The following is a 144179-nucleotide window of genomic DNA, read 5'->3' as shown; positions in this document are numbered from 1 at the left end:
GGGCGGATCTACAGTGCACAAGCTGGCCCCGCCCCCCAACTGATGCTCTGGTGCGACGAGGTGGAGACCCCTCTGGGTCGTCCCTCTTCTGTGATTCAGCAATCACAGGGAGACTTGGGTCATCACAAAGATGGAGTGGAGAGGGTTAAATGTGCACACAAGCCAGAATTATTAGCATGTTCTCAGTCATCTCTTGTAGCCACACAGTTCATATCTAAAGGCAATAGTCATTCGATTAGTCCTAACTTGGAATCATCACTGAGATGTGATGATTAACTACTGTACTTATGGTTGCAGAGGCAGTATATTTAAGCCTCCCAGGACTTCACTTATCCCGGGGCGTAGATATATATGGTATGTACCTTGCCGTTTGTGCGCGCTCCCGCGCATGTTCTCATCACCACACTGATCAGTGAATGGGAACACAGTTTCCATTCACCAATCAAATTGCCTGTGATCAATGATCACCAAAATCAATGACATGCCGCTGGTCATTGACTAAAGTGAAACCGCACACAGCACTTCCTGTCACTGTGTACTGGTCAAAGTACACAGGAATAAAGTGGGGAGACATCTATTGGCCAGATCGTAAAAATACTCCTACATATGCTAAATAAATCTATTAATTAACCCCTTACCTCCCCCACTCTCCCATTGTTACCAAAATAAAACACTTGTGTTGTATATATAAAAAAATATATATTTTTAAAGAATAAATACATAACTAGTTACCTTAGGGCAGGGGTCTCAAACTCGTGGCCCACGGGTCATTTGCGGCTAGAGTTGAGCTGAAATTTTCGTAATTTCGCATTACTATAATTACGCATGCGAAATTTGCGATTACGATGCGAAATTAGCGTAGCGAAATTGCCATTAAAATCGTAATTGAAAATACCGTAAGCGTAATTTTCAACGCGAAATTTCGCGTTTCGTTCATGCCGTAATTTCGCATTAAACGCTACCGTAATTTCGCGTTAAACCGTAACGCTCCGTATAATATAAAAAAGCCGCCGACTTTAAGGGTTAATAGCAAAGCCCCCTTAAATGCTAAGAGCCTCAAATTTGGAGAATATATTAAGGAGATCAGGAGGAATAAGAGGAAAATTTTTTTTTGCAAAAAGACCTTATAGTTTTTGAGAAAATCGATGTTAAAGTTTCAAAGGAAAAATGTAAACATTTAAAAACCCGCCGACTTTAACGGTTAATAGCAAAGCCTGCTTAAAGTTTAGGAACACCAAATTCCCAGGGTATATTAAGGGGATCAGTGGGAATAAGAGGAAAAAATTTTTTTTCAAAAAGACCTTATAGTTTTTGAGAAAATCGATTTTTAAGTTTCAAGGGCGAAAATGTCTTTTAAATGCGGAAAATGTCAGTTTTTTTTGCACAGGTAACAATAGTGTATTATTTTCATAGATTCCCCCAAGTGGGAAGAGTTTTACTTACTTCGTTCTGAGTGTGGGAAATATAAAAAAAAAACGACGTGGGGTCCCCCCTCCCAGACCTCTTTAACCCCTTGTCCCCCATGCAGGCTGGGATAGCCAGAATGCGGAGCACCGGCCGCGTGGGGCTCCGCACCCTGACTATACCAGCCCGCATGGTCCATGGATTGGGGGGTCTCGGAAGGGGAGGGGCAGCCAAGCTTTCCCCTCCCCCTCCGAGCCCTTGTCCAATCCAAGGACAAGGGGCTCTTCTCCACCTCCGATGGGCGGTGGAGGTGGAGGCCGCGATTTCCTGGGTGGGGGGTTCATGGTGGAATCTGGGAGTCCCCTTTAAAAAGGGGTCCCCCAGATGCCCACCCCCCTCCCAGGAGAAATGAGTATAGAGGTACTTGTAGTACCCCTTACCCATTTCCTTTAAGAGTTAAAAGTAAATAAACACACAAACACATAGAAAAAGTATTTTAATTGAACAAAAAACATAACCACGAAAAAAGTCCTTTAATATTCTTAATTAACCATTAATACTTACCTGTCCCTTTAAATAAATGATCCCACGCAATATCCTCGGAAATGTTCTATCAGTTACAATGTAACAAAGTTATTATGTAACAACTTTGTTACATTGTAACTACGCCGCACCCGACGCCACTCGCCGCTCAGCCGCCGCATACGCGTCCGTGCAGGACGCTAAGTCCCCGCAGCTCCCGCTGTCCACCCCGCCCACATCTGTCACCCACATGTCACCCACATGTGGGTGACATGTGGGTGACATGTGGGAGAGGCGGGGAGGGCAGCGGAGCCGGCGGGGACTTAGCGTCCTGCACGGACCCGACAGAGCTCTGAGCTATATAGCTCAGAGCTCTGAGAAGCATCTTTGTATTTGGGCTCCAAGGAGCCCCATTGGTCCTTAGCAGACCAATGGGGTTCCTTCAAATCAGAAGGAACCCCATTGGTCTGCTAAGGACCAATGGGGCTCCTTGGAGCCCAAATACAAAGATGCTTTCGAGAGCTCTGAGCTATAGCTCAGAGCTCTGTCGGGTCCTGCAGCGCAGACGCGGCGGCGGCGGCGGCGGTGAGTGACGTCGGGTGCGGCGTAGTTACAATGTAACAAAGTTGTTATATTGTAATAACTTTGTTACATTGTAACTGATAGAACATTTCCGAGGATATTGCGTGAGATCATTTATTTAAAGGGACAGGTAAGTATTAATGGTTAATTAAGAATATTAAAGGACTTTTTTCGTGGTTATGTTTTTTGTTCAATTAAAATACTTTTTCTATGTGTTTGTGTGTTTATTTACTTTTAACTCTTAAAGGAAATGGGTAAGGGGTACTACAAGTACCTCTATACTCATTTCTCCTGGGAGGGGGGTGGGCATCTGGGGGACCCCTTTTTAAAGGGGACTCCCAGATTCCACCATGAACCCCCCACCCAGGAAATCGCGGCCTCCACCTCCACCGCCCATCGGAGGTGGAGAAGAGCCCCTTGTCCTTGGATTGGACAAGGGCTCGGAGGGGGAGGGGAAAGCTTGGCTGCCTCTCCCCTTCCGAGACCCCCCAATCCATGGACCATGCGGGCTGGTATAGTCAGGGTGCGGAGCCCCACGCGGCCGGTGCTCCGCATTCTGGATATCCCAGCCTGCATGGGGGACAAGGGGTTAAAGAGGTCTGGGAGGGGGGACCCCACGTCGTTTTTTTTTTGTATTTCCCACACTCAGAACGAAGTAAGTAAAACTCTTCCCACTTGGGGGAATCTATGAAAATAATACACTATTGTTACCTGTGCAAAAAAAACGGACATTTTCCGCATTTAAAAGACATTTTCGCCCTTGAAACTTAAAAATCGATTTTCTCAAAAACTATAAGGTCTTTTTGAAAAAAAAAATTTTCCTCTTATTCCCACTGATCCCCTTAATATACCCTGGGAATTTGGTGTTCCTAAACTTTAAGCATAAAGACCAGAGGCGCCAGAAAGAGTAAAAACATATAGGTTTAAAAACCCGGGGGGAGGTAAACTCACTACCCGTTTCACAGACTCAAAACCAATCGAGACCACAATATTTGGTCAAAATATTCACAGTTTATTAGTACTCCCAGGTGCTACGCGTTTCACGGGATTATCCCGCTTCCTCAGGCAATCAAACAGGAGTACAAGCAATTGGGGGTCTGGAGCAAGTATGAGCGCCTCATACTTGCTCCAGACCCCCAATTGCTTGTACTCCTGTTTGATTGCCTGAGGAAGCGGGATAATCCCGTGAAACGCGTAGCACCTGGGAGTACTAATAAACTGTGAATATTTTGACCAAATATTGTGGTCTCGATTGGTTTTGAGTCTGTGAAACGGGTAGTGAGTTTACCTCCCCCCGGGTTTTTAAACCTATATGTTTTTACTCTTTCTGGCGCCTCTGGTCTTTATCCTAAACACAATGCAGTCCACCTGGGGTGGCAAGGATTTTTCCTAACTTTTTCTACAGAGAGCGACATTTTACACCTGAGTGGGGTCAGGTTCTAATTCTCCCCACCTGCATGTGGAGTGGTTGCCTAGGGGCAACCTATGTTTGTGAGTATATATCTACTTTAATTTCTGTGTGTCTCTCTTTCCTTGAGATACTACACCATTTGGGCTCTCGGTCTTTTGTTTTTTGTCTCTAAAGTGCTAAACTTTAAGCAGGCTTTGCTATTAACCGTTAAAGTCGGCGGGTTTTTAAATGTTTACATTTTTCCTTTGAAACTTTAACATCGATTTTCTCAAAAACTATAAGGTCTTTTTGAAAAAAAAAATTTTCCTCTTATTCCTCCTGATCTCCTTAATATATTCTCCAAATTTGAGGCTCTTAGCATTTAAGGGGGCTTTGCTATTAACCCTTAAAGTCGGCGGCTTTTTTATATTATACGGAGCGTTACGGTTTAACGCGAAATTACGGTAGCGTTTAATGCGAAATTACGGCATGATATGACTGTAATGCGAAAATTACGCGAAAATTACGCTTACGCGAAATTTCGCGAAATCCTTCTTCATTACGATTATGTACTTACGGCCATAATCGTAATTACACTAATTACGCGAAATTTCGCAAAATCGTAATTAGGTCATTACGCTCATCTCTATTTGCGGCCCTCGGTACAATATTTTGTGGCCCGCGCTGGCAAAAGCAAAAGAGACACGGAAGCGAACTATTTTACCTTATAGTTCGCTTCAGTGCTCCCAAGTAATCCGCCGCATCCCCGCCGCTAAACGAGGGCTGCAGAGCCCCCAAATCCCCCGGGCAAACATCCACGACTGCGCTGAGGGGCAGAGCTTTCAGCTGTAGCTCTGCCCCTCCTGACGTCAATCGCTGCACGGATCGCCGCCTCTCCCCGCCCCTCTCTGTGAAGGAAGAGTGAGAGGGGCGGGCAGAGGTGGCGATCCGCCGCGATTGATGTCAGGAGGGGCAGAGCTGAAGCTGAAAGCTCTGCCCCTTCCAGGAAATGCTGGCGGATTGCCCCCCGGGCAATTTGGGGGCTCTGCAGCCCTCGTTTTGCAGAGGGGACACAGCGGATTACTTGTAATGGGAGCACTGAAGCGAACTATAAGGTAGGACACTTCATGTTCAGAAGAAATCATTAAAACTGTTAATAATGACATTTGAGGACTTTTTTTGTGAACTCCCCAGCCTCATCCTGACTTTGCCTCCTGCGGCCCCCAGGTAAATTGAGTTTGAGACCCCTGCCTTAGGGACTCAACTTTTTGATATGTATGTCATAAAAGTATATTACTGGTATTTTATGCAAGTAAGGGCTTGTAATTAGTGATGGATGCAAAACTGAAAAAACACACCTTTATTTCCAAATAAAATATTGGCGCCATACATTGTACTAGGGACATATTTTAAACGTTGTAATAACCAGGACAAGTACAATGTGTGGGTTTTGTCCACAGTAGCACGTTTTATTTTAAAACTATAATGGCTGAAAACTGAGAAATAATTATTTGTTTTCTTATTTCCATTAAAATGCACTTAGAATAAAATAATTCTTAGCAAAATGTATCACCCAAAGAAAGGCTAATTGGTGGTGAAAAAAAAACAACAACATATATATCAATTTGATTGTGATAAGTAGTGATAAAGTTATTGGCGAATGAAAGGGAGGAGCGCTGAAATGTGAAAATTGCTCTGGTCCAGAAGGGGAAAAAATCCTTAGTGGTGAACTAGTTAATAATTTCTGCAGCAGGAACACGGATACCAATAAAAACTAGACAGATTTTTCTCTGGTGTGGTGACTGTACAGAGATGCTCGGCAGTGTGTAGCCTGTCGTTCCTGCGCACGTGCAGTAGGCGGAGGAGCTGCGTGGGGTGGCAGGGGAGCACTTTGCATTGATCCACCCGGAGCGGGAGAGCTGCATGGGGGAGCATCTCTTTGTATTGATCTGCATGTGTAGCGGGCTAGAGAGCGGCGTGGGGTGGGGCTTCTCGCTTTGCATTGATCTGCACGAGTAGCAGGCGGGGTAGCTGTGTGGGGGGCAGCACCTCAGTTTGCCTTGATCTGCAGGGAGAGCTGCGTGGGGTGGGCGCAATTTGCATTGATCTACACGTGCAGCGGGCGGAAGAGCTACGTGGGGGGGGGGGGGGGGGCGGTGCTCTTTGCATTGATCTGCACGTGCAGCAGGCAGGAGAGTTGCGTGGGTGCGGCGCAATTTGCATTGATCCGCACATGCAGCAGGCGGGAGAGCTGCGTGGGGGGTGGCGGTCTTTGCATTGATCTGCACATGCAGCGAGCAGTGGAGCTGCGTGGGGGGTGCAATCTTGCTTTGCATTGATCTGCACGTGCAGCGAGCAGTGGAGCTGCGTGGGGTGGGGGGGCAATCTTGCTTTGCATTGATCTACACGTGCAGTGGGCGGGGGAGCTGCGTGGGGGGGCATCTTGCTTTGCATTGATCTGCACGTGCAGCGGGCGGGAGAGCTGTGTGTGTGTGTGTGTGGGGGGGGGGGGGGGGGTGGCGCTCTTTGCATTGATCTGCACGTGCAGCAAGCAGGAGAGCTGTGTGTGTGGGGGGGGGGGGGGGCGCTCTTTGCATTGAACTGCACGTGCAGCGGGCGGGAGAGCTGTGTGTGTGTGGGGGGGGGGGGGTGGTGCTCTTTGCATTGATCTGCACGTGCAGCGGGCGGGAGAGCTGTGTGTGTGTGGGGGGGGGGGGGGGGAGGTGGCGCTCTTTGCATTTATCTGCACGTGCAGCGGGCGGGAGAGCTGTGGTGGGGGGTGGCGCTCTTTGCATTGATCTGCACATGTAGGGGTAGTGCCTCACTTTACATTGATCCTGATCCAGCTGTGTTCTCTTTGTCTTTAGCTCCCTGCAGTTCCCTGACGGCTCCTCCTGAAATGGAACGATGGAAAACTTTTCATCCGCACAACAATGCGGCCGCGGCGAATCCACCAGGCTGTAGTAAACGCTCCCCAGCGGGGGAATTCTCATTTCCAGAATAGCCCTGAGCCCCTCGCATCATGCGATTCTCAGGAAGAGGAAGTCTGTATTTCCTGCGATTCCTGCAAACAAACATTGCCAACAAAAGGCGCGTGTCCCCCCTGTGTGCGGCCCAACAGCCAGAACTTTCCACTATTACTGAAGAGGACCTGTCACCTGCAGAATGGAGGAGTCCACAAACATTTTAACGCATCACTTGCAGGACAGCTCAAAGTCCCTCATTCCAATCACTAATCGTCTCCGAATATTATGCTGGCATTGGGTGACAGAGTTTATTTTTTTGATCGGCGTATAAAATCCTTAAAGGGGCACTGGCGAAAAATTTTAAAATGTAAAATATGTACAAACATAAACAAATAAGAAGTACGTTTTTTCCAGAGTAAAATGAGCTATAAATGACTTTTTTTCTATGTTGCTGTCACTTACAGTAGGTAATAGAAATCTGACAGAAGCGACAGGCATTGGACTTGTCCATCTCTTCATAGGGGGATTCTCAGGGACTTATTTATTTTTAAAAGCACTTAGTGAATGGCAGTTGCTCTATCCAACTGCCAAAATACTGTGTAGTGAGCAGGGAAGCTGGCCTGCGTCTTTGTATAAATGCTTTTTAGGGAATATCTTTATAAAGAATAAAAGCCTTGCTGAGAACCCCCTATGAAGAGATGGACTAGTCCAAAACCTGTGGCTTCTGTCAGATTTCTACTACCGACTGTAAGTGACAGCAACATAGGAGAAAAGTCATTTATGGCTCATTTTACTCTGGGAAAAAATGTACTTCTTATTTGTTTATGTTTGCACATATTTTAAATTTTACAGTTTTTTGCCATAGTGTCCCTTTAAGGCGCCCGTACATCAGACGATGTTTGGGCCGGTCAACCAAGAGACAGATCTCGTCCTTGTGACACCGTGTCCGCTGCCCCCGGCGCTGTCCCCCCTAGTGTAAAATGTGCCCCGGGCAGTATACTTTACCTGCAGGTGCCTGCAGCTTGCTCCGGACTTCTTCCTCATACATGCGCCCCTCGTGGTTTCCGGTGTAACGTGGGCACGTGTGTAATGTACATGGAGGAAGGAGCACGGAGACAGCAGCAGACACCGATAGGTAAAGTACACTGAGAGAGGCACATTTTACACTGGGGGGGGGGGGGGGGACATCGCCGGAGATTCCGTTGCATTCATCGCTCTTCCTGTTATCACACAGCGTTACCGCCGTGCACCTGATCAGGCATGTCGGCCCTACATCTTGCAGCATGTCTGATAGAAACATTCAACCAATTTGGAGGTATTGTGATACAGGTATCGGATGAATACTACTTTCAAAGCTGGGTGGCTTAAAAGGAACCACTACTGTATATAAAGTGTGTGCAGAATTCCTTCTCCACGCGGATAAGTTGTCTTTTTCAGAATCTGATGAGTCGCACTGCTGGCAAAAAAACCCTGGATATGATATTATTTATTGTATTTATAAAGCGCCAACATATTACGCAGCGCTGCACAATAGATAAATGGGTTAGCATACAAGGAGCTCACAACAAAACAAGATCATGCAAATGTCATTGATAACAGTAGTTCATTGTCTTGGTCCAAGCCCCTATCCCGTAGAGCCATATCAATCCCTGCCATGCACTGATGAGGACCTAAAGTCCGAAACAGGCTGTCTACATATGGGTTGGTCTGGCTGTGTAAAATTTAAAGCTATAGGCTCACTATACACCAGAGGTTCTGGATGTAAGCCTGACTTTCAGGGGCGAAAAGAGATAATTTGCATATTCAGTAGTGCATTGTGGGTAACCACAGATGTTCACTTAAAGCTGAATTGTTGTAAATTCCCTCTGTTTTAAGAAGACAAACCAACCTAAGAATTGGTTCAAAATAGAGCCTGTTCTAGTCCACTAGATGGGTGTCGGACAGTAAGATTGCATAATCAGGCTGGAAACACTAGGGTGGGGGTAGAGACAATATTGTGCATTTGTTGAGAGGGTGCCCAGCAGAATGTTTTATAGCACTGATGTGGGGTAGGACGGGGGGGGGGGGGGGGCAATGTGAGCATGAAAAAGTAAGTCTTGAGGGCTCGTTTGAAGGTATTAATGGTGGGGGTCAGTCTGATGGCTGGTGGGAGCGAGTTCCAGAGAGTGGGGCCAGCCTAAGTGAACTCCTGCAATCATACATGGGACTGAGATATGCCCGGTGCAAACAGGCGCAGGTCATTGGTGGATCAGAGGGGGCGGGCTGGTATGTGCCTGTGGACACGATTGGAGATGTAGGTCGGGCAGGTCCTGTGCACGGATTTGTAGGCCAAGCACAGAATGTTGAAGTTGATCCTGAAGCAGATGGGGAGCCTGTGGGGGGATAGACAGAGGGGACTTGTGGATATGCTGCAATGAGGAGGTGATCAGTCTGGCTGCTGCATTCATTACCGATTGAAGGGAAGGTGATGCGGTTTGAGGGAACGCCCGATAAAAGGGAATTGCAATAGTCTAGGCGGGAGATGACCAGGGCATGGATGAGGAGTTTATTGGTGTCAGGGGACAGTTAGAAGTGGATCCTGGAGATGTTGCGGAGGTGGAAGTTGCAGGATCAGGTAATACTTTGGATGTGGGGTGCAATGGAAAGTGCAGAGTCCAGGTTGACACCTAGGCAGTGGGCTTGGTAGGTGTGTGTGTGGGGAGGGAATATCAGAAGCTCAGTCTTGTCCAAATTAAGCTTCAGGAACCTGGCGGCCATCCAGGAGGAAATGTGTGCGAGAAAGGTGGAGACCTTGTCCATGGTGGAAAAGGAGAGATCTGGGGTCTAGAGGAATATATCACAGGGTATACCCCTATTCTAGGGGAGTTACTATATGAGGTGGGAGGACACGCCTCAAAATGAAAAATGATTCTTTTTATTTTAAGTATTTTTTTTATTATAGCGCCGACATATTACGCAGCACTGTTCAGAGTATATTGTATTGCCACTAACTGTCCCTCAGAGGAGCTCACAATCTAGTCCCTACCACACTCCTATGTCTATGTATGCACTGTGTAGTGTATGTATCATGGTCTAGGGCCAATTTAGGGGGAAGCCACTTAACTTATCTGTATGTTTTTTGAATATGGGAGGAAACCGGAATGCCCAGAGGAAACCCACACAGACACGGGGAGAACATACAAACTCCTTGCAGATGGTGACCTGGCTGGGATTCGAACTGGGGACCCAGCATTGCAAGGCGAGAGCGCTAACCACTACGCCACCGTGCTGCCCATGAAAAATGAATGGATTCAAAGCGCCAAATGAAAAAGATTCGGCGCTCGGAGTCCATGCATGTCACTGCAGGAGACACTGAAGAAGCGGGCAGGTCCTACGAAACACGTAGTCCTCTTTTATTTGTGTCCAGTAAATTGTATTTTCTAGATTGAGGTAAGACTACTTTATTCATACTCCTATCTATTGCATTATGTGGCGCGTCCTCCCACCTCAACGCTGCTATTAGTTCATATTGAAAGCTCTGATGTGGGTATCGGTCTTCTGCCTCCTTACAGGAGCACCATCAGGAGAGCCGTGTAGTTACAGCATTGATCAGCAGCTGCTCTTCAACTCTTCTGTGGAAAAAAAATAATGAAAACACCACAATCTATTAATGTTTACTTAACTCCAAAGCTCTACAGCTGAATGATTCCGTTCCAGGATAAGAATGTTCACAGGGACATTATCCAGCTTCTGGTCAGTAATATCTCCTCTCCGAGACCCACATCCAGATTCCCACGCCTCCCTCTCAGACCTCCAAGCACAGCTTTTTCTGTGTGGCTAATCTCCGTGCAAAGGAAGAGCACCAACCGTTCTGAGGACAATCTCTAACGAATGGGTAGCAGGAAATTTGGGCGCCGGTGGCTAGTGGACAATTTGGGCACCCCATAGGCACTAATACAAATTTTGTTAATACGGCACCCAAAATAGAAATGTAGGGTGTAGCATCACCAGAGGGGGTCTTAGGTTTAGGCACCACTAGGTGGGTCTGATGCTGGGCATACACGGGTAGATAGTTTGTTATCAATTGAGCCACTGATGGCTCGAGTGATAATATCCAACATGTCCAATCACCGCGCGTATCGATTCCGGGAAAGAGAATCGATCCGGGGGGACGCGGCGGGAATCGATCCGGCGGCTAATCGAGCCACCGAATCTTACCGTGTATTCCCAGCATTAGGGTTAGGCATCACCGGGGGGGGGGGGGGGGTTCTAAGAGTTAGGCACCACCAGAGGGGGTCTTTGGTTTAGGCACTGCTATGGGGGATCTTAGAGTTAGACATCACCAGAGGTGGTCTTAGGGTTAGGCACCACTAGGGGGGGTTAGGGTGAGGCATCGGTAGTGGGAGGGTTCTGTGTGAGAGTAGGTTTAGGTTAAGCTGTAGTAAAATATCGGTAAGATTTTCTACTGTTTTATTATCATTATTGACAATTTTTCATTCAGCAATATTATTAAGATCAGTACGTATCGTGTACATGTTTTTGGCTTCCCCCCGTTTCAAAGCGGTCTTTATCATTTATAAAGATTTCGGCATCACCCCACACCAATTTTTCTTGCACCTCTATTTCATGCATGCAGCGAATAATGCCAGATCTGTCCCATGGAGAAATAATAAACTGAGGATCTATAAATCTGGGGTTCTAGATGCTAGTTTGGCCGCCATGAGCACAAGGAGGGATTTACCTGCCATGACTCGCCGTCCTGAAGTGAAGCAATGAGGTTTGCTTTTGGGGCATGTGCCGGAAGCAAAGACCAGCAATTTATTGTTTTAACACAGACCTGAAACCAAATTAGGAATTTAGGATGACTAAGCAAAATTTTTAAGTTTTTCGAGAATCAGCCCCAATCGTTATTTTTTATGTAAACAATCATAAATTAAAATAAAAGGATCATAAATAGAAGTGGAAAGTTAACATGATCTTCCAGTCAATTTTAGCTCCTAACCACATGTTGATTTTCATACCGTATATCTACACCCCCGGAGACTCCATCTTAGCCTCAGAGGCGTAGATATATGTATCTCGCCGCGATCACCGCTGTGCGTGCTCCTGCTCGATCACATGCGAGCTGAGCTCCCACTCAAGTTCACTTTGCCGTCACACAATTCCCATTCGCGATCTAAGTGCCTGTGATCAAAGATCACCAACATCAATGAGATGTCATGGTTACTGAGAAAATGAAAGTACTCTACATAAGCTTTAGTTCCTGTTAGCTTACTGACAGTGCGCGCAGGAAGATAAAGTGGTGGGACATCTAGTGGCCAAATAGTAAAAGTAAACCTGCTTACACTTCTTAAATAAAAATACATTCATCTACTATTAAAATTAACCCCCACTCTCCCATAGTAACCAAAATAAAACCTTTCCATATTAATAAAAACATTAAAAAAAATATATATACATAAATAGCTACCTTAGGGACTCAACTTTTTTGATATGTATCTCATTAGGGTATTTACTGTTATTTTTGCAAATAAGGGCTGGTAATTAGTGACGGACGCAAAACTGAAAAAAATATTATTATATTATATATATTATAAAATATTAGCGCCATTCATTGTACTAGGGACATATTTTAAATGTTGTAATTACCGGGACAAATAAAATGTTTGCGTTTTATCCACAATACCACGTTTTATTTTAAAACTATAATGACCGAAAACTGAGAAATATTTTTTTTCTATGTTTTTCTCATTATTCCCATTAAAATGGATTTAGAATAAAATAATAATTAGCAAAATGTACCACCTAAAGAAAGCCTAATTGGGGTGAAAAAAACAAGATATAGATCATGTTGTTGTGATAAGTAGTGATAAAGTTATTGGCAAATAAAAGGGAACGCTGATAGGTGATAATTTCTCTGGTCCACAGGGGGAAAAAAACCCCAGTGGTGAAGTGGCTAATACTGTACGAAAGATGTGATTTTTTAACGCTTTCATTTATTACTAAACAGATGTCAGTAAAAGTGATTCAATAGATTCTCGCCAACTTATCGGAAGTTCAATGAAAATCTCATAAAACTGCGATCCAGAAGCTTCCTTCTACCTGTTGGTACTAACTGCATTATAACTTTAAACTGCAGTATAGTAGAACAACCACAAGATGTCACTGTCGGTAAAGTAAGGTGATGATCTCTATGGTATTGTGATTTCCTGTATTCACTCTATGTTCCTCTCTGTTCTAAGTAAGCTGCATTACCTGATGGTGGTGTATGGTTATATCTCTGCATGTTTTTCTTCAGTAAAGAGTTCTAACTTGTTGTACTGGCTGCCTATCTGCGTGTACAGACCACACTGCTCATCACTACCTAAGTAAGTATCCTTTTGCTTTCTTTTTACATTACGTGTTTAAAACCATTTCCCATCCAATGCTGGACAGAGTCACGAAATAGGATTGAAAAGGGTTAAGAAAAAATATCTGACTAAAATTAATTTGAAACAAATAACTTTGGGCATTTTTTTCTCTTGCTCAGGGCTGAGATTTTATTGTATTAATGAGAAAAATTAGTTTAACAGCTGATACCAGTATGTTATCTGTTTATTGTGTCTGATGTTGTGGAAAGGGGCTCATAACTTTTATTCTTTTCTTGCTACTTGTGTTTTCATGCTTTTTTGTCTCTCATAGCATGCAGGGAGGCGGGGGAGCGGCAGGAGGCGCGGCCAGGGAGAGCTGCCCAATGGCAGCTCAGGAAACCCTGTAGGAATGCCCCTTGTGGGCGTTTTGAACAGGGAATTTCCTCTGTTTACCTCCGAGTTAGCAACAAACCTTGCCGCTAAACTTGGGGGGGAGGGGGGGGGGGTGCAGAGAGCGGCGGTTGGGGACACAGAGCCATGTCATTAGGTAGAGAACATGGCTCTGTGTCCCATCTGCCCCCGAAGATCCACCTCGGGTTCTCTTTAAGAATGGTTGCCTATACTGTGTACGCATGATTCAAGCATGCGCAGTATGGCCAACCATGCTTAAAGAGACCTCACGCAGCATGAGTACAGCTGCACCTGCGCAATAAGCCTGAGCCGCTTGTGCATGAGCAGCTCTGTGCTACTGCGCAGGCATGACTCATGCTGCATAGGAGCACAGAACCGATCAGCAGGAGTGGCCCAGCGAGCAGCAGAAGAACCCGAGGGAAGCCTCATTAGGATCCAGAGACTTCCCTCTCCTTAGGTAAGTATTTGTTCCTGATCCTCAGCTTCTGCTCAGGGTTCTCCTTAATATGAAGACTGGCAGCCCTCGGGGCAGGAAATGACAGACAGCAATAAAACCTGGCTGGGATTCTTCTTCTCCGGATTATCTCGCGTTTATCTCATTCTTGGAGAGATTTTTCTGCTTCCTTTCCAAACTCTCACAAATCGGGAAACAGATTTTCTAAACTCTCAACAAACTATCCAAGACTAATACAAGCTTCCTTTCCTTGATGTGGATGGGGACTTTGGGAATTGGATGGCTCTGGCCCCTTGAAGGAAACCTGCTGAGACTAATAAAAGCAAAGCATTTATACTTACCTGGGGCTTCCTCCAGTCCCCCTGAGGCCTCTCCATCTCCCCGGGCCCCTCCCATCCTCCGCTGGCCGTCCCGATAAACTCATCCAGTCGGCTGTACAAGTTTACCGGGCCGGCTAGCAGAGGATCGCAGCTGCCTGGGAGGATGGCAAAGGAGCCCACGGCCTGAAGGGGGCGGAAGGGAGCCACAGATTATTATTAATGCTTTGCTTTTATTCATCTCAGGTACACTTTAAGGACCGTCCTCTTCTTTGCAGTGGTGCTCACCGCCAGGTCGTGATCACTCTTACGCGTGGATTCACGTCCATTTTGCCGCATTCCGCCTCGGACACGAAAATCCGTGAATAGATTTTCAACCACGAAAATCTACTTCGGCTTCGCGTGAATGCGGACAGAAATCCGCATTCACGCTCGTGAAACCCGGTGCTGAAGTCGTGGTTTGCGGAAATGCGTCAAACTATGCGGAAGTGACACATTGCAGGCCAATCAGAGTGCCCCAGCCAGGCCCTAGCAACCAATCACAGGAGGGGAGCTATGCCCTCCCCTCCTGAATATAAAGCGGCGGCCATGATGGAAAAGCTCTGTCCTTGCTAGACTGTGGTGCTGAGAGGATTATCTCCAGGCCATTGTTGTTTGAGCAAGTGCATTTATTGTGTTAAAAACAAAGCGTTTTTTTTGCTAACACTGCTCTTATACTGTACACAGTTAGCTAGTCAGTGAGTGATTGCTGTAGTTAGTTGTAGTCAGTGTAGTGGGAGTGGGAGTGTGGGAGTCTAGTGATTATTTAACTGTGTGTAGTGCTGTGCAGGCAGGTTCAGTGCTGCAGTGTAGTGGGAGTGGGGATTATCTGTGTGTAGAGTGCAGGCAGGCAGGTTAGTGCAGCTGCAGTGTTCACTTGTATATTCCAGTGACAGTTATACACTTGTACTATTTGCAGGCAGCCAGTCACACCGCCGGCGCCGCCACTATCTGCCAGCGCTGTTCATTCATTCTGTCAGTGACCTTGTGCCGTGCCCAGTGCCCACTGCTCGCTCGCTGGCATATGAGCATCTCATTACACAGTGTGACATCCTTGTGTGCCCACTGCATCCTTCAGTGACCTAGTTGTATATCCAGTGCCCACTGCTGTGCCCACTGCATCCTTCAGTGACCTTGTACTGTGGCCACTGCATCCTTCAGTGACCTAGTTGTATATCCAGTGGCCACTGCTGTGCCCACTGCATCCTTCAGTGACCTTGTACTGTGGCCACTGCATCCTTCAGTGACCTAGTTGTATATCCAGTGCCCACTGCTGTGCCCACTGCATCCTTCAGTGACCTTGTACTGTGCCCACTGCATCCTTCAGTGACCTTGTACTGTGCCCACTGCATCCTTCAGTGACCTTGTACTGTGCCCACTGCATCCTTCAGTGACCTAGTTGTATATCCAGTGCCCACTGCGGTGCCCACTGCATCCTTCAGTGACCTTGTACTGTGGCCACTGCATCCTTCAGTGACCTAGTTGTATATCCAGTGCCCACTGCTGTGCCCACTGCATCCTTCAGTGACCTTGTACTGTGCCCACTGCATCCTTCAGTGACCTTGTACTGTGCCCACTGCATCCTTCAGTGACCTTGTACTGTGCCCACTGCATCCTTCAGTGACCTAGTTGTATATCCAGTGCCCACTGCATCCTTCAGTGACCTTGTACTGTGGCCACTGCATCCTTCAGTGACCTAGTTGTATATCCAGTGCCCACTGCTGTGCCCACTGCATCCTTCAGTGACCTTGTACTGTGGCCACTGCATCCTTCAGTGACCTTGTACTGTGCCCACTGCATCCTTCAGTGACCTAGTTGTATATCCAGTGCCCACTGCTGTGCCCACTGCATCCTTCAGTGACCTTGTACTGTGCCCACTGCATCCTTCAGTGACCTTGTACTGTGCCCACTGCATCCTTCAGTGACCTTGTACTGTGCCCACTGCATCCTTCAGTGACCTAGTTGTATATCCAGTGCCCACTGCATCCTTCAGTGACCTTGTACTGTGGCCACTGCATCCTTCAGTGACCTAGTTGTATATCCAGTGCCCACTGCTGTGCCCACTGCATCCTTCAGTGACCTTGTACTGTGCCCACTGCATCCTTCAGTGACCTTGTACTGTGCCCACTGCATCCTTCAGTGACCTTGTACTGTGCCCACTGCATCCTTCAGTGACCTAGTTGTATATCCAGTGTCCACTGCTGTGCCCACTGCATCCTTCAGTGACCTTGTACTGTGGCCACTGCATCCTTCAGTGACCTAGTTGTATATCCAGTGCCCACTGCTGTGCCCACTGCATCCTTCAGTGACCTTGTACTGTGGCCACTGCATCCTTCAGTGACCTTGTACTGTGCCCACTGCATCCTTCAGTGACCTAGTTGTATATCCAGTGCCCACTGCTGTGCCCACTGCATCCTTCAGTGACCTTGTACTGTGCCCACTGCATCCTTCAGTGACCTTGTACTGTGCCCACTGCATCCTTCAGTGACCTTGTACTGTGCCCACTGCATCCTTCAGTGACCTAGTTGTATATCCAGTGCCCACTGCTGTGCCCACTGCATCCTTCAGTGACCTTGTACTGTGGCCACTGCATCCTTCAGTGACCTAGTTGTATATCCAGTGCCCACTGCTGTGCCCACTGCATCCTTCAGTGACCTTGTACTGTGGCCACTGCATCCTTCAGTGACCTTGTACTGTGCCCACTGCATCCTTCAGTGACCTTGTACTGTGCCCACTGCATCCAGTGATTCATTACTAGCAACATGTCTGGCAGGGTTTCGCGGGGTGAGAGGAAAGGGAGTTCAATTGCCTCAGCCACTTCTGGGACTGCTCCACGTCCAGGGAGAGGACGCCCAGCTGTACGTGGTCGTGATGCAGCAGAAAAGGGGGCAGCAAAGCCTGGGCCGAGTCAGCGGACGCCATTGTCCAAATATTTTAAAGTTTCTGGTCCCCGTGTGGTGGTTGAGCAAATGGAACCTGACGTACTCATGGACATCATGACTTTCTCCCAGACCTCTACTGTGAGCACCACTCCAAGCAGTAGCAGCAGCAGCCAACATCCCACGCTTGTTGTGACATCCACCCCAGCACCCACTGGTCAGCAGCCCTCCCAGGATGACAGCGTTCTGTCCCTCAGTCCGGCATCTGGGAACCTGCTGATGCAAGAAGCTCAGGACTTACTGGGGACTGATGTGGCAGAGACTGAGATCGGGCCACAATCACAAGCGTTGTTGAGTTCTGGTGATGAAGAAGAGGGGTCTGTGTCTGGGGATGTAGGGACAGAAGAGGAGACGGGGGAGTCAGAGGAAGAGCTGGATTATGATGATGCTGCTGATGATGACGACGTTGTGGACCCTAACTATGTGCAGCCTGCTGAGTCCGTGGAAGAATGGTCAGAGCAGGATGACGAGTCACCTCGGCCTAGGCAAGGATATCGCCATATGTCAGGCAGGGGCAGGGGCATCGGCAGCAGTGGGCGTGGAGGAAGTAGACAGGACACTGCTTCAGCCGGCACCACCACCATGCAACCCCCGGCAACTACTACCACACATTGCTCCGCTGCACCCTCTGCTAGTGGGGGCCGCAGTAAATTAAAGTCACCAGTGTGGGATTGCTTTGAGGAATGTACTGATGACAAAAGGTATGCGGTGTGCAGGTTATGCAGCAAAAGATTGAGCCGTGGGAAAAGTCTGAGCAAGATGGGTACCTCATCCCTCCAGGGCCACCTGAGAAGCCGCCACTGCCGCGAGTATGCGGACTTTAAGAGGAAGCAGGCACTGCTGGCAGGGGTTCCTGAGAGCAGAAGGCCCACCAGCGCAGCAGCATCCTCCCTCCCTCAGGGTCGTGAATCCCCCACAGCAGCAGCAGTAGTAGCACGCAAGCGCTCTTCCACCTCGGCTGCTCAGGACACAGACATTGAGGCTGGCAGCCAGTGTTCGTCTCTCTCCTCTGTCTCCCCTGCATCCCAGCGTCGTCAGACCCTGCTGAGCGACACCTTTCAGGGTCTGTGACCAAGCCTCTGCCTCCAAGCCACAGGCGGATCCGCAAACTAAATGGCTTGCTGGCCCGGGCCATGGCATCACAGCTGCTTCCCTACTCCCTGGTGCAGGAGGGGAGCGCCATGCGGACGCTGCTCCAATTTGGCATCCCCGAGTGGCAAGTCCCCAGTCGCCACTATTTCAGCAGGAGCGCGATCCCAGCACTCCACAAGTTTGCGGTGGAAAACGTGGCCCGTTCCCTGGACTACTCTGTGGGCAAGCGGGTCCACGTGACCATGGACTCGTGGAGTAGCAGATTTGGGACAGGTCGCTACCTGTCCTTTACGGCCCACTGGGTGACACTGATGGAAGGGAGGGAGGACAAGAGCGCATCGGCCCAGCTAGTGGTGCCACCACGCGGGATCAGGGGGGATGCAGAAGGGTCCTGTCACGACACTCCCTCAGCACCCGGAAAGCAAGCCCGCCTCGGCAGCAGCAGCGCCAAGCCTCGGCACTGCCAAGCCCTTTTAAAATTGGTGACCCTGGGGAAGGAGAGGCTTACGGCCACCAACGTCCTGGCCGCCCTCAGGAAGCAGGAGCGGAGGTGGCTGACCCCCAGAGGCCTGGAAGTGGAGTATGTGGCAGCCGATAACGGGGCCAACCTGGTGGCAGCAGTGCAGCAGGGAAACTTCCAGCACATCCCCTGCTTGGCCCACGTGCTCAATCTTGTGGTGCAGCGCTTCTTGCGCACCTACCAGGGAATGAGCGAGCTGCTGCAGGATGCCCGGGCGGTGGTACGCTTTTTCCGCCTGTCAGCCACTGCCTCTGCACTCTTGTCCACCTTACAGCAGCAGTATGGAAGGCCACAACACCGGCTGATCATCGACATGCCAGTTCGCTGGAATTCGACTCTGGCCATGTTGGAGCGGCTGTGTCAGCACAGGCTGGCTCTTAGGGCCTACATGCTAGACCCAAGTGTCCCCAGCAACCAGCAAGTCCCCATGATTACTGCCACTCAGTGGACACTGATGCAGCAAGTATGCCTGGTGCTGAGTCCCTTCCTGGAGGCAACCAAGATGGTCAGTGAGGAGCGGGCCTCTGTGTGCCAGTGGGTGCCCTTGGTTTGTCTACTGGAGCAGGCAATGGACAATTTAATTGAGCGTGGGGATGAAGCCCTGAGGCAGTTGGAAGAACAGGAGCAGATGGCAGTACAGTCCAGCTCAGAGGAGGGCTCACAGCAGGTAGTGGAAGAGTTGGAGGTCCCTAACCTGAATGAGGAGGAGGAGGAGGAGCAGAGTGCAGCAGGCGTTGTACGTGGATGGCGGTTTGAGGAGGACGACGACATGGCACAGGAAGAGGACAGGCATGCGTTATGGGACAATGGCGAGGACGAGGAAGATCTTGCTGGCAGGGCCCACTTGTTTCCCATGGCTGTGCACATGTTGCGCTGCCTTCGCAGGGACCCCCGGGTGATCCAGATGCGTTCAAGGGAGGACATCTGGATTACCTTGATGCTTGATCCCCGTCTGAAGGGGAAGCTGGGAGACTTAATGACGCCATCCACCACCGAGCAACGCACAAGGGAGTTGAAGGAGGCCCTTGTGCGCAGACTACTGGAAGCATTCCCCCAGCCTTCCACCCCCACTGTAACTGCTCTGCCAAGCCAGCAAGAGGTGCCTGCCATTGCCACTAGCAGCACAACAACAACCACCAGCAGCAGCAGCAGCAACTGGCGCCCCGGAGACCTGAAGAGCCTAAGCAAGAGCCTGTATGCAGTGCAGCAGCCCAGAACAGAGGTGCCCGCCACAGCATCCACCACCAACCAGCACAAGCAACGACTGACCACCATGGTGTCTGACTATATGGGGTCATCCAGCGGGCTCAATGACACCGACAGCCCCTTGGAGTACTGGGTCAAGAGACGACATCTGGAGCGAGCTTTCCCAGTACGCCCTGGAACTCCTATCCTGCCCTCCTTCCAGTGTCCTCTCAGAGAGATGCTTTAGTGCGGCCGGTGGCGCGGTCACAGAGAAGCGCTCTCGGCTCTCCCACGCCTCTGTGGACAAACTCACCTTCCTGAAAATCAACCAGGCTTGGGTGGAAGGTGAGTTCCTGGCCCCTATTGTCGGACACAGGGGGACATGAAGTGGCTGCTGCATGTGCTGTTGTTAACTATGCCTGCCTTTATAAAGACAGTTACTACCTGCCTAGTGCCTACCTTGGTTAATTTTTTGGTGTTATGGTACTACTACCAGTAAGTTGCCATGGTCCTCCTTCTGAGCTGCTGAACTGACCGCCCGCTTTGTCCTCCTGACTCAGTCGCTACTACACTCTGCGTTCACACTGCCCGGGTCGCCGGGTGCATTTAATTTTTTGGCCAGCACTATGACGCTGTGCTACTACTACTGTGCTGCTGCTGCTGAACTGACCGCCCGCTTTGTCCTCCTGACTCAGTCGCTACTACACTCTGCGTTCACACTGCCCGGGTCGCCGGGTGCATTTAATTTTTTGGCCAGCACTATGACGCTGTGCTACTACTACTGTGCTGCTGCTGCTGAACTGACCACCCGCTTTGTCCTCCTGACTCAGTCGCTACTACACTCTGCGTTCACACTGCCCGGGTCGCCGGGTGCATTTAATTTTTTGGCCAGCACTATGACGCTGTGCTACTACTACTGTGCTGCTGCTGCTGAACTGACCGCCCGCTTTGTCCTCCTGACTCAGTCGCTACTACACTCTGCGTTCACACTGCCCGGGTCACTGGGTGCATTTAATTTTTTGGCCAGCACTATGACGCTGTGCTGCTACTACTACCACCAGTATGTTGCCGTGGTCCTTCTGTGCTGCTGAACTGACCGCCCGCATAGTCCTTCTCCTGACTCAGTCGCTACCACCACTGCACTCTGCGTTCACACTGCCCGTGTCCACTGACAACTCTGCTGCGATGTCATTGCTAATTGCTGCAAAAAAAACAAAAACAAAAATTACAAAAACCTCTCTGGAGCCTTTTTGCCGTCAGCCACTCATTTTCCTCCAGCGGTACCTTCGCCGCCAAGTGCCATTGGAACTCGCCTTCACCTCTTTAACTGCTTAACGCGTATATCCCTTTTTAAAACCACTTATTACCAATTAATAGCCCCATTTAAAGTGTTGATTTCACTTTAAAATCCATTTTCTCTAGAAAAATTTTTTTTGGGGGAATTTTTTATGTTGAAGTTATGTTGCCCCTTATCACCTCGATAATCCATGCTATTTGGGGGACTGTAGCATGTATGGGGGCTTTGTTATTAACGTTAAAGAAAATCCGCCTCCGCGCGTGATTACGCCATTCACGGGAAAAAATCCGCGTGGTTGCGTGGACGCGGACGAAAATCCGCATGCGGCGGGGCCGAATGCGGATTTTTTTTTGCTACCACGCGGATTTCCGAATTCGTGGATGAGGCACATCCGAGCATCACTACTTCTTTGTATAAACAGCGATCACTGTGATTGGCTCACAGTAATCACAAAGCCAGGAGCCAATGAAATTGCTGAAACTCTGCTGTCAGCATAACAGAAGACCAAGCGGGCTGCAGTGTCATAGTCTGAAAATGTGTGCAGCATGAAAGCGGTCAATTTTTAAAGTGAACCAGAGAAGAAGTACCCTCATGTATTTTCCCATATATATCAGTGGGAATATTAGAGAAGACACCTACCCTGCTCTCTGTTTCATCCTTCACTGCTCAGCCTGCTTCTAATCAGCCCTGATAAAATCCCCGACTGAGCATTCAGTCCGGCTTTGCTCAGGAATCTTTATAGCTGAGTCATTATAGCAGAGCCAGAGGGGGGCAGGCTTGAGCTTGAATCAGCTATAATGATTCCTGAGCAAAGCCAGACTGAATGCTCAGTCAGGGATTTTATCAGGGCTGTTAACAAGCAGGCTGAGCAGTGAAGTGAAGTAGGTGTTTTCTCTAATGTTCCCACTGATATATATGGTAAAATACATGAGGGTGCTTCATCTCTGGTTCACTTTAAGTTTAATTTATTTGCCTAGAATTTGCATCAACTTGGAAATATTTGCATCTCATTGACTATCTCTCCTGAAAACATCTGCAAGCACCAGCGCAAGGGAAGAAGACATTATTTAGCTATGTCAACTTTGTAGGAGATAATTGTCATATTTTACAAGACAAGCAAAATCATACAAGTACATTGCATTATGGATCAGAGCCATAGCATCCAGAAACAGTGGTTAGTATATAATGTTTATTTCTCAGTTTAGGCCATGCAGTAAAATGCAGTACATTATTCAGAATAGCCACTTTAACAGCAATAATCCTGGATTCAGCATCAGAAACCTTTCCTATATCTATATAATACAGTATATTGGTTTGTAGCCCCGCCCACCCTGTGCTGCTTAGCCTAAACTGTTTAGCTATGCAGAATTCTCCCCCCAGAGACTTCTTGGAGATCAAGTATATTTTTGTACTGGCTTTATAATTCTCAGAAACAAACATTCCACGGAGATCACCTGACAGGAGTAAAGAGGTCGCCACCTGTGATGAATTTTATACTGTAAATCAGGGAGAGGAAAAATTCTACAATGGGCAAACACTGGCTAAATAATCTGTAAGGCCTCGTTCACATTGCGTTGCGCGCGCGCTCTCGCCCGTGCTGAGGGGTTTTTATTTTAAATCGCTGTGCTCTGCGTGTTATAAGCGCTTCTGTGAGCACTTTAGCAGAGCGATTATTTAAATCACTTCCTGACGTCAGTCAGCCCTAAACGTCAGTCAGGAAGTGATTACTTTGCCCCCGGAAATGAATGTATACAATGTATTTATTCATTAAAGCGTTGAGGAAATCACTATGCAAAGCGTTTTTTCAAGCGCTTTGCGATTTCCCTGTACCTTCCATTCAGGGCAAATGGTCCATGCAGCGGTTTTGTCAGCGGCAAGCAAACGGAACGCCCCAATGAGAACTATCCCATTGGAAAGCATAGTGTAAGCGCTTTTAGGGCGATTTGTACAAATCGCCTGCGCTTAAAAATTCCAAAAAACGCCTCAAATGTGAAGGAGCCCTTAATGAATATTGGAAAAAAGTAAGCATTTTACTCATTGTTATTTTCAGGACAGGTCCTCTTTAAAGGACAACTGAAGAGAGAGGTATATGGAGGCTGCCATATTTATTTCTTGTTAAGCAATACCAGTTGCCTGGCAGCCCTGCTGATCCTCTGCCTCTAATACTATTAGCCATAGCCCCTGAACAAGCATGCAGCAGATCAGGTGTTTCAGACTTTAAAGTCAGATCTGACAAGACTAGCTGCATGCTTGTTTCTGGTGTTATTCAGATACTACTGCAGAGAAATAGACCAGCAGGGCTGCCAGGCAACTGGTATCGATTAAAAGGAAATAAATATGGCAGCCTCCGTATACCTCTTACTTCAGTTCCCCTTTAAGGAGGAGTATGGGTCTCTACATGAGGCAATCGTGTCCATCTGCAAAACATCGTTATCTCTCCCCCCCATCCTGCGCAGAGGAGCAGCTGCTGTTTATGAGTTTGTCTGGAAGTACAAAGTGCACCAATTACAAGTCTATAGAATTGTTGGGGTTGTTTAGCATGTGGCCCGGTGACATGTGACCTGATGCTGGACCCTCGGCTGTCTTATTCTGTCTCTTCCTCCGAGTCTCTCCGTGTCTTGTTATTTCCTGCACATCCGGACATCTGCGCTGACCATTGTTCCTCACATCTTATTCTCACTACAGCACACTCCGGATCAGCACAGCGACACTCTATTGTCTTTACCAATTCAATGCGTCTTCTGACTACGAGCCAAACGTGGGAGCGATTCCCGGAGGAGGGGGAGGAGAGCGCAGTCTGTACTCACTGCTCTTATATTGTGATGGAACGGGAGGACGGGGCTCATAGTGCTCACCATGCTGGACGCCGCTCCTTCTCTAGGTAAGATCTCACTTTATTACGATTATGTTGTACGTAGCTTTCTGTTACCGCGTGTCTGGCAGCACTCAGCTCTCTGCTGGCAAAACTGGAGACTTGCCTTAAAGTGTACCTGAGACGAAAGCTGCAACAACAAACAGATACTCACCTAGCTAGAGGGAAGCCTCCGCACAGTCCAGAGGCTTCTTGTGTCCCCCTCGCCACTCACTATTGCCACGCACAGACCCCGTAACATGTCCGACAAGAGCTTGTAAGCAGCCCTTTAACCTTGCAGACCTGTCCTGGATATATTAAAGGGATCCTTAACTAAGAGGGATATGAATATTTTCTTTTAAACAATACCAGTTGCCTGGCAGTTTTGCTGATCTCTTTGGCTGCAGTAGTGGCTGAATCACACACCTGAAACAAGCATGCAGCTAATCCAGTCTGACTTCAGTCAGAGCACCTGATCTGCTCCATGCTTGTTGAGGGGCTGTGGCTAAAAGTATTACAGACACAGGATCAGCAGGAGAGTCAGGCAACTGGTATTATTTTAAAAGGAAAAATCCACATCCTTCTCAGTTTAGGTTCCCTTTAAGATTTAAAGTGTACCCGAGGTGACATGTGACATGATGAGATAAACATGTCTATGTACAGTGCTAAACATTAATAATCAGGCTGCTTTACTTGCTTTATTTTGCTGCCTGATAGAGTTAATTTCCAGGCACGGAAGTGACAGCTTCTATCTTGTTGGTACCTTGTCAGGAATATAGTAATCATCACTGATAAGCAAATTACAGCCATAAAGGTTTTCCTGCCAGAATATATTTTTCTACAGATTTCTGAGAGCAGATGGAGAGAGAAAGGGTCAATATAGTTCATGTATTTTCATTTAGGGACACTTAGTAGACCGCAACTGAGCAGAGACAACAAAACATTCAATCTACTTTCTAAATGTTTAAATATAAAATAAAATCCTGGGATGACAAAAAAAAGCCATCTTTAGGAGTAGGAGGATAAATATAATTGTTTATCTTATCGATTTATTTTCAGCCCGGGTTCACTTTAAAGAGAACCTGAACTGAAAATAAAAAGTCAAGATAACCATACACAGGTCATACTTACCTCCTGTGTAGTCTACTCCTCAATCACTTTCTCCTCTCCTGCAACCCATTTGTCCCCTGTGATCAATGGAATTCTCCGTCCTCCATTTTAAAAATTGCCATTACCCCATAACAGCTTCCTGGTCAGCACACTGTTACACTGTAACACCACCCACTTGAGCCATAGGGAAACATGGACATTACCTTGCACATTCAGTTGTAACTGACAGCTGCTGATATATAACTGACAGCAACTGGTATATTTCAGTTCTGACAAAATCTTGTCAGAACTGGAAGGGATCACTGTAAGGAGAAAATGCTGAGCTTCTGAGAGGAACGGATGGCGAGGTAAGTATGTAATATTCATTTGCAGCTACGTCATGTGTTTATTTTAAATAATTTTCCTCACTTCAGGTTCCCTTTTAGGTGGCCATACATCTAGCAATGATGGGCGGATTCCACCAAGAGACACATCTCTCTCTCATTGAATCTGATTAGAGAGAGATCGGTCAGCTGTCCATACACCACAGGCCGATTCCCGATTGACTTCATATTAAATTATGAACAACCGCCACTCTTCAGAACTTTATGTCAAAAATAGTTTATTGGTAGAAAAATATGTAACAAACACCCCTCTGAAACACCCTAACCCCTAAAAACAATAAGGACACGGGTATCCATATACAGGAGTACTCCTGGTACACACAATCTGACACTCAATCCACATACACTACAGATTTAGATCGATCGATCTGTTATACTGCATGTGCCTGTGATTTGCTGAATTGGAACAGGAATATCTTTCCACATCAAACTTAGGACAGTCCTGATATTGACAGATCTAGTTCTGCTCTAAAGCATATCCGCAGTCCTAGATGAATTCATGTGCATAAGAACAGTCCTTGCTCCATACAAGCCCTCAGGCAACAAGTAGCTCCGCAGACAGCACTCAGTGCATAAATCAATCCAATGTAACTAGATCTCTCCGGGCAGCTGCCCCCTCAGAACACTGATAAGTCAGGTTACCTTCTCTACTTGGAAAAGAACTCCTCTCCAGGAATCAACTCACCGCGGCGTCCCGCGGCTCACAGGTACCTGTGAATAGATGGATGTGTCTGCGGCTCCCAGTCAGGGCAATCAGCTTACAATTTGCTGTTCGGGGTCATCAGCGTGTCAGCAACTTGCTGTCTCCAGGAGTCCCTCCAGCCCAGCGTCCCGATTGACTTCAGCATGAAATCTCTTGGGAACTGGCTGAGCCCGCCGCCTCCGCTGCCTCACCGCTGTGCATGTATGTATGTAATGTATAAATGTGTGTGTATGTGTGCATTTATACATTTCCTGTCCTGAATCCACCGCTTTTCCACATACATGCCGTCCGGTGACATCACACACGGGCGCAAGCTATGCGCCGTCAGCGTGTACAGGGAAAAGTGACAGATTGAGAAGATGGAGGGGCACTGCGACACAGGACAGGAAATGTATAAATGCACATACATACACATTTATACATTACACACACATATACATTCAGGGCCGGGCCGAGGCATAGGCTGGAGAGGCTCCAGCCTCAGGGCGCAGTGTAGGAGGGGGCGCACAATTCATTCAGCTGTCATTCCTAATTGTGTATGAAGCAGAGAGAAATAAGAAAAGGGGATACATAGCAGTGACTGCAGCCAGATAACTAGAGATTAAGGTGTTGGGGAGGTTGTGGGCCCTGTGGCCCTCTTAGTGTAATAGCAATCAGTGTGTGACGGCTGGGGTGGGAGGGATGGGGAGGGGCCTCTTAGTGTAATAGCAATCAGTGTGTGACAGCTGGGGTGGGAGGGATGGGGGAGGGGCCTCTTAGTGTAATAGCAATCAGTGTGTGACGGCTGGGGTGGGAGGGATGGAGGGGCCTCTTAGTGTAATAGCAATCAGTGTGTGACGGCTGGGTTGGGGGGGGGGGATGGAGGGGCCTCTTAGTGTAATAGCAATCAGTGTGTGATGGCTGGGGTGGGAGGGATGGGGAGGGGCCTCTTAGTGTAATAGCAATCAGTGTGTGACAGCTGGGGTGGGAGGGATGGGGGAGGGGCCTCTTAGTGTAATAGCAATCAGTGTGTGATGGCTGGGGTGGGAGGGATGGGGGAGGGGCCTCTTAGTGTAATAGCAATCAGTGTGTGACGGCTGGGGTGGGAGGATGGAGGGGCCTCTTAGTGTAATAGCAATCAGTGTGTGACAGCTGGGGTGGGAGGGATGGGGAGGGGCCTCTTAGTGTAATAGCAATCAGTGTGTGACAGGTGGGGTGGGAGGGATGGGGAGGGGCCTCTTAGTGTAATAGCAATCAGTGTGTGACGGCTGGGGTGGGAGGGATGGAGGGAGGGGCCTCTTAGTGTAATAGCAATCAGTGTGTGACGGCTGGGGTGGGAGGATGGAGGGGCCTCTTAGTGTAATAGCAATCAGTGTGTGACAGCTGGGGTGGGAGGGATGGAGGAAGGGCCTCTTAGTGTAATAGCAATCAGTGTGTGAAGGCTGGGGTGGGAGGGATGGAGGGGCCTCTTAGTGTAATAGCAATCAGTGTGTGACGGCTGGGGTGGGAGGGATGGGAGGGGCCTCTTAGTCTAATAGCAATCAGTGTGTGACGGCTGGGTTGGGGGGGATGGGGGAGGGGCCTCTTAGTGTAATAGCAATCAGTGTGTGACGGCTGGGGTGGGAGGGATGGGGAGGGGCCTCTTAGTGTAATAGCAATCAGTGTGTGACGGCTGGGGTGGGAGGGATGGGAGGGGCCTCTTAGTCTAATAGCAATCAGTGTATGATGGCTGGGGTGGGAGGGATGGGGGAGGGGCCTCTTAGTGTAATAGCAATCAGTGTGTGACGGCTGGGGTGGGAGGGATGGGGAGGGGCCTCTTAGTCTAATAGCAATCAGTGTGTGACGGCTGGGGTGGGAGGGATGGAGGAGGGGCCTCTTAGTGTAATAGCAATCAGTGTGTGACGGCTGGGGTGGGAGGGATGGAGGGGCGCACTTTGGTGTCTCAGCCTTGGGTGCTGGAGGACCTTGTCCCGCCTCTGTACACATTTATACATTAGGGGAACAGCGCCGGGGGTTTCGTCACGTTCGTGGCTTGTCTTAATATCGCTCGTCATTACCGCACCCGATCGACCACGATGGCCCAACATCTTGCAGCATGTCTGATCAACAAACATGACGGATTTCTGGGCAGCACCGAGTTTCATCAGATTAGATGATTAATTATCGAATCAGATGGTCGATTGGCCGCCAAGTCGACTAACGTATGGCTCCCTTACTAGCCAATCACTGACCAGTTTTACCATCTCTATTGAGTATTTCCCTACACAATGTTACATATAGTTACGTAGTTTGGTTTAAAAAAAGACATTCGTCCATCAAGCCCAACCAGAAAAACTATGAGGTCATTGTAGTCAATATCTGCTGACCCTCAAACTACATGGAAGGGGTACAATTGGTCAGTGATTGGCCAATCAGAATTGAAAGAACGTGCCTGGTGAGTGCACAGCTGCAGTCATGGGTACACACCGGCAGCTAGTGCTTTTAAAGCACACCTGAAGTGAGAAGGATATGGAGGATGACATATTTATTTCCTTTTGAACAATGCACATTTCCTGGCTGTCCTGATGATCTTCTGCCTGTAATACTTTTAGCCATAGACCCGGAACAAGCATGCAGCAGATCAGGTGCTCTGACTGAAGTGTGACTGGATTAGCTGCATGCTTGTTACAGGTGTGTGATTCAGACAGAGATGGATTAACCTCCCTAGCGTTCTGACTATATGCGGCGCACGGCCGCAGGAGGTTTTTTTTTGGCTATTTTTTTTTTAACATGTAGCTAGCCTAGCGCTAGCGACATGCTTCCCCACACACACCTTTTATCTGTAGCTGCTGTTTGACTGGCACCTTCTGCTACTAGTTTAACAATATTATAATAAGTAAAAATTTCTTACAATTAGACTTCATTATTATATATTTATATAGCACTGACATCTAATGCAGCACTTTACAGAGTACATAGTCATGTCACTGACTGTCCTCAGAGGAGCTCACACTCTAATCCTACCATAGTCATAGTCTAATGTCCTACCATATTATTATTATGTATTTATATAGCACTGACATCTTCTGCAGCACATTACAGAGTACACAGTCATGTCACTGACTGTCCTCAGAGGAGCTCACAATCTAATCCTACCATAGTCATAATCTAATGTCCTACCATATTATTATTATGTATTTATATAGCACTGACATCTTCTGCAGCACATTACAGAGTACATCGTCATGTCACTGACTGTCGTCAGAGGAGCTCACACTCTAATCCTGCCATAGTCATAGTCTAATGTCCTGCCATATTATTATTATGTATTTATATAGCACTGACATCTTCTGCAGCACATTACAGAGTACATAGTCATGTCACTGACTGTCCTCAGAGGAGCTCACAATCTAACCCTACCATAGTCATAGTCTAATGTCCTACCATATTATTATTATGTATTTATATAGCACTGACATCTTCTGCAGCACATTACAGAGTACATAGTCATGTCACTGACTGCTCAGAGGAGCTCACACTCTAATCCTACCATAGTCATAGTCTAATGTCCTGCCATATTATTATTATGTATTTATATAGCACTGACATCTCCTGCAGCACATTACAGTGTACATAGTCATGTCACTGACTGTCCTCAGAGGAGCTCACAATCTAATCCTACCGCAGTCATATTCTAATGTCCTACCATATTATTATTATGTGTTTATATAGCACTGACATCTCCTGCAGCACTTTACAGAGTACATAGTCATGTCACTGACTGCCCTCAGAGGAGCTCACAATCTAATCCTACCATAGTCATAGTATAATGTCCTACCATATTATTATTAGTATATATTTATATAGCACTGACATCTTCTGCAGCACATTACAGAGTACATAGTCATGTCACTGACTGTCCTCAGAAGAGCTCACAATCTAATCCTACCATGGTCATAATCTAATGTCCTGCCATATTATTAGTATGTATTTATATAGCACTGACATCTTCTGCAGCACATTACAGAGTACATAGTCATGTCACTGACTGTCCTCAGAGGAGCTCACAATCTAATCCTACCATAGTCATAGTATAATGTCCTACCATATTATTATTAGTATATATTTATATAGCACTGACATCTTCTGCAGCACATTACAGAGTACATAGTCATGTCACTGACTGCTCAGAGGAGCTCACACTCTAATCCTACCATAGTCATAGTCTAATGTCCTGCCATATTATTATTATGTATTTATATAGCACTGACATCTCCTGCAGCACATTACAGTGTACATAGTCATGTCACTGACTGTCCTCAGAGGAGCTCACAATCTAATCCTACCGCAGTCATATTCTAATGTCCTACCATATTATTATTATGTGTTTATATAGCACTGACATCTCCTGCAGCACTTTACAGAGTACATAGTCATGTCACTGACTGCCCTCAGAGGAGCTCACAATCTAATCCTACCATAGTCATAGTATAATGTCCTACCATATTATTATTAGTATATATTTATATAGCACTGACATCTTCTGCAGCACATTACAGAGTACATAGTCATGTCACTGACTGTCCTCAGAAGAGCTCACAATCTAATCCTACCATGGTCATAATCTAATGTCCTGCCATATTATTAGTATGTATTTATATAGCACTGACATCTTCTGCAGCACATTACAGAGTACATAGTCATGTCACTGACTGTCCTCAGAGGAGCTCACAATCTAATCCTACCGCAGTCATAGTCTAATGTCCTACCATATTATTATTATGTATTTATATAGCACTGACATCTCCTGCAACACACAACAGCATACATAGTCATGTCCCTGACTGTCCTCAGAGGAGCTCACAATCTAATCCTACCATAGTCATAATCTAATGTCCTACCATATTATTATTATGTGTTTATATAGCACTGACATCTCCTGCAGCACTTTACAGAGTACATAGTCATGTCACTGACTGCCCTCAGAGGAGCTCACAATCTAATCCTACCATAGTCATAGTATAATGTCCTACCACATTATTATTAGTATATATTTATATAGCACTGACATCTTCTGCAGCACATTACAGAGTACATAGTCATGTCACTGACTGCCCTCAGAGGAGCTCACACTCTAATCCTACCATAGTCATAGTATAATGTCCTACCATATTATTATTAGTATATATATTTATATAGCACTGACATCTTCTGCAGCACATTACAGAGTACATAGTCATGCCACTGACTGTCCTCAGAGGAGCTCACACTCTAATCCCACCATAGTCATAGTCTAATGCCCTACCATATTATTATTATGTATTTATATAGAACTGACATCTCCTGCAGCACATTACAGAGTACATAGTCATGTCACTGACTGTCCTCAGAGGAGCTCACACTCTAATCCCACCATAGTCATAGTCTAATGCCCTACCATATTATTATTATGTATTTATATAGCACTGACATCTTCTGCAGCACATTACAGAGTACATAGCCATGTCACTGACTGTCCTCAGAGGAGCTCACACTCTAATCCCACCATAGTCATAGAGTAATGTCCTACCATATTATTATTATGTATTTATATAGCACTGACATCTCCTGCAGCACTTTACAGAGTACATAGTCATGTCACTGACTGTCCTCAGAGGAGCTCACACTCTAATCCCACCATAGTCATAGTCTAATGCCCTACCATATTATTATTATGTATTTATATAGAACTGACATCTCCTGCAGCACATTACAGAGTACATAGTCATGTCACTGACTGTCCTCAGAGGAGCTCACACTCTAATCCCACCATAGTCATAGTCTAATGCCCTACCATATTATTATTATGTATTTATATAGCACTGACATCTTCTGCAGCACATTACAGAGTACATAGCCATGTCACTGACTGTCCTCAGAGGAGCTCACACTCTAATCCCACCATAGTCATAGAGTAATGTCCTACCATATTATTATTATGTATTTATATAGCACTGACATCTCCTGCAGCACTTTACAGAGTACATAGTCATGTCACTGACTGTCCTCAGAGGAGCTCACACTCTAATCCTGCCATAGTCATAGTCTAATGTCCTGCCATATTATTATTATGTATTTATATAGCACTGACATCTTCTGCAGCACATTACAGAGTACATAGTCATGTCACTGACTGTCCTCAGAGGAGCTCACAATCTAATCCTACCATAGTCATAGTCTAATGCCCTACTATATTATTATTATGTATTTATATAGAACTGACATCTCCTGCAGCACTTTACAGAGTACATAGTCATGTCACTGACTGTCCTCAGAGGAGCTCACACTCTAATCCTACCATAGTCATAATCTAATGTCCTACCATATTATTATTATGTATTTATATAGCGCTGACATCTCCTGCAGCACATTACAGAGTACATAGTCATGTCACTGACTGTCCTCAGAGGAGCTCACAATCTAATCCTACCATAGTCATAATCTAATGTCCTGCCATATTATTAGTATGTATTTATATAGCACTGACATCTTCTGCAGCACATTACAGAGTACATCGTCATGTCACTGACTGTCCTCAGAGGAGCTCACAATCTAATCCTACCATAGTCATAATCTAATGTCCTACCATATTATTATTATGTATTTATATAGCACTGACATCTCCTGCAGCACATTACAGTGTACATAGTCATGTCACTGACTGTCCTCAGAGGAGCTCACAATCTAATCCTACCGCAGTCATATTCTAATGTCCTACCATATTATTATTATGTGTTTATATAGCACTGACATCTCCTGCAGCACTTTACAGAGTACATAGTCATGTCACTGACTGCCCTCAGAGGAGCTCACAATCTAATCCTACCATAGTCATAGTATAATGTCCTACCATATTATTATTAGTATATATTTATATAGCACTGACATCTTCTGCAGCACATTACAGAGTACATAGTCATGTCACTGACTGTCCTCAGAAGAGCTCACAATCTAATCCTACCATGGTCATAATCTAATGTCCTGCCATATTATTAGTATGTATTTATATAGCACTGACATCTTCTGCAGCACATTACAGAGTACATAGTCATGTCACTGACTGTCCTCAGAGGAGCTCACAATCTAATCCTACCGCAGTCATAGTCTAATGTCCTACCATATTATTATTATGTATTTATATAGCACTGACATCTCCTGCAACACACAACAGCATACATAGTCATGTCCCTGACTGTCCTCAGAGGAGCTCACAATCTAATCCTACCATAGTCATAATCTAATGTCCTACCATATTATTATTATGTGTTTATATAGCACTGACATCTCCTGCAGCACTTTACAGAGTACATAGTCATGTCACTGACTGCCCTCAGAGGAGCTCACAATCTAATCCTACCATAGTCATAGTATAATGTCCTACCACATTATTATTAGTATATATTTATATAGCACTGACATCTTCTGCAGCACATTACAGAGTACATAGTCATGTCACTGACTGCCCTCAGAGGAGCTCACACTCTAATCCTACCATAGTCATAGTATAATGTCCTACCATATTATTATTAGTATATATATTTATATAGCACTGACATCTTCTGCAGCACATTACAGAGTACATAGTCATGTCACTGACTGTCCTCAGAGGAGCTCACACTCTAATCCCACCATAGTCATAATCTAATGCCCTACCATATTATTATTATGTATTTATATAGCACTGACATCTTCTGCAGCACTTTATAGAGTACATAGTCATGTCACTGACTGTCCACAGAGGAGCTCACAATCTAATCCTACCATAGTCATAGTCTAATGCCCTACTATATTATTATTATGTATTTATATAGAACTGACATCTCCTGCAGCACATTACAGAGTACATAGTCATGCCACTGACTGTCCTCAGAGGAGCTCACACTCTAATCCCACCATAGTCATAGTCTAATGCCCTACCATATTATTATTATGTATTTATATAGAACTGACATCTCCTGCAGCACATTACAGAGTACATAGTCATGTCACTGACTGTCCTCAGAGGAGCTCACACTCTAATCCCACCATAGTCATAGTCTAATGCCCTACCATATTATTATTATGTATTTATATAGCACTGACATCTTCTGCAGCACATTACAGAGTACATAGCCATGTCACTGACTGTCCTCAGAGGAGCTCACACTCTAATCCCACCATAGTCATAGAGTAATGTCCTACCATATTATTATTATGTATTTATATAGCACTGACATCTCCTGCAGCACTTTACAGAGTACATAGTCATGTCACTGACTGTCCTCAGAGGAGCTCACACTCTAATCCTGCCATAGTCATAGTCTAATGTCCTGCCATATTATTATTATGTATTTATATAGCACTGACATCTTCTGCAGCACATTACAGAGTACATAGTCATGTCACTGACTGTCCTCAGAGGAGCTCACAATCTAATCCTACCATAGTCATAGTCTAATGCCCTACTATATTATTATTATGTATTTATATAGAACTGACATCTCCTGCAGCACTTTACAGAGTACATAGTCATGTCACTGACTGTCCTCAGAGGAGCTCACACTCTAATCCTACCATAGTCATAATCTAATGTCCTACCATATTATTATTATGTATTTATATAGCGCTGACATCTCCTGCAGCACATTACAGAGTACATAGTCATGTCACTGACTGTCCTCAGAGGAGCTCACAATCTAATCCTACCATAGTCATAATCTAATGTCCTGCCATATTATTAGTATGTATTTATATAGCACTGACATCTTCTGCAGCACATTACAGAGTACATCGTCATGTCACTGACTGTCCTCAGAGGAGCTCACAATCTAATCCTACCATAGTCATAATCTAATGTCCTACCATATTATTATTATGTATTTATATAGCACTGACATCTCCTGCAGCACATTACAGTGTACATAGTCATGTCACTGACTGTCCTCAGAGGAGCTCACAATCTAATCCTACCGCAGTCATATTCTAATGTCCTACCATATTATTATTATGTGTTTATATAGCACTGACATCTCCTGCAGCACTTTACAGAGTACATAGTCATGTCACTGACTGCCCTCAGAGGAGCTCACAATCTAATCCTACCATAGTCATAGTATAATGTCCTACCATATTATTATTAGTATATATTTATATAGCACTGACATCTTCTGCAGCACATTACAGAGTACATAGTCATGTCACTGACTGTCCTCAGAAGAGCTCACAATCTAATCCTACCATGGTCATAATCTAATGTCCTGCCATATTATTAGTATGTATTTATATAGCACTGACATCTTCTGCAGCACATTACAGAGTACATAGTCATGTCACTGACTGTCCTCAGAGGAGCTCACAATCTAATCCTACCGCAGTCATAGTCTAATGTCCTACCATATTATTATTATGTATTTATATAGCACTGACATCTCCTGCAACACACAACAGCATACATAGTCATGTCCCTGACTGTCCTCAGAGGAGCTCACAATCTAATCCTACCATAGTCATAATCTAATGTCCTACCATATTATTATTATGTGTTTATATAGCACTGACATCTCCTGCAGCACTTTACAGAGTACATAGTCATGTCACTGACTGCCCTCAGAGGAGCTCACAATCTAATCCTACCATAGTCATAGTATAATGTCCTACCATATTATTATTAGTATATATTTATATAGCACTGACATCTTCTGCAGCACATTACAGAGTACATAGTCATGTCACTGACTGCCCTCAGAGGAGCTCACAATCTAATCCTACCATAGTCATAGTATAATGTCCTACCATATTATTATTAGTATATATATTTATATAGCACTGACATCTTCTGCAGCACATTACAGAGTACATAGTCATGTCACTGACTGTCCACAGAGGAGCTCACAATCTAATCCTACCATAGTCATAGTCTAATGCCCTACTATATTATTATTATGTATTTATATAGAACTGACATCTCCTGCAGCACATTACAGAGTACATAGTCATGCCACTGACTGTCCTCAGAGGAGCTCACACTCTAATCCCACCATAGTCATAGTCTAATGCCCTACCATATTATTATTATGTATTTATATAGAACTGACATCTCCTGCAGCACATTACAGAGTACATAGTCATGTCACTGACTGTCCTCAGAGGAGCTCACACTCTAATCCCACCATAGTCATAGTCTAATGCCCTACCATATTATTATTATGTATTTATATAGCACTGACATCTTCTGCAGCACATTACAGAGTACATAGCCATGTCACTGACTGTCCTCAGAGGAGCTCACACTCTAATCCCACCATAGTCATAGAGTAATGTCCTACCATATTATTATTATGTATTTATATAGCACTGACATCTTCTGCAGCACATTACAGAGTACATAGTCATGTCACTGACTGTCCTCAGAGGAGCTCACAATCTAATCCTACCATAGTCATAGTCTAATGCCCTACTATATTATTATTATGTATTTATATAGAACTGACATCTCCTGCAGCACTTTACAGAGTACATAGTCATGTCACTGACTGTCCTCAGAGGAGCTCACACTCTAATCCTACCATAGTCATAATCTAATGTCCTACCATATTATTATTATGTATTTATATAGCGCTGACATCTCCTGCAGCACATTACAGAGTACATAGTCATGTCACTGACTGTCCTCAGAGGAGCTCACAATCTAATCCTACCATAGTAATAATCTAATGTCCTGCCATATTATTAGTATGTATTTATATAGCACTGACATCTTCTGCAGCACATTACAGAGTACATCGTCATGTCACTGACTGTCCTCAGAGGAGCTCACAATCTAATCCTACCATAGTCATAATCTAATGTCCTACCATATTATTATTATGTATTTATATAGCACTGACATCTCCTGCAGCACATTACAGTGTACATAGTCATGTCACTGACTGTCCTCAGAGGAGCTCACAATCTAATCCTACCGCAGTCATATTCTAATGTCCTACCATATTATTATTATGTGTTTATATAGCACTGACATCTCCTGCAGCACTTTACAGAGTACATAGTCATGTCACTGACTGCCCTCAGAGGAGCTCACAATCTAATCCTACCATAGTCATAGTATAATGTCCTACCATATTATTATTAGTATATATTTATATAGCACTGACATCTTCTGCAGCACATTACAGAGTACATAGTCATGTCACTGACTGTCCTCAGAAGAGCTCACAATCTAATCCTACCATGGTCATAATCTAATGTCCTGCCATATTATTAGTATGTATTTATATAGCACTGACATCTTCTGCAGCACATTACAGAGTACATAGTCATGTCACTGACTGTCCTCAGAGGAGCTCACAATCTAATCCTACCGCAGTCATAGTCTAATGTCCTACCATATTATTATTATGTATTTATATAGCACTGACATCTCCTGCAACACACAACAGCATACATAGTCATGTCCCTGACTGTCCTCAGAGGAGCTCACAATCTAATCCTACCATAGTCATAATCTAATGTCCTACTATATTATTATTATGTGTTTATATAGCACTGACATCTCCTGCAGCACATTACAGAGTACATAGCCATGTCACTGACTGCCCTCAGAGGAGCTCACAATCTAATCCTACCATAGTCATAGTATAATGTCCTACCACATTATTATTAGTATATATTTATATAGCACTGACATCTTCTGCAGCACATTACAGAGTACATAGTCATGTCACTGACTGCCCTCAGAGGAGCTCACACTCTAATCCTACCATAGTCATAGTATAATGTCCTACCATATTATTATTAGTATATATATTTATATAGCACTGACATCTTCTGCAGCACATTACAGAGTACATAGTCATGTCACTGACTGTCCTCAGAGGAGCTCACACTCTAATCCCACCATAGTCATAATCTAATGCCCTACCATATTATTATTATGTATTTATATAGCACTGACATCTTCTGCAGCACTTTATAGAGTACATAGTCATGTCACTGACTGTCCACAGAGGAGCTCACAATCTAATCCTACCATAGTCATAGTCTAATGCCCTACTATATTATTATTATGTATTTATATAGAACTGACATCTCCTGCAGCACATTACAGAGTACATAGTCATGCCACTGACTGTCCTCAGAGGAGCTCACACTCTAATCCCACCATAGTCATAGTCTAATGCCCTACCATATTATTATTATGTATTTATATAGAACTGACATCTCCTGCAGCACATTACAGAGTACATAGTCATGTCACTGACTGTCCTCAGAGGAGCTCACACTCTAATCCCACCATAGTCATAGTCTAATGCCCTACCATATTATTATTATGTATTTATATAGCACTGACATCTTCTGCAGCACATTACAGAGTACATAGCCATGTCACTGACTGTCCTCAGAGGAGCTCACACTCTAATCCCACCATAGTCATAGAGTAATGTCCTACCATATTATTATTATGTATTTATATAGCACTGACATCTCCTGCAGCACTTTACAGAGTACATAGTCATGTCACTGACTGTCCTCAGAGGAGCTCACACTCTAATCCTGCCATAGTCATAGTCTAATGTCCTGCCATATTATTATTATGTATTTATATAGCACTGACATCTTCTGCAGCACATTACAGAGTACATAGTCATGTCACTGACTGTCCTCAGAGGAGCTCACAATCTAATCCTACCATAGTCATAGTCTAATGCCCTACTATATTATTATTATGTATTTATATAGAACTGACATCTCCTGCAGCACTTTACAGAGTACATAGTCATGTCACTGACTGTCCTCAGAGGAGCTCACACTCTAATCCTACCATAGTCATAATCTAATGTCCTACCATATTATTATTATGTATTTATATAGCGCTGACATCTCCTGCAGCACATTACAGAGTACATAGTCATGTCACTGACTGTCCTCAGAGGAGCTCACAATCTAATCCTACCATAGTCATAATCTAATGTCCTGCCATATTATTAGTATGTATTTATATAGCACTGACATCTTCTGCAGCACATTACAGAGTACATCGTCATGTCACTGACTGTCCTCAGAGGAGCTCACAATCTAATCCTACCATAGTCATAATCTAATGTCCTACCATATTATTATTATGTATTTATATAGCACTGACATCTCCTGCAGCACATTACAGTGTACATAGTCATGTCACTGACTGTCCTCAGAGGAGCTCACAATCTAATCCTACCGCAGTCATATTCTAATGTCCTACCATATTATTATTATGTGTTTATATAGCACTGACATCTCCTGCAGCACTTTACAGAGTACATAGTCATGTCACTGACTGCCCTCAGAGGAGCTCACAATCTAATCCTACCATAGTCATAGTATAATGTCCTACCATATTATTATTAGTATATATTTATATAGCACTGACATCTTCTGCAGCACATTACAGAGTACATAGTCATGTCACTGACTGTCCTCAGAAGAGCTCACAATCTAATCCTACCATGGTCATAATCTAATGTCCTGCCATATTATTAGTATGTATTTATATAGCACTGACATCTTCTGCAGCACATTACAGAGTACATAGTCATGTCACTGACTGTCCTCAGAGGAGCTCACAATCTAATCCTACCGCAGTCATAGTCTAATGTCCTACCATATTATTATTATGTATTTATATAGCACTGACATCTCCTGCAACACACAACAGCATACATAGTCATGTCCCTGACTGTCCTCAGAGGAGCTCACAATCTAATCCTACCATAGTCATAATCTAATGTCCTACCATATTATTATTATGTGTTTATATAGCACTGACATCTCCTGCAGCACTTTACAGAGTACATAGTCATGTCACTGACTGCCCTCAGAGGAGCTCACAATCTAATCCTACCATAGTCATAGTATAATGTCCTACCATATTATTATTAGTATATATTTATATAGCACTGACATCTTCTGCAGCACATTACAGAGTACATAGTCATGTCACTGACTGCCCTCAGAGGAGCTCACAATCTAATCCTACCATAGTCATAGTATAATGTCCTACCATATTATTATTAGTATATATATTTATATAGCACTGACATCTTCTGCAGCACATTACAGAGTACATAGTCATGTCACTGACTGTCCACAGAGGAGCTCACAATCTAATCCTACCATAGTCATAGTCTAATGCCCTACTATATTATTATTATGTATTTATATAGAACTGACATCTCCTGCAGCACATTACAGAGTACATAGTCATGCCACTGACTGTCCTCAGAGGAGCTCACACTCTAATCCCACCATAGTCATAGTCTAATGCCCTACCATATTATTATTATGTATTTATATAGAACTGACATCTCCTGCAGCACATTACAGAGTACATAGTCATGTCACTGACTGTCCTCAGAGGAGCTCACACTCTAATCCCACCATAGTCATAGTCTAATGCCCTACCATATTATTATTATGTATTTATATAGCACTGACATCTTCTGCAGCACATTACAGAGTACATAGCCATGTCACTGACTGTCCTCAGAGGAGCTCACACTCTAATCCCACCATAGTCATAGAGTAATGTCCTACCATATTATTATTATGTATTTATATAGCACTGACATCTCCTGCAGCACTTTACAGAGTACATAGTCATGTCACTGACTGTCCTCAGAGGAGCTCACACTCTAATCCTGCCATAGTCATAGTCTAATGTCCTGCCATATTATTATTATGTATTTATATAGCACTGACATCTTCTGCAGCACATTACAGAGTACATAGTCATGTCACTGACTGTCCTCAGAGGAGCTCACAATCTAATCCTACCATAGTCATAGTCTAATGCCCTACTATATTATTATTATGTATTTATATAGAACTGACATCTCCTGCAGCACTTTACAGAGTACATAGTCATGTCACTGACTGTCCTCAGAGGAGCTCACACTCTAATCCTACCATAGTCATAATCTAATGTCCTACCATATTATTATTATGTATTTATATAGCGCTGACATCTCCTGCAGCACATTACAGAGTACATAGTCATGTCACTGACTGTCCTCAGAGGAGCTCACAATCTAATCCTACCATAGTAATAATCTAATGTCCTGCCATATTATTAGTATGTATTTATATAGCACTGACATCTTCTGCAGCACATTACAGAGTACATCGTCATGTCACTGACTGTCCTCAGAGGAGCTCACAATCTAATCCTACCATAGTCATAATCTAATGTCCTACCATATTATTATTATGTATTTATATAGCACTGACATCTCCTGCAGCACATTACAGTGTACATAGTCATGTCACTGACTGTCCTCAGAGGAGCTCACAATCTAATCCTACCGCAGTCATATTCTAATGTCCTACCATATTATTATTATGTGTTTATATAGCACTGACATCTCCTGCAGCACTTTACAGAGTACATAGTCATGTCACTGACTGCCCTCAGAGGAGCTCACAATCTAATCCTACCATAGTCATAGTATAATGTCCTACCATATTATTATTAGTATATATTTATATAGCACTGACATCTTCTGCAGCACATTACAGAGTACATAGTCATGTCACTGACTGTCCTCAGAAGAGCTCACAATCTAATCCTACCATGGTCATAATCTAATGTCCTGCCATATTATTAGTATGTATTTATATAGCACTGACATCTTCTGCAGCACATTACAGAGTACATAGTCATGTCACTGACTGTCCTCAGAGGAGCTCACAATCTAATCCTACCGCAGTCATAGTCTAATGTCCTACCATATTATTATTATGTATTTATATAGCACTGACATCTCCTGCAACACACAACAGCATACATAGTCATGTCCCTGACTGTCCTCAGAGGAGCTCACAATCTAATCCTACCATAGTCATAATCTAATGTCCTACTATATTATTATTATGTGTTTATATAGCACTGACATCTCCTGCAGCACATTACAGAGTACATAGCCATGTCACTGACTGCCCTCAGAGGAGCTCACAATCTAATCCTACCATAGTCATAGTATAATGTCCTACCACATTATTATTAGTATATATTTATATAGCACTGACATCTTCTGCAGCACATTACAGAGTACATAGTCATGTCACTGACTGCCCTCAGAGGAGCTCACACTCTAATCCTACCATAGTCATAGTATAATGTCCTACCATATTATTATTAGTATATATATTTATATAGCACTGACATCTTCTGCAGCACATTACAGAGTACATAGTCATGTCACTGACTGTCCTCAGAGGAGCTCACACTCTAATCCCACCATAGTCATAATCTAATGCCCTACCATATTATTATTATGTATTTATATAGCACTGACATCTTCTGCAGCACTTTATAGAGTACATAGTCATGTCACTGACTGTCCACAGAGGAGCTCACAATCTAATCCTACCATAGTCATAGAGTAATGTCCTACCATATTATTATTATGTATTTATATAGCACTGACATCTCCTGCAGCACTTTACAGAGTACATAGTCATGTCACTGACTGTCCTCAGAGGAGCTCACACTCTAATCCTGCCATAGTCATAGTCTAATGTCCTGCCATATTATTATTATGTATTTATATAGCACTGACATCTTCTGCAGCACATTACAGAGTACATAGTCATGTCACTGACTGTCCTCAGAGGAGCTCACAATCTAATCCTACCATAGTCATAGTCTAATGCCCTACTATATTATTATTATGTATTTATATAGAACTGACATCTCCTGCAGCACTTTACAGAGTACATAGTCATGTCACTGACTGTCCTCAGAGGAGCTCACAATCTAATCCTACCATAGTCATAATCTAATGTCCTGCCATATTATTAGTATGTATTTATATAGCACTGACATCTTCTGCAGCACATTACAGAGTACATCGTCATGTCACTGACTGTCCTCAGAGGAGCTCACAATCTAATCCTACCATAGTCATAATCTAATGTCCTACCATATTATTATTATGTATTTATATAGCACTGACATCTCCTGCAGCACATTACAGTGTACATAGTCATGTCACTGACTGTCCTCAGAGGAGCTCACAATCTAATCCTACCGCAGTCATATTCTAATGTCCTACCATATTATTATTATGTGTTTATATAGCACTGACATCTCCTGCAGCACTTTACAGAGTACATAGTCATGTCACTGACTGCCCTCAGAGGAGCTCACAATCTAATCCTACCATAGTCATAGTATAATGTCCTACCATATTATTATTAGTATATATTTATATAGCACTGACATCTTCTGCAGCACATTACAGAGTACATAGTCATGTCACTGACTGTCCTCAGAAGAGCTCACAATCTAATCCTACCATGGTCATAATCTAATGTCCTGCCATATTATTAGTATGTATTTATATAGCACTGACATCTTCTGCAGCACATTACAGAGTACATAGTCATGTCACTGACTGTCCTCAGAGGAGCTCACAATCTAATCCTACCGCAGTCATAGTCTAATGTCCTACCATATTATTATTATGTATTTATATAGCACTGACATCTCCTGCAACACACAACAGCATACATAGTCATGTCCCTGACTGTCCTCAGAGGAGCTCACAATCTAATCCTACCATAGTCATAATCTAATGTCCTACCATATTATTATTATGTGTTTATATAGCACTGACATCTCCTGCAGCACTTTACAGAGTACATAGTCATGTCACTGACTGCCCTCAGAGGAGCTCACAATCTAATCCTACCATAGTCATAGTATAATGTCCTACCACATTATTATTAGTATATATTTATATAGCACTGACATCTTCTGCAGCACATTACAGAGTACATAGTCATGTCACTGACTGCCCTCAGAGGAGCTCACACTCTAATCCTACCATAGTCATAGTATAATGTCCTACCATATTATTATTAGTATATATATTTATATAGCACTGACATCTTCTGCAGCACATTACAGAGTACATAGTCATGTCACTGACTGTCCTCAGAGGAGCTCACACTCTAATCCCACCATAGTCATAATCTAATGCCCTACCATATTATTATTATGTATTTATATAGCACTGACATCTTCTGCAGCACTTTATAGAGTACATAGTCATGTCACTGACTGTCCACAGAGGAGCTCACAATCTAATCCTACCATAGTCATAGTCTAATGCCCTACTATATTATTATTATGTATTTATATAGAACTGACATCTCCTGCAGCACATTACAGAGTACATAGTCATGCCACTGACTGTCCTCAGAGGAGCTCACACTCTAATCCCACCATAGTCATAGTCTAATGCCCTACCATATTATTATTATGTATTTATATAGAACTGACATCTCCTGCAGCACATTACAGAGTACATAGTCATGTCACTGACTGTCCTCAGAGGAGCTCACACTCTAATCCCACCATAGTCATAGTCTAATGCCCTACCATATTATTATTATGTATTTATATAGCACTGACATCTTCTGCAGCACATTACAGAGTACATAGCCATGTCACTGACTGTCCTCAGAGGAGCTCACACTCTAATCCCACCATAGTCATAGAGTAATGTCCTACCATATTATTATTATGTATTTATATAGCACTGACATCTCCTGCAGCACTTTACAGAGTACATAGTCATGTCACTGACTGTCCTCAGAGGAGCTCACACTCTAATCCTGCCATAGTCATAGTCTAATGTCCTGCCATATTATTATTATGTATTTATATAGCACTGACATCTTCTGCAGCACATTACAGAGTACATAGTCATGTCACTGACTGTCCTCAGAGGAGCTCACAATCTAATCCTACCATAGTCATAGTCTAATGCCCTACTATATTATTATTATGTATTTATATAGAACTGACATCTCCTGCAGCACTTTACAGAGTACATAGTCATGTCACTGACTGTCCTCAGAGGAGCTCACACTCTAATCCTACCATAGTCATAATCTAATGTCCTACCATATTATTATTATGTATTTATATAGCGCTGACATCTCCTGCAGCACATTACAGAGTACATAGTCATGTCACTGACTGTCCTCAGAGGAGCTCACAATCTAATCCTACCATAGTCATAATCTAATGTCCTGCCATATTATTAGTATGTATTTATATAGCACTGACATCTTCTGCAGCACATTACAGAGTACATCGTCATGTCACTGACTGTCCTCAGAGGAGCTCACAATCTAATCCTACCATAGTCATAATCTAATGTCCTACCATATTATTATTATGTATTTATATAGCACTGACATCTCCTGCAGCACATTACAGTGTACATAGTCATGTCACTGACTGTCCTCAGAGGAGCTCACAATCTAATCCTACCGCAGTCATATTCTAATGTCCTACCATATTATTATTATGTGTTTATATAGCACTGACATCTCCTGCAGCACTTTACAGAGTACATAGTCATGTCACTGACTGCCCTCAGAGGAGCTCACAATCTAATCCTACCATAGTCATAGTATAATGTCCTACCATATTATTATTAGTATATATTTATATAGCACTGACATCTTCTGCAGCACATTACAGAGTACATAGTCATGTCACTGACTGTCCTCAGAAGAGCTCACAATCTAATCCTACCATGGTCATAATCTAATGTCCTGCCATATTATTAGTATGTATTTATATAGCACTGACATCTTCTGCAGCACATTACAGAGTACATAGTCATGTCACTGACTGTCCTCAGAGGAGCTCACAATCTAATCCTACCGCAGTCATAGTCTAATGTCCTACCATATTATTATTATGTATTTATATAGCACTGACATCTCCTGCAACACACAACAGCATACATAGTCATGTCCCTGACTGTCCTCAGGGGAGCTCACAATCTAATCCTACCATAGTCATAATCTAATGTCCTACCATATTATTATTATGTGTTTATATAGCACTGACATCTCCTGCAGCACTTTACAGAGTACATAGTCATGTCACTGACTGCCCTCAGAGGAGCTCACAATCTAATCCTACCATAGTCATAGTATAATGTCCTACCACATTATTATTAGTATATATTTATATAGCACTGACATCTTCTGCAGCACATTACAGAGTACATAGTCATGTCACTGACTGCCCTCAGAGGAGCTCACACTCTAATCCTACCATAGTCATAGTATAATGTCCTACCATATTATTATTAGTATATATATTTATATAGCACTGACATCTTCTGCAGCACATTACAGAGTACATAGTCATGTCACTGACTGTCCTCAGAGGAGCTCACACTCTAATCCCACCATAGTCATAATCTAATGCCCTACCATATTATTATTATGTATTTATATAGCACTGACATCTTCTGCAGCACTTTATAGAGTACATAGTCATGCCACTGACTGTCCTCAGAGGAGCTCACACTCTAATCCCACCATAGTCATAGTCTAATGCCCTACCATATTATTATTATGTATTTATATAGAACTGACATCTCCTGCAGCACATTACAGAGTACATAGTCATGTCACTGACTGTCCTCAGAGGAGCTCACACTCTAATCCCACCATAGTCATAGTCTAATGCCCTACCATATTATTATTATGTATTTATATAGCACTGACATCTTCTGCAGCACATTACAGAGTACATAGCCATGTCACTGACTGTCCTCAGAGGAGCTCACACTCTAATCCCACCATAGTCATAGAGTAATGTCCTACCATATTATTATTATGTATTTATATAGCACTGACATCTCCTGCAGCACTTTACAGAGTACATAGTCATGTCACTGACTGTCCTCAGAGGAGCTCACACTCTAATCCTGCCATAGTCATAGTCTAATGTCCTGCCATATTATTATTATGTATTTATATAGCACTGACATCTTCTGCAGCACATTACAGAGTACATAGTCATGTCACTGACTGTCCTCAGAGGAGCTCACAATCTAATCCTACCATAGTCATAGTCTAATGCCCTACTATATTATTATTATGTATTTATATAGAACTGACATCTCCTGCAGCACTTTACAGAGTACATAGTCATGTCACTGACTGTCCTCAGAGGAGCTCACACTCTAATCCCACCATAGTCATAGTCTAATGTCCTACCATATTATTATTATGTATTTATATAGCACTGACATCTCCTGCAGCACTTTACAGAGTACATAGTCATGTCACTGACTGTCCTCAGAGGAGCTCACACTCTAATCCTACCATAGTCATAGTCTAATGTCCTGCCATATTATTATTATGTATTTATATAGCACTGACATCTTCTGCAGCACATTACAGAGTACATAGTCATGTCACTGACTGTCCTCAGAGGAGCTCACAATCTAATCCTACTATAGTCATACCCTAATGTCCTGCCATATTATTATTATGTATTTATATAGCACTGACATCTCCTGCATCACATTACAGAGTACATAGTCATGTCACTAACTGTCCTCAGAGGAGCTCACACTCTAATCCTACCATAGTCATAGCCTAATGTCCTACCATATCATTATTATGTATTTATATAGCAGTGACATCTTCTGCAGCACATTACAGAGTACATAGTCATGTCACTGACTGTCCTCAGAGGAGCTCACACTCTAATCATACCATAGTCATAGCCTAATGTCCTACCATATCATTATTATGTATTTATATAGCACTGACATCTTCTGCAGCACATTACAGAGTACATAGTCATGTCACTGACTGTCCTCAGAGGAGCTCACACTCTAATCCCACCATAGTCATAATCTAATGCCCTACCATATTATTATTATGTATTTATATAGCACTGACATCTTCTGCAGCACTTTATAGAGTACATAGTCATGTCACTGACTGTCCACAGAGGAGCTCACAATCTAATCCTACCATAGTCATAGTCTAATGCCCTACTATATTATTATTATGTATTTATATAGAACTGACATCTCCTGCAGCACATTACAGAGTACATAGTCATGCCACTGACTGTCCTCAGAGGAGCTCACACTCTAATCCCACCATAGTCATAGTCTAATGCCCTACCATATTATTATTATGTATTTATATAGAACTGACATCTCCTGCAGCACATTACAGAGTACATAGTCATGTCACTGACTGTCCTCAGAGGAGCTCACACTCTAATCCCACCATAGTCATAGTCTAATGCCCTACCATATTATTATTATGTATTTATATAGCACTGACATCTTCTGCAGCACATTACAGAGTACATAGCCATGTCACTGACTGTCCTCAGAGGAGCTCACACTCTAATCCCACCATAGTCATAGTGTAATGTCCTACCATATTATTATTATGTATTTATATAGCACTGACATCTCCTGCAGCACTTTACAGAGTACATAGTCATGTCACTGACTGTCCTCAGAGGAGCTCACACTCTAATCCTGCCATAGTCATAGTCTAATGTCCTGCCATATTATTATTATGTATTTATATAGCACTGACATCTTCTGCAGCACATTACAGAGTACATAGTCATGTCACTGACTGTCCTCAGAGGAGCTCACAATCTAATCCTACCATAGTCATAGTCTAATGCCCTACTATATTATTATTATGTATTTATATAGAACTGACATCTCCTGCAGCACTTTACAGAGTACATAGTCATGTCACTGACTGTCCTCAGAGGAGCTCACACTCTAATCCCACCATAGTCATAGTCTAATGTCCTACCATATTATTATTATGTATTTATATAGCACTGACATCTCCTGCAGCACTTTACAGAGTACATAGTCATGTCACTGACTGTCCTCAGAGGAGCTCACAATCTAATCCTACCATAGTCATAGTCTAATGTCCTGCCATATTATTATTATGTATTTATATAGCACTGACATCTTCTGCAGCACATTACAGAGTACATAGTCATGTCACTGACTGTCCTCAGAGGAGCTCACAATCTAATCCTACCATAGTCATAGTCTAATGCCCTACTATATTATTATTATGTATTTATATAGAACTGACATCTCCTGCAGCACTTTACAGAGTACATAGTCATGTCACTGACTGTCCTCAGAGGAGCTCACACTCTACTCCTACCATAGTCATAGCCTAATGTCCTACCATATCATTATTATGTATTTATATAGCAGTGACATCTTCTGCAGCACATTACAGAGTACATAGTCATGTCACTGACTGTCCTCAGAGGAGCTCACACTCTAATCCTACCATAGACATAGCCTAATGTCCTACCATATCATTATTATGTATTTATATAGCACTGACATCTCCTGCATCACATTACAGAGTACATAGTCATGTCACTAACTGTCCTCAGAGGAGCTCACACTCTAATCCTACCATAGTCATAGCCTAATGTCCTACCATATCATTATTATGTATTTATATAGCAGTGACATCTTCTGCAGCACATTACAGAGTACATAGTCATTTCACTGACTGTCCTCAGAGGAGCTCACACTCTAATCATACCATAGTCATAGCCTAATGTCCTACCATATCATTATTCTGTATTTATATAGCACTGACATCTCCTGCAGCACATTACAGAGTACTTAGTCATGTCACTGACTGTCCTCAGAGGAGCTCACAATCTAATCCTACCATAGTCATAGTCTAATGTCCTGCCATATTATTATTATGTATTTATATAGTACTGACATCTTCTGCAGCACATTACAGAGTACATAGTCATGTCACTGACTGTCCTCGGTGGAGCTCACAATCTAATCATACCATAGTCATAATCTAATGTTCCTACCATATTATTATTATTATGTATTTATACATTACTGACATCTTCTGCAGCACATTACAGAGTACATAGTCATGTCACTAACTGTCCTCAGAGGAGCTCACACTCTAATCCTACCATAGTCATAGCCTAATGTCCTACCATATCATTATTATGTATTTATATAGCAGTGACATCTTCTGCAGCACATTACAGAGTACATAGTCATGTCATTGACTGTCCTCAGAGGAGCTCACACTCTAATCCTACCATAGTCATAGCCTAATGTCCTACCATATCATTATTATGTATTTATATAGCAGTGACATCTTCTGCAGCACATTACAGAGTACATAGTCATGTCACTGACTGTCCTCAGAGAAGCTCACACTCTAATCATACCATAGTCATAGCCTAATGTCCTACCATATCATTATTATGTATTTATATAACACTGACATCTTCTGCAGCACATTACAGAGTACATAGTCATGTCACTGACTGTCCTCAGAGGAGCTCACAAACGTATCTTGCCAAACTCATAGTCTGAGACCAATTATTGGTGGCAGAGCCAATTAACGTATCAGTATGTTTTTGTTGTATGAATACAAACCTGTTTGCCCAGAGGAAAGCCATGGAAGCACAGGAAGTAGATACAAACTCCATGCAGCCCGTGTCCTGGACCAGATTTGAACGGGGACCCTAACGCTGCAAGACAAGAGTACTAGCCACAGCACCACTGTGTTGCCATTTGTAACTCTATTTTAAAATACTAGTAAGTCACTGATGCTGCTTATGGTAACATAGAGTCACCACTTTCCCTACTTTACACTCAGTGCACAAAAATGCTGCTAAGATCTGTACAGGAATGATATGGCATATAGCAGTGCGCTGTCACACATGCACAGCATGTGGGGGGCGAATGTGGAAGTACATTGGACACTTGGAGGCAGCAGAAAGGTAAAGTATTTTAAAGGACCGCTATCGCGAAAATCTTTAAATTTAAAATGAACGTAGACATGTACTGTACATACAGATAAGAGTGCATTTCTCACAGATTAAAATGAGCCATAAATTACTTTTCTCCTATGTTGCTGCCACTTACAGTAGGTAGGAGAAATCTGTTAGAACTGACAGGATTTGGACTAGCCCATCTCCTCATGGGGATTCTCAGGGTTTTCTTTATTTTCAAAATCACTTAGTGAATAGCAGTTGCTCTGTCCAACTGTCAAAAAAAGTATACAATTAGCAGGGAGGCTGGCCAGCATCTTTTTATAAATCCTTTTCAAAGAGTGTCTTTATAAAGAATAAAGGCCATGCTGAGAATCCCCCATGGAGAGATGGACTAGCTCAAAACCTGTCGGTTCTGTCAGATTTCTACTACCTACTGTAAGTGACAGCAACATAGGAGAAAAGTAATTCATGGCTCATTTTACTCTGGGAGGAATGTACTTCTTATTTGTGTGTGTTTTTATATACATTACATTTTTTAGATTTTCACGACAGTATTCCTGTAATGTACACATAACATTTGGGGGGACAGCAACGGAGGCTGAAATCAATCAGGAATCGTCCTGTAGAGTCTGGGCAGCCAATAGATCTCTCTCTGATCAGATTCAATCAGAGAGAGATCTGTCTCTTGGTCGATCTGCCCATACATGGCTAGATGTATGGTCAACTATATTTCCCACAATGCAAATGCAACAAGGTGCACAGACAGGAAACTGTCATGGCCATGGCCCTAACATCATACTGTGGGGAGGGGTTTCATCACATCCCCAAGGCAACCTATCCATACTGCCCCCCCCCCCCCCCCCCCCGATTTCTTGAGGGAAACGTTTTGGGACAAAATAAACATATCCCCCGATAGATTTTACAAAATAAATACTATACCTGGTATTTTCGCCGCTTTGGTGTGCCGTCTTTTGTGTTTTTTTACTAAAACTCCATGCAAAATACAGTTCATCAGAAAAGCATATTATTTAGTGGGCTGTGTGCAAAATGAAATCACCATTTCTAAAAACCTCTTATGACTAACAAATATAGATAAAAAAAAACGTTGTTCAATATACCCTTACATCAGCAGCTCCTTCCATCTCATCACAGCTCTCTGTGATGCTGCAGTATACAGAACAGGAAAGCACAGCCAGAAGGGGGCAGGCTTGGGATTGAAAAGACATCTGAGCAAAGCCAGACTGAATGCTCAGTCAGGGATTTTATCAGGGCTGATAACAAGCAGGCTGAGCAGTGAAGGATAAAACAGAGAGCAGGGTAGGTGTTTTCTCTAATGTTCCCACTGATATATATGGTAAAATACATGAGTGTGCTTCCTCTCTGGTTCCCTTTAAGTAAAGGGACACAAAAACATTACTATATCTATACATGTACTATATGCATTACTATATCTGTGATATGTAATCTGCAAATCCTGCCTGTAGAGTATTGAATAGGATACCATACAGCATCCCATAGCCAGCTGAGGGAGTACCCTATGATGTTGCCTGCCTGGACCTCTCCGGGGCTCAGACCTGAATCTGGGCGAGGCTTCTGTTTGTTCCGGGCAGTTATCTGATTGTTACAAAATCCTCAGCGCACTGGTAAAATGGATTAAATATGGCTTTGGGCAAGGTGGTTGCTTGGCTCCTCCTGATGATCCTTTTATCATTCTGAGGTGAGGGACAGGACAGGGAAGGTAGCAGTTTGGCCCCATGACACCCACTAGGCCCCAGGCACCTGCCTAGGTTGCCTTGTAGATGATCCTGCAGTGATGAGTGTAATCACCTCCTGAGAAACCCATTCTGCTGCAGGTGAATCTGAGCTATATCCTCTCTTGTCGTAATCGGTAACTGATCTGCTGGTGTATAGATAGGAATGGCCATCAATAGAGATCATAAAAACTACCCCTCATCTGCCAACACAACATCGTTTCGTCTTTTTTCTCAGAGTTCTTTCACAATTACGAAAAGTGGCCGGGGAGTCGTGTGACTCGGTTTCCACGATCATAAAAATATCCCCGCCCGTCTCCTGAGGGCCCGAAAGGGAGCAGCAGAGTTATTTATAAACTGTCTGCAAATCATTTTGTTTTCTTTTTTACTGTTTGCTTTTATTGTGATTATTATTAGATCTTCACAATCTCTGCATGTTCTGTTCAGTGAAATGAGAAACTTCCGGAAGCAAAGCCCAAACTGCTCTCCTGACCTGAGTGTCCCACTGAGGAGTAAAACCGAATTCTGGGCCAATTCCTGGTTCTAATTTACAAATGTGCTGCTAAGAAGGATTATTCACATTTTATGTTCAGTCAGTGACAGCATCCAAAGTGACACTGAAGCGAGAAAAAAAAAGTATGATCTAATGAACTGTATGTATCGTACAGATAAATAATAGAACAATAGTAGCAAAGAAAAGAGTCTCGTGTTTTTATTTTCAGGTATATGGCTTTTTTTTATAGCATTGCATCACTCTTTCAAATTTGCAATTGACAAACCACACTGCATTGTAACCACTTCCTGTCCCTATGACGTGAAAATAAGTCTCTGCACTCTCCTCCCTACAAATGCTTAGATAACACTGTTTGTTTATCTCTGACCTGATAACATCTCTACAGAGTTGTAAAGTAATTACAGCAAACCCCTCTCCTCCTCCCAGGGAATTCAATGGCAGAGTTAATTAGTAAACATGTGCAAAATACACATTCCAGGTGCAGACAGTTGCGGATTGTATACATTACTTAATTGTTACATCTAAAACATTATAAGAACAAATGGACTGTTTAAATAAACAGGAGGGATAGACAAATAAAATGTGAGTTTAATGTACAATAGAACTGTTTACATTAAAGCTCCAATGTATGAAAGTGGATAAATTGTGTATTTTTTCACTTTTTCCTTATTTTACTTTTAAAATGCATAGAACATATGGTAATTACTAAAAACAAATGTCAGCCACAAAAAGCCTAATTTGTCCTGAAAAAAACAATACATAGAATAGATCATTTAGTTGTGATAATGATTAGTTATTGCCCAAGAAATCAGAGCTGAGCTGAACTGTGAAAATGACCAGGGTAGGGAAGTGGTTAAACTATGAAACAAAGCAGGGCTTATGACCCTTTCCTTTTCCCCACTGCCAGGCAAGCAATATCTCCCTCTGCACTTAGAACTTTCAGTAACATTCCGCACAGATCACCTGGCAGGACTAAAGATGGCACCACCTGTATTACATTTCAGAAGGTACCAGTGATCAGTGATCTGAAAGATTTTACAATGGGCAAACACTGACTAAATAATTTATAAATAATGTAAAAAAAATAAACAATTTTACTCATTATGTTATTTTCATTACAGTTCCTCTTTCAGGGACATAAATGCAAAAATTCTAAGGGAAAAAGTGAAAATGCAAAATCGTAACCCCGTGGCCAGTGAGAAAATATATTCACAATACATTACAATTTAGTGTTTTTTACAATGCAGACTCTGAATCTGCGAAATTCCAAGTTCATTATGATACAGGCATGGTCGGAAAAGCCCATTTCCGTTTTCGAGACAATTCCGCATTCCGTCATACTGAAATTCCGTTACCGTTTCATTCCGACGGTATTCTGCAGAATTCCGACCTATACGGAATTCCGTCGGAAAATCTCTCTCTCTCTCTCTCATCCATCCATCCATCCATCTATCCTCTCTCTTATGTCATGCAGTAGAGAATTGCAGATTTTCAAAACAGCTTATATACCATAGCTGGGATTTGAACCCCAGATGCAGTGTGTAGGAGGTATCTGTCTTCACCTCTAGACCATGACCCACACTACATGTTAAAGCTGGCCTAGCATAAACCATACTACCATTATGATCAATTCAATAGAAAAAGTAGCACAATTAAGGATTTGTACTTTTTGAAAAGCAGCTTTAGCATATAGTGTGGGTCATGGTCTAGAGGTTAAGACAGATACCTACTACACACTGCATCTTGGGTTCAAATCCCAGCTATGGTATATAAGCATGCTTTTCAAAAAGTACAAATCCTTAATTGTGCTACTTTTTCTATTGAATTGATCATAATGGTAGTATGGTTTATGCTAGGCCAGCTTTAACATGTAGTGTGGGTCATGGTCTAGAGGTGAAGACAGATACCTCCTACACACTGCATCTGGGGTTCAAATCCCAGCTATGGTATATAAGCTGTTTTGAAAATCTGCAATTCTCTACTGCATGATATGATATGATATGAGAGAGAGAGAGAGAGAGAGAGAGAGAGAGAGATCCTTGGGGAAAATAAAGTTTCGGTGGAATTCCGTTCGAGAGGTATAGGAATTCCGTTCCGACTGCCGGAATCGGAATTAACCTAATTCCGGCCGGAATCACGGAATTTATAATTCCGCGGAATTTTCCGACCATGCCTAATTATGAATTCTGTGTGAAATTTAAGAATTTTGGCCGATTCTGAATTCTGCAATTCTGATCAACACTAGTGATTTCCAAGATAACAATTTGTTATTCAAAAACCACTAGGAACCTCTAGGAAAGTGGTTCAGGAGTGAAGCATCATGGGAAACCACAGTTTCTCACTTAAAGAGAAACTCCGACCAATAATTGAACTTTATCCCAATCAGTAGCGGATACCCCTTTTTACATAAGAAATCTATTCCTTTTCACAAACAGACCATCAGGGGGCGCTGTATGACTGATATTGTGGTAAAACTCCTCCCACAAGAAACTCTGAGGACCGTGGTATTCCTGGCAGTTTCCTGTCTGTGAACCTTGTTGCATTGTGAGAAATAGATGTTTACTGCTGTTTCCAACTGCCAAAAAAGCATGCAGCAGCTACATCACCTGCCAATAGTAAAAATGTCACCATGTAATAAATGTCAGAATGTAAATCAGGGATTTAAAAGATTTTACAATGGACAAACACTGACTAAGGCCTCAATTCACTAAGCTTATCTCCTGTCTTTAATAACTCTTCTAGAGTTGTTACCATGGTGATAAGGCATGTAGTATTCAGGAAATATTTTACCTCAGGCAAACCTAAAGTTAACTCTTCTGTCTTTAAGTTAACTCTTTAATCCTTAAAATAACTCCAGAGTTAAAGACAGGCTGTTCATTAACTGCGTGTGAAAATAACTACAGAGGAGGTAAATTAACTACAGAGGAGGTAACTTAACTACAGAAGAGGTAGCGTAAGGAATGAAGAGTTAAGATAACTCTCTTACTAGTGGAGGTAAGTTTTCTCTTGCCTTATTATCTCCAGCATGATCTTAGTGAATTGAGGCCTAAATCATTTATACATATTTATTGTAAAAATGAAGCACTTTTTATTACATTATTTTCACTGGAGTTCCTCTTTAAAGCTGAATCATCACAAATACCTTCTGTTTTAGAGTGAACCGGAGATGAAAATAAACTAATGAGAAAAACAATTGGATCTGTCCTTTTACTCCTAAAGGTGGCCACTAACGGTCCAATTTCTAGCAAAAAATCGTTCGGGCGATCAGAAATTCTGGTCGGATTGGTTGTAAATAATCTGGATTTGCGTTGAACCAAAATTTTAATTTTCTTGTTGGTTGTGATAGATGGGAAGCAAAGATTGCTTCATTGATGGTGTAGTGAACGATTTCACTTCCGGTCAGAATTTCTGATCGCTCAAACGATTTTTTGCTAGAAATTGGATCATTAATGGCCACCTTTAACATGACTCTTTTAGCTATCTCAAGGTTTTATTTTATGTACCGTATATACTCGCATACAAGCCGAATTTTTGACCCCCAAAAAGGGGGTCAAAAGTTGGGGGGTCGGCTTGTATGCGAGTCTTCCCTGGTGGTCTAGTGGTGGGTGGTAGGTGGTCCGCGCCCCGCTCCCCCCCTCCCCGCTCCCCCCGCGGCCGCGGCTGCTATTACCTCCTTAGGCAGCGGCCGCTTCCTAATCCGCGTTCCCCTCTGAAGTTTCAGCGTGTATCACAGCAGCGCGCCCGGCGCTGCTGCTGTGACGATGCAGGGGGCAGGAAAGAGCGGTTCCCCTGGTAACGGCGATACAGATCGCCGCTATAGAGAGCCGCGCTCTTTCCTGCACTCTGCATCATCACAGCAGTGATACACGCTGAAACTTCAGAGGGGAACGCGGATTAGGAAGCGGCCGCTGCCTAAGCAGGTAATAGCAGCGGGGGGAGCACTACCTACCTATACTGGGCACTATACTGGCTAAACTGGGCACTATACTGGCTAAACTGGGCACTTTACTAGCCATACTTGGGCACTATACTACTTATACTGGGGCACTATACTAGCTAAACTGGGCACTATACTGGCTAAACTGGGCACTATACTGGCTAAACTGGGCACTTTACTAGCCATACTGGGGCACTATACTAGCTAAACTGGGGCACTATACTAGCTAAACTGGGCACTATACTAGCTAAACTGGGCACTATACTATCTAAACTGGGCACTATACTAGCTATACTGACGCACTACCTACCCATACTGGGCGCTATACTGGGCACTATACTGGCTATACTGGGGCACTATACTGGCTAAACTGGGCACTTTACTAGCCATACTGGGGCACTATACTAGCCATACTGGGGCACTATACTAGCTAAACTGGGCACTATACTAGCTAAACTGGGCACTATACTAGCTATACTGAGGCACTACCTACCCATACTGGGCGCTATACTGGCTAAACTGGGCACTTTACTAGCCATACTGGGGCACTATACTAGCCATACTGGGGCACTATACTAGCCATACTGGGGCACTATACTAGCTAAACTGGGCACTATACTAGCTATACTGAGGCACTACCTACCCATACTGGGCGCTATACTGGGCACTATACTGGCTATACTGAGGCACTACCTACCCATACTGGGCGCTATACTGGGCACTATACTGGCTATACTGGGCACTTTACTAGCTATACTGAGGCACTACCTACCCATACTGGGCACTATACTGGCTATACTGGGCACTTTACTAGCTATACTGGGCACTATACTAGCTATACTGGACACTACCTACCTATACTGGGCACTATACTAGCTATACTGGGACACACTGGGGGGCTGCACCAATCCAGCATTTCCTACCCCCGGTTTATATGGGGGTCAATCATTTTTCCCTGGTTTTTCAGGGAAAAGTTGGGGGGTCGGCTTATATGCGGGTCGGCTTATATGCGAGTAATAAACATTTACAAACCAGATTTAATGTTTCATAGTCTCTGCTCAATTGCAGTGTCTCAAGAGTCCCAGAGAGAAAATACATTGACCTTTTTATCTTCTCCCCTCACAGTAAAAAGCCCAGGTATCTGCTTAGGAAAGTGCTTTATAGCTGTAATTTGTTATCAGTGAGCCGACTGAGTCCTGACTGGAGAAAAACTGTCTGTTCCATAGCTTAATATAAACTCTTTCAGGCAGGGAAAAAAGAAAAGGAGCGCAGCATAAGAGTAGGAACACACTTATTTTGAAAATGGATCCGTGGCTCATATTTTTGGCCCAGATCAAAAACGGAGCCACAGATACCAATGTTAAAAATAGCAGCCTTCTTCACCCAATTTCAAAACGGTTCCATGTGCGTTCCAGGGGATCAGTTTTGAAAAACAGATCCCCCGGAACGAGCGGGGAATATTACTTTCTCTCCTACTTCCTCCGCTTGCTGCATCACTTCCTGCAATGCTGCTCTCCGAAGAATAGAGGGCGACATTGCAGGAAGTCAATCAGCGAACGGTGGAACACAAGAGAGGAAGGTAAGTGTCCCCGCTTGCTGCCGACATTATATTTTAACAACTTTTTAAGCAAATAGCTGGAGGGGAGCGGGGATCGGGGACCCAGGTGAGGGAAGGGGGGGGGGCGACCCAACTCCCGCCGACTGCTGCCACCCTTGTCCTGACTGCTTCCCCCTCCAGTTCGCGGAGGGACTCCTCCTCCCCACGGCTAGGGCATACGTTTCCACGGACTGGAAATGTATGCTCCAAATACATTAAATAGAGGGGAAAAATGGAGGAAAAAAGTTACCAAATCGGATCCATTTGAAATGGATCCGATCTGGACTGGACACGTGTGGTCCTAGCCTTAGTGTCTGTATGCTTTCCACTGTATATGCACATGTCTATTTCATCGTGTCATCTCTGGTACACATTAAGAAAGCAAAACTACATTTAGCATTACTAAAGCAAATCTGTTATGGATTGTAAAAAATATACATACCTGGAGAGGGAAGGCTCTGGTGTTTTGGCTTCACTGATGTCCGCCGCTTGAATTTTCCGCCTCCGGGAGTCCATGGAAAGCTTCAGAAGCCCCTCGTGTCTCTGCGTGCTTCCAAAAATGGGCGGGTCCGTACTGAGCACACAGGAGTGCAGGTTCGCGCATGCGCAGTACTGAGCGGCCTGTCTTCACTTTGGGGGCACTTGGAGAGACACGAGTGCTACCAAAGCCTTTTGAGGGTCCCAAAACGTGAATTAGACCAGCCGGTTGAATACGTGTAACGGGGGTGACCGCACTGGAATAGGGGAACCATGAGAGGAACGCGGAGGCTCTACAGAACCCAAGACCTTCCCTCTCCATAGGTGAGTATCTGGTCAAAACCAAAAATTTGCTCCAGTAAAAATTGTTCATAAACTTTTAAACCTAATTAATCCGCCAATCAAGTAGCTTCTGATTAGTTAAAACAACATCGACCAGCAAGTGGTGCACAGGACTGTACAAACATTTGTGTCATGCGCAGGACTAGTGGTGGCACCCTCTGCATGTCCTGCGTGCTATCACCAGAGCAGCAGAGGGAAGTGGCTGCAGACAGCCCAGTGGTGGCACCCTCTGCATGTCCTGCGTGCTATCACCAGAGCAGCAGAGGGACGTGCCTGCAGACAGCCCAGTGGTGGCACCCTCTGCATGTCCTGAGTGCTATCACCAGAGCAGCAGAGGGAAGTGCCTGCAGACAGCCCAGTGGTGGCACCCTCTGCATGTCCTGCGTGCTATCACCAGAGCAGCAGAGGGAAGTGGCTGCAGACATCCCAGTGGTGGCACCCTCTGCATGTCCTGCGTGCTATCACCAGAGGAGCAGAGGGAAGTGGCTGCAGACAGCCCAGTGGTGGCACCCTCTGCATGTCCTGCATGCTATCACCAGAGCAGTAGAGGGAAGTGGCTGCAGACAGCCCAGTGGTGGCACCCTCTGCATGTCCTGCGTGCTATCACTAGAGGAGCAGAGGGAAGTGGCTGCAGACAGCCCAGTGGTGGCACCCTCTGCATGTCCTGCATGCTATCACCAGAGCAGTAGAGGGAAGTGGCTGCAGACAGCCCAGTGGTGGCACCCTCTGCATCTCCTGCGTGCTATCACTAGAGCAGTAGAGGGAAGTGGCTGCAGACAGCCCAGTGGTGGCACCCTCTGCATGTCCTGCGTGCTATCACCAGAGCAGCAGAGGGAAGTGCCTGCAGACAGCTCAGTGGTGGCACCCTCTGCATGTCCTGCGTGCTATCACTAGAGGAGCAGAGGCAAGTGGCTGCAGACAGCCCAGTGGTGGCACCCTCTGCGTGTCCTGCGTGCTATCACCAGAGCAGCAGAGGGACGTGCCTGCAGACAGCCCAGTGGTGGCACCCTCTGCATGTCCTGCGTGCTATCACCAGAGGAGCAGAGGGAAGTGCCTGCAGACAGCCCAGTGGTGGCACCCTCTGCATGTCCTGCGTGCTATCACCAGAGCAGTAGAGGGAAGTGCCTGCAGACAGCCCAGTGGTGGCACCCTCTGCATGTCCTGCGTGCTATCACCAGAGCAGCAGAGGGAAGTGGCTGCAGACAGCCCAGTGGTGGCACCCTCTGCATGTCCTGCGTGCTATCACCAGAGCAGTAGAGGGAAGTGGCTGCAGACAGCCCAGTGGTGGCACCCTCTGCATGTCCTGCGTGCTATCACCAGAGCAGCAGAGGGAAGTGCCTGCAGACAGCCCAGTGGTGGCACCCTCTGCATGTCCTGCGTGCTATCACCAGAGCAGTAGAGGGAAGTGCCTGCAGACAGCCCAGTGGTGGCACCCTCTGCATGTCCTGCGTGCTATCACTAGAGGAGCAGAGGGAAGTGCCTGCAGACAGCCCAGTGGTGGCACCCTCTGCATGTCCTGCGTGCTATCACCAGAGCAGCAGAGGGAAGTGGCTGCAGACAGCCCAGTGGTGGCACCCTCTGCATGTCCTGCGTGCTATCACTAGAAGAGCAGAGGGAAGTGGCTGCAGACAGCTCAGTGGTGGCACCCTCTGCATGTCCTGCGTGCTATCACCAGAGCAGCAGAGGGAAGTGCCTGCAGACAGCTCAGTGGTGGCACCCTCTGCATGTCCTGCGTGCTATCACCAGAGCAGCAGAGGGAAGTGCCTGCAGACAGCCCAGTGGTGGCACCCTCTGCATGTCCTGCGTGCTATCACCAGAGCAGCAGAGGGAAGTGCCTGCAGACAGCCCAGTGGTGGCACCCTCTGCATGTCCTGTGTGCTATCACCAGAGCAGCAGAGGGACGTGCCTGCAGACAGCCCAGTGGTGGCACCCTCTGCATGTCCTGCGTGCTATCACTAGAGGAGCAGAGGGAAGTGCCTGCAGACAGCCCAGTGGTGGCACCCTCTGCATGTCCTGCGTGCTATCACCAGAGCAGTAGAGGGAAGTGCCTGCAGACAGCCCAGTGGTGGCACCCTCTGCATGTCCTGCGTGCTATCACCAGAGGAGCAGAGGGAAGTGCCTGCAGACAGCCCAGTGGTGGCACCCTCTGCATGTCCTGCGTGCTATCACCAGAGCAGCAGAGGGAAGTGGCTGCAGACAGCCCAGTGGTGGCACCCTCTGCATGTCCTGCGTGCTATCACCAGAGCAGCAGAGGGAAGTGCCTGCAGACAGCCCAGTGGTGGCACCCTCTGCATGTCCTGCGTGCTATCACCAGAGCAGCAGAGGGAAGTGGCTGCAGACAGCCCAGTGGTGGCACCCTCTGCATGTCCTGCGTGCTATCACTAGAGGAGCAGAGGGAAGTGCCTGCAGACAGCCCAGTGGTGGCACCCTCTGCATGTCCTGCGTGTTATCACCACAGCAGCAGAGGGAAGTGGCTGCAGACAGCCCAGTGGTGGCACCCTCTGCATGTCCTGCGTGTTATCACCAGAGCAGCAGAGGGAAGTGCCTGCAGTCAGCCCAGTGGTGGCACCCTCTGCATGTCCTGCGTGCTATCACTAGAGGAGCAGAGGGAAGTGGCTGCAGACAGCCCAGTGGCGGCACCCTCTGCGTGTCCTGCGTGCTATCACCAGAGGAGCAGAGGGAAGCTGAGCAGGACCAGGGGTGCACCCCTCTGCATGTCATGCGTGCTATCACCAAAGCAGCAGAGGGAAGTGACTGGAGACAGCCCAGTGGTGGCACCCTCTGCATGTCCTGCGTGCTATCACCAGAGCAGCAGAGGGAAGTGGCTGCAGACAGCTCAGTGGTGGCACCCTCTGCATGTCATGCGTGCTATCACCAAAGCAGCAGAGGGAAGTGGCTGCAGACAGCTCAGTGGTGGCACCCTCTGCATGTCATGCGTGCTATCACCAGAGCAGCAGAGGGAAGTGGCTGCAGACAGCTCAGTGGTGGCACAGCACCAGGGATTGTTCCTGCTGGACTCGGACAATGGAGCTTGTGATTAATCCTCATGCGGCTGATGCAGAGATACAAAGCAACAATGGGGAGGACACCTGCTATTCTGCGGGATAATTATGGACGGGAACACCATACATAAGCAACGGCTAAAAATGGATCTGACATTCTGATTTTCCAAACAGCCTCGAAGGCCAATCAGATTCCAGCCAGGCACAGGAACAGGAAGTGCCCAGAGAAATGGTCAAATCACGCATCGGAAAACATCAGGACACAAAATGTGAATACATGCTCATATTATATCTCGTCTGGACTATTACTTTGTGGACTACCACCTAACAGACTGGCACCGCTCCAATCTGTACTGTTCTTCCTCTGCTGCTCCTCTCTGTCAAGCTCTTCATTGTCTACCAATTAACCAGAGGATCCAGTTCAAACTCTTAACCCTAACCTACAAAGCTCTCCACGATCTCTCTTTAAGTATTTCTTAAAGAGGAACTCCAGTGAAAATAATGTAATAATAAAAAAAAAAGTGCTTCATTTTTGCAATAATTATGTATAAATGATTTAGTCAGTGTTTGCCCATTGTAAAATCTTTCCTCCCCCTGATTTACATTCTGACATTTATCACCTGGTGACATTTTTACTGCTGGCAGGAGATGTCAGTGGAAGCAGATGCTGCTTGCTTTTTTGGCAGTTGGAAACATCTGTAAACAGCTGTTATTCCCCACAATGCAACAAGGCTCCCACAGTATGATGTCAGAACCATGGTCCTGACATCACACTGTGGGAGGGGTTTCCCCACAATATCAGCCATCAGGCATGGGCGAACATTCGGATTCGTGTGAATCCGGATAGTTGTCATCCGGATTCAGCCAGTAATGCTGTGCGGGCTGGGTGGGGTGGGGGGTCAAGCTTACCCTTCTGACGTCTTCTTTGTCCGTCCCTCGTCGCCTCCCACGATGCGTTCCACTCGGCGCTCACGTGACTACAAACACTTCCGCCTTCAACCCGGAAGGAGGAAGTGTTTGTAGTCACGTGAGCGCCGAGTGGAACGCATCGTGGGAGGCGACGAGGGACGGACAAAGAAGACGTCAGAAGGGTAAGCTTGACCCCCCCGCCCAGCATTACTGGGTAAATCCGGATAGCAACTATCCGGATTCACCCGAATGTTCGCCCATGCCTGTCAGCCATACAGAGCCCCCTGATGATCCGTTTGTGAAAGGGTAAAGATTTCTCATGGGAAAGGAGGTATCAGCTACTGATTGGGCTGAAGTTCAATTCTTGGTTACGGTTTCTCTTTAACTTTATTAAGCACTTTGCTGGACAACTTGTTGACACAGGTGCCCAGAGCAAGACCCTCCTGCCAGTAAGGCATGAGAAATGACCTGAGGAAGAGGTTTTTACCATGAAACGCATTGTCCAGCAAAGTACTTAATAAAGATAAGAAATACTTTTGACTACTACCTGACTTGAAATCTATTCATTGAAGGTAGGATCTGAACCTCTTAGCTTCTTGGATACCCGACAGGCAGTCCTACCAATTTTTCACGCCACTATATAAATGTCAGTGTACCTTGTACTTGATATTTATCGGATTTTTATTATTTAAATTTTTTGGGCGCCTCCTACTTTTACCTATTTCCTTAGGACAACCCCCTGATCTAAGGGGTCACCTCCCAGGCTAGTCCCAAGAGGAAAATGTTGGAGCAGCAACCAGCAAAGTACCACCAAAGGCTGAGTGGGGACGATACTCCCCACATGCTCTGTCAAGTGGTTGCCTGGCAGAAGCCCTACTTTGTGAGTATATAATTATAATTATGATAACCCCAGTTCTACGATATAAAAATATGGCACCAGATTGGGCTCCCGGTGTCCCTGCATTTTTGTCACAAGTCTGGACAAGTGAGGGCCTGGCAGCCCACTCAGGGCCCTGGGGCAATTGCCGATGTTGCCCATATGGTAGCACCCAGGGCCGGTTTAAGCAACAATGGGGCCCCAGGGCAAAATAAACCTGGGGGGCCCCCCCAACATATACCCCGGAAAAAAAATCGGCATTAGGGAACCTTGTTTTGCAGCTGGTATAGTCAGGGTGTGAAGTCCCAATTGGTCGGAGCTCCACATTCTGGCTATCCCAGCCTGCATGGGGGACAAGGGGTTAAAAAGTTTCAGGAGGGGGGACCCCACATAATTTTTTTTTTTTAATTTCCACACTCTAAACATAAAAAAAAATTGGGAAAATAGGAAAAAATGCCAGGGATCTTCATACAGCCATATTGCGGCTGTATAGCGACCCCTGGCCAAAGCGCTGCGGCTGCGTATGGACCCCTGGAAACCCCGTCAGGAAATTTATTGCGCTTTCGTTTGATGCATGTAAAATTACACTACCGTTAGGTTTGCTACTAAAAGTGACATTTACCGCATTTAAAAGTATACTTTTTTCCTTTGAAACTTTAAAATCGATTTTCTCAAAAACTATAAGGTCTTTTTGAAAAATAGTTTTTTCCTCTTATTCCTAATGATCTCCTTAACATATCCTGCAAATTGAGGGTTTCTAGAATTTAAGGTGGATTTTCTATTAACCATTAAAGTCGGCAGGTTTTTAAATGTGTATTTTTTTTCCTTTGAAACTTTAAAATCGATTTTCTCAAAAACTATAAGGCCGATTTGAAAAAATTTTTTTTCCTCTTGTAGCCACTGGGGGCCCCTACAAGCTCTGGGGCCCTGGGGCAGCTGCCTCCTTTGCCTCTATGGTAGCGCCGGCCCTGGTAGCACCATGTAGCCAGCAGCGCAATGGTATAGTGGGGTAGTGTTAGCCCATCTGTCAACCATTGCCCACACACAGAGATATCTGGCACCACGGGTGTTTCAGTGGGCCACACACCAGGACAAAAGTGTAGCTGTGACTGTCTCTTTCTAAGCAATATGTGCATTACCCTCTGCCATACGCTGTACCAGGATCACCCAGAGTTAGCAAGACACAGTAATGTACGGTTGCATTATCAGAGGTTACCTACAGCTCAAATCAGATTTGTATTTATTCACGTAGCAGAGTCCTGACTGCCCCAAAAGCAGATTTATTTGAGAAATGTAGGACCACACCTACCATGAGATGAGCCTTACCATCGCCAACGTATTGTGTTCAAAAAATCTTTTATGCATTTGTATCTTAGATTCTGATTTTATTGTTCTCGATGATGAAGAAAAGAATCACTCAGAATCTCCTCCTCCCTGCAGTGTTGGCTCCGCCCGCTCACTGCGGCTTTGTTGTTCCTTTGCCGATTGTTTTGTGTTGGTTATTATTATGGTGTGTTATCGGTTGTGAATGAGTGAGCGTCGCGGAGGGACGTGGTCCGCTTCTTGTATATAGACAGAAGATCGGAGGCTCTCCTGGAACCCATACAGAGATAATTCACAATGTCCTTCATCTCCAGGTCTCTGGACAGCTGACTCAGGAGCACCATGACCGACCAGAGACGACTGAACCCCCTCACCCTGCTGCTGCCCCCCCTGCTGTGCTATGGTGAGTTACTCGATGGAACATTGTATTATCAATATGATAGCTGTGTAAGTCTATGTTCCCATGGGCAGGGGCGTTGCTAGCCCCAAAGGTGAGTGGCACGTGCCCTGGATGTATTCTGGGGAGCCCTGGATGTCCCACAAGCAGTACTCACCGCTGGTCACTCAGTCTCTAGATTCTGTAGACATCTTCTCTTTCGGGCTTCTCCCTCTAGTGTCTGCAAAGGAATCAGACTTTAGAGCTCCTTGCATCTGACTCTCGGGTGCTAGGGGGGAGAATCATCCGCTATAGAGCAGGGTCGTAACTAGGCCCCACCGGGCCCCCCCGCAGAGATTCTGACGGGCCCACTCGGGGCCATTTTGGGGGGCCGGAGGGGTCACAGCATGAGGGGAAAGCCATGGCCACACTCGGCGGGGAGGGGAGACGTCCCCACCCCCCTCTCTCACCTCTGGTCTCTCCCCTCCAGATTAAATTACTGTCTGGGCAGCGGCAGCTACATACCTGCCGGTCGCTCCAGCGTGCGCACCTCTCTCTAGTCTCTGATGCGACTTCCTGTATAAACAGGAAGTCGCGACAGAGACTAGAGAGAGGAACGCACGCTGGAGCGCACGGAAGGTATGTAGCTGCCGCTGCCCAGACAGTAATCCCCGCCGAGTGTGGTCACGGCTTTCCCCTCATGCTGCGACCCCTCCAGCCCCCCCAAAACAGCCCCGAGCGGGCCCCGGGCCCCATGTGGGGGCGGGGGCTGCAGGCCATATTGTTACGCCAGTGCTATAGAGGATCTCTCCAGACTTGGAGTGCGGATGGAGGAGATGATTAGTTCCTCCTGCTTTGCTACTCTGCTGGGAAGGAGGGTCAGGGGGAGGAACAGTGAGGACACACACAACAATGCATGCTCCCTATGGAGGCTCCAGGCCCCACAGGTTCCAGCATGTCACCACAACACCCAGCATGCCCCATGGTGCTAGCACAGTGCCCAGCATGGCACCACACAGCACCCAGCATGTCCCATAAATGACACTGCCCATTTATGTGATATGCTGCATTTGTTTTTTTCTGTATAAATGCATAGGGGGCTTCATCCAGCATTTTTCTCGGCAAACCTACTTAGACTGCTGTTAAGTTCATTTGGCCCCAACCATTACCACACGCATATTCTGCTGCATGGCCACACCCATTTTTTGTATGGCATGCCCAAAAGTGCCCCGGATCTCTTAGGATCCTAGCACCGCCCCTGCCCATGGGTGCTGACAGACACGCCCCTTACTCAATTCACCTTTTTCTCCTAGTAGATCATTTTTCATCTCTTCTCTTTAAAATAACTTTTCACCACTCTGCAATTGAAAAAATACCAAAAAGTAGGTGAATGAGTCGGCTGCTCGATTTATCTTTCTTCTCTTTGTTGCTCTATCAAGCTCTTCATCGGCTACCAATTAACCACAGGATCCAGCTCAAACTCCTAAAGGTGGCCACACACCATACAATTTTTTAAATATCTGTTTAATTTAAGAATTGCAATCAATTGTTCTGACTTATTGTAACATTTAAAAAATATGACCAATGTACCACACACCTATGTTCAATTTTGTCCCCAATTATGATAAAAATGATTGGAAAATCAGAGAAAATTGCTAGGGTGTGTATATTAATACATTGACAATCTAACACACACCATACAATCTTTAGAGAGATTGAACAAAAATATCTGGCATTTCAGTTCGAAAAATCGAAAAAAAACGGGAAATCCGATCAGATTTTTCAGTCGAATGAAAAAGAAAAGCTTTCGATTTTTTCGGGAGATCCGATCGTTTTTATCGAATTGCTGTAAAATCGGATCATTTTATTGTATTGTGTGTGCCCACCTTAAAGAGGAACTGAAGAGAGAGGTATATGGAGGCTGTCATGTTTATTACCTTTTAATTAATACCAGTTGCCTGGCAGACCTGCTGGTCTATTTCTCTGCAGTAGTATCTGATTAAAACCAGAAACAAGCATGCAGCTAGTCTTGTCAGATCAGACTTATAAGTCTGAACCACTGAAACACCTGATCTGCTGCATGCTTGTTCAGGGGCTATGGCTAATAGTATTAGAGGCAGAGGATCAGCAGGGCTGCCAGGCAACTGGTATTGTCTAAAAGGAAATAAACATGACAGCCTCCATATACCTCTCTCTTCAGTTCCTCTTTAACTCTAACACCTACAAAGCTCTCCACAATTTCTCTCCCCGGTACATATCCTCACTATTTTCCAGATACCAACCCCACCGCAATCTCAGATCTGCAAATGACCTTCCATTGACCTCCTCTAGAATCACCTCCTCACATTCACGTATACAAGATTTTGCACGTGCCTCACCCCTCCTCTGGAATCCCCTGCCACAACACATCTGTCACTCTCCAACCTTTAATATCTTTAAACGCTCCCTCAGAACTCACTTTTTTCTGACAAGCATACGCTCTACGTTAGGCCCAATCCTCTTTGATTTATGGCCAATTTGTACTCCTACTAGATAATGTAAAACACACTGCTTCTAGGTATGAATATTATATACTGTCCTCCTCTTGTCCCCCCCCCCCCCCCCACCCCCATTCCTTTAGATTGTAAGCTCACAAGGGCAGGGCTCTCTTACCCCTCCATGTCTTGGAATTTGTTACACATTTTGTTGATTTTACTTTTGTCATTGTAATTACCAATTCTGTATTTTGTACAGATTCTGTATTTTGTATATTGGTGTATACCATTGTCTGTATTATTATGTACCCCACCCCATGCTTGCTTCTTGTTTAGTACAGCACCACGGAATATGTTGGCGCTTTATAAATCAATAATAATAGTATTATGTATGAGTATTTTCTTACTTTCCAGTGGATTAACCACTTAAGGACCGGGCTGCTGTTAGCTGATCTGTGCTGCGTGGGCTCTCCAGCCCACAGCACAGATCAGCAGTGTGGCAGGGCGATCAGGCTTCCCCCCCCTTTTTTCCCCCCTTGGGGGATGACCTGCTGGGGGGGTCTGATTGCCGCCGCTCCGCGTGGCCGAGCGGGGGGACTCCTCAAAGCCCCCCTCCGCAGCGCGATTCCTCCCTTCCTCTCCTTCCCTCCCTCCCCTTCACTCCATGGGCGGCACAGGACGGCGATCCGTCCTGTACCGTCTCCAATAGGCTTTAGCCTATCACACGGCGGCGATCCCCGGCCAATCAGAGGCCGGGGATCGCCGATCTCCTTTACGGCGCTGCCGTATTATGTAAACAGCGGGGATTTCTTCCCTGCGTGTTTACAATTAGCCTGCGAGCCGCGATCGGAGGCTCGCAGGCTATTCACGGAGACACCCTCTGTGAACTGACATGGAATGGCTGTTTCCATGCAAAACCACAAACGACCAGCCGCTGCCTATCGGCGTTAGGCGGTCGTTATGTGGTTAAAAGGCATTTTATTGTTAATGTAAACATTTCATCTAGGAGAAAAACGGTTAGTTGAATAGTGTCCGGGTCCTACCAATTTCTGCTACCGAAGGATTTCTGCTACCCCGGCTACTCCTCATGAGTGAGCAGGGATGGTTCATGAGGTGCAGATAACTCACCATGCTTAGCGCATGCACAAGTACACCGCTTGAAATGGGCAAATGAAAAGCCTCCGCTGCTGCTAAAGTTGATGGCACCCAGATTACCGACTGAGTGCCGCTATAGCCGGAATTCCCATTACGGCCTATCACGGCACCTGATGCACCTACATTCTCATCTGTTTTTTGACTCGCATCCAGTCCACTGCCAGTTTCCCAAACTCCTTTGCACTGGAATGTCAAAAGATGCCAGTACGGTAAGCAAGTGGTAGCGCCGAAAATGAATCATGTTAAAAATGAATGGCTTCAGATTATGAGGGCATAGGCAGGGGGCCGGATTTACCATAAGGCAGTATAGGCAGGTGTCTACAGGCACCTGATGATGGAGAGGCGGCTCACTCACCTCCAGGAGGACCTCCCTCCTTCCTTCCCTATGCAGAGTCCTGATGAGAGTGTAAATGAGAGTTTACTCAGCCGGCTCTCAGCATTCCACTGACCAGATCTCCCTTCAGTCAGGTGCACTTCCCTCCTTCCCTATGCAGAGTTTTGATTAGAGTGTAAATAAGAGGTTACTCACCCTGCTCTCTGCATTCCACTGACCAGATCTCCGTTCATTCGGGGGCACCTCTCACTACTTAATACTGAGGTTCCTCTATGTTATGATCACTTTTGCAGCATGTACTGCTGGCTGCAGTTGTACTGTAGACCAGCAGTTTTTGATTTCTTTACATGCATTTGCTCGCATAGTTTTGCTTGCAATCACACTAAGTGTTGATTCCATCTGCAGTCGCTCTGCAGTTCATGACAGTTTGGGATGCTCTTGTGAAATCAAACAATTATCTGTTGCAGTGGGGCTGCAATCCCTTTCATGCAGGATGCATAGCTTTGTCTGCCCTTTTCTGCTGTCAGCCTGTGATTGATTACCATTTACCTGTGTGGGAATCTGCATGTCTGCTCCCATTGGATGACCTCAGTATAAAGGGCTGCTTCCTGCAGTGCTCCATGGGCTATCAGCCTGTCTCGCTGTTACTCTGGGCCCCAGATCGGGTTCCTAGTTCTAGTGTTTAGTTTATTCATGTGGACGGCACTGATCTCCTGCGTAGGAGTCAGTGAGTCCTTCTAGTCCTGTTCCTGTTTATCAGTATTTGTTACTTTGCTAGTCTTGCATCATATATTGGTTCATCGCCGATATATACGCATACTAGCGTGTTTGTTATTTTCCTTGTATTCGTGTTACGATAATACATCAGTGTCGCTGATATATACGTACACGAACTGTTTATATCCTGTGTTCAGTCAGTCAGTTTCCAGCACGTTTTGGTAGGTTGCACGTATCGTGATCACCTGTGCTTAGCTAGTTCAGTCCTGTTCCTGTTACCTTGCGTGGATTGCGCTCACTTCTGCATAGAAGTAACAAATCCTTCCTAGTCCTGTTCCCTGTATTGCTCCAGTTCCTATAGCTAGTCAGTGTTCCTTGCTTATGTTATATATCGGTTCATCGCCGATATATACATATGTTAGTCAGTCATTTGTAGTTTCATTGATAGCTGTAATTGTAATACGCTAGGAATATCATACTGTATATATTGTATATTTTATGTATTGCGTTTGCCTGCCTTTGATTCTGCTGTTTCCTGACTATTCTGTCCTGTCCTTGTGAGGTACGCCATCACTGTGTTCACAATTGGCTACCTCATTTCAGTCTGTCCTGTTTATGGGCGCTTGCTGTTACTGAGTCAGTGACTAGTTTAACAAGCGTTCATTCTGCCTACTTGTCATGATCTTCTGAGTTCGGGTTTATGCGCTCAGCGCTACTTTGCGCTGAGCCACTGTTGTTTAGTATTGTTTGTGGTTGCTCGGATCTACGCCTGCTCTGTGCGCCACATCTCCTACTAGAGTCAGTCCTCTCCTCCACTAGTGCGTTCACACTATAACTGGGGATATCCTGGTTCCTTGTGCTTGTGTGTGTGTCTCCTTCACGTCAGGTTATGCATTACGTGCTGACTGTAGAGCGTGACACTCTAGCTACCTAATGCTGGGTGACACCTGTAACTACATATGACAGGCAAGGGAAGTAAGGGAGAGGTGACAGCTGGGACAGCCAGAACACATGCAGTGCGGTTCAGCGGGTGCTTGTAGGCTCATGGAGGGTGATATCTAGGGTGCCAGGACATCTTTGGTCCTGTGATGTAAATTCGGGCCTGGGCATACGCCAAGATGCTGGTGCTCTGCTGGAAATATCATATTGACCCTGTATGTACTGTGTGTGTGTTGTCGTCACAGCGGAGAAGATTGTAGACGGAGACTTGGGTCAGAGGAGATGAGATGGAGCTACGTATTGTAGTGTCAGCGGGAATATAAGATCCTCCAAGAGTCTCCTCCAGCCACACGTTGACAGGAAATCCTCACTTAATTCCATGTGTTCCAAATCCTACTCAGGCAGATTCTTCTTTCCTCTTCCTGACATAACAGACTGACTTGTAGAAATAAAATCCATCAAAGGCGATATCACCTTTCAGCAGAGTGTCCGGTAATTCCCACCGGGAGTGATGACTGTAAAGGGAACCTTGCAGTGGAGTGTTCGGTACTTCCCGCAGGGGGTGATGACTGTAAAGGGAACCTTGCAGTGGAGTGTCCGGTACTCCCCGCAGGGGGTCATGATTGTAAAGGGAACCTTGCAGTGGAGTGTCCGGTACTTCCCGCAGGGGGTGATGACTGTAAAGGGAACCTTGCAGCGGAGTGTCCAGTACTCCCCCCAGGGACACTGACTGTAAAGGGAACCTTGCAGCGGAGTGTCCGGTACTTCCCGCGGGAACACTGACTGTAAAGGGAACCTTGCAGCGGAGTGTCCGGCACTCCCCGCGGGGACACTGACTGTAAAGGGAACCTTGCGGCGGAGTGTCCAGTACTCCCCGCAGGGGGTGATGACTGTAAAGGGAACCTTGCAGCGGAGTATCCGGTGCTCCCCCCAGGGACACTGACTGTAAAGGGAACCTTGCGGCGGAGTGTCCAGTACTTCCCGCAGGAGGTGATGACTGTAAAGGGAACCTTGCAGCGGAGTATCCGGTGCTCCCCCCAGGGACACTGACTGTAAAGGGAACCATGCAGCGGAGTGTCCGGTACTCCCCGCAGGAGGTGATGATTGTAAAGAGAACCTTTCAGCGGAGTATCCGGTGCTCCCCCCAGGGACACTGACTGTATAGGGAACCTTGCAGCGGTGTGTCCGGTACTCCCCTCAGGAGGTGATGATTGTAAAGGGAACCTTGCAGCGGAGTGTCCAGTACTCCCCGCAGGAGGTGATGATTGTAAAGGGAACCTTGCAGCGGAGTGTCCGGTACTCCCCTCAGGAGGTGATGATTGTAAAGGGAACCTTGCAGCGGAGTGTCCGGTACTCCCTGCGGGGACACTGACTGTAAATGGAGCCTTTCAGCGTAGTGTCCGGTACTCGCCGCAGAGACGCTGAATTAAAAGGGAATTCCCAATCTCTTGAAAACTTTTAAAGCCTCAGTTCGTCCTTCCTGATCTTTCATTGTTAGTAGAGGTGAATGGGGGACCCTGCTGTCACTCACACAACTTTCAGATTTGATGCCGTTGTCCTAGAGAAATCCCCTTTGGAAAAGTCAGTCACGTGACCCCAGATCTCTTCAGCTGCCAGGAGAGAGAGTACCCCAGTTAGTGAATGCCTCTCACTTCCCTGCACCTCCACATACCGCCCTGTGTCCTCAGGGATCTGTCCATGGCAGCTGGGGCGGGTAAAATCTGGGGGAATGAAGGGGAAGGAGAGGCGGAGGAGGAGGAGGGAGTAAAGACTGGTGCTGGGACAATTTTTACCGGTACATTGGAAGAGCAGGAGAGAAAGGACATGGATGATGGATGGGGGCGCGGCGCACGCTTATAAGGGAGCTTCCTCTGCTGCAGACTGTGACAATTGAGGTGGCATCCGTTTGGGCAAATAATGCTCCAGGCCGTTGTCAAATTAAAATATGTGGGGGAGGCACCCCAAAAATGTGAAGAGCAGTTTTAAATAAACAATCGAATCCCGGTAGAGGAAGGATAGCAATAAATATTCAAATTATTGGACACTGAAAGTGAACCAGAGACGAAGCACCCTCATGTATTTTACCATATATATCAATAGGAACATCACAGTAAACACCTACCCTGCTCTCTGTTTCATTCTTCTCTGCTCAGCTTGCTTCTTACAGCCCTGATTAAATCCCCGACCGAGCATTCAGTCTAGCTTTGCCCCGGAATGATAATAGCTGAGTCTGTCTTCTGTGATGTCTTTTCAAGCCCAAGCCTGCCCCCTTGTGGCTCTGCTTTCCTGCTAAGAGGATACATAGCAGGAAAGCAGAGCCAGGATGGGGTGGGCTTGGGCTTGAAAAGAAATCACAGAAGACAGACTCAGCTATAATCATTCCGGGGCAAAGCTAGACTGAATGCTCAATCGGGGATTCTTATCAGAGCTGATAAAAAGCAGACTGAGCAGTAAAGAATGAAATAGAGAGCAGGGTAGGTGTTTACTGTGATGTTCCCATTGATATATATGGTAAAATACATGAGGGTGCTTTCAGCTCTGGTTCTCTTTAAAGGGTGATGCGTTTCGTAGGAAGTACCCGCTTCTTCGGGTAAAAGAATACAGTGTCTGTAACTCGAACACCTCAGACTTGGAGCGCCATGTGACAAAGCACTCCAAGAGGTAAGATTGTTTATGTCACACAGCTTTCCAGGTGTTCACAGTTATTTGGGGCGATTCCACCCACCTATTCAGTCATGGTGATATCAGGGCTCTGCGGGAACTCTGTAGGCGGATCAGACTATTATTATTAGTAGGATCAGCGGGCATCTAAGAGATTCTAAGGTAATAGGGCACCCAGGACCGATAGTAGCTGATTGGCCACTACGTAGGGAATGAGTTGATTAAGACGATTGTTTATTTGTAGACAATTGGCTACAAAGAGTGGTTGTTTGGGTGCCGAGATTAGTGTTAGGTATTGGGGGGTTACTGCTAGGTACCATGGGAGGGGTTAATTTTAGTCATTAGATGAGGGGGTTAGTGTCAGGCATTAGGGGTGGGAGGTTAGTGTGAGAGTGGGGGCCGGGTTCAGCAGTGTAGCAATAGGGGGTACAGAGATTATGACCAGGGCCGGCCCGCTCATGAGGCGGGGTGAAACATTTGCCTCAGGCGGCAAACTTCAAAGGGCGGCACCCGCCCGGGGGGGCCGGCCGCCGAGCCGGAGGGGTAGCGGGCAGGTCGGGGGTATTGTGCCTAGCGGTGGGGAGGGGGGTCGGACCCCCTGTAAGAATTGGACTGTTTGAAAATCCATTCTTAAGGCACATGTTTCTAAGACAAAAGACTTCACTTCCTGCTAACTGACCCTGGGCGGGGATAAAGTTTAAAATCTGCATCCTTTCAGCCAATCACACTGAGCCTTCTCACAGGGAAATGATGTATGGTGAGGGGGTGGAGTCAAGGGGTATATTGTCCTTGACCATGTGCTGTGAGGGGGGGTCTTTGGCTGGAATGGGCTGGTGAGGCTGTTAGCGGGAAACCATGGCTAGGTAAGCTGTATCTGCGCATTGTGGGCTGTATTTAGAAGATATATTGGGAAGCTGCACTAATGTTATATATTAATGTATACATCGTGGGCATTGTTTCCTAAGCTTTATGTGTTTATATGGTTGGAGTGCTCTGTACATGTTGTTTTCTGTGGTTCATCAGTATTCAGTACCTGTACCGCAAATACCACTTGCAATATAAACTTTATTTATACTGTTGTTGATGTGTATTCCTTTGCCAAACGACCACCTAGAACGTACGAGAAATCGGTATTGTTGTCTTTATTAATATCCCATTGTTGATGCAATATTTTCAGCAATATCGTATTTCTTACACCCCCCCTCCCTCGCCTGGGTCCCCCGATCTGCGCTCCCCTCCAGCCTGTAATTAGTAAGCTGCTGCCAGATCGTAAGAGGCACGGGCGGGGAGGACTCACCTTTTCCGCGTTCCAGCGAGCGCTCCACTGACGTCACTTCCTGCATCGCCGCCCACTGTATTGTAAGTGGACGGCGATGCAGGAAGTGACGTCAATGGAGCGCACGATGGAACGCGGAAAAGGTGAGTCCTCCCCGCCCGTGCCTCTTACGATCTGACAGCAGCTTACTAATTACAGGCTGGAGGGGAGCGCAGATCGGGGGACCCAGGCGAAGGAGGGGGGGTGTCCGACCCCCCTCCCCACCGCTAGGCACAATACCCCCGACCTGCCCGCTACCCCTCCGGCTCGGCGCCCCCCCCCCCGGACGGGGGGGCGGCGGCAGCAGCAGCTCTGCCACATTTGCCTCAGGCGGCAAAAAGTGACGGGCCGGCCCTGGTAGTGATCATTAACAAACTGCTCCCCATCCCCTTCTTGCACCTCTGACACTGTGACTGTCCCTGGCAGGTTTTGATGCACCGTATTATTAGTTATGTATAGAGTGCTTGGGGCTGCCCAATGCACAACTTGCACTGGGGCCCACAGCTCCTTAGCTACCCCACTGGCCAGGTCAATCTATAGTAAAATACCGGTAATAGTAACATAATTTGGTTGCAAAGAGACAAAAAGAAATCTGCCTCTCTCAAATCTCAAATTCAACCACAAGGGAAAAAAAAAAAAAAAAAAAAAAAAAAGACCATCCTGAACCCGCACATATCCACAGTTGATCCAGGGGTAGGCAAAAAAAAAAACTTACAAGGCCTGTGCCAATTAGCTTTCAAAGGAAAAAAATTCCTTTCCGACTCCAGATGGCGGTCAGATAAATCCCTGGATCAACTCTGGTGGGAATTACCTGGTAATTATAGCAGTGGATGGCCTTCAATGCAGGGTATTTACTCAAGCCCACTTTAAATGCAGATATAGGGCTTGATTCACAAAAGAGTGCTAACTGTTAGCACGGCCATTTTCCGTGCAAATTTTCACGTTCGTGCACAATTAAACGTTTTTGCACTAAATCATTATAGTTTTTGCGCGCAAACGCGAATTTTCTCGCGAAAACGGTAGCGATTTCACGCGAAGATTCGAAAACGATAACGATTTCTCACGAAAACATTTAATTAAAAAACGGCCGTGCTAACAGTTAGCACTCTTTTGTGAATCAAGCCCCTAGAGTTTGTCGTAACTACTTCCTGAGGTAAGATGTTCCAGATTTGAACCACTCTTTCTGTGTAGGATCCTTTTCTAAATAGATGGCAAAAACTTTTTTCCTCCATACACAGATGTGTGTCATGTCCCCTTGTCCGTTGTACATCCAAGGGACAAAAAGCTCATCTGCATTGCCCTCTAATGTATTTATACATGTTCATCAGGTCACCTCTCAGTCGCCTTTTTTCCAAGCTAAATAAGCCCAGTTTGTCCAGCCTTTCTTGGTAAGTCAGATCTTCCATCCCTCTGATTAATTTAATTGCCCGTCTTTGTACCCATTCCAGAAGGTCAATGTCCTTTCTATAGTGTGGTGCCCAAAACCGTATTTCATACTCCAGATGTGGAATGATTTATACAGAGAGAGTAGTGTGTGCCCCTCCCCCTGCATCATGTCCCCTCCCCCCGCATTATCCCATACTCCAGATGTGGCCTCAGAAGTGATTTGTACAGAGAGAGTAGTAAACTAGCATCTCAAAATATTATTTCCCATTTTATGCATCCCAGAATTTCATTTGCTTTAGCTACTGCTGCTTGGCATTGTATACGATTACCTAACTTGTTATCAACCAGTATTCCTAAGTCCCTCTCCAAGTCTGGTGTTCCCAGCTGTATGCCAGTTATTTTATATGGTGATCTACCATTGATACTTCAAAGGTGCATGACTTTACATTTATCAACATTACATTTCATCTGCCACGTGCCTACCCATATGCCCATGCTGTTAAGATCTTGCTGAAATATCATTATCCCTTATTACTGTTGATAATTCTGCATGAATTTGTATTAACTGCAAAAATGGCTGCATTACTCTGTATTCTGACTACTAAATCATTAAAAATAAATTGAAAAGAATAGGACCAAGTACTGAACCCTGCGGTACCCCACTGCTAACAGTTTCCCATTTTGAGTATGTTCCATTTACCACCACTCTTTGCCTTCTATCCCTTAAAGAGAACCTTAACTGAGAGGGATATGGATATTACCTTTTAAACAATACTGGTTGCCTGGCAGTCCTGCTGATCTCTTTGGCTGCAGCAGTGGGTGAATCAGACACCTGAAACAAGCATGCAGCTAATCCAGTCTGGCTTCAGTCAGAGCACCTGATCTGCATGCTTGTTGAGGGGCTGTGGCTAAAAGTATTAGAGACACAGGATCAGCAGGGCTGCCAGGCAACTGGTATTATTTTAAAAGGAAAAATCCACATCCTTCTCAGTTTAGGTTCCCTTTAACTAGTTCTCTATCCACATACACACATTTTCTCCTAGTCCCTGTATCCTCAACTTCTGTACCAGGCTATTGTGAGGAACAGTGTCAAAAGCCTTTGAAAAAGTCCAAGTACACTACATCTATAGCTTTCCCAAGATCGAAATTTTCATTCACCTTTTCTCATAAAAGCTGGGCATGTTGGTGAGACAGGACCTGTCTTTAGTAACACCATGCTGTCTAAGGGCTGGTTCAGACGGACGTTTGCAGAGCCTTTACTGCCAGCGTTCGGGGCTTGGCGTTAAACGCTCCCATTCAAGTGAATGGGAGCGTTTGTACCAAGCTTTTACGCGCGTTTGCACAAATGCGGCGTTCGGGTCCCGATTTTCACTGGCGTTCAAGGAGCCCCCAGGGGTGGTTAACCGCGACGGGTAATGTCCCCCTAGGGGAAGAAAAACGCAACCGCATCCAAACGCAATGTGAACGCTGCTGAAAGCCTGAACGCATCACGAACGCAACGCCAACAAACGCGACGCCTCCAAACGTCCGTCTGAACCAGCCCTAACTGAAATAATATGCTACATCATTTTGTATAGCATCCCTTAGGATACCTTCAATGGACACACTACTGATGTTAAGCTTAAAGATCTATAGTTTCCTGGCTCTCATTTTTTGCCTTCATGAATAATGTAAATAACCAATATTTTTACCATCGGAACCACCTGGCATCAACTCACATGGTGGCCCTGCTGCGCATAAGCCTCTGTAGGACCTCTGTGGGCTTTCTGTGGGACCTCTGTGAACCTTTGACCTATGTTGGACTTCTGTGGGTCCTTTGTAGGACTTGGACCACCGTGGGTCCTCTGCTAGACTTGGACCTCTGTGGGTCCTCTGTAGGACTTCTATGGGACATCTGTGGGACCATACCATCTCTATTACTCCTGGTTCTTTCTATTCTGCTGCAGAATGAATTTGGAACCCATCATCACCCCCAAATGATAATGCATAATGGATAATTATCTTTACAACATTTTTTCGCAAGCAGCTAAAACGTGTGCATGGTACTGTGTAAGTTTATGAAGTCTTACTTTTCCGCACAACATCGTCCTGGAGGAAGGCAGCTGAGTGTCGTTGATACTTTGCTTCTGAAAACATATTTAGTAACTAGTTCTACATATGCCATGCTACTTTTCTTTTTCTACTCTACCGCCTTTAGCTAAAACATATCGCATGCTAATAAAAGGAATTTCCAGTTGTTTGTACTGCCACCTGCTGATTTCACCTGGTATAAATTAAATATTCATGGATAATATAAACTATATTTCAGATTAGTGCTGAATGAATAGGTTCTAAAAAAAATCCTCCAGATTTCTGTTAAAATTATTAAACGCTAAGAATGAATAAACTTTTTATTTTTGTAGGTTTTGTTCTGGTGTGGACACAGAATGTTACCCAGGAAACGTCAGTCATGGAGGACGCCAGATCCCCCCTCTCACCAGCCTTGATCAATGTCCTGACTGGGGGTAACATCTCTATGACTTTGGCCCCAAAGGAGGCAAGGAGCACTTCACCACCAGGGGGCACTACTACGGGTTACTCCGATAAACAGAATGCTACAGATAAAGAGGACGTCACAGATTCGCCCTTGACTGAGGACAGTGGCACCACCCCGCTACCAGCCACATCTATGAGCCCTCCTAGCCTGGTGTCTGATGGTGGTATAGAGACCCTTACAACCCAGGCTTGTACCACCAGGGCACCACTGGCTGAGCGACACGAACGCAGCACGACGTCAGGAACTTCAGGTCAGACAAGCAGCGGCGTATTACCAGGAAATAACGGCAAGGAAGTAACGAGGCCCGACAGAGCCAGCACAAGAGTGTCGGAGAGCGCCGTGGTGGGGGTCAGCGCCGGGACACCTATTAGCCAAGTCGCACTGAGTACAAGGCGTGATCATGCTGGGCTACTGAAGGCCACTCGTGGGACCCAGGCTGACAGTGAGTCATTGTATCTATCTGGTGTAAAGTGTGTAGATGTAACCATTGTCCCCACACAGGAGGCCATAAATATACGACTTGTGTGTTAGTTATAGAGCGTCAGAGGATGTTTGCAATTTATAGGAATAGGGTTCCTGTACATCATTTGATTTTGCGGGGCCGATCGACTTTTCGATCCAATAATTTTATTGGATTGGAAAACAATCAATATTGTAAGATGGCCACCTGATCAGTTTCCAGTCAAAATTGGTTAAAGTGGAGCTGAACTCTTGCACAGGACAGAAGAAAACCCTAAAGAAATGCACCCTGTATGTATTTGGAGAGCCTGTTTAAAGCGGACCTGATCTCAGAACTTCCTCTCTGCTTTAACAGATACGCAACAGCATAATAACCTTTATAGAAAAACATTTTTTTGTTAGGGCTGGTGCACACCAAGAGCGATTCTGAGCGCTTTTACAAACACCAGCGCTTCAAAAAGTGTAATGTATTTGGGATGGATCACACCAGAGCGATGAGCTTTTTTTTCCAAACGCAAACATGGGTCCTGCAGCATTTCTGCTGATTTCTGAGGTGATTCAGCCTCAATGTTAAGGAGACACTTAAGCCAGAAATAAAAAAAATCAGTTTTACTTTCCTGGGGTTTCTACCAGCCCCCTGCAGCCGTCCCGTGCCCTCGCAGTCACTCACAGAGCCTCAGGTCCCCCGCCGCCAGCTAATTTTGCTTCAACCAGCCCCCTTCAGCCGTCCCGTGCCCTCGCAGTCACTCACAGAGCCTCAGGTCCCCCGCCGCCAGCTAATTCTGCTTCTACCAGCCCCCTGCAGCTGTCCCGTGCCCTTCCAGTCACTCACAGAGCCTCCGGTCCCCCGCCGCCAGCTAGTTCTGCTTCTACCAGCCCCCACCAGCCGTCCCGTGCCCTCCCAGTCACTCACAGAGCCTCAGGTCCCCCGCCGCCAGCTAGTTCTGCTTCTACCAGCCGTCCCGTGCCCTCCCAGTCACTCACAGAGCCTCAGGTCCCCCGCCGCCAGCTAGTTCTGCTTCTACCAGCCCCCACCAGCCGTCCCGTGCCCTCCCAGTCACTTGTGTATCCTCCGGTCCCACGCCGCCAGCTAGTTTTGTTTTTGCTGACAGGCCCTGACAGGGAGTCTGCTGGCCTTCTGCGCCTGCGCAGGCCTGGCCCCGGGTAACCTTCTTCATGTTCCCATCCTCAATAGCATCCTGCACAGGCACAGGATGCTATTGCGGATGGGATCGCAAAGAAAAATACCCAAAACCCAATGCCCAAACCTGATAGGCCTGTCAGCAAAAACTAAACTAGCTGGTGGTGGGGGACTGGAGGCTCTGTGAGTGGCTGCGAGGGCACAGGACGGCTGCAGAGGGATGGTAGAAGCAGAACTAGCTGGCGGCGGGGGACCTGAGGCTCTGTGAGTGACTGGAAAGGCACGGGATGGCTGGAGGGGGCTGGTAGAAGCAGAACTAGCTGGCGGCGGGGGACCTGAGGCTCTGTGAGTGACTGGGAGGGCATGGGACGGCTAGAGGGGGCTGGTAGAAGCAGAACTAGCTGGCGGCGGGGGACCTGAGGCTCTGTGAGTGACTGGAAAGGCCCGGGACGGCTGGAGGGGGCTGGTAGAAGCAGAACTAGCTGGCGGAGGGGGACCTGAGGCTCTGTGAGTGACTGGGAGGGCCCGGGATGGCTGGAGAGGGCTGGTAAAAGCAGAACTAGCTGGCGGCGGGGGACCTGAGGCTCTCTGAGTGACTGGGAGGGCACGGGACGGCTGGTAGAAGCAGAACTAGCTGGCGGCTGGGGACCTGAGGCTCTGTGAGTGACTGGGAGGGCACGGGACGGCTGGAGGGGGCTGGTAGAAGCAGAACTAGCTGGCGGCGGGGGACCTGAGACTGTGAGTGACTGCGAGGGCACGGGATGGCTGGAGGGGGTTGGTAGAAGCAGAACTAGCTGGCGGCGGGGGACCTGAGGCTCTGTGAGTGACTGGGAGGGCACAGGACAGCTGGAGAGGGCTGGTAGAAGCAGAACGAGCTGGCGGCGGGGGACCTGAGGCTCTGTGAGTGACTGGGAGGGCACGGGACGGCTGGTAGAAGCAGAACTAGCTGGCGGCTGGGGACCTGAGGCTCTGTGAGTGACTGGGAGGGCACGGGACGGCTGGAGGGGGCTGGTAGAAGCAGAACTAGCTGTCGGCGGGGGACCTGAGGCTCTGTGAGTGACTGGGAGGGCACGGGACGGCTGGAGGGGGCTGGTAGAAGCAGAACTAGCTGTCGGCGGGGGACCTGAGGCTCTGTGAGTGACTGGGAGGGCACGGGACGGCTGGAGGGGGCTGGTAGTAGCAGAACTAGCTGGCGGCGGGGGACCTGAGGCTCTGTGAGTGACTGGGAGGGCACGGGATGGCTGGAGGGGGCTGGTAGAAGCAGAACTAGCTGGTGGTGGGGGACCTGAGGCTCTGTGAGTGACTGGGAGGGCACAGGACGGCTGGAGAGGGCTGGTAGAATCCCCAGGAAAGTAAATCTGATTTTTTTATTCTTGGCTTAAGCTTCCCTTTAATTATAGGAAAGTAGAAAACCGCTCTAAAAACGCTAGATCAGAGCGATTTTCCAAGCGTTTTTGTTACAGAAGCTGTTCAGAGGCGGCCTTTGGGGGGGGGGGGGGGCAAGTGGGGAAATCACCTCAGGCCCCGTGCTTGAAGAGGCCCTGCACCACCGGCACTTACATTTTTATTATATATGAAGAATGTGCAGCGCTCATACCACAACAGTGTACTAGATAATCGATAAAGTCCACTATATGCAAAAAAATCTCGACGCCACAACACAGTGCTAAATAGTAGATATGAGTCCCCTTTATGCAGGTTTTCCAACAGTCTTAGCAATCCGTTCCACAACGGATGTAGCACTGTCCAAAAAAAGACAATAAGTTATACTCTCACCAACGTTTAGTGGCTGATCTTATGCATCAGCAAACTCGCTTAGTCAGATGGAATCGCTCCAGGACTTGAACTTCTCCCTGTATGTCACTCAACACAAGATAGAAACATCCATGCATACACCAGTACGTGTGAAAGTAGAACAAATGTACACTCACCAGATCGCTGGGCTGACACAGTACAGACCAGCTAGATGCGCTTATTGGGGTAGATTCCACTGTGCTTATCCTCATATAGCAGTGACCACCTTAAAAACCGGGATAGGTGGGATTCCAGCTCGCTCCTGCCAGAGGAGAGGGAGGACCACCACCACACAAAAGAATAGGCCCATTATTGAGCCGCCGCTCAAAACAGTCACCCCCTCCTTCTCTCCGTGCTGGACGCTGCTAAAAATGCCTCTCCCCCTCCTTCTCCACCTCTCCCCTCCTTCTTCCCCGTGCTGCTGCTGCTGCCGCCGCTAAAGCACGACCAGTCCTGGAATCAGCGGCGACCAGGAGACAGGACATCGGCACATAGTAGCCGTGCGGTGAACTTCAAATGCAGGAATTGACCGATGATGTCACTTCCTGAATTTAAAGTTCACCACGTGGCTACTTTGTGCCGATCTCCTGTCCTGTCTCCTGGTCGCCGTTGATTCCAGATCTGTTCGTGCTTTAGCGGCGGCAGCAGCACGGAGGAGAAGTGGAGGGGGAGAGGCTTAATACATGCATTTTTTAGCAGCGGGCAGCACGGAGAGGAGGGGGCGACGGTTTTTGAGCGACAGCTCAATAAATAAATTTTAGCGGCGCTTAGCACAGGGAGAAGGGGGGTGCAGGCATGGCGCCCATGGCACTAGCCAGCTGCACCTCTATAGATACGCCACTGCTGCTGTGGGAGGAAAGCTGGGATGTGTAGGAGAGGATGGGAAGTCAGACGGGAGCAGACGAGCACACCAGTGCCTATATATAGACCAGGGAAACCGAGAGCTTTTGTGTTCTGTAAAAGCAGAAAAATGTAATTGGTGCACCATAGAAATAGCCATCTGTTTCCCTCAGCTGTGAAGGTAGATTGGAAGAGCAAGGTAACCCTACACTCAGAGGGGCAGTATTAGTATTATTATGTGCATGTCTGAGATTTGAGCTAAGTAGGAAAAATGTGGTGGTTCTCCTCTCTGCCCCTCCACTACTACTTAAATGCCCCCTGGCAGCCTCTTCCAGGTCACCGGAATCGGTCATTAGTGCGCAGGCAATGGCCTAACTGTGCGTGTCCTCCTGCGACCGGGAGCACACTGCACATGACATCATGACTATGTCATGCACATGTGGTCTCAAGAAGCTACCTCGCCACCCCTGGCCGTGCCCCCCCCCCCCCAATGTTATATGTGCCCCCTAGTGCTTGTGCACTAAAACTATTTACTTGACCACTGTACTTCCACAATGGCGCCCCACGTGGCTGCTGGCATTATAGCACGTGGGGAGCGTGTGTGATGTCGCACAGGCACCCCATGCTATATGCCGTGGGACTTGTTTGCAGAAGTACAGTGGTCACTAACGGATGGCGTGATAGGTAAAGTATTTGAATTCACAGGCACCGGGGAGCACCTTTAACATTGGGGAGGGAGAGACAGTGGCAGGGGTCCGCCACGATCGTCGCTCACAATATCGCACACCGTTACCGTTGTGCACCTGATTAACCACGTCAGCCCAAGATTTTCCAGCATGTCCGATTGATACATTCAACAAATTCCGGCCCAAAATCGGTCAAAACAGTGATAGGGTATGCTTGTTGTAGAACTGATTTGTAGAACTGATTTTCATCCAAATTATTGAATTACTAGCTGATGACCCAGCGTTGCCCGGGTATGTATATGGCTGCTGTTGGCTCCGCCCACTTTTCCTAACCCTAACACACAAACACTCAATAACCAAATTTGTGAGCTCTGGGGTCCTTGGCATCAATATTTTGTATATACCCATAGAAATCAAAAAAATGAGATAGGCTGTTTGTGGCTCCACCCCTCTCCAGAATTTGATCCAATGACCAATTGTAGCAGGTTTGAGACATCTGCTATTAACCGTGTAAAAATGGCAGAAATGTAAATATTCCCCTTGAAAATCAACAAATGAATTTTGATTGGCTATTATAGGCTCCACCCACTTCCCTGAATATTAATCGGTCGCCCAGTGATCATCTGGGCAAACTTTGACAAACCTGCCATTAACAGTGTAGAAGGGCTGCAGTTTATATTTTACCAGTGAAATTTGTTGTTGGCTCCACCCACTTTTTGTAATCTGTACACACAGTCACTCAATGACCAAGTTTGTGAGCTTTGGAGTCCTTGGCATCAATAATTTGAAATGAATGAATGAAACAAATCTAATTGGCTGTGGCTCCGCCCCCTTTTCTGACTTTGAACCCCAATGACCAACTGTACCAGGTTTGAGGCTTGTGCCATTAACAGTGCAAAAATGGCAGCAATTTCAATATTCCCCTTCAAAAACAACAGGTGAATTTTGTTTAGCTTTTTTAGGCTCAATCCACTTTTCTGAATATTCCCAGTCAACCAGTAACCAACTGTGCAAAGTTTGAGAACCCTGCCATTAGCAGTGAAGAAGGGCTGCAGTTTGCATTTTCCCTTGGAAATCTGTTTTTTACTCCACCCACTTTTTGTAATCTTGACACACAATGACCACGTTTTGAGCTTTCAGGTTCCTGGCATTAAAATGGTGTGAATGGCAGCATTTTATCCAGCAAAGAAATCTGATTGGCTGTTTGTGGCCCTGCCCCTTTAGTGAATTTGGACCCCAGTCACCCAATGACGGACTGTAGCAGGTTTTAGGCCTCTGCCATTAACAGTGTAAGAATGGCAGCAGTTTCAATATTCCCCTTGAAAATCAAAAGGTGAATTTTGATTGGCTGTTGTAGGCTCCACCCACGTTTCTGAATATTAATCCCAGTCACACAGTGACCAAGTGTGTCAAGCTTGAGAACCCTGCCAATAACAGAATGGCTGAAATCAATCTAACAAATATGATTGGCTGTTTGTGGCTCCACCTCTTTAGTGAATTTGAACCCCAGTCACCCAAGGGACTTGATTCACAAAAGAGTGGTAACTGTTAACACGGCCGTTTTCGCGCAAATTTTCAGTTTTCGCGCGATCGCGAATTCTCTCATGCAATTAAACGGTTTCGCGCGCAAATGCGAATTTTCACACAAAATTGTTATCGTTTTAGCACGCAAACGCAAATGCAAATTTGCACGCGAAAAGGATAACGATTTTGCGTGAAAATTCCCGTTTGCGCCCGAAAATGTTTACTTGCGCGCAGAAATTCACAATCGCGCGAAAACGGCCGTGCTAACAGCACTCTTTTGTGAATCAAGCCCAAGGACAGTTTTAGGTTTGAGGCCTCTGCCATTAACAGTGTAAGAATGGTAGCAATGTAAATGTTCCCCTTGAAAATAACTAGGTGAATTTTGATTGGCTGTTGTAGGCTCCACTCACATTTCTGAATATTAATCCTAGTCACCCAGTGACCAACTGTGTCAAGTTTGAGAACCCTGCCATTACCAGTGTAAGAATGGCTGCAGTTTATATTTTCCCATGTAAAAAGTTAGTTGTTTTTTTGGCTCCACCCACTATTTCTAACCTTGACATACAGTCACTCAATGAGCAAGTTTATGAGCTTTGGGGTCTTTGGCATCAATAAGTTGCAATTTCCCACTGAAATTAAACAAATCTGATTGGCTGTTTGTGGCCCGGCCCTTTTCAGAATTTGAACCCCAGTCTCCCAGTGACTGAGTGTACCAGAATTGAGGCCTCTGCCATTAAGAGTGTATGAAGGGCAGCAATGTAAATAATACCCTTGAAAATCAATCAATCAATCCCAGTCACCCAGTAACCAACTGTGCCAAGTTTGACAACCCTGCCATTAACAGTGTAAGAATGGCTGCAGTTTACATTTTCCCAGTGAAATTTGTTTTTGGGTCTGCCCACTTTTTGTAACCTTGACACACAGTCACGCAATGACCAACTGGGATCAAAAATGTGTGAATATAAGCAGTTTATCCACCAAGTAAATCTGATTGGCTGTTTGTGGCCCCGCCCCTTTAGTGAATTTGGACCCCAGTCATCCAATGATTGACTGTAGCAAGTTTGAAGCCTTCTTTGGGAGGTACATTATGCTAAAAATTATTTTATTCTAAACACATTTTAGTGTGTGTGTGTGTGTGTGTGTGTGTGTGTGTGTGTGTGTGTGTGTGTGTGTGTGTGTGTGTGTGTGTGTGTGTGTGTGTGTGTGTGTGTGTGTGTGTGTGTGTGTGTGTGTGTGTGTGTGTGTGTGTGTGTGTGTGTGTGTGCGCGTGCGTGTGTCTGCGTGTGCGTGTGCGTGTGTGTGTGTCTACACACAGCAAATCAGATTTCACCCATTCAAGTCAATGGAAAAATGGAAAAGGCTGCCATTCTCACACTAATCAAGCCAGAGTCCCCACACTTTGCACAGTTGGTCACTTGGTGACTGAAGTTACAAATCCAGAAAAAGTGGGTGGAGCATAAAACAGCCAATCAAATTTCAGCAATTCATGTTTTAATGGGAAAATGTAAACTGCCGCCATTCTTAGACTGAAGGAGAGAAAAAGGAAAAATCGAGAGCCCCCGATAGTGTGATATTGTTGGTATAGTAAACGTAAAAATTAGTGAAAATATACTCACAATTGTAGGTTGCCAAGTTAGGCAACCACTTGTATCGCAGACGGGGAGATTAGGCCTGTCCCCGCTCAGGCTAAAAAGTCGCTCTCTGCGTAGAAGAAAAAGGGTGTCCACACCCATCCACCAGGTGGATATCACGTAACAAGAGAAACAGAGGCGCCAATAGAGTAAAAATGATACCAAATTAAAACCAAATAAAATGTGGGTGGCAGTGGTGGACGTTTATAGCTTTGGAACAGATCAATCCTCTGACAACCAATGCAATCCAGACACTCAAAAACAGAGAGATGTTTTGGATACAAACCCTAAAAACCTTGGTACCATTGGGCCTCAATGAGCAATTAGAAAAGACCTTTTAGTAGTACTATGTTGGTTTTATCTCCTCTATACGCCGCTCTCTTTTTATGTGCTCCTTTTATCTCATCTCTATGAGAATGTTATAGGATTATGACCATTGCATCATATCATACTATACTATATTCTGCATGTGTTCATTTTATAATATCCTTTACATGATTGTATTTTATTGTATTTAATTACCCTACCCTTTTGTCCATTATTATATTATTACTATTTTATCATGTGTGTGTGGGTACATCTATAGGTGGAGAGATGGGTGTTTGTATATATGTGTGCACGCATGTGTACAGATGGATACTGATGTGTGTATACATATGTGGGTACACATGCGCATATATACAAGTATATGGTTATTACATGTTTCATCCACGTTTAGAGGGGCATTTTTCCCATAGTGATACAATATAAGATATATTTATATATATATATATATATATATATATATATATATATATATATATATATATATATCCCCCTCAAGCAACTAATAATCATGGCCTTATTATATTATTATTATTTATTATTTTATTATTATTTTTTTATTTATTTATTTATTTTTCCAATTGTCACCCTGGGAACAGTAGTTTTATTTCCAACCACTAGAGGGGGTGCAAATACCACACATACAGAGACATAAAGTTAGATTTATGATCCACGGACGGGGATCACATAGCTCAGTTTCAAATCTCCCCCAATATATCTAAACTGTATGGCTTACTAACTGCGCACTGTTTAAACACTTGTTGTAACAGCAAAAGATGCAAAAAGGGCGAATACCTGCAGTGTTTAATTACATTACACCGTCCCTCCCACTTAGCGGCGGTTTTTGACCACAACTAATATGGCGATTGAGGTTTCCTGCCCCTAGATGACGTATATCCGCCAAAGCCAGGAACCACTAGTCTGGCGGCGGATTGCGTCCTCACTTACGTGCAACGAACCCCGCCCATTCCACTGCCCGCCCAAGCCAGAATCCATGGTCTGGCGGCAGACATCGTCACCACTTACGCACAAGGAACCCCGCCCACCTACATTGCCGCTCAATCACTATGAGGATAACATATAGGAGCTGGCGTGGCGTCCATTCACCACAAAGGCGCCACGCTAGCAAGGACTGTTACTAGGGTAAGTGCTTTTACCAACTATACATTGACTATATACTCACTAATGATAAACGGGATACAAACATTGCAACTATGCAGGCCAATAGGGGGATGGCCACATGTAGATCCCTCGAGTATTGAGAACAGGCTTTTGCACACATACCCAGGTATGTAGGGTTGATGATATATGATGATATATAATAACATATATGTATATATATTTGCAATCAGTATATGACAATGTTACGCTGATCAACATACTATGTATCCTCCTGTTTTCTACTTTCTGACCCCCCTCATGCCCACCCCTGCCTCCTCCTTCTTTTTCCCTAATGTTACTCTAACCTTATATCAATCAAACCAGTCACCTCTCCCACTATCCCACCCCAATCCCCTGCTCCCTCACCCCTACTACATCTTGTCCCAAAAAAAACTCTTTTTATTGTAGTGATGGATGTCAAGTATGAACCATATTGTGACCTCAACCAAAGTTGATATGTTTAGGGCTAAGTAGCTGTTATGGCTCACTTAGCCATTGACTAGATTTTAGATATATTGATTTTTGCTATTGGTCCTATTATTGCTATATTAATTTTTAGATATATTGACTTTCGCTATTGGTCCTATGATGAGCTATATACAACCATTTTTTATACAATGCTTTTTATACAATGTATTTTTGAACTCTGAGTTGTTTTGTTTTTTTATTATTATTATTGTAATTTTTTAATTTTTTATTTTTATGAGTTTATATGGGTTTCTTTTATGTTTTTTCGTTCCAGTTGCTCCTACTTATGTGTTTTGCCTGAGGAAGCGGGCTTGTGTCCCGTGAAACGCGTTGCAAATTGATTGTGATCTTGGAGTACTAAATTGATTAAATTTATTTGGTAACCATACAAAGTGGTCTTTTTCTAGTGGGGGTAGGCAAGTCCACCACTGCCACCCACATTTTATTTGGTTTTAATTTGGTATCATTTTTACTCTATTGGCGCCTCTGTTTCTCTTGCCATTCTTAGACTGTTAATCGCAGGGTTCTCAAACTTGCCACACTTGGTCACTGCGTGAATGAGATTAAGATTCAGGAAAGTGGGTGGAGCCTACAACAGCCAATTAAAATTCACCTATTGATTTTTAAGGGGAATATTTCAACTACTGCCATTATTACACTGTTAATGGCAGAGGCTTCAAACTTGCTACAGTCGGTCATTGGGTTACTGGGGTCCAAATTCAATAAAGGGGCGGGGCCATAAATAGCCAAATAGATTTCCATGGTGGATAAACTGCTTCCATTCACACATTTTTGATGCCAGGAACCTGAAAGCTCACAAACTTGGCCATTGAGTGACTGTGTGTCCATGTTACAAAAAGTGGGCGGAGCAAAAACAAATTTCACTGGGAAAATATAAACTGCAGCCATTCTTACACTGTTAATGGCAGGGTTCTCAAACTTTGCACAGTTGGTCACTGAGTGACTGGAATTAATATTCAGGAAATGGGTGGAGCCTACAACAGCCAATCTAAATTCACCTATTGATTTTCAAGGGAAATATTTAAATTGTTGCCATTCTTACACTGTTAATAGCAGATTCTCAAACCGGGTACATTTGGTCACTGGGTAATTGGGGTTCAAAATCAGAAAGGGGGCAGAGCCACAAACAGCCAATCAGATGTGTTTAATTTCAATGGGAATATACAAATTATTGATACCAAGGACCCCAAAGCTCATAAACTTGGTAATTGAGTGATTGTAGGTCAAGGTTAGAAAAAGTGGGCGGCGCCAACAACTACATTTTTTACATGGGAAAATATAAACTGCAGCCATTCTTACACTGTTAGTGGCAGGGTTCCCAAACTTTGCCCAGATGGTCACTGGGTGACTGGGATTGATTGATTTTCAAGAGGATAATTAACATTTTAGCCATTGATTTTAGCCATTCTGTTATTGGCAGGGTTCTCGAACTTGACACAATTGGTCACTGGATGACTGGGACTAATCCACTCAGGAAAGTGGGTGGAGCCTACAACAGCCAATCAAAACTCACCTATTGTTTTTCAAGGGGAATATTTACATTGCTGCCCTTCTTACACTGTTAATGGCAGAGGCCTCAAACCTGTTGGAGTCGGTCATTACGTGACTGAGGTTCAAATTCACTAAAGGGGAAGAGCCAAAAACATCCAATCAGTTTTCTTTGCTGGATAAAATTCTTCTATTCACACCATTTTGATGCCAGGAACCTGAAAGCTCAAAACTTGGTCATTGTGTGTCAAGGCCTCAAATCTGATACACTCAATCACTGGGAGACTGGAGTTTAAATTCTGAAAAGGGGGCGGGTCACAAACAGCCGATCAGATTTGTTTAATTTCAATGGGAAATTATTGATTATTGATGCCAAGGACCCCAAAGCTCAAAAACGTGCTCATTAAGTGACTGTATGCTAAGGTTAGAAATAGTGGGTGGAGCCAAAAACAACTTTTTACATGGGAAAATATAAACTGCAGCCATTCTTACTTGGTTAATGGCAGTGTTTTTAAACTTGACACTGGGTCAAGTTGGTCACTGGGTGACTAGGATCAATATTCAGAAAAGTAGGTGTAGCCTACAACAGCCAATCAAAATTCACCTATTGATTTTCAAGGGGAATATTGAAACTGCTGCCATTCTTACACTGTTAATGGCAGAGGCCTCAAACCTGCTGGAGTCGGTCATTACGTGACTGAGTTTCAAATTCACTAAAGGGGAAGAGCCAAAAACATCCAATCAGATTTCATTGCTGGAGAAAATTCTTCTATTCACACCATTTTGATGCCAGGAACCCGAAAGCTCAAAACTTGGTCATTGTGTGTCAAGATTACAAAAAGTGGGTGGAGTCAAAAACCATTTCCCTGGGAAAATGTAAACTGCAGCCCTTCTTCATTGTTAATGGTAGGGTTCTGAAACTTTGCACAGTTGGTCACTGGGTGACTGGGATTAATATTCAGAAAAGGGGAATATTGAAATTGCTGCCATTCTTGCACTGTTAATGGCACAAGCCTCAAACCTGGTACAGTTGGTCATTGGGTCACTGGAGTTCAAATTCAGAAAAGGGGACGGAGCCACAGCCAATCAGATTTGTTTCATTTCACTGGGAAAATACAAATTATTGATGTCTAGGACCCCAAAGCTCAAAAATTGGTCATTGAGTGACTTTGTGTCCAGGTTACAATGAAGTGGAGGGAGCAAAAAACTAATTTTACTGGGAAAATGTAAACTGCAGCCATTCTTACACTGTTAGTGGAGGGCTCTCAAACTTTGCCCAGATGGTCACTGAGTGACTGATTAATATTCAGGGAAGTGGGCGGAGCCTACAATAGCCAATCAAAATTCATTTGTTGATTTTCAAGTGGAATATTTAAATTGCTGCCATTTTTATACTGTTAGTAGCAGATTCTCAAACCTGCTACAGTTGGTCATTGGGTGACTGGGGTTCAAATGCTGGAGAGGAGCAGAGCCACAAGCAGCCAATCTGATTTGTTTCATTTCATGAGAATATACAAATTATTGATGCCAAGGACCCCAAAGCTCACAAACCTGGTCTTTGAGTGTTTGTGTGTTAGGGTTAGGAAAAGTGGATGGCGCCAACACCAGCCAAATACATGCCCGGGCAATGCCGGGTCATCAGCTAGTAATAAGAAAAAATGGAAAAAAAATAATTATTTTTCAGTTTTTAGCCATTATAGTGTTAAAATAAAACGTTCTACTGTGGATAAAACCCACACATTTTATTTGTCCATTTGTGTTACTTTATTTGCATTTGCAGTTGCAAACATGAGCACATAGGTATGTAGACAGAGTTCCCCAACCCTGTCCTCAAGGCCCACCAACAGTACGTTTTGCAGAAAACCACAAACATGCACAGGTGAGGTAATTAGTGTCTCAGCAAAGCTGATTAACTACCTTTGTAGATTACCACAAAACATGCACTGTTGGTGGGCCTTGAGGACAGGGTTGGGGAACACTGAAGAGGATTGTGACGCTCCTGTGTTAGTCAGCCTGCAGTGCTTAAAAATCTCATAACAAAACTACTCCTGAAAAGCAAGGCTGTACAAAACTAATGAGGTGTCCGAAACTCCACCTGCTGGACACAGTCAGCAAACATTTATATTCATGAGTAATGCTTCCTGCTTTTTAACATTTATGTATTGGTAATATCATTCTAGAATATATGAAAAAGATATAGAAATAATTTGCCTCATGTTACATGCTTTTTTTTCACAGGCAGCTCATCACTGGAAGTAATACAGAGTATAGAGATTATTATCAGTGACAGATAAACAAATACAATTACAATAATGTGACAATAAATGAGGATTTCAGGATAACATTATTAAGGACAGAAAGCAGGAATTGTCTCTGGAAATCACAAACAGCTAGTAAGGATTAACTGGACAATAAGCCAATCACAATTCCCTCCCTGTGATGTCACCAGTGGGTGGATCCCTCACTTCCCCCGATTTCCCCTAGATATCTTTATACAACCATCCCATATACCTAACCCAGCATGGAGGGGCTCAGTGAAGGTGGCAGTGAAGGTGTGGAGGTGTCTGATGGGGTCACACAGGGCATAAAAGGAGATCTGCCCGGCCTCATAATCCAGATATATCCTGACTCTATCACTGGGGATCCCATCAGGTAACTCAATCACATTACTGTCATTTAACACTGAGTAATGATTACCCAACCGGCACAAACACCAGGACTTGTTATTATCTCCAATCTCTGACTGATCTCCACTCCTGTCTATACTGGGGTAACACATCCCAACTATCCACAATTCTGATCCCCCAACATCCACTTCCCAGTAATGTCGTCTTGAGGAGAAACTCTGGCTGCTCAACACCTGATTATACTGAAATCTATCTGGTGTTTCTGGGCGATTCTGCTTTATATGTGACCAGGTTGTAGTTTTTCCATCATCTGATATATGTAGCATATTGCCAGCTGTGTTTACATCCAGTAATATGTCTGCAGGCTGTATATAGATCCCCCCAGTTACCCCAGACATGATATCAGCCAGTCCTGTGTGTGAGATGCCGGCCACATCCAGATCCTCTCCATCATGGAGCTGCTTATCATGTCTGTCCTCCGTGTCACACAAGTCACCTGTGTCTGATTCCTGTAAGACAGTCAGTGGATCAGTCATGTTACACAGCTCCTCAATGTGACGCATCTTCCTGGACAGCTCCTCCTTCTTTATCTCCAGCTGCCTGATGACATCATCATACCATTGTACCCGTCTTGTGATGTCACTCAGGACTGTTTCCTCCAGCTCCTCCAGCCGTCTCCTGAGGTCTCTAAACAGGGCAGTGACTCTCTCTGCTTCACCATCTGCTTTTTCTTGTGCTTTTCTCCTGCGTTCCTCCAGACTCTGGACTCTTTTCTCAGCCTCCTCTGTCTCTGCCATCAGCGTCTGCAGATTATTTCTCAGCTTCTCCTTCTTCTCCTCAGAGGCCTCACCCAGTGACATCATCATATGTCCTACATGTCCCCCGATCACAGTGCAGGACACACAGACACAGGCAGCATCCTCAGTGCAGTAATACTTCAGTATTTCCTTATGGATGGAGCATTTTCTGGTCTCCGGGGAGGTGGTGGGGGCACATAAGACGTGTTCTGGTGCCTTGCTGTGGACTCTCAGGTGATTATCACACATAGAAGCGTCACACAGCAGACAGGACATAACAGCAGGTACAGGAGAATGGATACAGTAAGAACAGTGGACTCCGGCCTCCTCCTGATCTGGCTGAGTAGACAGGAAACGCCCTGCTATGTTCCTCAGAGCAATGCTCCTGTGTAATCCAGGCCGCTCCTTGTACTCCTCTCTACATTCAGGACAGGAATAACTTGCAGATCCCTCCTGTGAGTCCAGCACACAATCAATACAGACCCGGCAGAAGTTGTGACCACATCTCAGGGTTACAGGATCTGTATAAATGTCCAGACAGAGGGAACACTTCAGCTCCTCACTCAGATCAGCAGACGCCATCGCTGGCAGCAGGAGAGGAAACGAAAGTGAAAGTCTCCGATTCTCGGAATCCAGAAGAACCAGTTACTAATTATTTGCCTGGGGAGGGGTAAAGTCAACACTAAAATATGAAAGAGAGAGAGAGAGAGAGAGAGAGAGAGAGACTCAAAAACGCCTTAAAGGGGAACTTCAGCCTAAACAAACATACTGTCATCAAGTTACATTAGTTATATTAGTTAGAATAGATAGGTAATATAATCTCTTACCCACCCTGTTTTAAAAGAACAGGCAAATGTTTGTGATTCATGGGGGCTGCCATCTTTGTCATGGGGGCAGCCATTTTTTTGGTTGAAAGGAGGTGACACAAATTGCACCAAAACAGCAGAACGAGAACAACAAAATCAGAAATCCCATCATGCTTTGCACAGCATCAGGGGAAAAAAGCCCGGGCAGTTTTCTTTTGCGCAGCTAAAAATGAGGCTTGTGTAAGAGAAACAAAGTTCTGATGCTGTGAAACTGTTAAAGAAACACCAGGCCTTTTCAGTGCTGCTGAGTCGATTTTTAGTCCGGAGGTTCACTTTAACCAATTTGAACGAATCTTGGTATACAGATCCCTTACTACCTGGGATGATATGTTCTAGGGGTCTCGTGTCCCCCCTGCACACCTGGGCGGAGCTGCAAACAGCAAATCAGATTACAGGTTACAAATCCAGGAAAAGTGGGTGGAGCATTAAACAGAGGAAAGATTTTACAATGGGCAAACTCTGACTAAATCATTTATCCATAATTATGGTAAAAAAATGAAGCACTTTTTTTACTACATTATTTTCACTGGAGTTCCTCTTTAAATTGGAAAATGTAAACTGCAGCCATTCTTAGACTGTAAATCCCAGGGTTTTCAAACTTGGCACACTTGGCCACTGAATGACTGGGATTAATATTCAGGAAAGTGGGTGGAGCTTAAAACAGCCAATCACAATTCACCTATTGATTTTCAAGGGGAATATTTAAACTGCTGCCATTCTTACACTGTTAATGGCAAAGGTTTCAAACTTTCTACAGATGGTCATTGGGTGACTAGGGTTTAAATTCACTAAAGGGGCAGAGCCACAAACAGCCAATCACAGGGGCGTCGCTAGCCCTATTTTAAGGGGCCTGTGCCCCCAACATGCCCACGGGTGCCCCCAATCTATTTCTTGGGGTGCCCCGCTGTCTCCCCTGGCCGCTGCTGCTCCCACCTGCTGGCCGCCGCTGCCAGCATCAGACCTCGATCAGCCGGCGACCACCATGCGGGCGCTAGGACCTAGCACACCGCACTGATATGCGGAAGTGACATCACTTACGCATATAGAGCGTGGTGCTGCGTCTGTGCGCCCGCTCTAAGTGGTCGGGTCGCGCGCTGATCGAGGTCTGAAGCTGCTGCTGGGAGGTGATTGAGGGGTCCCTGTCACTTACAACCTAGCTGGGGGTCCCTTTCACTCACTAACTAACGGGGGAGGGGGCGCGCCTGTCACTCACTATCTAACCTGGGGGTCCCTGTCACTCACTACCTAACTGGGGGGCGCCTGTCACTCACTATCTAACCTGGGGGTCCCTGTCACTCACTACCTAACTGGGGGGCGCCTGTCACTATCTAACCTGGGGGTCCCTGTCACTCACTATCTAACCTGGTGGTCCCTGTCTCTCACTATCTAACCTGGGGGTCCCTGTCACTCACTATCTAACCTGGGGGTCCCTGTCACTCACTACCTAACTGGGGGGCCCTGTCACTATCTAACCTGGGGGTCCCTGTCACTCACTATCTATCCTGGGGGTCCCTGTCACTCACTATCTAACCTGGGGGTCCCGGTCACTCACTATCTAACCTGGGGGTCCCTGTCACTCACTATCTAACCTGGGGGTCCCTGTCACTCACTATCTAACTGGGGGTCCCTGTCACTCACTATCTAACTGGGGGTCCCTGTCACTCACTATCTAACTGGGGGTCCCTGTCACTCACTATCTAACTGGGGGTCCCTGTCACTCACTATCTAACCTGGGGGTCCCTGTCACTCACTACCTAACTGGGGGGCGCCTGTCACTATCTAACCTGGGGGTCCCTGTCACTCACTATCTAACCTGGGGGTCCCTGTCACTCACTATCTAACCTGGGGGTCCCTGTCACTCACTATCTAACTGGGGGTCCCTGTCACTCACTATCTAACTGGGGGTCCCTGTCACTCACTATGTAACTGGGGGTCCCTGTCACTCACTACCTAACCTGGGGGTCCCTGTCACTCACCTAACCTGGGGGTCCCTGTCACTCACTACCTAACCTGGGGGGCACCTGTCACTCACTACCTAACCTGGAGGGCTTCTGTCGCTACCTTAACTAGGGGGCACCTGTCACTACCTAAACTATCCAGGCCAGCCAGCCCAGCATCACCACCAGTCAACCAGCCCAGAATCACTGTCAAAAAGGCCACAGCATCACCAGTCAGGCCAGCATTTACTTCAACAGCCCAGCATTACCACCACCCAGGTCACAGCCTCACCGCCAGCCAACCCAGCCACAGCATCGGCCACTGCATCACTGCCAGGCCTTTCAGCCCACACATCATCCCCAATCCAGCCAAAAACAGTATTGCCAGGCCAGCCAGGCACAGCAGCCAATAGAGAATTCAGAAGCCAGGCGAGAGGTGTCTACCATATTAAGGGGGCATTCTGCCTATTTATGTGAAATGCTGTCTATTTATGTGCCTCATGACTGCTGAATTTGTCTTGTTGAGGGCTTAAAGATTGCTGAATTTGTCTTGTTGGGGGCCTCATGATTGCTGAATTTGACTTGTTGGGGGCCTCATGATTGCTGAATTTGTCTTGTTGGGGGCCTCATGATTGCTGAATTTGACTTGTTGGGGGCCTCATGATTGCTGAATTTGTCTTGTTGGGGGCCTCATGATTGCTGAATTTGTCTTGTTGGGGGCTTCATGATTGCTGAATTTGTCTTGTTGGGGGCCTCATGATTGCTGAATTTGTCTTGTTGGGGGCCTCATTATTTGTTGGGGGCCTCATGATTGCTGATTTTGTCTTGTTGGGGGTCACATGATTGCTAACTGCAAGACTATGGGAAAAGCTGAATCGTCATCATATGAAACAATAGCATTAAACCTACTTTTTTTTAGCTTGTTCAAACAGAAAATAAAACTGGGAGGGTCTAAAAAATTGAATACATTTTTCAGGAGTAGGATGGATGAAATTGTTTATCTTCACAGTTTATTTTCAACTTGGATTTTCCATAATGTTCATGTATGAGTTAAAACGTTTGTACAGTATTTAGTTTAAATTGCTGTTGCCACTTTGCGATAGATAAGTGACTTTTGGGTTGCAGTTTGGGCACTCGGCCTCCAAAAGGTTCGCCACCACTGTCCTAATCCAATGTCCCACCATTGCTAGGTTCATGTAAATTTGTCTCCACCTGTGACCACACCCACATTCTGGTCCATGGCCCACCGATTTTTCGGCACAACGTAACCCTCATATTTTTTGGTGCGCTAGCTGCAGTGTGCTGAATTTTGCTGCCTACAGTATAAGCGGTTCTCTACTGCCTGCACTGTGTGCTGATCTGCCTCCAGTGTGTACAGTATAAGGTGTTACTCTGTGCCTTTACTGATTGTAAACCAGCAGTATTGTATGCTGATCCCTGCTACTTTCAGTATGTACAGTATTACTGATACACACATACAATTTTGATTAGCCAATTTTAGCTCTGTTCATCACATTCATTGTCTGTTGGCCCACTTACTGCATGGGGGGGTAAAATTGGTCAGTGATTGACCAATCAAAAGTGTATGTGCGTATACATTTTTGATCTATGCCTATACTGATTGTATATTATCTAAATAAAGGACAGGGGGCTCCATCCAATATTTTGATGGGCAGGCCTGTTATCTGTAGCTTACACCGCTGCTAAGTTCATGTACATTTGGTCCCACCCATGGCCACGCCCACTCACCACATGACCACGCTGCCTGGTAGGCACAGCTCATGGTGTAGCTTCACCTGTTGGTGAAAGTGATGAAGGAGGTGGCCCCAGCGAGTCTAAATGTATGCAGCTCTTTGTAGCGGTGACAGAGTACTGTAAATGCATGCTGGCTATGAGACGTTGCTGTGGTTGCCATGGCAGCGGGAGTGGGACTGGCAAAACAGTCGGCAAATACGCATAAACAGGGCATCTCCGCCTCCCCCTTACGTCAAACACTCTGATGAAGTCCGTGGTGGGCGGGAGCAACGCGTCAGTGGGCGGGGCCGTAACCTGCAATGTGATCTGAGCATCTCTGTGACTCATGAGCTCTCAGCCAGAAGGGAATTCCTAGTTGGATTAGTACACCGCTACTCCCCACTGCGGACGTGCGGCCGGGTTGAGAGGCAGGTGAGCGAAGAAAACACTCACATGGACATCCGGGAATAGTGACCGGAGACAGCGCGGTAGGATTGGTGAGATACCGACCGTTTTTACCCAGCAAAGTGAAGTGGCTTTAGGAATACAGGAATCCTCGCTGAGCTGAGGAATAAGCTCATGTAGCAGACCTGGCTACCTCTGTCTCCCCACTCTGTGGTTATATCGTTCAAGGTACCGGTACCAGTGTGGTTGAGGGGTGTTTGTGGGCGCCGAACAGGAAATAAAGACCGCTCGGAGATTATTAACATTTTAAAACGGCGCCTGGAGATTATTAACGTTTTCAAACTGCGCCCGTAATGATTTAAGTTTACAAAATGCGCCCGTGATGAATAACGTTTACAAATATACTAAACATATCTATCGTATTTAACTAAAACTTTAGTAATTGTATCTCTTACTGTTTATAAAACATTATTATTCACATAATAAAAGCGACCACTAAGGGGGGTTTTAGGGTTAGGTTCCACTAGGGGGGTTTTAGGGTTAGGCACCACTAGGAGGGTTTTAGGGTTAGGCACCACTAGGGGGGGTTTAGGGTTAGGCACAACCAGGGGAGATTTAGGGTTAGGCACCACCAGGGGGAATTAGGGTTAGGCACCACCAGGGGGGTGGTTAGGGTTAGGCACCACCAGGGGGGTGGTTAGGGTTAGGCACCACCAGGGGGGTGGTTAGGGTTAGGCACCACCAGGGGGTCTTAGGGTTAGGCACCACCAGGGGGGTCTTAGGGTTAGGCACCACCAGGGGAGATTTAGGGTTAGGCAGTAAGCACCACCAGGGGGGTGGTTAGGATTAGGCACCACCAGGAGGAATTAGGGTTAGGCACCACCAGGGGGGTGGTTAGGGTTAGGCACCACCAGGGGAGATTTAGGGTTAGGCAGTAGGCACCACCAGGGGGGTGGTTAGGATTAGGCACCACCAGGAGGAATTAGGGTTAGGCACCACCAGGGGGGTGGTTAGGGTTAGGCACCACCAGGGGAGATTTAGGGTTAGGCACCACCAGGGGGGTCTTAGGGTTAGGCAGTACCAGGGGGTCTTAGGGTTAGGCACCATCAGGGGGTCTAAGGGTTAGGGATAGGTAGAGGGAGGGTTATGTGTGAGAGTAGAGTTAGGTTTGGTTGTAGTAATATGTTAGTAATATTTACTAATGTTTTACAACAGTTATTACAAACATACTTATATATTTTTTCAAAGTTATAAACAATATTTTCATATTTTATTACATGAAGAAACAATAAATGAAGGTTATACACAATATTATACAATTATAACGATTATACATATATTATCGTTTTTTAAGTAATGTAATTATACGTTTTACTTTTAAATCAGGGAAGATTATTGTTTTCACAATTTGCGATTTCATAGACATTACTAAATGTTTTTTTTTAATTTGTAAAACATTATTGTAAACAAAATATAAACACAATATTTTTTAAAAACGATACAACCGCGTATCGTTTACACCACGCACCCTTTTTTCTCGATGCCCTTTTTACATGTACGCAGCTGCACTTCCTGATGGTGGTGTATGATTAATTTCTGCATGTTTTGCTTCAGTAAAGAGTTCTAGCTTGTTATGCCGGGTGCCTATCTGCGTGTACAGAACACTAAGCTCAGACAGTCTCCAGGTGATTAACCATTTCATTTCTCCTGCTTTGTGTCTATTCCTGGGTTTATTATAAATTGTCTGCTATTGGATGGTCAGAGGTCCCCGCCCTCGCCTGCATCCTATCAGAGCACAGAGAGATTCCTGAGAGGTTGGTGAATTGGTTGTTGTGTGTGTGAGGGCCTCGGGTAAATCAGTTCCATTGTTACAATCTCAGTTTTTGAATTACTGTACCTGTAAAATGCACATTTTTCTTGAATGAAGTTATTTTCTGTTCCCCTCACAGATAAGATGTCCTGGAGGGTGACAATACAGAGCAGCCTGTCCAGGGAGGAGGCTTTCGCTGCATTTTTTGGAAAGGTAATCATTAATTCTCTCCACTTCTGAACTCCAGGCAATGAGCCCCCTCTGTGTCTTCATAGGAGGCAATCACAGCTGAATACATTTATATAAAATTAGCATACAATCTGCATCAACACAGAGTTATTAGCATCTCCTCAGGGGTGTAACAGTAGCCCCTGCGATTGCTGGGGGGCGCACTCTCTTCAGCCATTCGCCAGCTCCTGATCACATGACTGTTACAAGTCACATGATTCGGAGGATGGCAGCATAGAGCGTGCAGCTGTATTGCATGTAAGAGACTTGCAGCAGTGGAAGCAGGTAATACAACGCCAGTGCAGTTTCTAGGCTAAAATGCACCCAGGGCGAGGGTGTAAAAATTGCGCCCCCCCCCGAAGCAAGGTATGGGTGCCCGCAGGATAGGTTAGCCAGGTCTAGTTGCACTCAGTATAGATTCCCCCAGTATAGGTAGCCCAGAATAGGTACCCCAGTATAGGTAGCCAGTTATAGGTCCCCCCAGTATAGGTAGCCCAGAATAGGTACCCCAGTATAGGTAGCCAGTTATAGGTCCCCCCAGTATAGGTAGCCAGGCATAGGTGAGCCAGTATAGTTGCCTCCGGTATAGGTTAGCCAGTAGGTGACTCAAGCATAGGTAGCCAGTATAGGTGCCCCCAGTATAGGCTAGATAGGCAGGCGCCCCCAGTACAGGTTAGCTAGGTGGGTACCTCTAATATAGGTAGCCAGAATAGTTGCCCCCAGCATAGGTTAGATAGGTAGGTGCCCCCAGTATAGGTTAGTTAGGTAGGTGCCTCCAATATAGGTAGCCAGTATAGTTGTCACCTGTATAGGCTAGATAGGTAGGTAGGTAGGTGCCCCCAATACAGGTTAGATAAGTTAATGTTCGAACTATACCGGATCTTCTCAAAAAATTAGCATATTGTGATAAAGTTCATTATTTTCTGTAATGTACTGATAAACATTAGACTTTCATATATTTTAGATTCATTACACACAACTGAAGTAGTTCAAGCCTTTTATTGTTTTAATATTGATGATTTTGGCATACAGCTCATGAAAACTCAAAATTCCTATCTCAAAAAATTAGCATATTTCATCCGACCAATAAAAGAAAAAAGTGTTTTTAAAACAAAAAAGTCAACCTTCAAATAATTATGTTCAGTTATGCACTCAATACTTGGTCGGGAATCCTTTTGCAGAAATGACTGCTTCAATGCGGCGTGGCATGGAGGCAATCAACCTGTGGCACTGCTCAGGTGTTATGGAGGCCCAGGATGCTTCCATAGCGGCCTTAAGCTCATCCAGAGTTTTGGGTCTTGCGTCTCTCAACTTTCTCTTCACAATATCCCACAGATTCTCTATGGGGTTCAGGTCAGGAGAGTTGGCAGGCCAATTGAGCACAGTAATACCATGGTCAGTAAACCATTTACCAGTGGTTTTGGCACTGTGAGCAGGTGCCAGGTCGTGCTGAAAAATGAAATCTTCATCTCCAAAAAGCTTTTCAGCAGATGGAAGCATGAACCCACTTTTGAACCAGAAACAGCGGCAGAGGCGCCTGACCTGGGCTACAGAGAAGCAGCACTGACTGTTGCTCAGTGATCCAAAGTACTTTTTTTGGATGAAAGCAACTTTTGCATGTCATTCGGAAATCAAGGTGCCAGAGTCTGGAGGAAGACTGGGGAGAGGGAAATGCCAAAATGCCTGAAGTCCAGTGTCAAGTACCCACAGTCAGTGATGGTTTGGGGTGCCATGTCAGCTGCTGGTGTTGGTCCACTGTGTTTTATCAAGGGCAGGGTCAAATCAGCTAGCTATCAGGAGATTTTAGAGCACTTCATGCTTCCATCTGCTGAAAAGCTTTATGGAGATGAAGATTTTATTTTTCAGCACGACCTGGCACCTGCTCACAGTGCCAAAACCACTGGTAAATGGTTTACTGACCATGGTATTACTGTTCTCAATTGGCCTGCCAACTCTCCTGACCTGAACCCCATAGAGAATCTGTGGGATATTGTGAAGAGAAAGTTGAGAGACGCAAGACCCAACACTCTGGATGAGCTTAAGGCCGCTATGGAAGCATCCTGGGCCTCCATAACACCTGAGCAGTGCCACAGGCTGATTGCCTCCATGCCACGCCGCATTAAAGCAGTCATTTCTGCAAAAGGATTCCCGACCAAGTATTGAGTGCATAACTGAACATAATTATTTGAAGGTTGATTTTTTTTTTGTTTTAAAAACACTTTTCTTTTATTGGTCGGATGAAATATGCAAATTTTTTGAGATAGGAATTTTGAGTTTTCATGAGCTGTATGCCAAAATCATCAATATTAAAACAATAAAAGGCTTGAACTACTTCAGTTGTAGTGTAATGAATCTAAAATATATGAAAGTCTAATGTTTATCAGTACTTTACAGAAAATAATGAACTTTATCACAGTATGCTAATTTTTTTAGAAGATCCTGTAGGTTAGATAGGTAGCTGCCCCCCAGTATAGGTTAGATAGGTAGGTGCCCCCCAGTAGATGGTTAGATAGGTAGGTGTCTCCCAGTATAGGTTAGATTAGGTAGCTGCCCCCTCAGTATAGGTTAGATTAGGTAGCTGCCCCCCAGGTTAGATAGGTAGCTGCCCCCCAGTATAGGTTAGATTAGGTAGCTGCCCACCAGTATAGGTTATATTAGGTAGGTGCCCCCCAGTATAGGTTAGATTAGGTAGCTGCCCCCCAGGATAGGTTAGATAGGTGCCCCCGATAATGGAGGGGGGAGCCGCAGCCGCGGGAAGGGCAGCCCAACCTCTCCCTCCCTTCCTCTCCCCGGGCTCCCCCCTCAGATGCAGAGTGAGCGCGCACGGAAGCGCTGTAGGCAGAACTCACCTCCCTGCGTTCCAATCGCCGCTGATCTCCTCTCCGCATAGATGCTGAGTGATACACACGCTGCTTCCGGCTAAACAGGAAGCAGCATGTGTATCGGCGTCTATGCAGAGAGGAGACTGGCGGCGAGTGAGCAGCGATTGGAACCAGGAAGGTGAGTAGTTTTGTATAGCGCTTCCCTACCCATTGCTTTGCAGTCCGAGGGGGGAGCACGGAGGGTGGCCGGGGAGAGGAAGGGAGGGAGAGGTCGGGCTGCCCTCCCCGCGGCTGCGGCTCCCCCCTCCATCACAGAGCCCCCCCCTCCCAACAGCGCTCAGGGCGCCCGCACAGGCCGCACGGCCCTAGAAACGGCCATGTACTCTTTTGGAGGGACAGTCCCTCTTTGGGAGTCCCTTTCCTCTGTCCCTCTTTCCTCCTCATTTGTCCCACCTTTCAGGACTTTGTTCCTCTTTATATATAAATATATATATTTCCCTACTAAAAAATGTGTTTGATTGACTCTAAACTTTATTCCTATCCTTTAAATTGATATATAACTAATTTTAAAATGTTAATATGAAGGAAAATGAACCAGGATAGAAAGGACCAGTGTGGTCTGAATTATAAAACAACATCTCTAATAAAATCTTTATGGTATGCGTGACTAGGGTTATGCAGGGGGCGTGACCAGGGGTGTGGCAGGGGCGTGGCTTAAATGCCCCTCTTTCTCATCTCAAAAAGTTGGGAGGTATGCAATGGTGTCGGGACATAGTGTGTGTGGGGAGGGGTTGTGGGACCAGTAATGGCGGGCCACGAGTTTGGATCCCAGGGGCCCCCATGACAAGTTCGCTGAGGGGCCCACAACTCACTGACCATTACTAGACCGTACAGAGACAAATGTTTCTATGAAGCTGGAATATCCTCTAACACAAGACTTCTTTATAAATAAACAGGATCTGAAGGGGGTGTGTCCCCAGAATGCATTGCTTCAGGCTGCAAAAAGTCGAAAACCGGCCCTGCTCTCACCCCTCCTCCCTCAGAGTTGTGTAGAGTGTCAACATTAAAGTGGATCCGAGATAAACTTTTACTCATTGCAAAATTGTGTTCCTTTCATAGGCCTAGTGCACACCAGAGCAGTGCTGAAGCGTTTTTTAAACCGCTTGCAGGGGGAAAACCGCTTGGCTAATGAAAGTGAATGGGATGGTGCACACCAGAGCGGCTCGTTTTTTCCACAAAAGCAAACTCGGGGGCTGCAGCATTTTTTGGATTTCTGAGGCGTTTCTGCCTTCAAGTATAGGAAAAACGCAAAATGCTTTGAAAAACGCCAGATCAGAGCGGTTTTCCAGGCGTTCTTGTTGCAGAAGCTGTTCAGTAACAGCTTTACTGTAATAATATATGTAATCTGTTATACAAAAACGCTCCAAAAAAACGCTCGGCATGCTTAGAAAACCTCTCTAGACATGCCTAGAATCGCTCTGAAATCTGCTTCAAAAACCTCTAGCATTTTGTGGATCTGCTAGAGGTTTTTGTGTGCACTGGGCCATATAGTTTATAGGGCATTTCTCAAGCCAAATACTTTTTTCTTTTTTTTTGTTGCAATACTCCATTCCCTATAAACTAAACAAGCCTCGCCCACAGCTTCTCCAAAATTCCAAGGCACTCAGTCCCATGTAGCAAGGGCTTATGGGAGCTCAGTCTGGGCAGGAGGAGGAGGAGGATACTAGCCAGAGATTTCAGAGCCAGAGGGGAGGGGGGAGTACATTTTTCACAGGCTGAGGGGTGGAGATGCAGATTACCTGTGTGATGATGACAAACAGAACATGGCTGCTCTTATTGTATCACAGGAAGAAATAATCAAACTGTTGAAGTTGTTTGCAGCCAGATCTAAACTTTAGATAAGATATATAGACAAGTTGCTTGTTCTAGTTAGTTTTTCATCTCGGATCCGCTTTATGGCACACTTGTAGTGACAGGGATACGGAGGCAGCCATATTTTTTTCCTGTTAAACAATACTCTTTGCCTGGCAGCCCTGCTGATCTCTTTGGCTGCAGTAATGTCTGAATCACACACCTGAAACAAGTATGCAGCTAATCCAGTTACACTTCAGTCAGAGCACCTGATCTGCTGCATGCTTGTTCAGGGGCTCTGGCTAAAAGTATTAGAGGCAGAGGATCAGCAGGACAGCAATGTGAAATGTTTAAAGAAAAATAAATACAGCAGCCTCCATATCACTCTTACTTTGGATGTGCTTAAAGCAAACCTGTAATGAGTAAAAAAATAAGAAAATAAAGGTTAGATACTTACCTGAAGTAGAGGCTTTCTATGTCCTCCTGGACCCCACTGAGGCTGGCCGAGTCCCTCTTCCTTTCCGCAGCTGTTTTCCCAATTATACAGTGAGGGCGCGATTCCACTTGAGCGGCGCGCATCGGCGAGACGCAAGCCGGCTCTTCCGGGTCTGCGGGGAAAGCAGACGAATCCCATCAGCCGTTCCATGCACGGCTATGAGATCCGCAGCCTCCCGCGCCGATTCGGATGGAAAAACCGGCCGAATCGCTAGCAGTAGCGATTCGGCCGGCATTACCATTGCACCCTATGGCAGAGTTTCCCCGCACTATTCGCCTGCAGGGAAACTCTGCGGATTCGCAGCGGTTTCCGCTCAAGTGAAAACGCGCCCTGAAAGTATATCTGAAAAGCCCTCATCAGATATGTATGGAGGGGTCCCCCAGGGCTGGATCGGTGGGGGAAGCCTCTGGACTATATGGTTTCTTGTTGCAGGCTGGTCAGGTTTATGAGAGGCACTCGTGGCTTATAAACCCTGTGGAGGATCTGGGTAGAATTAAACGTTCATTACACCCTGCAGTGCTGGCCAGAAAAGTCATCTCTCAGCAGTGAGAGGAGGTGGGCAGGTCAGGTGATCGGCTGGGAACTCCCACTTCTGCAACAATAAGGAGCTACTGGATGCAGCCAGGCAGTTTTATGGCAAAAAGAACAGGCAAGCAAGTTACAAAAAATTTGTGTTTTGCTAATTAAAGGATACCACAACCGGAAAAAATTATAGCTGCAGTGTGTGAGGTTTTAAAAGTACATACCATCCGCTCCTCCTGCCCCCCTCCGTCTTCCGACGTTAGTGTAATATACATGTTGGGGGATTGACCCCTCATTAGAACATACTGCGCCCTGTGTGCGCAGTATGTCCTCCCCTCTTCACTTCTAGCCGGCGCATAGTGAGTGGCTCAGAGGTAAGCTGACCACTCTGTCTCCTTTGGGCTGCGTTTGCGCTCCACTACACCAAGCGTCACATGCTAATCATGCTAATCATGTGACGCTTGGTGTAGTGGAGCGCACACCCAGCCCAGAGGAGACAGAGGGGTGAGCGTGTTTCTGAGCCGCTCGCTATGCGCCGGCCAGAAGTGAAGAACACGGGGCGCAGTATGTCTGGGTGAGGGGTCAAGAAAGTCGCCGGACACCGGGATCTATATTAGACTAATGGCGGCAGATTGAGGGGGGCAGGAGGAGCGCATGGTATGTACTTTTAACCCCCACACACTGCAGCTATCATGTTTTTCGGTTGTGGTATCCTTTAATGTAAAATTACTGTCATAAGCTTTCAAAAATGGCAGACTGAGCTAAAAGTGAACCGAAATTGATATCTTACCATCTCCTCCACACCTCACCCTCAGTCACATGTAGATGGCAGGTGTAGTGTTAGGCCTCTTTTAGGCGTGAGGCTGAGCTGGGTGCTTGTCGGGCAGTACGGCGTCCCGTGTGCTGCCCATGAGCGCAATTCCAGTGCTATTAAAATGCAGTCGAACGGCAGCGTTTGTAACATCACGCGTGTCAGTGCTTGGCATATGGTGATGTTACCTAGTGGAAGAGAATCGCGTATATCACTCCCAGGGCCGCCATCAGAAATTTTGGGGCCCCTCACACATCATCAGGACGCCCCCCCTCCCTGGGCCCACCCACTGGTGGCTGTGCCCGCCCACTAGTCACCCCACCCCGTGTCCATCCGCAAAGTGTGCTGCGGCGAAAAATGTGCATGGCTCAGACACTGAAGAAAGCGGCATGCACAGCGTGATGCGACAAAGTGGGCGTGACCACCATGGCATGTTGTGGGTGGAGCGAAATGCTAGTAAAATACAGGTAGTCCCCGGTTAACAAATGAGATAGGGATTTGTAGGTCCGTTCTTATCCTTTATCCATTCTCTTTTGTCCCCCTCTTTTCTTCCTGTGCCTCTTTTGTCCGCCTCTGTTCCCCCTGTGCCTCTTGTATCCCCCTGTGTTACCTCATGTCCCCTTCTGTCTCAGCTCGTCCCCCTGCCCTAGCCAGGTATAGGTGTCCCCAGTATAATAATAATAATAATAATGGCAGTATTTGTATAGCGCCTTTCTCCTGTCGGACTCAAAGCGCTTGCGAGGCAGCCACTAGAGCGCACTCAGTAGGCAGTAGCAGTGTTAGGGAGTCTTGCCCAATGAACTCCTTACTGAATTACTGGTTTACTGAACAGGCAGAGCCGAGATTCGAACCCAGGTCTCCCATGTCAGAGGCAGAGCCCTTAACCAGTACACCATCCAGCCACTGTATAGGTATCCAGGCATATGTGCCCCCAGTATAGGTATCCAGGCATAGGTGCCCCCAGTATAGGTAGCCAGGTATAGGTTCCCCCAGTATAGGTAGCCAGGTATAGGTGCCCCCAGTATAGGTATCCAGGCATAGGTGCCCCCAATATAGGTATCCAGGCATAGGTGCCCCCAGTATAGGTAGCCAGGCATAGGTGCCCCCAGTATAGGTAGCCAGGCATAGGTGCCACCAGTATAGGTATCCAGGTATAGGTGCCCCCAGTATAAGTAGCCAGGTATAGGTGCCACCAGTATAGGTATCCAGGTATAGGTGCCCCCAGTATAGGTATCCAGGCATAGGAGCCCCCAGTATAGGTAGCCATGTATAGGTTCTCCCAGTATAAGTAGCCAGCTATAGGTGGTACCCCAGTATAGGTAGCCTGGTGTAGATGCCCCCTGTATAGGTAGCCTGGTATGACTGGTGTACCAGTATAGGCCAGCAAGTTACAGGTGCCCCCAGTATAGGTAGCCAGGGATAGGTTCTCCCAGTATAAGTAGCCAGCTATAGGTAGTGCCCCAGTATAGGAAGCCTGGTGTAGATGCCCCCAGTATAGGTAGCCAGCCTGGTGTAGATGCCCCCAGTATAGGTAGCCTGGTATAGCTGGTGTACCAGTATAGGCCAGCAAGTTACAGGTGCCCCCAGTATAGGTATTCAACTATAGGTGGTGCCCCGGTATAGGTAGCCTGGTATAGTTTCCCCCAGTATAGGTAGCCTGGTATGGGTGGTGCACCAGTATAGGTCAGCCAGGTACAGGTGCCCCTAGTATAGGTAGCAAGCTATAGGTGCCCCAGTATAAGCCAAGTATAGGTGGTGCCCTCAGTATAAGTAGCCAAGTATAGGTGGTTCCCCAGTATAGGTAGCTAGGTATAGGTGGTGCCTCCATATAGGTAGCTAGGTATAGGTGGTGGCCCAGTATAGGTAGCCAGGTATAGGTGGTGCCCCAGTATAGGTAGCCAGGTAGTGCCCTCAGTAAAGGTAGCCAAGTACAGGTGGTGCCCGAGTATAGGTAGCTAGGTATAGGTGGTCCCCCAGTATAGGTAGCCAGGTATAGGTGGTTCCAGCCCCAGTATAGGTAGCCAGGTATAAGTGGTGCCCCAGTATAGGTAGCCAGGTATAGGTGGTGCCCCAGTATAGGTAACCAGGTATAGGTGGTTCCAGCCCCAGTATAGGTAGCCAGGTATAGGTGGTAGCCCAGTATAGGTAGCCTGTAGCCAGATATAGGTGGTGCCCCAGTATAGAAAGTCCGCTGTAGCGGGCTCGCTCATCTGCTCCCCACGTTCAAGCGCTGATGTCACTCTTCTCTCAGTGCTGGAACGCGGTGTGCTGGTTAGTGAGCCACAGGCCCGCAACCAGCACATACGGCCCTTCCAGCACTCTGGGGGGGGGGGGGGGGGCCTCCTGAAGCCCTGGGCCCCTCACTGCAGTGTCAGTTGTCCCCCCTGTTGGCTGCCCTGATCACTCCTGAACACGGCTGTGCATGTGTGACTCCATGGGGAGTGCCTGTACACCGCTGGTACCTAGCACTAAACAGTGCCCAGCTGCTGATAGGCAACAAATCCACCACCCCAAGATGCCTGTGTGAAAGAGGTCTCAGGCTGGATCCACACTATGGCCTAGTGCACACCGGAGCGTTTCCGCTGCTGTTTGCGATCCGCTTGCGGGTGCGGATCCGCTTGGGTAATGTATTTCAATGGGCTGGTGCACACCAGAGCGGGAGGCGTTTTGCAGAAACGCAAACTCCCGGGCTGCTGCAGATTTTGGATTGCGGAGGCGTTTCTGCCTCAATGTTAAGTATAGGAAAAACGCAAACCGCTCTGAAAAACGGCACTTCAGAGCGGTTTGCCAGGCGTTTTTTGTTACAGTAGCTGTTCAGTAACAGCTTTACTGTAACAATACATGAAATCTACTACACCAGAACCGCTACACAAAACCGCAAAATGCTAGCTGAAACGCTGCAGAAAAATAAGAAAAAGCGTTTCAAAATCTGCTAGCATTTTGCGGATCTGCTAGCAGTTTTTGGTGTGCACCAGGCCTATAAGCGCTTTTCTGAGCACTTGCTAAGCGTTTGGGATTTATGAGCGCTTTTTACAAATCACTCCCATTCACTTTAATTAAAATTGTGGTAAAAATTGCTGTGTATGCAATTGCGTGATCGCGGTGATGTTTACATGATTTTTACCGCAATTTTAATGAAAGTGAATGGGAGTAATTTTTAAAATTTTTAAAAAGCACTCAGAAAGCGCTAATCAATTACAAGCGCTAAGCAGGCACTCAGAAAAGCGCTTACGGGGCTTCATTCACTAAACCTTGATAACTCATAGCATGGCCGTCCTAGCATTTTCACTCAATCCTGCACGAAAATTCGTGATTGCGCGCAAAAATTCACGATTGCGTGCGAAAACGCTAGTGCGGCCATGCTACGAGATATCACGGTTTACTGAATCAAGCCCACAGTGTGGATCCAGCCTTAGTGAGTTGTGTCTCTGACTGGTGACAAGCTGTGTAACATCCTTTATTCGTACAGCGTTGTCATGTTGTTCGGCGCTGACAGCGGCGGATGATGTCAGGGTGCTGCAAGGTCTGGGCGGAGGAGAAGACAAATACAACAGACAAGCGCTAAACAGGCTTACAGACCGTGGAAATGCTCTTCATGTAGGATTAATATTCCAACATTGTGCTCTTTGCACCAAAACATAAGGGCTGGAACCCACAAGAGCGGTTTTGTGAGCATTTCTGGAGCGATTCAAAACGCTCAGCTAATGTTAATGGATGGGCCAAATTCCACTGGAGCGTTTGCAATTCCTCAAATCGCAAACGCAGGACATACAGCATTTTGGGCATTTTGGGAGCGTTAGCGCTTCAATGTAAAGTATATAAACGCTGGCGTAATCGCTCATTAAAACCTGCACGGAGCGATTTTGCTAGCGTTTTAACCTTACAACACACTGTAACAAAATTAAAATTAATTGAAAGGACCAATCAGACTTTAAAATGCTAATCGCTAATCGCTACACAATCGCTGGCAAATTGATACACTTTGTAAAATCACTTCCTAAAACACTCATGAAACCGCTGACAAACTGCTCATACAAAATGCTAGCGCTTGCGATTAGCAATAGCGTTTTGCAGTGGGTTCCAGGCCGAAGAGAATAGACAACGTATACCGGGAGGAATCGCCTGGAACCTCAATAATCATATGGTGATTAGACACGGTCAGTGCGATGCTGATAATTCAGGCTTGCATGCAAGTAGAAAGCAAATTGTAAGCAGCATGAAATGTTTGGCCCAATTGCACTTCCTGTCAGCTTTGATTGGCCCAATACCAAGCTGCATACAATTTGCATGCAAGCCACACAACTGCACATTAGTGATGAGCATAAATTTCGCATAGACGTAATTTTGCATCGAAATTAACAATTACGATCGAAAAATCATAATGCGAAATTTTGGGGAAAAATCATAATTAATTTAGTCTGTAATTGTAATTATTTGTAATTTTGCTCAATTTCGTGCTATTGCCACAAAAATGCTACATATGGCAAGGTAAAGAACAGCGGGTACAAGTAAAAAAATAAATAAATTTAAAAAGACCTTGTAGTTTTTGAGAAAATCGATTTTAAAAATGCAAAGACTTTTTTTTTAAACTGTCATTTTTCTGAGTTTAAAGGGAAGGTTCAGGGAGGGTGGGTAAAAAATCAAAATCAATTTCCACTTACCCGGGGCTTCCTCCAGCCCGTGGCAGGCAGGAGGTGCCCTCGCCGCCGCTCCGCAGGTTCCCGGTGGTCTTCGGTGGCCGACCCGACCTGGCCAGGCCGGCTGCCAGGTCGGGCTCTTCTGCGCTCCAAGGCCCGGAACTTCTGCATACCACGCCGGCGCGCTGACGTCATCGGCTGTCCTCCGGGCTCTACTGCGCAGGCGCAGAACTACTGCTACTACTGCGCAGTAGAGCCCGGAGGACGTCCGATGACGTCAGAGCGCCGGCGTGGGACGCTTAGGCCCCGTTCACATCACAAACGGGGATGGCCATGCGTGCGGAACACAACGCATGCGAATGCACGCAATCCGCGTTTGTGTGCGTTGCATGGCTGATCCCATCACTGAAAAGTGAATGTGACAGCCACGCGTTTTTATGAAAAATGTGTGCAGCATGCGTTCCCGGACCGCACAGGTCCGGAACGCATGCAGTGTGAACATCAGACAGTGCACTCTATGCATGGTCTGATGTCGTGCGTGTCGGCCTCCTGCACGCATTTCGAAAACGCAGCTGGAAACGCGTGCAGTGTGAACGGGGCCTTACAAAACACTCATTAAAAATGCTAGTGATTGCGATTAGCGATTTGTAGTGTGTTCCAGGCCTGAAGCTGTTTATTTTTCAGGCTGGTGTGGAAACGGCTGTAATGCTTACTGTATGACCAACTGTTGTAATACTCACATGGTTATTGTGCTAATAAAACATTTTTCTTATAACGTTTTATAAATGTACTGCTCAGGGAGGGTGGGGGGTTGTTGTAGGTACACTGCTGAAATGGTGGGGTTCAGCCTTCAGCTGCCCCCCTTGTCACCCTGCTTGCATGGTTTTGGTTCTGTAACCTGTTCACTTCTCTTCTCTTCCAGACATGTGACATGATTTTCAAGAAAGCACTCATGAAAAACACCATGATCATCTGGGGACCGGAGAGATTGCAGATGATGTGTCCGTAGCCTGGAGACTGATCATGTGACACATTCTTCACCAACTGTCTGGACTGTCCTGTAATGTTATAGATCATTATGCTGTAGTGATGGGCCGAAATTTCGCATCGAAATTCGCATTAACACGTAATAGTAATGCGAAATTTCAGGGAAAACCGTAATTGATTGCTACCAAAACTGGCACATATGTTAAGGAGAATGAGTACAAGTAAAACAAAAAACTATTTTTCAAAAAGACATTGTAGTGTTTGAGAAAATCGATTTTAAAAATGCAAAGAAAAATGGTTTTTAAACTGTCATTTTTCCAATTTTAAAAAACATTTTTCTTTGTATTTTTAAAATCGATTTTCTCAAAAACTATACGGTCTTTTTTTCCCCCCTTGTACCCACTATTGGGAGCTTTGCTATTCACCTTCAAAGTCGGCACAAATATGCGAAAAATCGCGCAATTACGCAAATATTTATGTGACATTTCAAATGACTGCGAAATCAATTTAATATGCAAATTGTAATTGTGAAAAAATAGACTTTTATATCGTGATAAAAAAATCATAGTCGATAAGATGGAAGCATTGTGACATTCCAAGGCGCTAATACCACCACCTGCCTAATGTGGTGTAAAACCCACTTGTGCCCCAAAACAGCTCTGAGCCACCGAGGCCAGGACCCTACAAAACCTGTGACTGTGTCCTGTGGTATCTGGCAAGATGTTACAGAAATATACACACCGGATTTATTTTAATACACAATAATTAACCTCAACGGGAGGCGACTACATCATAAAATGTAACTTTTAATATGGCAGAAAAACCTTGTGCTTATAAAATCAATTTGTGAAAGGATAAGCAATGGGTTGGGGTGCGGTTACTATAAATTAGTCCCCAATATATCACAGGAAAGGGGTCCACTGCAACACGCACTGCTATGTAAATGAAAAGACAACACACTACATGGAAAACCCTACATGTTTCACCCCCTCACAGGGGGGATTCGTTAGGGGTACATAAAAGTGCTCTGTGCCAGAGTGCCTAGTGCTGCACCTTAGTGCAAAAAATCTAGATAACAGTCAGCATTTAACATCACAAAATGAAATGGCTAAAACACCAATCAAACAGAGGCACCAGCTAGAATTAAATACACTAAAAACAGTTTAAAGGGGGCGAGTGGAGGACTTACCTCCGAATAGAAGACACGGTGGGCTTCATTCACTAACCGGCACTAAGTATTAGCGCCGGAGTGAAAAGCCACTTAGTGCCCGAAATGTAGCTTTGTGGGCACTAATAGACGCGCAAAGCTACATTGCGCACCACCCAGTGCAGCGCGCGCAGCCGGTATAGTGTGCGGTGTGAAGATAACGTCGCACCCGCTGCCCTGTAGATGTCGCACCAGGTGCAACCAAAATGGCGCATCGGGAGCCCCCGAAACGGTGCATCAGTGCGCCACTTCTGGGGCACCCGAGCACTATGCTCTGTTCTGCCGCCGGTCTGAAGGTGGTGAAAAGAGGGGTGACACATGATTATTATTTGAGAGGGGAAAATGTGGTATTAAAGGGGTTCTCCGGTACCTGTCAAAAAGCTAAAACTGACCCTTACCTGGATTTTCTATCGGCAGGACCGGATTTGTACTCTTTACCGCCCAAGGCCGCTGTCACCAGCCGCCCCTCTTCAGTATAGGTAGCAAGATTACTCCTCCCCCCTTCCCTCCAGTATAGGTAATCAGATGACCCCTCCCCCTTTCCCTCCAGTATAGGTAACCAGGTGACCCCTCCCCCTTTCCCTCCAGTATAGGTAGCCTGATGACCCCCCCCCCCTTTCCCTCCAGTATAGGTAATCAGATGACTCCCTTAATCCCTCCTTTCCCTCAGTATAGGTAGCCTGATGACCCCTCCCCTTTCCCTCCAGTATAGGTAGCCAAACTACTCCCTTAATCCCTCCTTTCCCCACTCCCCCCCACCTTTCAGTATAGGTAGCCAGCTCGCCTTCACACCACAGCAGCCATCAGTGTCACTCATTTCTCCGCTCATCTCCAGTGCAGAAGCTTCCTCTTCCTTTCCGTCTCCAATGCTGCCCAAGTCCATAGCTGCCGGTCACAATGCAAACCTGCACAGAGAGCATGGTGGCGGCTGGCAGCAGAGTACCGCGGTCAGGTGCTCGCCTGATCTCCCTGCATTGCAGCATATGCAAGATTTCAAATGCTGCACCAGTTTAGCCTACTGCTTTGGTGCCCTTGCTCCTGTGATGCCCTAGGCCATGGGCTAGGCGGCCTTGGCCTAAATCCGGCCCTGTCTATCGGCCCCCTGCAGCTGTAATGTCCCAGGCTGTCCTCCTCTGATGGTCCGTTCCCCGCCGCCGGTAAATGCTAATTATCTGTCTAACTAGACAAATAGAACTGCGGCTGCGTTGCTGCGCGTGTGCTCACTCCCATGCACGTCATCGGGAGCTTACCGCGCAGGCACAGTACATCGTTTTGTGCCAGCTGCAGTTCTATTCCTCTAGTTAGATGAATAATTAGCAGGTTACCGGCGGCGGGGAACGGAGCATCGGAGGAGGACGGTGTGGGACATGACAGCTTCAGGGGACTGATAGAAGCCCCAGGTAAGTGACAGTTTTAGCTTTTTGACATGTACCGGAGAACCCCTTTAAAGAGGAACTGTAATGAAAATAATTTAATGAATAATATTGCCTATTTTTAACAATACTAATGCATAAATTATTTAGTCAGTGCTGGATCATTGTAATTTACATTATGAAATGTATTACAGTCAGAAACATCTTTGGTCCTGTCAGATGATCTCTGCAGAATGTTTGTTTACTGGTAGTTCCGAAACTATTACAAGATAGTACTCTGAGAGGAGAATTCCGCATAACCAATCAGCCTAGGCCAAGCATCACTGGGAGTGTGAAGTTACATACAATACACAGCAATACTGTATATACATATAGGGATTGTTTCTGAAGCTGAAACCAGGAAAGTTACCGTACAAGTGTGTATCCAGAATAATTTACTGCATTATATTATATTCTACTATACGTCACTACAGGGCCTCTTTAATGCAGAGAAGGATTAAGCCTATACAAGTCCCAAGGCAAGGCAGTAGCTTTGGCTCTGCCTAATAGTGTTTCTGATAAGAAAGGGTGAGAGTGGGGTCGAAGAAGGTGGCAGCCTGGGCCCTTTGACACCCACGGGGCCCCAGGCACCTGTCTACATTGCCTTGTGGATGATCCTCCACTGGATCTAGGGCCGGCGCTACAATAGGGACAAAGGGGGCAATTGCACCAGGACCCTAGCATCCCTAGGGGTCCCCAAGTGTCCCCATCACCCCATTAAATTATGTGACCTGCACTGCGTGCTTCCCCCCCCCCCGCAGCACCATTATGGAGGCAGCCACACACCCACCTTGTCAGAGTTCAGGGGGGGCCCAGGTTACTTTTGCCCAGGGGCCCCATTGTAGCTAGAACTGGCTAAGAATAAGAGATTACAAAAGCACTATCATTTTTATTATTATTATTAATATATTTATTTGTGACTTCTGCAGCTTTTTTTCTATCCTCCAGTGTAGTGAGTCGTATTCCTATATCCACGTCTGTGTTGCATTTATTCTGTAGATTCGCACTTACCAGATGATATAAATGTGTGTGCAGAGTGTAAATAAAATACATGCAATCTCAAAGAAAAAAGGCCATTCATTATTTTTCTTTAATATATATATATATATATACTGTATATTAGTTTTTAATTTTATGCAACCAATGTATTTGCTGCTTTATTTTTAGTGTTAAATATTTGATGCCTGAATTAATTATCTATCTATATAAAATCGTATGTGTGTGTGTGTGTATGTGCCGCGATCACTCAAACGTTGAACGAAACTTGGTGCACAGATCCCTTACTACCTGGGATGATATGTTCTGGGGGTCTCGTGTCCCCCCTGCACACGTGGGTGGAGCTACAAACAGCAAATCAGATTCCACTTATTCATGTCAATGAAAAAAAATGTAAAAGGCTGCCATTCTCACAGTAATCAAGCCAGAGTCCCCACACTTGGCACAGTTGGTCACTTGGTGACTGAAGTTACAAATCCAGGAAAAGTGGGTGGAGCATAAAACAGCCAATCAAATTTCAGCCATTCATTTTAAATTGGAAAATGTAAACTGTCGCCATTCTTACACTGCTAATCGCAGGGGTCTCCAACTTGCCACAGTTGGTCACTGGATGAATGCGATTAAGATTCAGGAAAGTGGGTGGAGCCTACAATAGCCAGTTAAAATTCACCTATTGTTCTTTAACCTCCTTGCCGGTTATCCCGAACAGGAGGATTTCTCAGGGCCGATTTGCATAATTTTTTTTTCCTACACGCAGCTAGCACTTTGCTAGCTGCGTGTAGTACGCGATCGCCACCGCTACCTGCCAATTCGTCGCTACCCACCGTGCCAAGCCCCCCCCCCCCCCCAGAGCCCTGCGCAGCCTGGCCAATCAGTGCCAGGCAGCGCTGAGGGGTGGATCAGGATTCCCTATGAAGTCCCGACGTCCATGACGTCAGTGACGTCATCCCGCCCTGTCGCCATGGTGACCGGGGAAGCCCTGCAGGAAATCCTGTTCTGAACGGGATTTCCTGCTTACTCTGATCGCCGGAGACGATCGGAGTGGGTGGGGGTATGCCGCCGCTCAGCGGCTATCATGTAGTGAGCCCTGGGCTCGCTACATGATTTGAAAAAAATAAAAATTAAAAAAAAAAAGTGCTGCGCTGCCTCCTTGCAGGAAATTAGACCGGCAAGGAGGTTAAGGAGAATATTTAAACTGCTGCCATTCTTACACTGTTAATGGCAGAGGCTTCAAACTTGCTACAGTCAGTCATTGGGTGACTGAGGTCCAAATTCACTAAAGGGGCGGGGGCTACAAACAGCCAATCAGATTTCCTTGGTGGGTAAACTGCTCCCACTCACACATTTTTGATGCCAGGAACCTGAAAGCTCAAAAACTTGGTCATTGAGTGACTGTGTGTCAAGGTTTCAAAAAGTGGGCGGGGCCGAAAACAAATTTCAATAGGAAAATATAAACTGCAGCCATTCTTACACTGTTAATGGCAGGATTGTCAAACTTTGCACAGTTGGTCACTGGGAGTGAGAAAACGCGGAAGAGCCGCCGCAAATGGTCAGAGTGAGGCGGCTGATTCCGCGTTTAGCGTGGCATCTGGAGTGTTTAGGCACGCGTCCACTAGCGGGGCGGAACGCGGAGAAACCGCTGCATGACCAGCGGCGGAATCCGCGTCCGACGCGGCAGTCGGTACGCATAGGCCTACTACTGACACAGTGACTGAGCGTGGGGAGACCGCCGCATGCTCGGTTGGCAGTGCGGCTGGCCCCGCGCTCGAACAGGCTGACACATTGCAAAACATGTCTGGTGTGGCTGGGACTGGTAGTCCACACAGGTTCAGAAGGACGCGCGCGCGCGCTGAAAGGCAGAGCTTATATGACACTCAGAGGAGAGTCAGCTGAACCAGGCCGGTCAGCTGACAAATCCTACTGTTCTCATTGGTCCAGCACTTAGGGGAGGCGCTGGGAAGCGCTGGTGTATATATACTGGGTGCTGGCCATTCCTCTGGTGTCTGGCGTTGCGATCACTACGTGGTAGCACTCAGACCTTGTCAGTATCTGTGTTTATTAGACCAGTTTCCAAGGTGTTGACAGCCAAGGAACTCACACCTTAGCTTAGGCATTGTTGATTATTTGTTATGACCTTCTGCTTTCCTGACCATTCTTCTGATCTCTGATTTTGTACCTTTGTCATTCTGATACTCTGTTGCCAAAACTCGGCTAGTCTCTGGATTCTGCATCTGCCTCCTGTCTCTGTACCTTATCTGTCCGTGTGTTAACTGTCAGTGACACTTCTCCATTGGTGTCAATCACGTTCTGTCCTTCCCTCTCTCTCTGACTCCTCCCCGTGGAGAGTCCAGACTACGGAAGGAACCAGTTGCGAGCAGTATTCCTATCTGCTCTTGCACCTATCTTCCAGGTGCGGTCCTCAAAGTATTACTGTTGCACCAATACACTATTTCACTCAGGTGTCCAGAGGTTAGAGATATATCTGATTATCGGTGATACTGCAGATCATCAATAATTTGGTATATATCTGCATTCTCGGTGATCCTGCAGATCACCGGTAATCAGATCCTCTCTGTGTTACACTGATCGTTACAGAACGCCAGACCTAAAAACAAATGGACGCACACAGCCGTCTGGGCACACTTGCCACTTCGGTGGATAACATCAACCAAGTACTGGGTGGTCATCAGACTTTAATAGACTCATTGTCTGAATCCGTACGAACCCTCCAGACATCTGTAGATGAAGTGTGATCCCCTCCTAGCACAGACATACGTATGCCTGTACCTGAGAAATTTTCTGGTCACAGATCTGACTTTCGAAATTTCAGAAGTAGAGTGTTATCATACTTTGAGTTGAGACCTAGATCTTCAGGAACCATGGCCCAAAGGGTCACATTTATTAAGACTTTGTTATCAGGCGATTCCCAAACTTGGGCATACAGTCTACCCGCCGGAGATTTAGCATTAACCTCGGTAGATGAATTTTTTAAAGCCATGGAGATAATTTACGACGATCCAGACATTGCCTCGACCTCTGAGCGGAAGCTCAAGATGTTACGTCAAGGCAAGAGTCCGGTCGAGGATTATGCCGCAGAATTTAGGAGGTGGTCAGTTTCAGCCAGGTGGGACACCTATGCCCTTTTAGATTGATTTTTTCTTATCAGGGTTGTCAGATGAGTTCTCAGATCTTATGTTAAGTCAGCCCGAACCTAAAACCATCGATGAGGCCATTTCATCGGCCATTAGGATTGATCGCAGATTACGCTATCAAAAGCAGACCCGGGGTAGAAACAACATTAAAATGGTGCCCTACGCTGCCTCTACTGTGACTCCACCTCCTCCCGAGCCAATGCAGATTGGCCGGTCCAGATTGTCTCAAGTGGAGCGGAGACGCAGGATTTCTGAACAGTTGTGTCTTTATTGTGCAGAGGGGGGTCATAGAGTGCGGAATTGCCCTAAAAAGTCGGGAAACGCTACTGCCTAGGAGTAGTTGGGGGTAATACCCTAGGCGTACGACTCTCACCCCTAGAAGACAAATGGTTACTTCTTCCTTGTACGATCACATGGGAGAATATATCTGAAGTCTCTGAGGCCTTCATAGATTCCGGCTCAGCGGCTAATTTCATGGATTACAAGTTTGCAAAAAGATTGGGTATCCCGCTTACCCCGGTAAAACCACCCATCCAGGTTACAGCAGTGGACGACTCCCCCCTGCAATGTAACCATCCTCTGTCTCAGACACCAGAGGTGGAAGTCACTATAGGGGTACTGCATAGGGAAAAGTTACAGTTTTTTGTATTGCACATGTCTACCTCCACAGTCATCCTTGGCATGCCATGGCTACACCTTCACTCCCCTCAGTTTAATTGGGCCACGGGTCAGCTAACTAGCTGGTCAGCCCATTGTTTCAATCATTGTTTAGGGTAGGTGACCTTGGGTCAGACCGGGATTCGGGTGGAGGGAGTACCAGAACAATATTCTGAGTTTTCAGATGTATTTTGTCCCAAAGCTGCTGATAAGTTACCTCCACATCGCCCTTTTGATTGTCCTATTGATCTCCGATCGGGTTGTATGCCCCCTAGAGGCCATCTATACAATTTGTCTGGTCCGGAAAAAGTGGCCATGCAGGAATACATCCGTGAAAACTTAGCCAAAGGGTTCATTCGCCCATCCCGGTCGCCTGCCGGAGCAGGTTTCTTTTTTGTTAAGAAAAAAGACGGAGGCCTTCGGCCATGCATTGATTACCGGGGGCTGAATAAGATTACAGTAAAAAAATCGCTATCCATTACCCTTGATAGACGATTTATTCACGCAGGTCACCAACGCTAAGATCTTCTCGAAATTGGATTTACGGGGTGCATACAACCTGGTGCGAATCAGAAAGGGCGATGAATGGAAGACGGCCTTTAACACACCCGACGGTCATTACGAATACCTGGTGATGCCCTTCGGGTTGTGTAACGCCCCGGCCGTCTTTCAAGAACTAATCAATGAGGTATTCAGGGAGGTGTTGGGTAAATTTGTTCTAGTATATCTAGATGATATACTTATTTTCTCAGACAACCTTTCCGACCACAGAACTCACGTCAAGTTTGTGCTGAACAAACTAAGACTCAACATGCTGTACGCCAAATTGGAGAAATGCATTTTTGAGAAAACTTCTGTCGCCTTTTTGGGGTACATAATTTCCACCTCGGGTCTTGCTATGGACCCTGCCAAGGTCTCCGCTGTGTTGGAGTGGCCCCAGCCAGTGGGCCTGAAGTCCCTCCAGAGATTTTTGGGATTTGCTAATTACTATAGAAGGTTCATAAAGGGGTACTCCACAGTCATAGCACCCCTTACCAGTCTCACTAAAAAAGGGGCAGATACAAACCACTGGTCCCCTGAGGCTCGACTTGCTTTCTCCACTTTGAAAGAGTTGTTTTGCTCTGCACCCATTCTGAGACACATAGACACCTCTTTTCCCTTCATTGTTGAGGTAGACGCCTCAGAGGTGGGAGTAGGGGCTGTGCTGTCTCAACGCTCTGGGTTGCAGGGAAGATTACACCCGTGTGCCTATTTCTCTCGTAGGTTTTCACCAGCAGAGAAAAACTACGATATAGGCAACAGGGAGCTCCTAGCCATTAAATTGGCCTTCAAAGAATGGCGTCATTGGCTAGAAGGAGCAGAGCATATGATTACCGTTTACACTGATCACAAAAATTTGGAATACATTGAGGGGGCTAAGAGATTGAGTCCCCGTCAGGCTCGGTGGTCACTGTTTTTCTCGAGATTCAGATTTATAATTACGTACACTCCTGGTAGTAAAAACGTTAAGGCAGACGCCCTGTCCAGATGCTTTGAGCCAGAGACAGCACAGCCCTCAGATCCTGAGACTATTATTCCACAGAAAGTTGTGTTGGCAGTCACTGAAACTTTCAAGGACTGGAGGGAAACTTTGGGTCCTTTCCAACAGGATGTTCCTGAGGGAAAGCCTCAGGGGGTTATGTTTGTGCCACTGCCTTTTCGCCTTCAAATATTACAGATGTTCCACTCGCACAAGAATGCTGGACATCCTGGGGCCTCCAGAACACAGGACCTAGTCGCTAGGTGTGCTTGGTGGCCTTCATTGGCAACAGACTGCAAGGAGTATGTAAGAGAGTGTGCCGTATGTGCAAAAAGTAATCCCTCCCGCCTGGCACCTGTGGGAACGTTGCAGCCTTTGCCCACCCCGAGTGAACCATGGACCCACTTGTCCATGGATTTTGTGGGGGAACTTCCGAGGTCAGAGGGCATGTCGGTCATTTGGGTGGTAGTTGACCGTTTCAGCAAAATGGCCCATTTTGTGCCCTTGAAAGGATTCCCCTCGGCCCAGGAACTGGCCGATCTTTTCATCATCCACGTTTTCCGACTGCATGGTATTCCGGAAAACATAGTGTCAGATCGGGGAGTCCAATTTATTTCCAGATTTTGGAGGGCATTTTGTCGTCAAATAGGCATGGAACTGTCATTTTCATCGGGCTACCACCCACAGACCAATGGTCAGACTGAGCGAGTAAATCAGTCATTGGAACAATTTTTAAGATGTTATGTTGCGGATGCGCAAAATGATTGGGTCAAGTTCTTGCCAGTCGCAGAATTTGCGCACAATAATTTGAAAAGCTCTTCCTCTGGGTTTTCGCCATTTCAGGTAGTTACTGGGAAGTTACCCAAGTTCTCCCCATTGCAAGTAGCTTCCACTCCGTTTCCAGCTCTGGAGGCATGGCAGCGAAAAAAAATATGATGATATTATGATTTGTATGTGTAGTACAGCTAAGAAAAAAACCATTAAGATCAGATACATCAGTGTAATTGTTTCCAGTACAGGAAGAGTTGAGAAACTCCAGTTGTTATCTCTATGCAAAAAAGCTATTAAGCTCTCCGACTAACTTAGTCATGGAGAGGGCTGTTTTCTGACTTTTATTATCTCAACTGTAATTGAACTGTTTACTTTTCCTCTGCCAGAGGAGAGTTCATTACTTCACAGACTGCTCTGAAAGACTCATTTTGAATGCTGAGTGTTGTGTAATCTGCACATATTATAGGATAATGCAATGTTAGAAAAAACACTATATACCTGAAAATAAAAATATGAGAATATTTTCTTTGCTGCTAATCTTCTAGTAATTATTCATAGTACACAACCAATTCATTATATCATATATTTTTTTTTCGCTTCAGTGTCTCTTTAAGGACAATTGGGGGATTGTAAAGAGTAATTTGGAAAAAGCTTTTTGAAGTCAGAAAGGTCAAGCTGACAAGAGACGTTCTTTAGAGTGGAAGTTCCAACCAGGAGATTTGGTCTGGGTGTCCACCCGTCATTTGGCCCTGAAACAACCCTCGCCCAAGTTGGGTCCCAGGTTTGTTGGTCCTTTTCCAGTCACCAGGAAGATCAACAATGTTACTTATGCCATTGATCTTCCTGTCAGCATGCGTGGGGTTAGATCTTTTCATGTGTCCCTGCTTAAACCAGCAGTCCATGTGGGTGCCACTCCTCCTCCTCCTGTGATGGTAGATGACCAACCTGAGTACGAAGTAGAAAAGATTTTAGATTCACGGTTGGTACAGAACTCCGTACAGTATCTAGTTCACTGGAAAGGGTATGGTATGGAGGAAAGAACATGGGTACCTGAATGTCGCATGCACGCGGACAAATTGAGAAAGGAATTCCACGCTTTGTATCCTGAGAAACCCGGTAGGAGCTGTCCGGAGTCCACTCCTCAGGGGGGGGGGGTACCTTGAGAGAATGCGGAAGAGCCGCCGCAAGTGTTCAGAGTGAGGCGGCTGATTCCGCGTTTAGCGTGGCATCTGGAGTGTTTAGGCACGCGTCCACTAGCGGGGCAGAACGCGGAGAAACCACCGCATGCCCAGCGGCAGAATCCGCGTCCGACGCGGCAGTCGCTACGCATAGGCCTACTACTGACACAGTGACTGAGCGCGGGGAGACCGCCGCATGCTCGGTTGGCGGTGTGGCTGGCCCCGCGCTCGAACAGGCTGACACATTGCAAAACATGTCTGGTGTGGCTGGGACTGGTAGTCCACACAGGTTCAGAAGGACGTGCGCGCGCGCTGAAAGGCAGAGCTTATATGACACTCAGAGGAGAGTCAGCTGACCAGGCCGGTCAGCTGACAAATCCTTCTGTTCTCATTGGTCCAGCACTTAGGGGAGGCGCTGGGAAGCGCTGGTGTATACAGGAAGTGCAGAATTATTAGGCAAATGAGTATTTTGACCACATCATCCTCTTTATGCATGTTGTCTTACTCCAAGCTGTGTAGGCTCGAAAGCCTACTACCAATTAAGCATATTAGGTGATGTGCATCTCTGTAATGAGAAGGGGTGTGGTCTAATGACATCAACACCCTATATCAGGTGTGCATAATCAGGGCCGGATTTGTGGGCAGGCCTCGTAGGCCCCGGACTAGGGCGGAGCCAAGGGGGGGGGCGGGTTCAGAAACAGACAGCAATGTCCCAACGGCCGCCCATGCTATCCCCCACAATGTAGCAGTGTCACTTTGTCTGCAGCTGCCCCTCGCTTTGCTCTGCACACAGTAGCATGCCTGTGTGTGCAGCAGCGGCAGCTACAGACAGGGACAGAGCGGGCAGCTTTGTTAATAGACAGGAGCAGTGGCTGGCTGGCCGCATCATTACAGCTCTGCCCGCTGTCATTCAATTGTAGTCTCTCCGCCCCCTCTTCAGAATCAGCCTGTGAAGCTATGGAAGAGGCTTTACCAAGTCTGGCCAGTGGCATCAGTGCAACCCTTTGTATCCCCGCCCTCCTCCTTGCTCCTGCCTATCGGAATTCAGAGGGACGGGGATACAGAAGATTGTGCAGGTCCAGGAAATGACTGAGATCGGCATGAAACGTTCGGTATAGTATCACTCTGCCAAGCCATAGATGCAATCTGCACATGGCTTTAACATTTAGCTGCATGCTGCACTCCCCTGCTTTTATCCTGCTCTGTGTCTCACGGTCAGTATTCTCCTTCTGTTGTTACACTGGCATCTGCTGTATACAGTCTCTAATGTCTGCTCTTCCCCTGCACTCAGTAATAATGCTAGGGAGGTTTTGCCGTGGGAGTGATGAATGGAATCCCAGGGCAGAGGTGCAGACAGCCACACAAAAAAAAAAAAGTGTGTTTAAGCCCTTCTGGGCAGACTGACAGGGCAGCACATTGCTGAGAATAAGTTACAGGTTAGAAGTTATGTGTCTGCCATTCATAGAACATGGACTTGGTGCAAATGCATTTGCTACACAGTGCTATAAAACTACAAACCAGTGTACCACTGACACCATCTCCCTATATTCAGAGGAGCAGAGCATGGTATTCTACCTACTCCAGTGGCAGGGAAGATCTAAACTCTCTGTTTTTCATTACACCTAGGCACTTTAAGGCTCGGTTCACACTGTAAATAAAAAAAAAATGATCCATGTAAAAAACGCATCTGTCTAAACCGTATACGTTTTTAAAGATATTCGTTTTTTATCCATTCGGTTAGTGCACGTTCAATGCGACGTGTCCTTCGATCTGGAAAAATCATTGCAGACCCAAGTTTTCTTTACGTTCTGAGGAACGTTTGAATTCTGAGGCCTAGAACCCTCTACAAATCGCTAGCGTTTTTAATTAGTGTTTTGTAAGCAATTCCATGAGCGTTTCTGGCGATTTTGGGAGAGATTTTAAAAAGTGTAAGCTTTGTGCCAGCGATTGTGTAGCAATTTGCGAATAGCGATTTTTAATTCTGATTGGTCCTTTCAATTAATTTTCTTTTTACAGTGTGCAGTAATTTAAAAATGCTAGCAAATCACACTGTATAGCGATTCATGAGCGATTAAGCCAGCGTTTATATACTTTACATTGCAAAAACGCTGATGCTTAAAAATGCTGCATGTCCTGCGTTTGTCATTTTGGTCATCGCAATCGCTACTGTGGAATTTGGCCCATCCATTAACATTGGCTGAGTGTTTAGGGAAATTGCTAGCGTTTTGAAGACCTCCCTAAACACTCAAAACAATTGTTCTAGTGGGTTGTAGCCCTAAAGGAGCAATGGGAACAGATCCAAAGGTTAACATTGGATTCATTACCATTAAGATCTGTTCCATCACTGTCCACTTACAGTCCATTTTTTGTGTCAATGTGAACTGGGCCTTATGCTGCATACTTCTGTACAGCTCCCAGGTGTTCTTGCATGTCATGTGACATGTCAGGTGCTGTATAGAAGTATCCTGCTGCATAGTGCCCCACTGCAGTAAAGAGTATCTGTAGTGAAAAAAAGTGCCCTAGGGGGTACATTCCTCTGGACGTGGAAGTCTCTAGACACTAATAAAGTTTCCTGTGTCCTCCTTAGCACTCGATCCAGCGCTGGCACCCTGGAAAGTCTGCACAGGCACACTATGGCTTCCACCTCTGGGTCGCCCTGAACTTTAAACAGCTGCTTTCTGCTTGGGCTCCAGCAGAAAACGCCAAGTCCGATCAGGTCTACTCTACTGCGCAGGCAGCTCGCACATATCCAATCTGGCTCATCTATTTCCGCCAGAGCCCGAGCAAGAAGCTGATACTGCGTCTGTGTGAGGCTCACAGTGTAAATATTATAATGACCGGCACCAAATGTTTTAGAAAGTTGGGCAGAGAAGAAAGGGGGGGGGGGGGGCAGATGATGACAACGGGCCTAGGGCGGTAAAAAGTACAAATCCGGCCCTGTGCATAATTATTAGGCAACTTCCTTTCCTTTGGCAAAATGGGTCAAAAGAAGGACTTGACAGGCTCAGAAAAGTCAAAAATAGTGAGACATATTGCAGAGGGATGCAGCACTCTTAAAATTGCAAAGCTTCTGAAGCGTGATCATCGAACAATCAAGCGTTTCATTCAAAATAGTCAACAGGGTCGCAAGAAGCGTGTGGAAAAACCAAGGTGCAAAATAACTGCCCATGAACTGAGAAAAGTCAAGCGTGCAGCTGCCAAGATGCCCCTTGCCACCAGTCAGGGCCGTTTTTTGGGGCGTGCGGTACGTGCAACTGCCCGGGGCGCAGTGCAGCAGGGGGCCGAAGGGGGGCGCCGGCAAGTACAGACCAATAGAAAGAGTAAGACGGTGACACGCAGTGCAGCCTAGCCCAGGCAGACCAGCGTGATCACCGCTTTGCACTCCTCCTGGGCGTCCTGTTGCCTTGCCAGCCGTGCCCAACGTCAAGTGAACACCACATGACCAATGCGTGGTGACACTGACATACAGTAGGGGTACTGCAGGTGTCAGGGCGCCCTGGAAGGAGATGACCACGTGTGTTTCCCTGACTGGATCCCTGCTGCATCCTCGCTCCTGGATGATGTGTGGCAACAGAGGCAGCCGCAGGAGCCACCCCCCCGGTCAGTAGTTCAACTCCTTTGTATCTGACCTGTGCTCTCCTGCCGATATGGCTGCTGTCAGTGAGAAGGGGGGAGGCGCAGGTTCCTGCTGGCTGCCATAATGACTGATAGCGTGGTCGCTGGTCTGGTCGGGCAGGGGGCTCTTAAGTGCAGGGAAGCTGGGTGGCAGGGAAAGACTCTCCTGGTGGAAGAGCGTTGGGCAGAGCAAACACACAGCTGCAGGCATGACACTTGCCTGCAGCTCATCTCTGACAGCCTGCCCCGGGATAACTTCCTGAAGAGAGTGTCCCAGGCAGCTTCTTCCTCCCCCCCCCTCCAAGAGTCCGAGTTCAAAGCATGGTGTCGGGGGAAGGGGAGAGTGTTCAGCCAAACGGACAGGATGTGTCTGCGTCACTGCTGCCTGTGTCCCCCTGGCCTGCATGTGGGTACTGTGAGTACTTGTCCTGCTCCTCTGTCCTGACAACCCCTTCCCCACCCCACAGCATTAGGGGGCCCATTTATTCCCTTCTCAAGGTACCACTGCTCCCAGCAAGCCCCCCTCCCCTCTGTATAAAGGTACCACTGCTCCCAGCAAACCCCCTCCCCTTTCTATAAAGGTACCACTGCTCCCAGCAAGCCCCCCCTCCCCTCTGTATAAAGGTATTAGTGCTCCCAGCAAGCCCCCCTCCCCTCTGTATAAAGGTACCACTGCTCCCAGCAAACCCCCTCCCCTTTCTATAAAGGTACCACTGCTCCCAGCAAGCCCCCCCTCCCCTCTGTATAAAGGTATTAGTGCTCCCAGCAAGCCCCCCTCCCCTCTGTATAAAGGTACCACTGCTCCCAGCAAACCCCCTCCCCTTTCTATAAAGGTACCACTGCTCCCAGCAAGCCACCCCTCCCCTCTGTATAAAGGTATTAGTGCTCCCAGCAAGCCCCCCTCCCCTCTGTATAAAGGTACCACTGCTCCCAGCAAACCCCCTCCCCTTTCTATAAAGGTACCACTGCTCCCAGCAAGCCACCCTCCCCTTTGTATAAAGGTACCAGTGCTCCCAGCAAGCCCCCCTTATACAGAGGTACCACAGCTCCCAGCCTATACAGATACTACAGCTGCCAGCATTTCCCTCCCTTCTGTAGAGGTATCAAAGCTCCCAGCAAGCCCCTTCCTCCCTCCCCTTTATAGAGGCATTACAGTTCCTAGCATGCTCCTCCACAGAGGCACCACAGATCCCAGCATGCCCCTTCTCTTCCATATAGTATTGTGATTTCCCTTAGGGCCTGTCCTGGTCTCCCAGTGAATAGTGGTCCCTTGGAGCTTCTGAATATTCGTAGCAGAGCACACAGACACCTGTCTGGATGGTGCGCTCCCCTGCGAGTTTTTTGCTTTTCACCTTCACATGCACCTCATTTCTGACACCACTGGAGTATGTTCATGCCGTCAGGTCAGATGAGGCGCCCACCAGTATGAAGCACATAGAGGAGCAAGCCAGCCGGACAGGATAGTGCGCTCCACTGAAAAATGTTCTGCAGGGGACCACAATTCACATTGGGCAGCCATCTCTTGAGGCCCTAGGGACAATCCAAAACTATGTGGGAACTGTGGTACCTCCATTGAAGAGGATGAGCATGCTGGAAACTGTGGTACTTCTATAATGGAGGTAGGGCTTGCTGGGAGCTGTGGTGTCTCAATGGAAGGGCAGGATAGTCCAGGGGTTTCCTGTATCTTCCTTTCAGAACGCAAACGAGCGTGGGCGAATGTATCTGTACTGGGCATGCACAAGCAAGGTCCGCACATGCCCAGTAAAATGAAGTGCTTGTGCACAGAGTAAAAAAGCGTTGCACAAGTGCTTTAGGGCCTGTACACACTATTATTATTTATTTATTTATTTATTGTATTTATAAAGCGCCAACATATTACGCAGCGCTGCTAGTGCGCTGCTGTCCGCTTTTCAGCAACACGTAACAATCCGTAACATTGATGTGCTGATAAAAAATGGACAGGAGTGCACTTAAGTGCAGCTGGCAGCATTTTAACTTTTTTTTTTTTTTTTTATGGTGGGGGGGGGGGGGGGGGGGCGTATTTTTGATACTCGCCCTGGGAGCAGTTTGACCTAGAAACTGCACTGCCACCAGTTTGGCCATATTTCAGAGCTGCAACATCACTGGAGTGCCCAAGAGCACAAGGTGTGCAATACTCAGAGACATGGCCAAGGTAAGAAAGGCTGAAAGACGACCACCACTGAACAAGACACACAAGCTGAAACGTCAAGACTGGGCCAAGAAATATCTCAAGACTGATTTTTCTAAGGTTTTATGGACTGATGAAATGAGAGTGAGTCTTGATGGGCCAGATGGATGGATTGGTAAAGGGCAGAGAGCTCCAGTCCGACTCAGACGCCAGCAAGGTGGAGGTGGAGTACTGGTTTGGGCTGGTATAATCAAAGATGAGCTTGTGGGGCCTTTTCGGGTTGAGGATGGAGTCAAGCTCAACTCCCAGTCCTACTGACAGTTTCTGGAAGACACCTTCAAGCAGTGGTACAGGAAGAAGTCTGCATCCTTCAAGAAAAACATGATTTTCATGCAGGACAATGCTCCATCACACGCGTCCAAGTACTCCACAGCATGGCTGGCAAGAAAGGGTATAAAAGAAGAAAAACTAATGACAGTCACATGGCCTCCTTGTTCACCTGATCTGAACCCCATTGAGAACCTGTGGTCCATCATAAAATGTGAGATTTACAAGGAGGGAAAACAGTACACCTCTCTAAACAGTGTCTGGGAGACTGTGGTTGCTGCTGCACGCAATGTTAATGGTGAACAGATCAAAACACTGACAGAATCCATGGATGGCAGGCTTTTGAGTGTCCTTGCAAAGAAAGGTGGCTATATTGGTCACTGATTTGTTTTTGTTTTGTTTTTGAATGTCAGAAATGTATATTTGTGAATGGTGAGATGCTATATTGGTTTCACTGGTAAAAATAAATAATTGAAATAGGTATATATTTGTTTTTTGTTAAGTTGCCTAATAATTATGCACAGTAATAGTCACCTGCACACACAGATATCACCCTAAAATAGCTAAAACTAAAAGCAAACTAAAAACTACTTTCAAAAATATTCAGCTTTGATATTAATGAGTTTTTTGGGTTCATTGAGAACATGGTTGTTGTTCAATAATATAATGATTCCTCAAAAATACAACTTGCCTAATAATTCTGCACTCCCTGTATATACTGGGTGCTGGCCATTCCTCTGGTGTCTGGCGTTGCGATCACTACGTGGTAGCACTCAGACCTTGTCAGTATCTGTGTTTATTAGACCAGTTTCCAAGGTGTTGATGGCCAAGGATCTCACACCTTAGTCTAGGAAGTCTGTTACTATCTGTATTATATTCTAGATCAGTTTCCAAGGTGTTGACGGCCAAGGAACTCACACCTCAGCTTAGGCATTGTTGATTATTTGTTATGACCTTCTGCTTTCCTGACCATTCTTCTGATCTCTGATTTTGTACCTTTGTCATTCTGATACTCTGTTGCCAAAACTTGGCTAGTCTCTGGATTCTGCATCTGCCTCCTGTCTCTGTACCTTATCTGTCCGTGTGTTAACGACCTGGCTTGTCCGACCTCGAGAACGATCTCTCCTGTTAGGAGATAGTTCACAGATCTGTCAGTGACACTTCTCCATTGGTGTCACTCACGTTCTGTCCTTCCCTCTCTCTCTGACTCCTCCCCGTGGAGAGTCCAGACTACGGAAGGAACCAGTTGCGAGCAGTATTCCTATCTGCTCTTGCACCTATCTTCCAGGTGCGGTCCTCAAAGTATTACTGTTGCACCAATACACTCTTTCACTCAGGTGTCCAGAGGTTAGAGATATATCTGATTATCGGTGATACTGCAGATCATCAATAATCTGGTATATATCTGCATTCTCGGTGATACTGCAGATCACCGGTAATCAGATCCTCTCTGTGTTACACTGATCTTTGCACTGGGTAACTGGTATTAATATTCAGGAAAATGGGTGGAGCCTACACCAGCCAATCAAAATTCACCTGTTGATTTTCAAGGGGGATATTTAAATTGCTGCCATTCTTACACTGTTAATATCAGATGCCTCAAACCTGGTACACTTGGTCACTGGGTAACTGGGGGTTCAAAGACAGAAAGGGGGTGGAACCACAAACAGCCAATCAGATTTGTTTAATTTCAATGGGAATATACAAATTGATACCAAGGACCCCAAAGCTCATAAACTTGGTAATTGACTGTCATTGTATGTCAAGGTTAGAAAAGGGGGGCGGTGCCAACAACTACATTTTTTACATGAGACATTATAAACTGCAAACTTGGCACAGTTGGTTACTGGGTGACTGGAATTGATTGATTTTCAAGGGAAATATCTACATTGCTGCCCTTTATACACTCTTAATGGCAGAGGCCTCAATTCTGGTACAGTCAGTCAATGGGAGACTGGGGTTTAAATTCTGAAAAGGGGGCGGGCCACAAACAGCTAATCAGATTTGTTTAATTTCAGTGGGAAATTGCAACTTATTGATGCCAAGGACCCCAGAGCTCATAAACTTGGACATTGAGTGACTGTATGTCAAGGTTAGAAATAGTGGACGGAGCCAAAAACAACAAACTTTTTACATAGGAATATATACTATAAACTGCAGCTATTCTTGTACTGTTAATGGCAGGGTTCTCAAACTTGACACAGTTGGTCACTGGGAGACTGGGATTCATATTTAGAAATGTGGGTGGAGCCTACAACAACCAATCAAAATGTATCTATTGATTTTCAAGGGTAATATTGAAACTGCTGCCATTCTTACACTGTTAATGGCAGAGGCCGCAAACCTGCTACAGTCGGTCATTAAAGGGAAGGTTAACTGAGATCAAAAAATATGAATCCACTTACCTGCGGCTTCCTCTAGCCCTTGGCAGGCAGGACATGCCCTTGATGCCGCTCCGGAGGCACCTGGTCATCTCCACTGGCTCACCCGACCTGGCCAGGCCGGCTTCCAGGTCAGGCTCTTCTGCGCTCCAACGTGCATCTCACTTGGTCACGCTCAGTGCTGGGCGTAATGGAAAAAACTACGCTTACGGATCATCACGCGTAATTTTACGCTATTACGCATTACGGAATTACGCTTACGGCGTAGATATTCATTTACGGTACATGTCTGTAATTATGCATAGCCCTTACGCAATTACGCGTAAGAATACCGTAATTAAGGTTGTTACGTTATTGGCTTACGCGTAAATTCCTACTAGCAATTAATGCGTTCATGCTGTCAAGCGGAAAAGTTGACACATGGATCAATGTTAGGTAGCCGCCAACTTTAAGGGTTAATAGCAAAGCCCCCTTAATTGCTAAGAGCCTCAAATTTGGAGAATATATTAAGGAGATCAGAAGGAATAAGAGGAAAAAATTTTTTTTCAAAAAGACCTTATAGTTTTTGAGAAAATCGATGTTAAAGTTTCAAAGGAAAAATATATACATTTAAAAACCCGCCGACTTTAACGGTTAATAGCAAAGCCTGCTTAAAATTTAGGAACACCAAATTCACAGGGTATATTAAGGGGATCAGTGGGAATAAGAGGAAAATTTTTTTTTTCAAAAAGACCTTTATAGTTTTTGAGAAAATCGATTTTTAAGTTTCAAGGGCAAAGATGTCCTTAGCAGACCAATGGGGTTCCTTCTGATTTAAAGGAACCCCATTGGTCTGCTAAGGACCAATGGGGCTCCTTGGAGCCCAAATACAAAGATGCTTTAGAGAGCTCTGAGCTCTGTCGGGTGAAGGACGCTAAGTCCCGCCGGCTCTCGCTGCCCTCCCCGCCTCTCCCACATGTCACCTATATACATGCTGGCACCCATGGGTGCCAGCATGTATATGGGTGACAGGTGTGGGCGGAGTGGACGGCGGGAGCCGGCGGGGACTTAGCGTGTATGCGGCGGCCGGCGGGTGAGCGGCGAGTGACGTCGGGTGCGGTGGAGTTACAAAGTAACAAAGTTGTTATATTGTAACAACTTTGTTACATTGTAACTGATTAGTATATTTTCGAGGATATTGCGTGGGAACTGGCTTTTAAAGGGACAGGTAAGTATTAATGGTTAATTAAGAATATTAAAGGACTTTTTTTCGTGGTTATGTTTTTTGTTCAATTAAAATACTTTTTCTATGTGTTTGTGTATTTACTTTTAACTCTTAAAGTAAATGGGTAAGGGGTACAAGTACCTCTATACTCATTTCTCCTGGGAGGAGGGGTGGGCATCTGGGGGACCCCTTTTTAAAGGGGACTCCCAGATGCCACCATGAACCCTCCCCCCCCAGGAAATCGCGGCCTCCACCTCCACCGCCCATCGGAGGTGGAGAAGAGCCCCTTGTCCTTGGATTGGACAAGGGCTCGGAGGGGGAGGGGAAAGCTTGGCTGCCCCTCCCCTTCTGAGACCCCCCAATCCATGGACCATGCGGGCTGGTATAGTCAGGGTGCGGAGCCCCACGCGGCCGGTGCTCCGCATTCTGGCTATCCCAGTCTGCATGGGGGACAAGGGGTTAAAGAGGTCTGGGAGGGGGGACCCCACGTCGTTTTTTTTTTATATTTCCCACACTCAGAACGAAGTAAGTAAAACTCTTCCCACTTGGGGGAATCTATGAAAATAAAACACTATTGTTACCTGTGCAAAAAAACCTGACATTTTCCGCACTTAAAAGACATTTTTGCCCTTGAAACTTAAAAATCGATTTTCTCAAAAACTATAAGGTCTTTTTGAAAAAAATTTTTCCCTCTTATTCCCACTGATCCCCTTAATATACCCTGTGAATTTGGTGTTCCTAAATTTTAAGCAGGCTTTGCTATTAACCGTTAAAGTCGGCGGGTTTTTAAATGTATATATTTTTCCTTTGAAACTTTAACATCGATTTTCTCAAAAACTATAAGGTCTTTTTGAAAAAACATTTTTTCTTCTTATTCCTTCTGATCTCCTTAATATATTTTCCAAATTTGAGGCTCTTAGCACTTAAGGGGGCTTTGCTATTAACCCTTAAAGTCGGCGGCTTTTTTATATTATACGGGAGCGTATTATTACGCGATTACGGCAGACTGTGTAATTTCAATGGGAGTTTACTGTCTTACGCAGTGGCGTAGCTAAGGAGCTATGGGCCCCGATGCAAGTTTTACAATGGGGCCCCCCAAGCACTCTATACATAACAATTGATACGGCGCACCAGAACCTACCAATGGCAACTACAGTGTCAGAGGTGCAAGAAGGGGATGGGGAACAGCTTGTTAATGATTACCACTATTCAATGTATCTATAGAAGTGATTATTCTAAGCACAGGACCAATAGAGAGCTAATACTGTAATTGAGGCAGGGCCCTTCGGGGGCCCTCTGGCCTAAGGGCCCCGATGCGATCGCTACCTCTGCAACCCCTATTGCTACACCCCTGGTCTTACGCGTAATTTGTTACGCGTAATAACGTAACCTACGGTCTACGCGTAATTAATTACGCGTAGTACCGTAACCTTACACGTAACGCTTACGGTGCATTTGTAGTGAATTACGATGCGTAATTACGCTAATGCGTAATTTCGGCCCAGCACTGGTCACGCTATCATCATCGGACGTCCTCAAGGCTGTACTGCGCAGGCGAAGTAGTTCTGCACCTGCGCAGTACCGCCCGGAGGACATCCGATGATGTCAGTGCGACCAAGTGAGACGCATGTTGGAGCGCAGAGGAACCCGACCTGGAAGATGGCCTGGCCAGGTCGGGTGAGCCAGCGGAAATGACCAGCATTCGGAGCGGCGTCGAGAGCACGCCCTGCCTGCCACGGGCTGGAGTAAGCCCCAGGTAAGTGGATTTGTATTTTTATTTTTTTTATATGAATGTGGATCTTCCCTATAAGTGACTGGGGTTGAAATTCACTAAAGGTGGCGGAGCCACAAACAGCCAATCGGATTTCTTTGCTGGATAAACTGCTTCCATTCAACCCGAAAGCTCAACACTTGGTCATTGTGTGTCAAGATTACAAAAAGTGGGTGAAGTCACAAACAGATTTCCCTGCGAAAATGTAAACTGCAGCCCTTCTTCACTGTTAATGGCAGGGCTCTCAAACTTTGCACAGCTGGTTACTGGGTGACTGGGATTAATAATCAGAAAAGTGGGTTGAGCCTAAAAAAGCCAATCAACATTTACCTGAATATTGAAATTGCTGTCGTTCTTGCACTGTTAATGGCACACGCCTTAATCCTGGTACAGTTGATCATTGGGTCACTGAGGTTCAAATTCAGAAAAGGGGGCGGAGCCACAGCCAATCACATTGGTTTCATTTCACTGGGAAAATACAAATTATTGATGTCAAGGACCCCAAAGCTCACAAAATTGGTCATTGAGTGACTGTATGTCCAGGTTACAAAAAAAAGTGGGCGGAGCAAAAACCAAATTTTACTGGGAAAATATAAACTGCAGCCATTTTTACACTGTAAATGGCAGGGTTCTCAAACTTTGCCAATCAAAATGCATTTGTTGATTTTCAAGTAGAATATCTGAATTGCTGCCATTTTTACACTGTTAATAGTAGATGTCTCAAACCTGCTACAGTTGGCCATTGATTGACTGGGATTCAAATGCTGGAGAGGGGCGGAGCCACAAACAGCCTATCTGTTTTGTTTGATTTCTATGGGAATATACAAATTATTGATGCCAAAGACCCCAAAGCTCACAAACTTGGTCATTAAGTGTTTGTGTGTTAGGGTTAGGAAAAGTGGGTGGAGCCAACACCAGCCAAATACATGCCCGGGCAACGCTAGGTCATCAACTAGTAATCTATATATATAAAATCGGATGTGTGTGTGTATGTATGTGCCGCAATCACTCGAAAACGGCTTGACCGATTTGAACGAAACTTGGTATACAGATCTCTTACTGTGAGAAAACGCGGAAAAGCCGCCGCGAGTACTCAGAGTAAGGCGGCTAATTCCGCGTTCAACAATGTTGAATCAACATGGCAGCTGTCGCGCATGGGCCTGCATCCACTAGCCTGACGGAGCGTTGAGAAACCGCCGCATGCCCAGTGAACAAGGCGGCAGATTCCGCGTCCGATGCGGCGGTTTGCACGCATGGGCCTACCACTAGCAGTATGGCTGAACGCGGGGAAACCACTGCATGCTCTGACAGCGGTGCGGCTGGCCCCGCGTTCAAACCTACAGATGCATTACAACACATGTCTGGTGTGGCTGGGACTGATAGTCCACACAGGTTCAGAAGGACGCGCACGCTGAGAGACAGAGCCTTTATGGCAGTCAGAAGGGTGTCAGCTGATCTAGCCGATCAGCTGACAAATCTATCAGTTTTCATTGGTCCAGCACTGGAGAGCGCGTGGGTTTATATACTGGGTGCTGGTCATGTCTCTGGTGTCTGGCGTTGCGATCACTACGTGGTAGCACTCAGACCTTGTCAGTATCTGTGATATTATCTGTGTCATTATCTAGACCAGTTCCTAGATGTTGATGATCAAGGACCTCACACCTCAGATTAGGAATTAGCTTTACCATCTAGTTATACTCAGACCAGTTCCACGGTGTTGATGACCAAGGAACTCACACCCAAGACTAGGCATTGTTGATTATTTGTTATGACCTTCTGCTTTCCTGACTACTCTTCTTATCTCTGATTAGGTACTTCGCTATATCTGATACTCTGTTGCTGAACTTGGCTTGTCTTAGGATTCCGCATCTGTCTCTTGTCTCTGTCCCTGATCTGTCTGTCTGTTGCCGACCCGGCTTGCCCGACCTCGAGAGCAGAGGCGTACCTAGGGAAGATGGCGCCCATGGCGAGCACTGAAATTGCGCCCCCCGAAACCCACAATCCCAAAGCCCCCACTCTAACCGCCCGCATGCCCCCCCCCCCCCCCACCCCCTCCAACTTTTTCTTTATTATTATAATGTGTGAATTATGGGGAACCTAAATTGAAAAAAAAAGGTTTCACTTACCTGGGGCTTTTACTAGCCCCCTGCAGCCCTGTGCCTGCGCCGTCACAGATTGAGTCTCCGGGCCCCCGCTGCTACTAAGTTTCTTTCTTACTGACTTAGCCATGTGGCTGGCCACTGTGAAAATCACGTACTGCGCATGTGCAGGACGCTCCTGGCGATGGGAGCGTGATCAAGGACGTGTGCGGCCAGGGCTGCACAGGCTGCTCTTGCCATGAACTGGCCAGTCGGCAAGAACAAAACTAGAAAAAGCCCCAGGTAAGTGAAACTTTGTTTTTGTTTGTTTCAATTTAGGTTCCTTTTAATTCACACATTTTAATTTAAAAAAAACTCACCATGGCTGGTAGAAGCCCCAGGTAAGTAAAACTGATTTTTTTTTTACACAGGCTTAAGTATCCCTTTAACAATCAAGCCTAGAAAAAGAAGTGGAAGTGGCATTAGGAGAGCTGAACTCAGGTCACAGCTGGTCAGAGATCTGCATATCAGAAGGTTCCCTTCCTGGAGCCCCTACACCCTTGCACTGCAGAAAGTTGATAAAATTACTTGTCACTCACGCTGGCATGTTCTTATCACTGCCTGGTTTCTGTCTGCTAGCTAAATAGTATGCACAAGTCATCTGGGTGAAGATTGTAGGGGAGATTAGGACACTGCACCAGTTGTTCGGAGTGATGTTACTGAGTGAGCAGTGAGCCTAATGCTCAACTGTAATAAAATACTGTCTGTCGCTCAGTGACAAGTGACAATTCACAAGCAGAGCAAAGAGCAAACTCTCCTCTCTGGACATCACCTCTCCTGCTGTTTCTTCTGCCATCTGGATGTGGAAGAACAAGAACGAGGAGGATAATAAGACATACCATGCTGGACACTCACCCGCAGGCTGCTGTTTTAATGTACAGAGATGTGTGGGGGCGGGCTCATCCAGCTACCTCACTCCTGTTCTCTGGCGAGAGAGTGCCACTGACAAGGAAGGGTTTTACTGATTGGAGGGAAGACCGGAGGAGGCCTAATACTTCTGTTTCAGCCGCCTGGGAACCTATACTGCATGCATGCACATTAAAGAATTGCGGCATTGAACAACTTCTAGGACGGATTGCCCATCCTAATATTGAAAGTTGGCAACCCTGCAGCATAGGGTTACCCATGTTTGCAGGGAAGGCAAGGCAGGGACTTCTGGAATCTGGAGAGCTGTCACCGCTGCAACTACAGCTTCACACATTCCTCCTCCAATCTTCTTGCAACCCCGTCAGGCACTGCGGCACATAACACATGGCTCCAAGCAGCCAATCAGGAGGGGGTACGAGTGGTGCCGACATTGCCAGGCCAACGGGAGAAGCTGGCAGGATGCCAGTCCTCTCCTCATGCAGTACGGGCTGGGCGCCGAGCGGCGTAGTGGTAGCGGTAATAGCACTAGTGGCCAGAAGGTGCTCAGACGTGGAGGGATGTATTTGCTCACAGATGCGCCCCTTCCAGGCGAGACAAAAGGGGCGCCTATAGCAGATGCCATATGTGCACCCCTTTAAATACGCCTTTGCTCAAGAGTTATCTCCTCAGTCTAGAGATAGCTCACAGACCTGTGGGTGACACCCTTCCTTGGTGTCACTCACACTCTGTCCTTCCCACTCCTAGCCTGACCCCTCCCTCGGGAGAGTCTCAGGCTCACGGAAGGAACGTGTTACTGTGCAGTCCTCCTTACTGCTGTGCACCTGCTCCTCAGGTGCAGTCCTCAAAGTATTACTGTTGCACCAAACACTCCTATTACCCAGGTGTCCAGAGGTTAGAGATATATCTGATTATCGGTGATTCTGCAGATCATCAATAATCAGGTCTATATCTGTATTCTTGGTGATACTGCAGTTCACCGGTAATCAGACCCTCTCTGTGTTAAACCGATCGTTACAGAACGCCAGACCATAAAATGCAAATGGACGCACACACTGACCGTCTGGGCGCACTTACCACTTCGGTGGATACCATCAACCAAGTGCTGGGCAGGGGCGTAGCAATAGGGGGTGCAGAGGTAGCGACCACATCGGGGCCCTTGGGCTAGAGGGGCCCCAAGGGGGCCCTCCCTTAACTACAGAATTAGCTCTCTATTGGGCCTATGCTCATAATAATGACTTCTGTAGATACTTTGAATAGTGGTAATCATTAACAAACTGTTCCCCATCCCCTTCTTGCACCTCTGACACTGTAGTTGCCATTGGCAGATTTTGGTGCGCCGTATAAATTGTTATGTATAGAGTGCTTGGGGGGCCCCATTGTAAAACTTGCATCGGGGCCCACAGCTCCTTAGCTACACCACTGGTGCTGGGTAATCACCGGGCGTTAATTGACGCTTTATCCGGGTCTTTACAAACCCTCCAGACGGCTGTGGATGAAGTGCGATCTCCTCCTAGCACAGACATACGTATGCCTGTACCTGAAAAATGTTCTGGTCACAGATCTGATTTCCGAAATTTTAGGAGTAGAGTGTTATCATACTTTGAGTTGAGACCTAGATCTTCAGGAACTATGGCCCAAAGGGTCACATTTATTAAGACTTTGTTATCAGGCGATTCTCAGACCTGGGCGTACAGTCTACCCGCTGGAGACTTAGCCCTAACCTCTGTAGGTGAATTTTTTAAAGCCATGGCAATAATTTACGACGATCCAGACATTGCCTCGACTTCTGAGCGGAAGCTCAAGTTGTTACGTCAAGGTAAGAGTCCGGTCGAGGAGTACGCTGCTGAATTCAGAAAGTGGTCAGTATCAGCCAGGTGGGACACCTTTGCCCTGTTAGATTGATTTTTTCAGGGTTGTCAGATGAGGTCTCTGACGTTATGTTAAGTCAGCCTGAACCTAAGACCATTGATGAGGCCATTTCATTGGCCATCAGGATCGACCGTAGGCTACGCTATCATAGACAGACCCGGGGTAGAAACCATGTAAGGATGGTGTCCTACGCTGCGACTCCGGTGACTCCACCTCCTCCCGTTTCACCTCCACCCGAACCAATGCAGATTGGTCGGTCAAAGTTGTCCCAAGTGGAGCGGAGACCAGTGATGCTCGGATACCCCTTTTTATTATTCGAGTTAGGTCGAATTCGAATAGTAAATTATTCGAGTTTGGTCGAATATTCGAGTCGAATATTTTTCACTATTCGATTCGACCTCGAAATTCGAGCTCACTATTCGAGTCGGTATTCGAGCTCATTATTCGAGCTGACTATTCGAAATTGGCCTTAAATAGCTTCCAACACTTGTTTTGGGGGTGAATGATGCAAGAAACATCTTTTTTTCCAAGTAACAACAGCAAGTGATTATTAGTGTTGGGCGAACACCTAGATGTTCGGATTCATGAACGTTCGCCGAACATCGCCGCGATGTTCAGGTGTTCGCGCCGAACTCCGAACATAATGGAAGTCAATGGGGACCCGAACTTTCGTGCTTTGTAAAGCTTCCTTACATGCTACATACCCCAAATCTGCAGGGTATGTGCACCTTGGGAGTGGGTACAAGAGGGAAAAAAATATTTGAAAAAGAGCTTATAGTTTTTGAGAAAATTGATTGTAAAGTTTCAAAGGAAAAACTGTCTTTTAAATGTGGAAAATGTCATGTTTCAGTAAACACAATGCTATATAGTGTGGCTGAGCGAGGTACACAGAGTGGCAGTAAACACAATGCTATATAGTGTGGCTGAGCGAGCGCTGTACTACTGTTCCCAGCAGCGACACACAATGACTGGGGGGACCCTGGCTAGCGTGGCTGGAGCGCGAACTACCCTGCCTGCCTACCCAAAGCTAAACCCACAGACAAATGGCGGAGATATGACGTGGTTCGGGTATTTATTTACCCGAACCACGTGACAGTTCGGCCAATCAGAGCGCGTTCGGGTCCGAACCACGTGACCCGTTCGGCCAATCACAGTGCTAGCCGAACGTTCGGGGAACGTTCGGCCATGCGCTCTTAGTTCGGCCATGTGGCCGAACGGTTTGGCCGAACACCATCAGGTGTTCGGCCGAACTCGAACATCACCCGAACAGGGTGATGTTCTGCAGAACCCGAAAAGTGGCGAACACTGTTCGCTCAACACTAGTGATTATGTGGGGATGTTCCTTTAAAAAAAAAAAAAAAAAAAGGTGGAAAGAGAAGTTGTGTCCAAAATTCTGTTCAGTACTGTATATACTTCTTCTTCTTCTTCTTCTTCTATATCTTCTTCTTCTATATCTTCTTCTTCTATATCTTCTTCTTCTTCTTCTTCTATATCTTCTTCTTCTATATCTTCTTCTTTTTCTATATCTTCTTTTTCTATATCTTCTTCTTCTTCTATCTCTTCTTCTTCTTCTTCTATATCTTCTTCTTCTTCTTCTATATCTTTTTCTTCTATATATTTTTCTTCTTCTTCTTCATCTTCATCTTCTTCTTCTTCATCTTCTTCTTCTTCATCTTCTTCTTCTTCATCTTCTTCTTCATCATCTTCTTCTTCATCATCTTCTTCTTCATCATCTTCTTCTTCATCTTCTTCTTCATCTTCTTTTTCTAGATCTTCTTTTTCTAGATCTTCTTCTTATTATTATTTTTCTATTTCTTCTTCTTCTTCTTCTTTTTCTATATCTTCTTCTTCTTCTCCTTCTTCTTTTTCTACATCTTCTTCTTCTTCTATATCGTCTTCTTCTTCTTCACTTATTTCTCTTCTATATTTTTTTTTTAAAGAAATGCAGCTATTTTTGAGCGTAATAAATAGCTGTTGGCGCATGGTGGAAGCGCCATTGTATGTGCTCCCTGGCAGTGGAAACACAGACAGCAGGAGGTAAATTCAGCAGCAGCAGCAGGAGGAGGATGATTGTGTGGCAGCAGGCAGTCAATGAGGCAGGCAGCGAGACATAATAGGCTGTGGTACCTAGCGGTGGTACCAGGCCGTAAATACACAGCATGAGGTTCCAGACAGCGGTCGTGAAGCCCACATCGTGTCCAATACACAACTGGGACAACACAGTTTTCAACCCGGACACCTCTAAAAATAATATCACAAAGTATTAAAAAGTATATATATATTTTTCGTTTTTTTAAAGAAATGCAGCTATTTTTGAGCGTAATAAATAGCTGGTGGTGCATGGTGGAAGCGCCATTGTATGTGCTCCCTGGCAGTGGAAACACACAGACAGCAGGAGGTAAATTCAGCAGCAGCAGCAGCAGGAGGAGGATGATTGTGTGGCAGCAGGCAGTCAATGAGGCAGGCAGCGAGACATAATAGGCTGTGGTACCTAGCGGTGGCACCAGCCTATAAATACACAACAGGAGGTCCCAGACAGCGGTCGTGCAGCCCACATCGTGTCCAATACACAACTGGGACAACACAGTTTTCAACCCGGGCACCTCAGAAAGATTAAACCTTTTTTTTTTTTTAATGGTTTATTTTTTTTTTTTTTACGGCAAATTTAACAGATAGCTATTGTTGGACGTAATAGCTGGTGGCAGAGTGGCAGCAGAAGGTAAATCTGTGTACCCTGGCAGTGGGAAACACAGACCGACAGCAGCAGCAGCAGGAGGAATGGAGGAGTAGTGTGAGTGTGGCAGCAGGTAGGCAGCGTGACATAATAGCCCTGGTACCTAGCGGTGATACCAGGGCTGTAAATAAACACAACAGGAGGTCCCAGACAGCGGTCGTGCAGCCCACATCGTGTCCAATACACAACTGGGACAACACAGTTTTCAACCCGGGCACCTCAGAAAAATTAAACCTTTTTTTTTTTTAATGGTTTATTTATTTATTTATTTTTACGGCAAATTACACATATAGCTATTGTTGGACGTAATAGCTGGAGGCAGAGTGGCAGCAGAAGGTAAATCTGTGTACCCTGGCAGTGGGAAACACAGACAGACAGCAGAAGGGCAGTACACAGCAGCCCACTGTAGGTGTAAAATGTTTGGCTACAGGCG

The 144179-nt window shown here is 46.0% G+C and overlaps 2 protein-coding genes across 2 annotated transcripts; one reads left to right on the top strand and one right to left on the bottom strand.

The window, feature by feature from the left end:
- The first annotated feature begins 24109 nt into the window (after window positions 1-24109).
- LOC137519239 (serine-rich adhesin for platelets-like) lies at window positions 24110-117483 on the top strand. Its single transcript, XM_068238114.1, has 5 exons — window positions 24110-24328; window positions 66154-66242; window positions 79599-80174; window positions 101585-101658; window positions 113735-117483. The coding sequence occupies exons 2-5, from the start codon at window positions 66182-66184 to the stop codon at window positions 113819-113821; spliced, it is 798 nt and encodes a 265-aa protein (XP_068094215.1). The 5' UTR covers window positions 24110-24328; window positions 66154-66181; the 3' UTR covers window positions 113822-117483.
- LOC137517925 (E3 ubiquitin-protein ligase TRIM11-like) lies at window positions 93035-95275 on the bottom strand. The gene has a single exon (XM_068235001.1). It carries the CDS (start codon window positions 95273-95275, stop codon window positions 93731-93733), a length of 1545 nt encoding a protein of 514 aa, XP_068091102.1. The 3' UTR covers window positions 93035-93730.
- Window positions 117484-144179: the final 26696 nt, after the last annotated feature.

The sequence above is a fragment of the Hyperolius riggenbachi genome, chromosome 5, assembly GCF_040937935.1.
Source record: "Hyperolius riggenbachi isolate aHypRig1 chromosome 5, aHypRig1.pri, whole genome shotgun sequence".
In the NCBI taxonomy this organism is placed as follows: Eukaryota; Metazoa; Chordata; class Amphibia; order Anura; family Hyperoliidae; genus Hyperolius; species Hyperolius riggenbachi.
This window is presented reverse-complemented; position numbering and strand designations above follow the sequence as displayed.

Coding starts and splice junctions, on each gene's coding strand:
- LOC137519239 (XM_068238114.1), top strand. CDS start 66,182: ATGACCGACCAGAGACGACTGAACCCCCTCACCCTGCTGCTGCCCCCC. Junction 66,243..79,598: donor GCCCCCCCTGCTGTGCTATG/GTGAGTTACTCG, acceptor TTATTTTTGTAG/GTTTTGTTCTGGTGTGGACA. Junction 101,659..113,734: donor TCGCTGCATTTTTTGGAAAG/GTAATCATTAAT, acceptor CTTCTCTTCCAG/ACATGTGACATGATTTTCAA.
- LOC137517925 (XM_068235001.1), bottom strand. CDS start 95,275: ATGGCGTCTGCTGATCTGAGTGAGGAGCTGAAGTGTTCCCTCTGTCTG.